Source organism: Mustela nivalis, assembly GCF_964662115.1.
Source record: "Mustela nivalis genome assembly, chromosome: 4".
Classification (NCBI taxonomy): domain Eukaryota; kingdom Metazoa; phylum Chordata; class Mammalia; order Carnivora; family Mustelidae; genus Mustela; species Mustela nivalis.
In genome coordinates, this window is record NC_139023.1 from 88,963,860 (window position 1) to 89,086,564 (window position 122,705).

Here is a 122,705-nt window from a genome sequence, read left to right on the forward strand (position 1 = left end):
ATTAAGTCAATAGAAATTAAAGATAACTCAAATTTAATAAGAATCTTAATGTAAAATTCCAAAACCAAAATGGAACCTATCTCATTAATAACTCTCAGTTATACAAACTCATAATCACACCTCAATTTTAAGAATATCAAAATTCTGTGAATACATTTTGAATATCTAAATGTTCCAGCCTCTTGTTTCTCAGACAAGAGTTTGCAAGAATGCTCTTAGAGATACACAAATTAATGAAGTTTCAAATTTCCTTTTGATATGAATATAACACAGCCTTAAAAAGGTATATTCTGGTTTATCCAAAAGACTACCTTACAACAGATAATTGCCATCTATTTTGGTGTGAAAAGTTAGCATCTTTATTTACAACTATACTGAGACTAAACAAAAATAAAAAGACACCATTTTTTTTTTAATCCACTTAATCTCCAACACCAAACAAAAACTCTAGGGTTCAGTAGGCCGTTTTGTTGTCAGTTGATATTAAACAGACTATGTACATTACTTAAGAATAAAAAATACTGCCATATTCTATTTTTAAGTGGGAAATCCCAGCAGAAATAATAGAATTAATGTGCATGACTGATCTGAAACCTGATAAATATGGCTTGACTACTGTATTGTTCAAATGAACTATAAAGACAAGGACGCTTATAAGAGAAATTGTTCCAGTTGACAAAACCAAGTTTATGTAAACAGAAAAATATAAATTTAAAGTAAAATGATTTTCCATGTTCTCACAAAGCCTTTTCTTCTCATAAGAGTTTTATAAATTGGTATTCACAAAATTTGATAAAGACCAGATTTAAGGTTCATTTATTTTATTACATTCGTAAAACTCCTCAAAAAATACCTTATTTACTCACATAACATTTTAGTCTAATTAGTAGTTGACAGATTTAGCAGAACTAATCCATCTTTACTTACATATGGGCAATAATAAAAATAATCCTACATACAGAAAGTAACAACAAACTATAAATATGATAGGCATAAAATGTTTGATCAAATTTAATACATAATTATTAAATCATTTAAGAAATTAAATCTATTTTTATTAATTTAATAGCAACCATGGCTTTTTAATTCTTCATAGAGGCTTTGTGTTGATAGTTTCTATACATGAAAATGTTCTAAGTTGTTTTGAAGTTCAATTACATTTTAAAATACACTGTGCTGTCAAATCCAACTGATTGCAGAACCCAGTCTTCATATATATATATCACAGACACACACACACACATACACACACACACACACCTACACACACACACACGTTCCATCAGTCTCTAGGGATTAAATATAAATAATATTATCATCTACCTTTCAAGTTATACCTTTGATACCTAATCATGGTTGAGCCATGAATAGACCTCTAAGTGATTATATGCCATTATATAAGAGAATTATAATATAAAAACAAAATCATAACAAAACACAGTAATACTTTCTGATAGGAAATAGCCCATATTTTTCATTATAAGAACTTATGGATTTATTAATATGTTCATATGTTTTCAATATTTGGTTCTTAATTTTTACTAAAGATAAGATTATAACATCCTAAATATGCAACTGGATAATTAAACATTATAAATTATACCAGTATGGGGTTATATTTGTTCACTTTACTAAGCCATTGCTTATTAATAAAAGGTCATGATTCAAATTTGTAGTGCTATCTTATTGAATATGTGGGCCAACAATCAAAGAAACTCCTTAGCTAGGAAGTATGTGAGGAAAATAGGTCTTTATGACAACATCTTTTTTTAAAAAGAAAAAAGCAAATTCCCCAAACTGACATAATTAATAATTAATTTATTTATTACCTATGTGCACCATAATTTTTTTCAAAATTTAGTAAATGCATTTCTTATTGACGATATCATAAAGTATCTCTCTGTTTTATCAGATTCAGAACGAACACTGCTTTATGTCAAGATGTTGACCTCAGAAATAAAGTAATACCTAGTGATTTGAAGGAAAACGTTCATCAGTCTGTAAGAATAATGATTCAATTAACTAAAATGATTCCTTTTTCCATGTAAAAAAACTTAATATGCAAATTAAGTGTAAATATAAATGCTGAGCATCCATATACTAAGTGTTTACAAGAAGGATATGAATTCTATATTATGATTAATATTTCATTCTGATGTATTTCACATATACAGATAACTTAGAAGCCACTAAATACATTTTTCCTTAATTTTACTTTGAACTGAAGCACAAATTGAAACAGATACACATTTAAGTTTTAAAAGGTATTATTTTACATGTAAATAGTGCCATCTTCTGGCAGTTGAAACAGTTTGTGTAATAACATAAAATGCATTATGGATTGTAACTGTTGTTTTCTTGATAAGTTATGTGTACAGGTTATTGAATAAAAATCCTTAATCTCGGGGCACCCAGGTAGGTTAGTCAGTTAAGGGTCCAGCAGTTGGTGTTTTTTGTTTTTTTTTTTTTAAGATTTTATTTATTTATTTATTGAACAGAGAGAGAGAAATCATAAGTAGGCAGAGAGGCAGGCAGAGAGAAGGGGGAAGTAGTCTCCCCACTGAGCAGAGAGCCCGATGCAGGGCTTGATCCCAGGACCCTGGGATCATGACCTGAGCCAAAGGCAGAGGCTTAACCCACTGAGCCACCCAGGCGCCCCCAGCACTTGGTTTTGGCTCAGATCATGATCTCAGGATCCTGGGATCGATCCCCATGGGGTGCTCCTTGCTCAGGGCAGTCTGCTTGAGATTCTCTCTCCCTCTCTCTCTGCCTTCCCACTCATGCTCGCTCTCTAAAAGAAATAAATAAATATTTAAACATTTTAATTTAAAATCAGCTTATTTTTTAAAAATAGCCTTTAAAAACAAGAGCATTAATTAGCATGTCCTCAAATTGATAAAATTTAACAAGAGTCTAAGTCAGGAACTCTAGATTCTACTATTGAATCTTCTAACTAGATATTGAATCTTAGACTAACCATGTATCACTCAGGATCTCAGTTTCCTCAGTTATAAGATTATTCTACTAAGTCATTAATTAAGTTACTTTCAGTCTAAAATTCTATTTGATTCTAGCTTCAGCAATTTCATTTCTGGTTTTAGCATCCTAATACTGAATATAGGCCTGCTCATGATACACTTTTTCATAATTATCTCTTTTATTGATATGAGTTTGTTTGGTTATGCTCTCTGCTTGAATTTTCTTCAGAAATAAGTCTTAATTTATATTGATACTTCTCACTATCCAAATATTCCTCCTTCCTCCCCAAACTTAGAAAGACTTCATTGAATTATAAATAAAACTAAATTATAAATATATAAATTATATATAAATATTTATAATATATATTTATATAATTTATATAATTTATATAATATATATATAAATTTATATAATTTATATATAATTTATATAAATTATATATAAATATTTATAATATATATATTTATATAAATTATAAATAAAACTAAACTCAAGTAGCTGAAAACAAGTTTTTTTTAAAAAATTCTGTAAAGATAAGATGATTTAGATAAGTCCATGTCAAACCAAGGAATTAAAATTAATAGGATAGACATCTCTCCAAAGCTTCTGGAATCTTAAGTGTTAAAGTGCTAAATAAGAAATAAAATAGGCTCAGAGTTGGGCAGTTCTTCCTAACATCCCCACAGATTTTACCAACACTAGCCTGTATTGCAAGCTTGCCACCTTGGATTTATCTGTATTACCAGTACATTCTTCTCCCTCAAGTCATCAACTCAATTCTTGCCTCAAAATAATATATATATATATATATATCCTTCTTATTCAAACTCTTTGGCACCCATCTAGTCCAGGCTCTCAACCTCCTAGGCCAGCATTACTAAAATATCCATTATGGTCTAATGCTTTTCTAAAAGTAGTGTAAGGATCATTTGGGATGCTGGTTAAAATATGTAATCTCTTAGACCCCATTAAGTAGAGCATCACTTTCCAACAGAAATCTCACACAAGTCACACATGTAATTTTAGTGTTCTTGTAGTCAGATTAAAAAAAACTAAAACAAAACAAGTGAAATTAATCTAATACATGTGAAAATATTTCAATATGTCATCAATTGAAAAACATATCATTGTGATACTTTACATTTTTTTATACTAAGTTTTTGAAATCTGGTATTTTTTTGTTTGTTTGTTTTTAAAGATTTTATTTATTTATTTGACAGACAGAGATCACAAGGAGGCAGAGAGGCAGGCAGAGAGAGAGAGAGAAGCAGGCTCCCGCTGAGCAGAGAGCCCGATGCGGGGCTCGATCCCAGGACCCTGGGATCATAACCTGAGCCGAAGGCAGAGGCTTTAACTCACTGAGCCACCCAGGTGCTCTGAAATCTGGTATTTTTATACTTGTAGCATAACTCAATTCAGACAAGTACATTTCAAGTGCCTAAGAGTCACCTGTGGCTAGCAGCTATGGTACTAGACTGAATTAGATTTGGAGAGGGGAGAATAAAAGTCAGGAATCTACATTTAGCAAAACACCCAAGTGATTCTTTCACATTCTCAAGTTTGAGGACCACCACTCTCCACTGACCTATACACAATCCATTCTACAACCACTACTGAATTTATACTTGAAAAAAATACCCCTTTAATTATATTAATTCTAAGAGTCTAGAAATCCCTGGAATGTCCAACCTAATTCCGATGGATAATCAAAGCTTCCAAAATGTGACCTCACCCATCCATCCAACCTGCTCTCCAATTTAAAAATGTCTTGGGTTCTTCCATGAAATTTTCCCAGGCAAATATTCAAATGATCATTTATTCAACAAATATTGTTGGACTAGCCACTGTCATCATGGATCCTCTACAGTAACAGGAATGATATAACACAAATCATTGCATAATTACTATAATGTCATTGTTTTCATTGTAAGAATGAAAACAATGCTCTGAAATAGTGCTCTGAGATGCTATGAGAATACATAAGGGCAGGATTTTATAGTGTAACTGTCAATACAGTTACATTTAAAAAAAAAGTATAAACATAATTAGAAATTTGAACATAGAAATAGAAATTTCTAGGCATTAAAAAGCACATTATGAAAAGCCCTGAGGTGGAAAAGTGACTAAAGGAATTGATAGATTAGGAAAGTAACCTGAGAGGGGGCTGAAGAGTTAGGCAGACTTTAATTTTTCTTTCTTTTTTTTTCCAGTATACATATTAAAACAAAACTAGTAAACAAAACTCAAAAAGTACAGACCTGGTCTTCTAAACTTAATTGTTTCTTACTTTTCCTCACAAAGCACAAAAAAAGTAATAACTACTTCTTCTATACATGGAAAACATATATTCTGCAAGCCTTTTAAGCTCTAGAATCTCCAAAATTATACTAATAATTATTTGTATCTTCAGGTCATTTAAAAACTATATTACCATGAAACTGAAGGAAGTCTTTACTGAAGTGCTGAGTATTATAAAGATTCTCAGAAAGAGGACAATTTTTATCTGTAGTAAGGTGGGCATCATGCTCTAACAGTGTGATGCCAGAAGTCTGGCTTTAAGTTCCTGGTCGAAGGAGTGAAAAGATGGTGATTCAAACACACATACACACAGGTACAAGAGACTAAAGGAGGTAAGGAGAATATTTTAGGGTTAGTTGGCCTATTACCTATGGTTTACTCTTCAAACTGATCAAAGTCGGATACGTAACACTGTCATAAGCAGCATTCTAAGATGGCCACAAAATCCATGGCCTCTAAGGAGCACATTTTATACAACCTCCTCTGCTTGAGTGTGGTCAGCACCTGTGAATATGATGCGGTATCACTTCCCAGATTAAATTCATCAAAGGGGAAATTATCTGACAAGGTCTAACCTAATTAGACGAAGCCTTAAAAGGGATCTCCACGAAGTCGTGGGACCGGAAGTATGAGAAGGCCTGTGGAAGAACTACCTGGCAAACGCACAAGATTTGCTTCCGGCCAACAACTAGCAAACTGAGAACCTCAGTCCAAGAAACAAGGACATTAATCCTGCCAGCAACCAACGGGCTTGGAACACAACCCCAGATTTTAGATGAGATTCCACTTGCAGACACCTTTACTTCACCCTTGTGAGACTCAACGCAGAGCACTCAGCGGGATCAGAACAGCTCCTGATCTACACGGCTGAGATAATAAAAGGGCGCTGAACCATTAATTTGTGGGAATGTTATGCAGTAATAGAAAAATAAGACACGAAGGCGTTTCTCATATAACTAAATAGCATAATGTGTGTGGTACACAGTGTCTGAGACGTCATTTTACAAATAATTTTTCTAACTGCTTTAAGAATAAAATTGTTTCACAACTGACGTGAACATTAATGGTGCGCTTTAGTACTTCCCATCCTAACATGAAGTCATTGAGTTTGAGAGTCAAAATTCCCTGAAAAGCCCTTCAGTATACGTGGGTCTTTTGTATGAGGTGAACTTATTCCTGATCGGCCTCTGTGGGTGCAGCGTGCGCGGGGTACACCCCGCACAAGTCTGACTGCCCTTTGCAGCCCCTGCCGCTCCAGACTGCCTCACTGCGGGACTGAGGGGGAAAAGGCTGAGACCAGGACCGACACAGGACAAAAAAGCGCCGCGGCTCGTCCCTTTAAGCATAACTCAATTTCTCAAGAAAAGCCGCGCTCCCATACAGTAATCAGGCCCTCTAAAGCGGTGGCTTGGCTACCGCGCACGCGGCTTCTTGACTGACTCCCAAAGCATCTAGCAAGTTTCAATCGCCGGCTAGGGATCACTGAGGCCACTTAAGATGCAGCTGACGGACAGTTTGTATCACTTTGAAAACAGCTTTGAAACAAACAAATTGGGCTCCCTGGTCGCTCACTCCGCACGCTTACGGAGCGGCCACTAAAGTCAGGTTTCCGCGTCTCCTTCCCACAGCGTCGTCTACCAGACCACAACTCTTAAGTGCTCAAGCAGGACTCTCCGGAGCGGGACGACCAGGAACGCCGTGAACACGCCCACCCACTGCGCCTGCGTGAGGGGCCTGCTCTGTCAGGCGCACAGAGGACCTGCAGGACCCGCCGCGTGGGGCGGCGCCTAGAGGCTCGTCGCGCCTGCGCGGAGGGCCCGACGGCGCGCTGCGTCGTTACTTTTGAAACGAGTGGCGGGGAATTGGTGTGTACATCTCTGCTGCCGCTCTCTGCCGGGTGGAAGCTCACTCCTTCGCCTGTAGGACCGGCCATGGCGCTGCAGCTTTCCCGGGAGCAAGGCATTACCCTGCGCGGGAGCGCCGAAATCGTAGCTGAGTTCTTCTGTAAGTTCTCCTCGCGCAGGCCGGAGGGCGGGGAGAACTGAGACCAGGCCGCCGGGTAGGCCCGTGGCTCTGCCACGGAGGCGGGGGGGGAAGCGGTGGGGGGTGGGGGGCCCCCGAGATGCCTCCCGTTAAGCTCTGTCTGCCTCCGCCTCCTGCCTGGCGGGAGAATCTAGGAAGAAGCGTATGCAGGCGCCGCCCCCGGACGCGTTGCTAATGGTGGAGCAGGAGGCCTAGGTGCAGCTGAGGCCTGCCTCGCGGCATAGCCCCTCCACCTGCAGCGTCGCTTTAAACTGCAGAGCCTCCGCACTTCCCACCACCGCCCCCAACCCCGGCCTCCGCGACTTAAGGCGGAGTACAGCCGGGTGGGGCCCATTTATATTTTTGACAACCCCTCAGCCGCGTTTTGATTCCGGTATTGGAGGTGATGGAGATTTAGGAAACGCTGTTTTGGACTAGGCCACTTGTACCTTCAGATAGACTCTGGCAGGACTTGTGAGGAGAAAGGCGGGGTAAAGAGGAAAGCTTGCTGAGAGCATTGGAGGGAGCAGTTAATTAGTTGCTAACTCAGATGCAGAAGCCTATTGTGACCCCCTCGAACCCCATAATCTGAAGTGGGACTTGGATTACAGTGAGCTGTAGTACTACTTCGACAGTAGATAAATGCATTTTGAGGTTTTTCTTTTATTGCCACAGAAATGTAGGTATCATATTCTCTTACTTAGAAGCAAGATTTTAAGGATGTTTAATGCCACCTTTTACCTACTGTGCTTTCAACAAGATGCCCCCAAACACATGTTTAGGCATTTACAGTTTTATACCATTAATGAAACGGCAGCCACATCTGAAAGTATTTTATTTTCCAGAGTGACAATGTGATAATGACTTTTCTTTAACATTCCTGTTGTTTTCAGCCTTTGGCATCAACAGCATTTTGTATCAGCGTGGCATATATCCATCTGAAACCTTTACTAGAGTGCAGAAATATGGACTCACCTTGCTTGTAACAACTGATCCTGAGCTCATAAAATACCTAAATAATGTGGTGGAACAACTGAAAGGTATTTAATTGTTGAAAACCATTTTGAGTTTTGCAGGCCTTTTAGGACTGTGTTTTTTCTAGCATCTTGGTGGTCATTTTTCAGCTCTGTACAAAGGTGTAAAACGCTACAATCCCAAATACAGTGATTCTTAATGGGAAGGAAACAGATAATACATAAATTGAAAGAAAGTCCACCCTTCCCATACTGCATTGGGTTAAGCCTCTGCCTTTGGCTCAAGTCATGATCTCAGGGTCCTGGGATTGAGCAGGGAGTCTGCTTCCTCCTCTCTCTCTGCCTGCCTCTCTGCCTACTTTTGATATCTCTCTCTCTCTATCTCTCTCTCTCTGTGTCAAATAATAAAATCTTTAAAAAAAAAAAGACTGCACTGAGGATATTTCACCTCAGGTGTATGCAGACATTCCTTTACAATTTCGCCCTTTTATTTTAGTTAAAATGAGGAATTACTCTTCTTAGGCAAATTGTTCAGTATATTTGAATCTCCATCCCTCTTGCCTTTTTAAGGACTTCAGTTCTCTGGTATTTTTGACTTCTTTGTTTTGAGTTATTTTCATTGGTTTCATCTGTCTTCAGTTTTAAAAGAAAAAAATGTCCACGCATCCCAATCCTTAAGTTGCTACCCAGTCTCCTTTTCAGAGCTAAATTGAGAAAAAGTTGATATGTCAAAGGGTAAGCAAAGCTGACAGCCCATATCCAGCAAGTGGCCTATTTTTGTACTGCCTGCAAACTAAAAATGTTTTCAGATTATTAAAGGGCTCTTTTTTTCTTAAGACTCTGCAACAGAGACCTAGGTGGCCCACAAGCCCTAAATATTATAAAATTGTTTTTATGTCTTAAAAAAAAAAACCTGCAGACTCCTGAGCATACTATCCCAATTTCCAAGATTAATTCAGGCCTCATCCTGAGGCCCTTTTCTTACTATAATCTCTCTCTAGATGATCTATGACATGTATATAGCTTCAGCAACAGCCTTTGTGTAGTTGACTCACAAGCATACATCCAGCCCAGTTCTATTGTGCTCATAGATTTAGTGGCTCCCTTGATAGCTTCACGTGGCTATTTCAGTGATACTTGAAAACTAACCTTAAGGGGCTTCTGGCTGGCTCAGTCAGTGGAGCATGCAACTCTTGATATTGGGGTTATAAGTTCCAGACCCATGTCGGGTGTGGAGATTACTTAAAATCTTAAAAACTTAAGCATCCTCTCCAGTTTGCAGTCTATTTCTCAGTGAATGGATCAACCATCCAACTAATGTTATAAACCAGAAAGCTGGGAGCTATCCCTGAGTCTTTCCCCTTCCTTTCTCATAAGTAATCAGTAAATCTTAACAGTTTTAACCATGAAATCTCTTGAATCTATCTACTGATCCATCTCTACTAGTTTATCCTGTAAGCCTTGTTTCCTCTTGCTTGAATTGCTAATTAATAAATGTCCTGCATCTTCCCTTGGATTAGGGTGTACTGCATGTTCACTACTCTGTCTTCAGCACTCAGTACTATACATCTGGTATAAGTATTGAGAATTCGAAAACCAGAGCTAGGTTATTGTGGGACAGGTTTTCGGTACAGGTTGGCAGAGTTCCAAAATACCTAGTGGTAGGAATTTGCTGAGGATAGAAAGTGAGACCTGGGAAGAGAGTTGTTTTGTAATGCAGTGAACCAAAAAAGATGCCTTGTTATGTATTGCAGATTGGTTATACAAGTGTTCAGTTCAGAAACTGGTGGTAGTCATCTCAAATATTGAAAGTGGTGAGGTCCTTGAAAGGTGGCAATTTGATATTGAGTGTGACAAGACTGCGAAAGATGATAGGTAAGTATGAAGTAAATTGCTTCCACTTTAATAGATTCTTTCCAAAACTGTTTTCTTTTATAAATGATTTCTAATTATATTGAACTAGTTTCATGTAAGGTCGTTTGTTTCTAAGTATATTAGATTTGATCTTTAATCTCCTGTGGAGAAGGATTGAGCTCACAAAAGAATTATGGCTATCTTGGAGTTTTAACATAATTGCCCATAGGCTAAATCCATAAATTTCAAACTTCAGTTATTTATGGTGCTATACATACAGCTACACATGGTATCTATCCTAGGTGGGCCACTTCATGAATTTTGAAAGGTACTTTTAACCATGAATTATTATCCTAAACTTTTCCCCAGCTTACTGTATTTCATTTAATGCTACAAACTTCCTTAGACATTTCTTAAACTGAAATTTTTAGATCCTCTGGATGGGACATGCCCATCATTATATGCTAATTTCTAGCCTGTCCTAGGCATGCTTACCTGTAAACTGTCTCTCATAATGTAATGAAGTTTGCTCCTGAAGTCGTCTTTAGTCTATTTTAGAAAATGTTTAATTATAAAAATAACTCCATACATAATTAACATATTTGAGGCAATAGGATATTAGACATTTAGGCATTACTAAAAATGCCAAATGATTATACTGATTAAGTATTTTAAATACTACTTGTTATCTTTAAGACATGCTGAAGTTTTCTTGACTTGAAGCACTTGGCAGCTTTTCTAGTCCTCTGTTATTTAATGACCTGATACTAAGATCAACCCTAAAAAATCATTGGAAGGGTAAATGAAACAATAGAGATACATATTGTGCCTACTATGTTTCTTAAGGACATATATTTATATTCATGTTAAAAAACTCATTTGAATGCATTACTTATTTGATTTTGAAAGCACTTAATCAGATAAATAATTTTACCAGTGTTTTAAATTACTTATTAAAAGTTAAAATGAATTAATTAATTTGGTTTCTTTGATAGTGCACCCAGAGAAAAGTCTCAGAAAGCTATACAAGATGAAATCCGTTCAGTGATCAGACAGATCACAGCTACGGTGACATTTCTGCCACTGCTGGAAGTTTCTTGTAAGTATTCTACAACTTCACATTGGCTTAAATTTGTTGTGGAAAAGACTAAGCTACTACTTTAAGAATTAACGCTTTTATTAAATTTTTTCTTAATTATCAATGTCATGTTACGTGAATTAGAAAAATCTTGTAAAGCTAAAGTAATGCTATTTGCATTTTATTTAGAAGTGCTAAAAAGGAAAGGAATGAAAGTATTCTACAGTAGTCACTCTTGAATATTTTGATGTAATTTCTTTTATTTTTATTTTTTACATATTTCTGTGTTTATAATTAAGACTTATAGCTGTAATTGTGTCTTTTCTGAGTTACTCCTTCATTCATCAGATATATCCTGAATACCTTCAATATGCCATATGCCATTCTGGGTACTGGGATATGGCAATCACAGTACCAAGTTGTTATCTTTTCTGTGGCTTAGATTCATGCTGTCTCATGATTAATGATACACTTCCTGCAAATATTTTTAGTGGTTTTTCTCTTTAAAAAAAAGAAAATCGAGTTTTTCATAAAATAAACTAAAAGGAGTACAGTATGTTTTGTACTAAAATTTCCACTGAGGAAAAGCAGTTAGGTAAAGAGATCGAACTAACCTAGCTTTTCTGACACTATAGGTGGTTCAAATGTGAAAGAGACAGGAAGGGCAGTTGTGGTTTTGAAAAAATAATTGTACTTTAATGATCTTATCCCCAATTTAGGTTCATTTGATCTACTGATTTATACAGACAAAGATTTGGTTGTTCCTGAAAAATGGGAAGAGTCGGGACCACAGTTTATTACCAATTCTGAGGAAGTCCGTCTTCGTTCATTCACTACTACAATCCACAAAGTAAATAGTATGGTGGCCTACAAAATTCCTGTCAATGACTGAGGATGAGATAAGGACAGTGATGGTACTTGTAATTCTCAGATGTGGTTTTCCTGAAACCAAGTCAACTATAGTTGATACATTTTGTTTTGTTGGTTAATTTTTAGGTGGGAAAACTTCTATTGAACTGTGTATAATTGTTCCATTTTTTGGTACCTGTATGACTTTATTTATACAGGGTTGACATAAATTATTGCACATTGTTCAAAAGGGAACTTGCAGATTACATCAGCACTGTTATGTCAATTCCTTTGAAGATGGTAACTGTAGATGGAAAACTATTGCTATAAAGCTAAATGCCTTTGGTCAAGTACCTTGACTCAGAATATAGGTTACAGAGATACTGCAATATAAAATACAACAAAAGAAGTCTCAATATTCACAGTCTTTATTTAGATCCTGAAATTATCTAATGATAATCTGTAAGTAATGAAATATTGTTCCTATTGGATACTTTTGCCATTTATTTCATTTGTATATTTTCCATATTGAAAACATTTCCAATTATTTGATTTTAATTTATATAACTTGAACCTACAAAGCTGTGTATATTGCCACTGTTTAAATTCCCGTGATACAGAACTCTTAAGAATTTTTTTATGTTTTACAAAATCAAGCTTTAAATAATGATGTAATAAAGTTAAAATATGTATGTTTTAAATTTGTCTTAACATATTTTTCTATTGGTGTAGTATTATCACAGTTAAATAGGATGGATTCAGTATAGCAAATAATATATTGGGCCCACCAGGGCCTACTAAAGTCTGAAGGTACTTTCAATTTATTGAACAAGCTTTGATTATACCCCTTTAATCTTATAACTGTGGACTTAAAATAAGCATCATTCTTTGTATAAAATAATACATGTCATTTGGAATTAATTTGTTTTAGCATACCTTGGCCTGTAGAACTTTTCTATACTCCTAGCCTCATTGCCAGCCTACTTTTCCTTATTTTTCCAAGGTCAGTTGAAGGCAAACTTCTAAAAAGACTCTTCTAGTCTCTGTTCTAAATCTTACCTCATTTTAAAATAATTATGTGCTTAGTATCAGACACTATACTAAGCTCTTTATATGTATTAACTCATTAATCTTCACTGTCAAGTAAAAACACTAGCCTGTATCCATTCAATCAAGAATTGCAAAGTGAGCAACTGTTAATGTGCTAAGTAATGGGATGAACGAAACAGAGTCCGGGCTTTTCTGAAGTTTGAGATAAGAAGGAGAGGAAAATACATGGCAAGCTACCAGAAAGTAACTGCACAGGTTTATCTCATATGTATTTGTCTTTGTTATTTCACCTGAATAATCTGATCTCTTTGATCCTGTTGCCTGCTTGTTAAGAATAAAGGGCAATTCTTCTCTCAGTACAAGACAAGTAGGTACCAATATTTGGTGATAGGTGTAATGAATGCTGTTGTTGTTGTCTCAAGCTCCTTGAGAATTGAAGCTATAATTGAGGTCCACCCACAAGTCTTTCTCAGAAATGGAAGTGATGTTGAATTAGGTAGTCAAGAATCTGGTTTTCCAGCATAAGATGTAGTACAAAGTGGACACTAATACTGAATACTGGGCTTTTCATAACCTCTCAACATGAAACATTAGGTTGAGAAGGAAAGCAGAAATGGAAAGTTAGTAAAAATATGAAGAGAGTTGAAAATCCTGAAACTACTTTTAGGATAAAAGTTTGAAATTCTTTTTAGAAAGAAATTCCAAGGTGCTTTTGGAAACACTGCCTCTGCTAAATGACCAGAAATAATGTGGTTCTTCCTCCAAAAAGCGTACTGGTAGAAACTTTCTTTTTTTTTTTTTTTTTTTGGTAGAAACTTTCTTAATATATCATTGATAATACTCAAATTTCTGTCATTTATGTTTTTATTCACCAAATTAAATGATTCTAATATTAATCACTTTTAATTTGTGATTTCTAACATTACTGACTTCTACTGACTTTTCCCCTGTATACATTTTATATCAATCAGGAAATATATTGAAGTTTAATAAGAGCCAAGCTATGAGCTTTATTGGTAAAACTCAGTTGGAAAAGCTTTGGCCTATGGCTCCAACTATACTTGTCTCACCCTCTTTCCTATACATTGAAGCTCACCTTAGGGAGATATTTAAACCAGCGGGTTCAAGAATTGTGAATGACTGATGAGCACTGGGTGTTATGTGTAAGTGATGAATCACTAAATTCTCCTGACACCAATATTACAGTATATGTTAATTAACTAGAATTTAAATAAAAATTTGGGAGGGAGAAAAAGCATGCATGACTTACTTCCACAACATGTTAAACCAGAGAAGCCAAGATTCCAAGAGCGTCTGATAGGCCTGGCCTGGACTCTGACTCAGTTTTGCTTACCATAGGTAGAGGAATGAAAACATGTTCCGATTGGGCCTGTCAAGGTCTGAAATAGAAATAGAAGGGACTGAACCACACTTGGTCTTCAGGATTCTTCTTGCAGTGTCATCAATTGGACAGAGAAGTCAAGCCTTCATGGGAATTTTACACAGAGGTATAAATGATCTCATGTATTAGTTGGGTTTTGCTTCATAGGAAACAACCATAGAATAACCATAAGCATTTTTTTTTTCCTGTTAAGTGTGGGTTATGTGGGGTTCTTGTCTTACCCTTAGCAAATCTGCAGGTCACATGTCTCATTCTACCATTGTAGGGGAAAAGGCTAGCCAGGACTCTTAAAACTTAGCTTCCATACTTTCACACTGACATTTTTGCCCACATTCCACTGATGGGGGCAAGTCTTGTGGCTAAACCAAACTTCAGTGTGGAAGGGAAGTGTACTCCTCCCACAGTTTGGAGGAAGATTATGTGAAAATGTGATGAAAATGATATTATAAGGAAGGAACAGAATAGCTATAATAATGCTACATTGTAACTTGTATTTTCCACCAGATGTCACTAATGCTGCATTATTCAAATTAAGGTGAACTTTTGAGTTGATAATATTCAGCTTTTCTTATTGGAAATTAACATTGGGGTTTCTGGCTACAAAAATAATAAAGAGATCAGAGGAGGAAAACAGGTTCTGCTATTGGCTAGGCACTTAACATGAATTATTTCATTTAAAGCTCATGCTTTAGTGCACAAGTAGAATTGCGGGATCAACAGGCATGCAAATTGCACCACAGTTTTTAGAGTTTAGATGGTCTCTTGTCCATGACCAAGGAAGATCCACGGGCTTCTCAGCAGGCTCATCAAAAGGAGTGTTTCTTCACGTGTTTCTTAATGGCTCTTACTTTTCCATCCTTTTAGCAATTGAGTGTCCAGAACCAATGGTTTTCATTTATCGTGCTTTACAAAACTCCCATGTTTCTTTGGGTGCATTTGTATTTACACTTAACACTCATATGACTTTCACCAATGAAGGATAGGAATCAAAGACAGGACTTAATCTTATAACTTATCTGTGTTGTTCAAAGAATAAAGTGCATTTGTGAGCAGTTGTGAAACACTTCCCACCAGTCAAACGAATTGTTCATTAAGTAACCTCAGTCACTCTTTAGGGAATTAATTTTTGGCTAAGATAAATAATTTGTTTATTTTTTTTTAAAGATTTTATTTATTCATTCGACAGAGAGAGATCACAAGTAGGCAGAGAGGCAGGCAGAGAGAGAGAGAGAGAGAGAGGAGGAAGCAGGCTCTCCATTGAGTAGAGAGCCCGATGTGGGACTCGATCCCAGAACCCTGAGATCATGACCTGAGCCGAAGGCAGAGGCTTAACCCACTGAGCCACCCAGGTGCCCAATAATTTATTTTTTTATTAAATATATGAAATTAGATTTTAAGTTACTTTGTTCAGTGTAACCATGATAAAAATTTGTATTGGAATAACTGTCGAATAGAAATGCTGCTAAATTTCAAATTTTATTAGCTACATTTTCTAAGAACAGATCTTTAAAGATCTTTCCATTCTTCATGAACATGGCTTTGAAAGCCAGCAGTATTAACTGATGCTTATTAAAAAAAATCTAGTTGAGAAAGCTACTTAATCTTCATTAGAGTTGACAGTCCTGTTCCAATCTGGCAAAAACACTGTAGCCTTAGCAACAAAACTATTAGAAAAGGCCTAGAGAGAAAAATGTCAAGAGTTGACCCTCTGATTACACAAGTCAGTTTATGTTACCATTTCACCTATTTTTGTGCTCTTACCATTTGATCTATTTTTATACTAGAGAAACATAATTTCATTTATTTGTATAAATTCCATTTTCATCTGCGTTTATCTGCACCATTTTGCTATGCAGCTTGTTTGCACAAAGGAACACATCAGATCAAAATCTTTATTGTTTTGGCATTTTATCTGTGCTAAAAAAGGCCTCTGAATATAAGCATGACCACTCATGCTCCACTTCCATGCAAGGGAAAGATCCCAAACTCTTAAAAGCTATCTAGATATGGACATGCCCAGTGGATACCTAGACATGGATCTGAATTTCTTTCTGAATGGCAGTCTTACTGACACATTTTCTTTGATCCTCATAACAACCCTAAAATGAGAGTTTTACCCATGTAAAACCTGAGATTCAGGGAGGCTAGGTAATTTGCCCAACTTTAAACATCCAGAATCTGTCCCCAGCCTGACCACAAGGCCAATATTCTTCCTATTATATCTCATCGCTTCTCAGAGATTAGGGAACAAAGGAGGGTGCCCCTGCTCCAGTGCACAGACTCAGCCAAAAAGACTAGACTGCTCCTTGATTGTAACCCCAAGTTGGGGAAGGAGAACTCAACAATATTAAGTACCAAGTTGTGTTAATCCTTTAAAAAATACTTTTTCCATAACAAGCGGTCATTAATTGTTTATATACACAGTATTTTGCTTGTTTTTCTAACTATGTGCTGTGTTGGAATTCAACCAGTTCGAGAAATAGAGGAGACAGAAGGCAGTTGAGATGTATGTTCTCATCCAAATCATGGATTTCCCTAGCCAAGCTGGGTGGAGTGAGGCTTAGGCCTCAAGCAGAAACAGGGTTTGCTACTACACCTCTGGAAATGAGCTGGGGAATGGCCAGGCAACTATAGGCATCCTCACTCAAGCCCACTCCAACATGGGAGTAAGAAGCCCTGCGTGCTGAATGCCAACGACACAATAAGAAAGCACTTTACCAAGCTCCTGTAAATCTTAGAAAGATCTTTTCTGTGTTGCTTGGGATGGTGGGAGAGCCCAAAATATCTCTCCCAATACCACCTCTGTCATCAGGATCAGAGAGGAAACCTGGAGAATAAGGTACATCCCTCCCAACATTTGCCAGCTTTTTGAACTTTTTAGTATATTACACTGTTTGTTCCACTGGCGTCACGTGAGTTGCTGTAGGTAGCATGTTCACAGGCATTTTTTTTTTTTAAATAATTTTAGTCATGTATTTTAATCTGTATTTGGAAAAATGTATAACACATTTTAACACATTACCATGCACAAGATTATGAAGTCCACACTGAATACTTAAAGAAAAACATTTCAATGTTTGTATGGATGGTGCAGACGTAGACAAGGCGTGACGGCCGCGCACACATGATGGAAGGCTGCAGAACAGTGCTGTAACCCATCGTGTTCCAGCATGGTGGGGGGCAGGAACAGGGCAGCCGCCCCCCTCAAAGGAGCTGAGCATGCTCACGGTGCTGCTGCACTCACTCCTAAACTCTGCTTCTCCCTATGGAGTCCTGGAACTGCTGGAGGGCATCTTGCTTTCTGCCACAAAAGACTCTGTCAAGCACTATGAGTCAGACAGAACTCCATGCAGCAGCCTAAGCTGAAAGTTCACTCTTCTATTTCTTGGGACAAAATATGTCCAGTCACATTATCCAAAGTGGCTCACCAGACTTTATGAAATGAACACAGAGACTGTATCCACATTAAAATGTCCCAAATTTGATCAATATGAAACTCTTTTATGACTCAACTTCCCCTCAGACTAAATCCCTTCACAAATAAAAACCCATAGAAAGTCCAAATGACTTCATTCTCAGTTGGTTCAGTGTCAGCCAGAGGCTTTTACTCAGAGCCTGGGTTCCTAAGGCTGCAGCCATGTCCTGGGATTTCACAGAAATGGGTGTAGCTTCTTTAGCCTCTTCAAAGTTAGTTCAACTCTCTAATTAGTTCTAGTCTCCTAGGGGTCAACAGTCACAAAAGAAACCGCATCTTCACTATAGAAGTTGTCACAAACAAAACTGGTCCTCCAGTTCAGTGAATAGGTAATGTCATTTGACACTGCTGTTCTCAGCCAAAGAGCAAGGCAGGTAACGTAGCTCTCCCTACGTTGGAGACAACGGAGGACCTGAAACTGTTGGGTTTCATCCCATGACAAGCCAGCCAGCGGCACCAGTGTTGAGTACACAGCTTCTCTAAGTCCGTATTCTCTGAACAGACGGTGCCCAGCAACAGTTGGGTTTCTATCTTTAATACATGTGTGTATTTCTTTGTTTTTGTTGTTACCGTTTTGTTTGGATGACATGTATGGGACCCTCCCATATGTATTGCCTACTTTCTCTCAGAGAGTGACCCTTGAGACATCAATGCCTTCTTCAAAATTTAGATATTCTGGTTTCTTCATGTTTTTGTGTCTCGTGTCTCATGCTTTTGGCACTTGGGTGCAAGATGGTGGTCTAGAGAAAGCATTTACTCCCAAACTCCTCCAAGTGTGTTCTCTCCAGAACAGTGGAGTAAAGTACACTCTCCCCTGTGAATGCATGAGGGATGGGGTAATGAATGTCATCCTACTCCCTTAGCACAATGTTTAACTTCGTCATATACCACATTTTATTTATTCTGAGAATAGTAATTGTCATCAATCTTCCATAGACTTTTCATTCCTACCTGGGCAGGTTGAGTTGGACCTGGCTCGTAAGCGGTTGTCCAGAACCAAGTTTCTAAGAAAATAAAATACCACGATCACAGTAAGAGCCAATGAGTCAGGATTGTTCTTTGTCAAGAAGTAACAGAAAGTTAACAAAGTTTAGCAAGACTTTTAGAAGATTCTAGGGATCACAGATTAAAGTAGTCAAAAGTTAGTATTCCAAAGAGTTGGGCCATTGAAAAGATAGAAGACAAGCACAAACAAAAAAGATTCCAAACTTAAATTCAGTGCAGAAATTTTCTGTTCTTTCACTCCTTCCTGTCTCAGTAGGATCTGACGACTCATGTAAGGAGAGGGACTGCAGCTGGATAGGAAGTGAAGCCAAGAGCTGCAGCTGCAAAAAGTTTTTTTTTTCTTTTAACTTTTATGGTGTAAAATTAATACATACACACATTTTTAAAAATCAAGCAGTACAGAGTGGTACCAAATGAAAAGTAAATTCTCTGCCTGGACTTGTTCCCTGACTTATCATTTCCAGCTCCCTATTTTTAAATATTTTCTGTTTTGCTGGTGGTTATCACAATACCTCTGAAACCTATGTTAATACTTCCATTTCTTGCTTTATCAGTTTTAAATAGCATCTACTGAAAGATGAGAAATTTATTTCTTTTATCCATCCACTTCTACACTTTCCAGTTACATTGCTTTGGTTTTTCTCATGATTATCATTTTAAAGTGTAGCTTAAGTCTGTATTTTTTGGACAGTATATTTTGATTTTTTGCTGTAAAACTAAGTAGGTGAAAAAAATCTGTGACATTATCTTTCACATCTCTCTGCTGCCTTAATATTCAGACTTCCTTTTTTTATATATTATCAATGTTAATATTAGATTCTCTTTTATAGTTATTGTCTTCCAAGTTTTGTTTATATGTTGATTCTGTTAATATTAGATTCTCTTTTATAGTTGTTGTCTTCCAAGTTTTGTTTATATGTTGATTCTACCGATTAAAATAGCATTTCCATTATTCCAATTATTAAATTACTCCTTACCGAAGGACAAAATAGCTCAACTTAATGGAGAAAGAAAGGGTAATCTTTTGTCATTAAAACTGAAAGATGAATGTTCCAAGTGTCAAGTTCAAATGGGATTATTTAAATTCAATCTTCAAGACTTTCTATTAAATTTAATTTGGCCGATGTTACCTTTAATTTCCCAGAAATCTTTCTTTATCTTTATTCTTATTTCATAGCCACCCATTCTTTGCCTTCTTGACTCTGAAGATGTTAGTTGGTTTTGTTTTCTTAATCAGTTTTTTTTTTTTCTCTCCTGTTCTCTTACTTGTTTTTTTTTTCAGGATTCAACTGTTATAATATCTGTTCTAATTGGATCTTCTCATCTTTGTTTTTCACTTACTCTTAATTTTACAGCCCCCCCCCCCCCATATACATGAATGATGAGAAAGGTTGACCAGTATTGGTAGTAAGATTTGCCACTCTGGTATTAGACCTCTTTCTTGAATGAAAAGATGGATGGCAGGGTTTATGTGCATATAAGCTAGTAGTACTATTTTGGGGTACATTTAGGTATTTTGTTCACCATTTACTTTTTGAAAATTGACTTTTAAAAATATTACATTAGGGGCGCCTGGGTGGCTCAGTGGGTTAAGCCTCTGCCTTCGGCTCAGGTCATGATCTCAGGGTCCTGGGATCTATCCCTGCATTGGGCTCTCTGCTCAGCAGGGAGCCTGCTTCCTCCTCTCTCTCTACCTGCCTCTCTATCTACTTGTGATCTCTCTCTATATATCAAATAAATAAAATCTTTAAAAAATTACATTAAAATATCATATCTTATTTACTTAGTTTTTTGGTGCATCTCCAATTTTTTGTGCCTGGTTTCACTCACGGTAGTGTCTGCTTTGGGCCAAGGGCCTGAAAGGTTAAATGTATTTCCAGTATGGTCAGTAGAGGGCAGCAAAGGGTAGTAGAGTGAGCGCTCACTGCCAAGGCCTGGGCATATATTTTTCCCTCTCTTTAAAGAGATAAAAATCAATTCATGGTAGGAGAAAGTCCAGAGTGCCAGACTCAGGAGAGAAATTACTCATAGGGATACCGATCCAGGATGGGGATCAAGCTGAGGAAGTACAATTTACAGCCTGGTATCTATCATAGGGATGTGAACCACTAGACATCAGGATGGGAATCATTAGACTTTCACAGTCCTGACTCCTACTCCCCGCCTATCTAAAGCCTAAGATCTGGATTTGTAAAATAACAGGAGTCTCCTGTCCACTTTGGGAGCTGATGCAAACTTCCTATCTGAGAGTTAGGACATGGAACCAGCAGCGGCTTAGGATTCCACAACCAGCCATTTCAGGGAGGAGAAACAGAGTGGGATATGGGCACCATATACAAACACTGACAGTTGGTAAAAACACTCACATTTGTCAATTAAATAACATGGGAACCGACCTAAATGGGATGTGGCTTAAAATATATTTTCTTTCCTCCCCCAGAAGGGAAACATTGTTTAGGTGAGGAAAAACTATATGACTTTGAAATTTGACATATTTGACTCTACAGATATCAGGTATGTTGTTCTCAGTTACTTAACTTTACTAAGCTTCAGTTTCTCCATCTATAAAATGGAAATAATGATCCTTACCTCACAAATCTGCTGCAAGGAAATGAGATGATACCCATAAACTGCCTGGCAAAGAACTTGGCAATTTGTTGTTACTCAATCGGCATTACTACCTGTTCTCTTTCTCTGCCTTTAGTCTTGGGGAAATGCCCATGATATTGTTGCTATTTTTGAATAAAAAGTCTCATTGTCTCCTATAAGCATAACTAAATTATTTGAAGGATTACTCTGTGTGGTATCATTCTAACATTTCTGCAGTATAATCTCATTTAATTTGCATAACAAACCCAGGTGCTTTTATCATTGGCATCTTGAGTTTATAGATGAGCACATCCAGGCTTTAGAAGTGTAACTGGTTTACCCAGTGACATGTAGATAATAAATCATGAGCAAGGATTACAACTAGGTAATTGGATTCTAGAGCTCATGCTCCTGACACTAAAGAATGTTTTCCAGTATGCACACTTAATCAAAGATTTAACATTTTAAGGGAAGAAATCAAAGAAGAAATTAAAAAATACATGGAGACAAATGAAAATGAAAACACAGCAGTCCCAAAACTTTGGAATCCAGCAAAAGACTTTGGAATCCAGCCAAAGCTGTTCTACAAGGGAAGTTTATAGCAATCCAGGCCTACCTCAGGAAGCAAGAAAAATATCAAATAAACAACCTAAACTCACATCTACAGAAGCTAAATAAAAAAGAACAAACAAAACCCCAAACCAGCAGAAGAAAAATAATAAAGATTAGAGAAGAAATAAATGAAATAGAAACTTAGGGGCAAAATAGAGCAGATCAATGAAACCAGGAGCTGGGTTTTTTTAAAAAATATCAACCATATTGATGAAACTTTAGCCAGACTCATTAGAGAGAGAGAGAGAGAGCATGATGGGAGCGTTGGGGGTGGGGGGACTCAAATAAAAGAGATCAGAAGTGAAAAGGAGAAATGACAACCAAAACTACAGAAATAGGAAGGATTTTAAGAGTATTATGAAAAATTGTATGCAAACAAATTGGACAAGTAGAAGAAATAGATAAATTCCTAGAAACATATAACCTCCCAGAACTGAATCAGGAAGAAATAGAAAACTTGAACAGACCTATTACCAGCAATGAAATTAAATCAATAATCAAAACACTCCCAACAAACAGAAGTCCAGGACTTGATGGCTTCACAGGTGAATTTTAGCAAGCATTAAAGAAGAGTTAATGCCTATTCTCAAACCAATTCAAAAAACAGAAGAAAAGCTTCCAAATTCATCCTATGAGGCCACCATTACCCTGACACCAAAACCAGATAGAAACACTAAAAAAAAAAAAGAGAGAGAGAGAGAGAGAGAGAGAGAACTACAGGCCAGTATCTCTGATGAACATAGATGCAAAAATCCTCAACAAAATATTAGCCAACCAAATCCAACAATACATTAAAAAATCATTCACCATGACCAAGTGGCATTTATTCCTAGGATGCAAACATGATTCATTTTCACAAATCAATTAACGTCATACATCACATCAACAAGAGAAAAACACATGATCATTTTAATAAATGCATAAAAGCATTTGACAAAGTACAACATCCATTCATGATAAAAATGCTAACAAAGTAGTTTTAGAAGGAACATACCTCAACATAATAAAGATCATATAAAAATCTATGACAAATATACTCAATGGTGAGATACTAAGAGCTTTTCCCCAAGATCAGGAACAAGACAAGGATGTCCACTCTCACTTCTTTTATTCAGCATAGTACTGGAAGTCCTAGCCCCAGCAATCAGAAAAGAAGAAGAGATAAGCAAAATCCAAATGGGTAAGGAAGAAGTAAAACTTTCATTATTTGCAGGTGACACGATACTATATATAGAAAACCCTCAAGACTCCACCAAAAATAAACTAAAACTGATAAATGAGTTCAGGAAAGTCACAGAATACAAAATCAATATACAGAAATCCACTGCATTTCTGTACACGAATAATAAAGGAACAGAAAGAAAAATTAAGAAACAGTCCCATTCACAATTACATGAAAAATAGTAAAATACCTAGGAATAAATTTGAAAAAGGAAGTGAAAGACCTATACTCTCTCTGAACACTTTAAAACACTGATGAAAAAAATTGAAGACAACATGAATGGAAAAATATCCCATGCTTATTGATGGAAGAACAAATACTTTAAAATGCCTCATACACCAGCAATCTGCAAACTCAATGCAATCCATATCAAAATATGAATAGCATTTTTCACAGAACTAGAGTAAATAATTTTAAAATATTCATGGTACCACAAAAGGCCCCAAATAGCTAAAACGATCTTGAAAAAGAACAAAATTGGAGGTATCACAATCCCAGATTTCAAGATATATCACAAAGCTGTAATAAAACAAAATAGTATGGTATTGATAGAAGAGTAGGCAATAGATGGGTGGAACAGAATAGAGAATACAGAAATAAACCCACGATTTTATGGTCAGTTAATGTACAACAAGGGAGGCAAGAATATACAATGCAAAAAAGATAATCTCTTTAAAAACTGATATTGGGAAAACTGGACAGCTACATCCAAAAGAATGAAACTGGACCATTTTCTTACACTATACACAAAAATAAAATTCAGAATGGATTAAAGACCTAAATATGAGAACTGAATTCAAAAAAGTCCTAGAAGAAAGCACAGGCAATAATTTCTCTGACACTGACTGTAACAATATCTTTCTAGATATGTCCCCTGAGGCAAGGGAAACAAGAGCAAAAATAAATTATTGGGACTACATCAGAATAAAAATCTTCTGCACAGCAAAGAAAACCACCAACAAAACTAGCTGACAACTTATTGAATGGGAGAAGATGTTTGCAAGTGACATAAAAGGCTAGTATCCAAAATATAAAGAAGTTATACAACTCAGCACCAAAACCCACAAATAAAACAATTTTAAAAATGGGCAGAAGACATGAACAGACATTTCTCCAAAGAAGACATACAGATGGTCAACAGACACACTAAAAAATGTTCAACATTACTCATCATCTGGGAAATGCAAATGAAAACCACAGTGAGCTATCACCTCACACCTGTCCAAATGGCCAAAACCAACAACATAAGAAACAAGAGGTTTTGGCAAGAATGTGGAGGAGAAAGGAGCTCTTATGCACTGTTGGAATGCAAACTGGTGCAGCCACTGTGGAAAACAATATGGATGTTCCTCAAAAAATTAAAAATAGAATTGCTATATGATCCACTACTGAGTATTTACCCCCCAAATAGAAAAACACTAATTTATGGGCTACCTGAGTGGCTCCGTTGGTTAAGAGTCTGGCTCATGATTTTGGCTCAGGTCATAATCTCTGGTTGTGGGATCGACCCCTACATTGGGCTCTGCACTAAGCACAGTCTGCTCGTGATTCCTTCTCCCTCTTCCTCTGTCCCTATTTACAGTAGCCAAATTATGGAGTCAGCCCCAGTGTCCACTGATAGATGAATGGATAAAGAAAATGTGATATATATATAGATATATATCTATATATATATAATGGAATATTATTCAGTCATTAAAAAAAACCGAAATCTTGCCATTTGCAACAACATGGATGGATCTAGAGGGTATAATGCGAAGTGAAATAAGTCAGAGAAAGACAAATACCATATGACTTCACTTATATGTGGAATTTAAGAAACAAAACATATTCTTTATTAAGAAAAAGAGACAAACCAAAAAACAGACTCTTAGCTATAGAAAACAAACTGATGGTTATCAGAAGGGAGGTGGGTGGGGGGAATGGGTGAAATAGGTGATGGGGATTAAGAGTACACTTATCATGATGAGTGGTGAGTAATGTACAGAATCGTACCTGGATGGCTCAGTTGTCAAGCATCTGTCTTCGGCTCAGTCATGTTCCTAGGGTCCTGAGATCGAGCATGGGGCTCCCTGCTCATCGGGAGACCTGCTTCTTCCTCTCCCTCTGCCCCTGCTTGTGTTCCCTCTCTCGCTGTGTCTCTCTCTGCCAAATAAATAAATAATATATTTTTTTTAAAAAGAATTGTTGTATACACTATATTGAAGACCTGAAACTAATATAATGTTGTATGTTAATTATACTGGAATTAAAATAAAATAAAGACAGGAAATTTAAAAGAAAAAAACTGAATTAAGAAAATAGTCTTGTCTTTGCAACATGCTTAAAAATGTTGGCATTATGGGCATAGGACCACCTTATACTCTCTTTTCTATTTGATATTTAGGGTGAAAAGTTAAGTGTTCAATGAAATTGATGAAAACAGACCCTATCACTATTACTCTATTTAGAGCTCATTCAACAAATTAACACACATAGCAATGGTATTTTGGAAGAAATGAAGCTTAAGCTATTACTGTAAAGGTAACTATTACATGACTAAGGAAAGCTCCCTTTATCTTTCTAAGAGAAACTTTCCTGTGCTTTACTACAAGGGAAGGATAGTATCAGAACACTACATCTTTCTCAATTAATTCCTGGAAACCAGTTCCTCACAATCCTGGTTACATATAAGAATCATTCAGAAAGCTTTTTAAAAATACAGGTTTTTCCGGGTCTGATGAATCAGAACCTCTGGGGGAGGAGTTTTTAGGAGGAGCGCCTGAAACTTTCCCCCAAATAAGTCTGATGCACGTAGGAATTGATAAGCAGGAACTAGATTCTAGAAGGAGAGAAATTTTCCTGGCATCTAAATCTGTAACCTCTCTGAAGGAAGAGGCAGAGAATGGGACAAAATCTGGGAACTGGGGAAGGTGCAGAGATAAGTCTGCCTACATTTTTACCTTAAATAAATGTTGACAGATGCTTGATGGGAGGCCTGAAAGTGTGGGCAGTGAGCCTCCATGGTTGTAATACAGTGAAGCATGTCCAGAGTAGCACTTACCCCTTTTAAAGTGGTGAGAAGGGGTGCCTGGGTGGCTTAGTCAGTTAAGCTTCTGACTCTGTTTTTGGCTCAGGTCATGATCTTAAGGTTGTGAGACTGAGCCCTAGGTCAGGCTCCATGCTTAGCACCATTTGTGCTTGTCTCTCTCTCTCTGGTGCCCCCCACCCCAAATAAATAAATAAAATCTAAAAAAAAAAAAAAAAGTGGTAAGAAGTCTGAAGACCACTATCTTCAGACTTGAAGACCACTATCTACATGTCTCTTCTGTGCTAGTTTGGTTTTAAGATGAGAGGCCTCAATAAAGTCTAAAAGGACTATCAAACTTGTGCTCTCATCTCTACCTACTTTTTCAGGTATATTTCATGTTCCTGTACCTTCTGCCCGTGTCTCCAATCTAGCAAACTCTTCCATGTCTCTGAAATGTCACATATTTACATTCTGTCCCATCACCTGAAAAATTTATCTTCCCTCCCAACCCACTTCTCTTCTTGTCACCTCCCTCTTCCTTCCTCTTTTCTCTCCTCTCTCTAATTAATCCCAAATTACTCTTTAAAGCTTATTTCAAATGAGCTCTTCAATGGAGCCTTCCTCTCCACAGTTGAAATCAGATGGCAGGTGCCTCTTTTAATATCTCATCTCACTCTTTAATTTTTCTCTGCAGTACTTCCCAGAGTGTGGTGTTACAGTTATTTATGGCACTCTGTTTAATGTCTGCCCCCTGCCCCCATATTTAAATCCTGGTTTTCTAAGAGTTGGGCCTGGCTCCCTGTTGCTCAGACCTATTAAGAGCCTTTCTCCTAGAATGGGTTCAAACACTATCTGTTGAATGGATGAAGTAAATAAGAGAGACTATTTTAAATCATGCCTTTTCCCCTCCATCCATGCCAGAAAACTCTTTCATTCACCCATTCATTAGAATTTTTGAATTCCTCCAATGTGCCAGTGTTTGTGAGAATTAAATGGTAAATCAGACATAAACTCTTTCCTTGAGGTCCATAGAGTTGAGTTGAGAGTAAAAGGGAATTTACATACCTGGTATATGTGTCTTCAAGGAAAACCATAGACTTTGTTAGAAGGCTCCAATTTCAGTCCTCCACAGTTGTCAAAGGAAAGATGCTGTCCATGTGAGAAGAGTGGGGGGCCCTCATGGAAAGCTGGGTGACCTCCTGAGTAGGCTGGATTTGAATCTTTCATTTTACATCACAGCACTTGGATTGAAAGTGTCTAACGTGTCTGTTCAGCAGCTGCCTCAACTGTAAAACCGTCAGTTTCCCAGTGGTCAAGGAACACCGTCTTCACGGAAAATGTTTTTAACAGACTACTGTAGGTTCTCTAACACTAAGATGATGTCCAGATGGAAAATAGATGTTCAGCATCACTAGCCATTAGGGAAATGCATGTTAAATCCACAGGGAGATATCACTACACAGCTACCAGAATAGCTAAAATAAAAAATGACAACACCCAGTGCTAGGGTGGATGTGGGGAAACTGAATCACTCCTACAGTACCAGTGCGAATGTGAATTGGCAGAACCGTTCTGGAAAACAGTTGGACAGTTTCTTAAAAACAAAACAAAACAGAGCAGCTAACCCTAGGACCTAGCAGTTGGAGGCCTGGGCGTTTAGCCCAGAGAGGTGAAGACCAATGGTGGCACAAAAACCTGTACACAGCTGTTTCCAGCAGCTTTATTAGTGACAGCCCAAGCCTGCGGATAATCCAGAACCCTTTCAGCAGGTGGTGAAGCAAACTGTGATACGCTATTACCCTGGCATACTACTAAGAGACACAAAGAAATGAACCATAAGCACCTGCAGCAAGCCAGGAGCCTCCTGTTATGCTGAAGGGACAAAAGCAAATCACAAAAATTTTACATACTCTATGATCCCATCTATATACCATTCTTGAAATGGCAAAATTGTACACATGGAGAAGAGATTTGTGACTGCCAGGGATTAAAGAGGTCATGGAAGTGGGAGGAAGTTTGTGTGGTGTTAAAAGGAAGGATCCTTGTGGTGATAGAAGTGTCTGGAAGTCTCTATCTGTAATAAATTGGTGTAATTTCTCTGTCTTCTTCCTTATAGCCTCACATAAATGTATAGTTATTTCAAACTAAAGAGGTTTACTTTTAAAAAATCAAAACATGCTGGCCAAACTGGGAAACAAGTATGTCAGTTTGGCAGTTATGACATGAGCCTTAGATCCGTGATGTCATAATGGCAGTGATCTCAGGCTACTGTGGAATCCTGAGGCTTCAGGCATTTTACAGTACTCTGCCAAGAGCTGTAGACTCACTCGATTTTCAGTCCCGAGAACTGAAGACAAAACGATGTTCACGTCAATCAGAAAGCCATCCGAACTCATAGGTGGTCTTTCAAGGCTTCACCGCACAAGGTAGTCTTTTGATATTACTCTTTTTGAGCCTCAAACAGACTGATGGTAACAGGAAGTGTTGTTCTCTTTAGTTTCTTCTAATACTTGTAAACTAATGACTAACTTCAGCACCAGCTTCATGAAAAGCTACTCAGGTTCCTAAGATTCAGTGCTGCTGAGCAGAAGAGAGCAGGCATTATAATCTTGGGGGGAGACACTTTCTTGGCTCCACGAGACAGAATTTTCCCAGGTCTATGAAAATATCTGTCCTATTTATGAAAGGATTTTTGTGTTCTGTTCAATTGAGTTGTTTTACCTGTTATGACCAGAAAGACCTATCAGAGCTTAGAGCTCAGCCAAGTAATAGCTAAACAAACTCTTGTGTTCAGAAACTTTTTGGTGTTTCCAGTATTCTTGTCGAACTTTGAGAATTTTTCCCCCAAATGTGAATATTGATTTGGATAAGACCGGGTTCAATTTCCAGAATCTTCAGTTGTCTTCATTTTTATCTTAACATGAAAGCAAGTTGTAATTAATCCTTCACAAACACCATATCATTTTGTTTTATATTAAGCCACAAATTGTCCTTTTCGTCGTTGTTGTGGTTTATTTGCCTTCTTGTAATACACTTTACCTCTTGGTTCTCCCCTTCCTAACAGCTTATGGTTAGCTTTGCTGCTTTCTCTACCCCACCTCTAAGTGTTGGCCTGCCCAAGGTCTTTGTCCATGAAACTGTTCCCCATCTGCATCAATTCCCCAAGTGACCTCATCTCTCTCTCTCTCTCTTTTAAGATTTGTTTATTTATTTTAGAAAGAGTGAATGTATGTGAGAGAGAGAGAGCAGGAGCAGAGGAGTGGGGTAGGGGGGAGGCAGAAGCTGAGCAGTGACCCTGTTGCAGGACTCAATCCCCGGACCTGGGATCCTGACCTGAGCCGAAGGCACACACTTAACCAACTAAGCCACCCAGGCGCCCACACCTCACCTCCTTCAACAGCTTTCTATAACTCAGTGATCCCTGAATGTGAGCTCTGGTGCCCTGTTTTGGGGGTGGAGACTAAATTTTAGTGCTGTGTGAACCTTGACATTTAGCATACAACTCTATTGTATATTTAACTAGTGCTGCTCTGTGGTCTTTGATGGGTTGCAGGAAGGTCTCTTCTGTTGAGGTGGACACCCACAGCGAAAGCGCTACATCATCTGAGGCTGCCGCCGGTTCCCTGCTTATTATCCACAGCCCCGTGGAGCTCAAGAGAGGCTGGAGGAGGCAGAAGCGGTACCTCTTCTTGTTCAGCGATGTGTTGCTGATCTCTAACACCAAGTATGTATGCTATGCTACGTGCTCTTGCGAGGATCACGAAGTTACATTTCCATGAACCCTTACCATAGGAAGACATGACATTTTTTTCTTTTGTTTTTTGCCAGTGTTTGGATCCTTCATTCATTCAACAAGTGCCTATGGAGGTCTTATTTTATGCCATGCCCGCCCTGCAGAGAATACAATTGAGAATGTGATAGGCAGTGTGTCTCTTGCCAGGGACTGACAGACAAGTGATAAAAATAAAAGAGGGAATTGTAGATTGTGATTTGTGCTTCTGATAGAACGTAGATTGGGGGGAGAAGATGGGAATGTAGCAGGGGTAGTCTAGGAGGACCTCTCTGGGGTGGCAGAATTGAGTTGAGAAGCAGCCACATTGGTAGACAAGGTGCCTGAACCTTCAAGGCTGAGGGACCGGCAGGTGCAGTCTGACCCCTTGGAGGGAGGGGGGCTCAGGGAAGGGTGATCTGATTAGGGCTGAAAGCGTGGGGCATGCAATCAGATGTGGTACATACTCAGGGGTCCAGTCTCATAGAGTCTTCACAGGAAATATTTTGCAGAAGGATTTTTAACTAGGGGACTGACCAAATTTGATTTATAGCTCAAGCAAATTTTTCTAACAGTTGGTAGATGATGGTAGGATGCGTAAACAAGAGTGCAAGCAGGGAAACTGGCTAGGGGGGCGGTAGTCTGATGGCTGCTCTCAAGGGCTCCATCGTGGGAGTGCAGTAAAAGCAAGGAGGCAGCAGACAGATTTGGAACATATGCTAGAGATAGAACCAACTGTGCGCGCTTTCCTTTTAGTCCTGAACACAAACCCAGCCTGGAACCTGATGATTGCTCAGTAAATATCTGAAGGCAGGTAGGTGGGAGTTCATCTGTTTCCTTGCTCCATCTCTGTTTCCATTCTGTCTCTGATGTCACAAAACATCATGTCCATTATGTCTCTGATGTCACAAAACATCAGGAAAGCCGAAGAATATTCCAACAAACCAAATATCAAGAAGCTTGTTGGTCACTAGAAAAAAACTAACCCCCCGTTTTTTTTGTTTGTTTTTTTGTTTTTTTTGTTTTTTGCCGCTTTTACCCAGCTCCCAGTTATGCCCTACCAGGGGCAAGACATGCAAGCACTAATGTGGCAAAATGCTATACTCAATCTGAGTGATGTAAATGATAATTTACCAGGGGCTTACTACACGTCAGGTTTTGTACCAAGAACTTCATGTACCCAATCTTGTCCAACCTTATAACTACCCTGTCAGATGGGATTATTTTTGTTTTAGAGAAGACCTTGATACTCAAAGGTCTAAAGGTTTTTCCCAGGGCACCATATTAGTAATTAGTAGAGTCTACATTTGAAATTAGGTCCATTTATTTCAAAGCACAGGCTTTTATTCAACATGTGGTGCTTTTTCTAGTCTTTCTATTTTTCTGAAATTCTTTGAACATTCCACGAACACCTAGATTTTCTTTCATCATTGAACTCTTTGAAATCAAGATTTATGTTGAGAAAGCAAATAACTCCAATCTGTTTGGTACCTGGTAAGAGGTCAGAATGCTTAATGAACTGAAAAATGAAGTGTAGCTGTCCAAAAAAAAAAAACAAAAAAAAACAAAAAACAAACAAACAAAAAAAATCAGAGGCAAAGATAGAAATAGTAAAATATATTTGAGATGAGTGAAATTGCCTACAGATGTAGCCTTGGACGTGGCAATGCCAAGAGGAGGACAGAGAGAAGACTGTCCAGGTCCTGGCGTGCAGCCCATATTGAAGCACTCTCTTCCTCCTTAGAGGGCCAAGTCATTATTTTTAAAAATGCAGGCTAGTTATCATTCTCTTTGTTTAACCAAGGTGAGTATGGGAGGCTAAAATGTGTGGGATGCACATTGGGGCCACATGAGGAGCATTACAGATGTCTCGTGTAACTTCCTCTCCACCCACTGGCTGCAGAAATGAAAATGGGGGTGGAGGAAGTCTCAGGAACAGGCCTGTCATCCACAGGGAAATGGAGGGAGAAACTCCAAGCCAGGCCTGCCTTCCTGGCAAGAACACGCTCTTCCTGCCACTCCGTGATGTACTCTTCCATGTTCAGTCCAAGAGATATGCTAACAAATAGCAAACTCCTTTCCTGCTCCTTGGGACCTTGCAGACCCCTCACATTCGATTTGTAAGGGGAACATGTTCTCTTTTACTTTGTTTTTTATCTTTGTAATGATTACAGTATGTATGGAAAGGAGAAGACTTCTCTTTTCTTACTGGAGACATTTATTGTCCTGAATACTGCTTATCTCTCATTGGGTTTTACAGAGCCTATGGTGTTCTGCTAAAAACTTTCTATAAAGACAAATTTATATATAAAAAAATTTTATATAAACATTTTTTATATAAAAAAATTTATATAAAGTGCTCTTTCTCCACAAGAGATCTGCATCCTTTTAAAAGCTGAAATTTTATTTTGGTTGGTTCACTATTACAAAAGAAATGGAACATTTTTCTTCTTCCACATACTGCTTTTGATACAGATTTTTGTGTCTACTCACGGGTTTTTATGATGTGACAAAATCTACATCAGTGTATTTAATAATGTTCTTTTTTAAGAGCTTCAGCTCCTGAAAGGTATCTTATATACTTTTTACATCCATTAGGAATATTAGAAAATGTAAGTGATCTGAGACACTTGAATTTGATTTATAAAACCAAGACCCTTGATACAGAGAGAACACAGACTTTTGAAAGTCCAAGTTCAGGACACCATTGGGGTCAGGTTCTGGTGAGAGCTGTGTTTCTGCTTACACACGGCTGCCCTCACGCCTGTGCCTGGGCCATCTCCTCAGTGCCTGCATGTACATGCTCAGAGAGATATCTCTCCCTCTTCTGACAAGGGCACCAATCCTACTGGATTAGGGGACCTTACCTCGATGACTCCTCTTACACTTAGTTACCTCTTAAAAACTCTCTCTCCAAACATGATCATATTGGCAAAGACAGCTTTAGGATAAGAATGCGGGCGAGCAGTGGGGAAGGGGACACAATTCTGTCCATCGCAGTAACGAGCGGTGTACAAGTTTTTTCACAATTTTTAGAAAAGGACTATGACATCATTCCAATAGTAAATATGTGAGCATATTTATGATCACTGTTAATATGAAAAAATATATATTTTTCCTAGAGGGAAACCACTAAAAAGAAGTAACACCTGCAATAATAAACTGATTTCATTGCTATCATGCCTTGCTCTTAGTTGGAGGATTTTGTTATGACCTGAATTGATCTGTTCAAATTAGTAATCTGATTTGGTGCCTAGTTTTTCCAGTTAGCCATAAGAAGGGGGTGGGTGACCCGGGTTCCATTTTACCTCAGCTCACTTCAGGCTTCAGCGGGAAACTCTCTCATCTTTAGGTTGATTCTATAGAAATTAACACAAATTGGCTAAGTATTTGACTAATTGCTACCTGTTTATTCAGTCAAAATTAGTGAATTTAGTTTGTGTGTAGTAATAAAGAGAATTAAGTGTTTGTTTCTTCACAAAGAAATTTTATTTCTCTACTTGTACAAGATGTCAATAGTAGTGAAAATTAGGACTTTTTCATTTTTTTTCACATGACTTTAGAAATTTCTCAAGATTTGAAGTTAGATGGAATCTTCCTTATAACTTTTGACATTTATTAAAATACTAAATAAGTTATTTTTCAAATAAAATTATTACTTTTTTAAAGAATAGCATTGCTTGATAAATATTAAAATATTATTACTAGTAGAGGCCATGAAGAATTTACATAAAGGAAGGGACTGAACTTAGTTCTTTAGACATCACATTCCTCATATTTAGTTATTGAAGAATGTAAAATGAAACAAAAAATGAAATTTTTTAGGTCAAAAGTTGAAAATGACTATTAACTCAATATCAATGAAATTACAAAGAGTTACTTACAGAATATACCGTGCTCTCTACTCCCAACATCTGTAAGACAACACTCCTATCTTAGAACAGAAAGAATCTCCTTGGACTCCTGTAAATTTCCATAGCATGCTGGGGCTTCCCTTCCAGCATAAAGGTTGAGGTAGCAGAAAGCAAGAGTGATATCCATCATGTAAATAAAAATATAATAAAGGACTATTTTTAAAAGTAAAAACTGCAGTTCTCCTCCTCTTCCTTCTGCTTGAGTCAGTTTACACTAGTAAATTTGTACTTTCTAATTTTTACTGAGTTAATCTAGTTGGGTCAGTGATTGAGAGTGAAGAAACACAGTAAGACCCTAGAAGAATCCATTGAAGTATAAAACTTCAATTGTATAAAGCAATTCAATTGTTGTAATACATTTTAAATATTTCCAAGAAAGCGACTAGCTTTGTTAATACAATGTCTTGAGATTTATCCTCTTATTCCCCAGATAAATCCCAGGAGCAAGCTTGATGGCTCTGGGGACTGAAGTGAGGCTGAGGGTAGGAAAGATGAGAAGGGTACTTCGTGGAACCATATAGGCCAGCACCACAGAGGCCAAGTGGTTACAAACATGGGCTAATGAGTTAGGCTGGCAGGGTTCAAACCCTGTATCTTGCTTTTGGCAATCTATTTAACCTTTCTGTAAGTTTCCTTATTTGTAAAATGGAGCTAATAGAGTCCACCTAGTGTTGTTGCTTGGGGATTAAATTTTTAATATTCGTATTTATAAAATACTTGAACAGAGCTTGGTATATGGTAAGTGGTCCAAATGTTATAGGAAAGTAGAAACCATGTTCTGGGCTTTGGGATAACTCCTTGGTTTGGAGTAGATAATCTTAAGGCTTTCTTGAACTCAGGACAGAATTGCTAAAATGGCTTTTTCCAGGTGAATGTATTTGGAAGTTTCCACATAGTACCTTAGGTGTCTATATCTACATTAGAAAAAAAAAAAAAAACCCTGTAAAAACCAACAGATACATGTCTATCTTTCCCATTGGCCATATATTTTTAGCTTGACAGTGCCTTTGGAGTTATTATCTAGAATAAGGATTTTATCTGATAGTCAGATACCTGATAATTTAGATCTATTGTGTCATAAGCTTTGACTCTAAATCATCCTTCAATTGGGCTTCTGGTAAAATTATTTTTATTTCATACATCCCATTGGAGAGTTTTATCTTTAATTGTTCCATGAATCAGTGAAGTCATAGGGATTTTTGCACATGAGGTGTCTTTGATCTCATTTTAGTTTAGTGTTTCCATGTGTGTTTCTGAACAGTAAGGAATTCCAGAGTGGTGTGTCCCAAGTTCCCTAGGCATTCCTCACAGGGTTTATAACTATTTAATTCTCAAGCCCACCTGAGAGTTAAAGTTGGGAATTAACCAGCTTAATCAATATGGTGGTTTTCATGTTAGAGGTCAAAGAAGATTAGGCAGAAATTATAAAAAAGCAATTTCACCACTGACAAAGTTGATTACCTTCTGACTCCTCAGAGAAATGGGAAGTATCTATCACTCACATATAAGACTTCCTGACCACTGATCTGGGATTGACTGATTAATGGACTGATGATTTTTAAATTGGTCTCAATCTAAGCTAACAGATTTTAGCCGAAATCTGTAGGAAAATGATATGGACAAAATTTTAAGAAAGGGAATTAGAAAATAATGCTTTAAAAGCTAGAAAAAAAAATTTTTTTTTAAATTAAGGTTGAAAGTAACTTTTACATCCTTCTGATCCAAGTTTATTTTTTGTTTTCAGTTTGTCTCTCTCTCTCTTTAAAGATTTATTTATTTAGAGAGAGTGAGCATTAGCAGGGGGAGGGGCAGAAGGAGAGAGGAAACAGACTCCCTACTGAGAGGGGAGACTTACAGGGGAGCTCAGTCTCAAGACCCTGAGATCACCACGTGAACTGAAACCAAGAGCTGGACACTTAACCGAATGAGCCACCCAGGCACTCACCTGGTTTGTCTCTCTTAAGAAAAAAATTGTATTAGTCTTTTTAGAAATCATGTATCAGGTACCTTTGTTAGCCCCTCAAATACTTTTTGAAGTAAGCAAATCATAAATGAATAATTCACTATAATAATAACCATAAAAATATATATAATAAGGAACAAACCTACAGTAATAAGTGAATTAATGGTTTTCTTAAAAAGCTCTAAAAGATACAGTCTTTACTCAGCACTCAACATTCAGAAAAATGTCTACATGCTGCCATTCGAGGAAGTATTTTCAGGACCTTCCTAGGCCAGACCTTGCTCAACATGCACTTTGTAAACCCCATGTCACCATTTGCTGTGCTGTGGACAGAGGGTGATAGCGACGAGGGAGGCATGCTTTGCTCTGGAGCAGTGAGAACTGGTCTCTTATGAGCACAGCTGCTCCCATAACATTTATGAAATAAACTAACAGAGGTCTTGCTTGGGTATCTTTCTAGGTACGAAAAAAACTTCAAGATAGAAAATAAAATACCACTGAATACCATGTGGACTGCCAACTGTATGGACAAAGAGGGACATGCCAACGTCCACACTGAAAGGTCCTTTGTCATGGGTTGGTCCACAGAAAACTTTGTGGCCACCTTTGGGTAAGACCTACCACTTTGTCTTGTATTTACATGGGTTAAAAAGAAAAACATTTTAATCTGATTGTATATCAAAGCCAGTGACACACTTTTTGACCTCCCGTAATGACACTTGTTTGCTTGTACTTTCCCCAAAAATGTATGTACAAATGTGAGCAAGTAGATAACATAGAGTGGAAACTATTGGAGTAATTTCCTTTGGTTTTGGTCAGTGGTTTCCAAAATGGGCTCTAGGAGCCACTTGAGGAGTTGGGTGTTCCAGATATGTGGAAGGAGAATCAAGAGAGCGACGTTCTAGATCCCCTCTCCAATATCCTGCCTCCTAATTCCCAGGAGGTATCTGTGTTTCTAAATCACTGGCATATTTTTCTTGAGCAAGTACTATTAAAGAGTCCAATTAAATTTGAAAAATTGCTTTTATACTCCCAAGTTCATTCCTTTAAAAGTAGTACATAAGTAGGCAAATAAATTAATCATGTCAATGAATAGGAGGTGGCCTGAATTGCTGTATACCGATTATCTTTTTTTTTTTTTTTGTACCAGTTATCTTAGCTGGTGTCTCTAGAGAGGTGACCATATAAATCAAAAGTATAATTCCACTGAGTAGAGGTTAGTTGTGCTAGACACATTCTTAAATGGACATGAAGAGACATGAGGATCAGGGAATGTGATGCTCTACCCTGGACATGCTGAGCAGACACTCCTGGGTTTACAGGGGTCATGCAACACTTATATCTGCTGTTTGAAACAACCACATCCAAATGGAAAGAAACGGTTTCAATTGGAAATGTAAAAAGCCTTTGACAGGGGAGTTTCCAAGAAACTTCTTTTCCCTAATGAGGAGGAAAATGTGGAAGCCAGGTTTATATATGTTATAAAGCTAAAAAGCTGTGTAAACATAGAGAAAACATTTCTAACAACACCTGGCGCCTAGATTTGCTATTTGTTTATTACTGTTCTGATGGGTATGGCTAACTAGAAGCTGTGTCCATACACAAAGGCAGGCTGGGACCCTAAAATGGTGATGGCGGGGGGGGGGGGGTGAGGGGAGCAGTGCTACTGGGAGAAGTATGAAATGTGTCAGCCACTGTGGACGGTTTGGTGGTTCCTCAGTAAGTTTGAGTTACCAAATGATCCAGCAACGCCACCTCCAGATATATACCCAAGAGAAACATACGTCCAAACAACACAGATGTTTATAGCAGCACTGTTGACAATACCCACCCACCCACCCCGCCCCAAAAAAGGTGGAAACAACCCAAGTGTTTCTCAACAAACACACAAAATGTGTTGTACAGGAGCTAGGAACAGGAAGGAAGGGAGAGTGATGGCTTCATGGACACGGGTTCACTTTTGGGTGATAAAAATGTTCAGACATGGAACGACACAGTCACAATGGTTGAACAAAACTGTGAATGTACTAAAGGGCATTAGTGGTCAATTTTATTTTGTGTAATTTACCACAATACAAAATGCTAGTAAGTCATAAAGCCATGTATGGAGGAGACTTTAAACAGTCACAATTTTGGCTATTAAATGCTGTGAAAACTTCAGCAGAGAAAATACTAATCTGCAGTAGTTTAGTCCTGGCTGCATTGTTCTTGCTCAGAGGATCACATATGTTTTCTAGGAACTAATTTAACATATTACAATCAGTTATGTGTATAAAGAAATAAAAATATTACAGGTGTTTGTTCCTAAAAGATATTCTTGTTTCTGGGCCAGGGTAGTTTCATCCAAATGCCAAATTTCTTATGTATGATTTAATTTGAATAATAACATGAATAACACTAGCAGCTGCAGGAATACTCTGGGGTATAATTAACCCTTTTCCTCTTCTGGAAACTGAAGATCAGAGCGGTTAAGCAATGTGCCTGCCCATGGTCACATAGTTTGCATCACCTAGTCACAAGTAAGTGTTCATATTTGAACCCAAATTTTCTTCCACTTTAGGATCCACTTCCAATGGCTTTAATACCTCTCATAAAAGACTGGATTCCCTCAAAAGCCCAACCATGAGGAGAGGATGATTTAACACATGCATCCTCATCCTTCTCAACAGGCTGCTGATATAAAAATATATACATATATATATATATATATATTATTTTTTCTGGAAAGGTGACCTTATTTTGTTAGTATAAATATTGTATATATCTTAATTTTTTCCCCATTTTTTTTTAAATTGCAGCTCTTCGGAAATAAAGGAAAAATGGCATTCTTTCCTTCAAAGGTATTTTGTCACTATACATAGTATAAATCTTTAACCCATGACAAAAGAATAAATCTCTTCAAAGCAGTGCCCCCACACTATGCTCCCTCTCCTGAGTAGGAATTGTTAGACTACCCTCAAATAATTTCTTCTTTAGATGCACCCTGGCTGCTACTGCAAATAATCCGCCCTTATTTACATGCATATATTGCTTATTTTTTATGAAATTCTGGTTATCACTCTCATCTTGCCCTTCTCTCTGACCCAGTGATTGGAGCTAACATCATTCTCAAAACATATATTAGATTTTGTTAAGTGCAGCTTACTCTCCTGAGTGATGCTCAAAGCAACTCCTCATTCCTACCCTTGAGGGTGCTGGCCCTCATGTCTTGGCAGGAAAGCTCTGAGGACTGGATGGGCTACTCAGATCTCACAGGACAAGAGCAACCTGTTGTTTTCTGAGTCTTATTTTCCTGAAATAGTATTGCATGCTTTCTTCCAACCCATAATTTGATTTTGCTGAGTTTATTTATATGAATTTAAAAATAACAGAGTATGTTGAAAATTTTAGCCACGTAGATCAATTTGAAAGTAAGCTAATAGCTAATTCATCCTCCTCTATTTTGGGTTATCATTGAATTTGATTAGGTACATCAATCTAGCCAAAGAGAAGGACGAACCAGAAGGCATTCCTCTAAAAATCTTCACTGAGAACATCAAGAACTGTGCCTCTGTAAGTGTTTTTAAGACCAAAAATTAAATTCCATGTTCCTGATTCAGATAAAATGAAAGAGATGGAGATAGAGGTGGACATAGATGGGGGGAGGGGGAGATGGGTACGTAAGAAAGAGAGAGCAAAAGATAAGAAGAGAGAATTTAGAAAAGTACCATTTTTCCCATCCACAGGTATACTTAAAAAGTGAATCCTAGGTCATATGACATGAGAGGAACCCATGCTGCAGTACTTAAGCATGGAAGGAGTATTGCATGTTAAATGTCCATAATATATCTCTGGATCCTTCTAATAGCAATTATACTGGCTTGTAATAAAGTGATTTACACATGCAGGTATTTCCTATTAGAATTAAAACTTTTCCCCAGTGGTCACTACTTAAAAACAGAATGGTCTGGATTGTTTCCACACCACAGTTCTTCCCCACTCCCCTCCCTCATGATGTTTTCTTTGGTATAACTGTAAACTCACAGAAAGTTGTAAATATAAAAATTTATGCCTCATGCACCCTTTACCTAGATTCACCTATAGATTCACCTAGATTACCTAGATTCACCAATTAGTAACATTTTTACTCCATTTTACTTTATCATTAGTTTTCTTTCTCTGTCTCTAGTAAGTGTATGTGTATATTTATTTTTGAGGGTCATACAAATGCCGTGGCCCTTTATCCTTAAACCTAAGTATTTCCTAAGAATAAAGATCTTCTCTTATATCACCAACATACAGTTATCATTCAGTAAATCTAACACCAGTATAATACTTGACTCTGCCATCTGTTGTCAGTAGACCTCAATAATGCCTCCTTTCTAGTACGGGATCTACTAAAGGATCACATATTTCACTTACTAGTTAGGTCAGCTGCAGAGGAGGTTTGTTTGTTTGTTTGTTTGTTTTAAGATTTATTTATTTGACAGAGAGACACAGCAAGAGAGGGAACACAAGCAGGGGGAGTGGGAGAGGGAGAAGTAGGGATCCCATGGAGAAGGGAGTCCAATCTGAGGCTTGATCCCAGGACCCTGGGATCATGGCCTGAGCAGAAGGCAGATACTTAACGACTGAGCCACCCAAGAGCCCCATGCAGAGGAATTTTGAACAATCTTTTGTTCCAAGGAAAATCAGGGTTGAATTGAGCTGAGAGGGATGACACTTTTAAGGGAACACCCTATTTCTATCTCATTTCTTTATGCTCTTAGGGGAAAAAAATCAAGCCAGTTGCCCCAGTTATTTGTGTGAAATTTGATTTCTGAAATTGTAGTGCAGTAGGTAAGACATTTACAAGATACTTTGATACTTTGGGTATCTTTAAATGGCATTTTTTTCCTGTTAGATTCTAGACTTCATTTTGTCATCTCCATTATGCAATGTAGCCTAGTCAGTAAATTTATCCTTTAAGATATTTTTCAGATATTTTCAAAAAAATTCTATTTTAAAATATTTTTAATTTCTATACTAAGATGCCTCTATTTTGTTTATTATGAGCATATTTTCACTTGGATCATAAAGCATTATTATAATAGCTGTTTTTGGCTAACAGTCTGAACATCTAGATCATCTCAGGGCTGGTTTCAGCTCTTGAGAATTGATCACATTTTCCTGCTTCATATATTAAGTAAAACTTTGACTCAAAGGAAAAAAAGAAAGTAACATTTCTTTTAAATTATTTCAGAAAACAGTTTATTTTTCTGAAGTTATTTGTTTAGAAAGAGCTCTATCTACTGGAATTTATCTGTTTTGGAGAACCTACAAAATCCTTAAAATTATTATTTTAACCACAGTGTGTTCCTTATGCCATGAAAACTATTATCTTGCAGACCAGATAAATTTAAGGAGTGATTATTAGTATTTCAAAAGAGATTTTTTTCTTTTCCTTTTTTTTTTTTAAAGATTTTATTTATTTATTTGACAGAGGTCACAAGTAGGCAGAGAGGCAGGCAGAGAGAGAGGGAGAAGCAGGCTTTTCACTGAGTAGGGAGCCTGATATGCGGCTCAATCCCAGGACCCTGAGATCATGACCTGACCTGAAGGCAGAGGCTTTAAACCAATGAGCCACTCAGGCACACCTTCTTTTCCATTTTTACTTCAAAAAGATTTCATGGGAGGGACGCCTGGGTGGCTCAGTAAGTTAAGCTTCTGCATTTGGCTCAGTCATGATCCCAAGGTCCTGGATGGAGTCCCACATCAGGTTCCCTGTTCACCACCGAGCCTGCTTCTCCCTCTACCTGCTCTGCCTACCGCTACCCTTGCTTGTGCGCGCTCTCTCTCTGATAAATAATAAATAAATAGATAAATAGATAAATAAATAAATATTTCATGGGAGAGTTTTTAAGTTGTATTGAAAGGCTTTCAGACACCATTAAAAGAAAAATAGCAGAGCCATTACTTCTAACTAAATTTCAAGCTAAGACCCTGTCTTGAATCCTCTAGACAATTTAACATAGGATATCCTTGAATTTGGGTGTTCTGAGTCCTAATGCTGAGTTCTGAACACTTTTTTTTTTAATAATCCCTGAAGCTCAAGTAGTTTGAAATTAATGAACAATTTTGTTTATAAAAGTCCGATTTTCACAAAACCACAATGAGATACCACCTCATACCAGTCAGAATGGCTAAAGTTAACAAGTCAGGAAATGACAGATACTGGTGAGGATGTGGAGAAAGGGGAACCCTCCTACACTATTGGTGGGAATGCAAGCTGGTGCAACCTCTCTGGAAAACAGCATGGAGGTTCCTCAAAAAGTTGAAAATAGAGCTACCCTATGACCCAGCAATTGCACTAAAGATACAAACGTAGTGATCTGAAGGGGCACATGCACCCAAATGTTTACAGCAGCAATGTCCACAATAGCCAAACTGTGAAAAGAACCTAGATGTCCATCCACAGATAAATGGATAAAGAAGAGGTGGTATATATATATAATGGAATACTATGCAGCCATCAAAAGAAATGAAATCTTGCCATTTGCGACAACATGGATAGAACTAGAGGGTATTATGTGAAATAAATCAATCAGACAACTAGAGGGTATTAGCGAAATAAATCAATCAGAAAAAGAGAACTATCATATGATCTCCCTGATATGAGGAAGTGGAGATGCAGTGTGGGGTGTTTGGGGAGTAGGAAAAGAATAAATGAAACAAGATGGGATCGGGAGGGAGACAAACCATAAGAGACTCTTAATCTCACAAAACAAACTGAGGGTGGCCAGGAGAAGGGGGGTAGGGAGAGGGTGGCAGGGTTATAGACATTGAGGAGGGTATGTGCTATGGTGAGTGCTGTGAAATGTGTAAACTTGGCGATTCACAGACCTGTACCCCTGGGGCTAATAATACATTATATGTTTATAAAAATAAAAAATTTTTTTAAAAAGTCCAATTTTCAAACAGCTTTCGAGGCATCTGTCATATCAAACAATTGCATTCAATCCAAAAGAAGAAAAATACAATGAAAGGACAAGTTTCGGGCGCCTGGGTGGCTCAGTGGGTTAAGCCGCTGCCTTTGGCTCAGGTCATGATCTCAGGGTCCTGGGATCGAGTCCCGCATCGGGCTCTCTGCTCGGCGGGGAGTCGGCTTCCTCCTCTCTCTCTCTCTGCCTGCCTCTCTGCCTACCTGTGATGTCTCTCTGTCAAATAAATAAATAAAATCTTAAAAAAAAAAAAAGGACAGTTTCTTTTAACTTTGTTTTTAATATTTTTTAAGGCCTGTGGGTGTCCACTTGTACTGTTTGTCTTCTTTATGCACTGTTTCTCAAAGGACAGAGGCCTCCTTGCCTAATAATGTTATAAAACCTGTATGCATAGTTGGTTACATATTGTATAATTTTAAAATGTCTTTTGGAATTCAGATAGTTTTACAGGTATCACCTCAGATTCCTATCAATCCCTTTCAGGTAATTTTCTGTAAACTATTTTCCTAGTTGTATGAGGCAGTTTCTCAGTGTAAGGTAGAGCTATTATAAGTAACTACTCAACTGTCAGAGTTGCGAATAGAATATAAACTTCTAACATTTTCAGTCTCATTTCCTAGACTTGTTGGTTTTGTCTCAACAGATTTCAACAATGGAAAGCTTAGTAACCATGATGCCTGATACAGAGAAAGTAGTGACTAAATAGTAGTTTTTAAAAAAACGTCTTTCATAGCCAGTTCTTATTCTGATTTTGCTGATACTGATTATATAATTACAAAGAAAGAAAGCCATACAAAAAAAAAAAAAACCATAACTCAGGAAGAGCTCCTCCTTTTTAAACTATCTTCCCCCTCCATTTTGGAAATAGCCTTAGGAGCCGAGGGTCAGGCCATGTCCCCTTTTGGAATTCTCAGTTTTTCTCTTTCTTGTTTAAGCTCCTATATTTTGTGTGCCACCAATCCTTGAAGGGAAATATATGTTTTACTGAAATGTTTCCTACTAGTTTCATGTTATATAAAGAAATAAAAATATAATTATGGGTGTGTGCTCTACTTATGTTTTACTTTGTCATTACCTGAACAAGCTTTGCCTTTAGAGTATGGATAATAATTTGGCAATAATAATTTGGTCACCTGCTTTAAATTTTTAAAAATTTATAGCAATCTTTCTTATTTCTTTTTTCCAGTCTGTAACTGTAACAGCAACAAATTCAGACACAGTGAATGACATTATCAACATGTCACTGCGAATGCTAGGAATAACTGTAAGTTGCCTGCAAACTATTTTTAGTTTAAAAACCAACTTTGACTTTAGAGATTCATGCGTGTGCATGTGTTGTGTACCTCCCATTATAAAACAGCTGATTATTATAGATATCATAGTCCTATTTCGTCCTCCAAATTTAGAAATTGAAGGCAGCAAAGCTACATTATTAACCTATACGTGGTGCTATTCTTGCATTGCCATTTTTAATTTTCTGCAAATTCAAAGTCATAGAATAAAATTGGGCTATAATTTTAGAGTACTAATAACAACATGCAGTTTATTTTATTTATTTTATACATAGACAATAAAATATTTCTAAGTTTCTAAATATTTCCTCCTCTATTGGACTCTTCTTTCTGTGTCTTCATTTCGGATTCCTTCCCATCCCTATTTACCCTGGTTCTCACCCAAGGAGTCAATCCCAGTTTGATGAACCCTGAATTACATGTTTGGTTGTACATTTTGACATAAACACCACATGGCTAGAAGCTACCTCCTCTTGATGCGGTTCCTTGGGATGAGGTGGGTCACGCCCATTTTGAACTGGTAAGGAAGAAGACAAGTTCTGAATAAGACCATGAGAACATATCGCTTTCATCTTGTTTTGGTTTTAACTACCTTTTCCTTTATGTTTTGATGGTACTGGTGTGAGTTGCTGGATTTTTTTTTTTTTTTTATGAAAGATATGGACATATTTGATGATGAGGTTTTCTGAGGAAAAAGAGAGGGAGAGTGATAATGGTTGGACAGAACTGAAGGGAGCATTTGTAAAGCACAACTTCTTATATAAAATCCTCTGTAGGGGTGCCTGGGTGGCTTAGTCATTAAGTATCTGCCTTTGGCTCAGGTCATAATCTCAGGATCCTGGAATTGAGCCCCTCATTGGGCTCCCTCCTCAGTAGACAGCCTGCTTCTCCCCCTCCCTCTGCTACTCCTCCTGCTTGTGCTCTCTCTCTCTCTCTCTCTCTCTTTTTTTCTCTCTCTGTCAAATAAATAAATAAAACCTTTAGAAAAATAAAATTTAAAAATCCTCTATAAATTTGAAAATGTTTTGCTATCATGACATGACATAATTACAAGATTCCTACTTAAATTCTATCTGACCCAATGGTGTAATTAAGCCCCTTAAAAACTCAGAGCAACCAGAATTTGGCATAAGAAATCAATGATTTCTGAACAAACAAAATTTAATAATACATCCAAAATAAATGGGTAAAGCACATCTCTACATTGATTTCTAACCTGTATGATATATATACTCTAAATAAGAACTAAATCTTGGAAAGAGAGTGAGTGGTTTTAGGGATAAATTTGGGGAGATCAATTAATGATATATCTCATTTTATGGCATGTTTGTGATTTTCCTTTGCACAAAGTGATCAATCTCACTAGACAAAGAATTGCTGTTTTAATGAAGAACTGGGGTTGTTTGGCTTTATGTATACCTGATTTAAAAGGATTACAGAATAACATTTCCAAACCCTACTTACCTTATTAGCTCTCATTTCTTATTTGCAATACAATTTTGAGAAGATTTAGCTCTGTATCTGTGTCCGTACCTATGACCTTCCTTCATAAGGGCAAGGCCATGATTTTTAATCAGGAGTCAAGGACAAGCATAGTACCTATCACCAACAACTATTTCAAACATTTTTTGCTTTAGTCTCCTGGATGGCTCTTTAAAATAGTTCAGCAATCTTTATAATTTAGACTTGTTTGTTTCAAGTGGGATTTCCAGTATTACTAGGCAGTAATTCTGCTGGGGAGTAATTGTTTTCTGCATCTGACATGTTGTCTAAGGTAGACTCCTTTTCCTTTCTCTCCCTGAAGTGGGGCTTACCGCCACCAGTGGCTAACTTGAGTCCACTATCTCCTGAAGGCCCCTTGGGCATTCATCTCCTTTTGCTCAGGGCTGCTGACCTATTGATGCCTTTCAAGTTACTTTGCTCAGAAATAGTCATAGCAGGGTATAGGTCTCTCTGGACAATATGCATGTCTGGGCAAGACATATGAAGGCAAAAGCTAACATACCCAAGGAGTCTAGAGACAACAGAAGGCAGCACTCTGAGATAAGCCCTTTCCTCCTTAGTGAGGGGGCACAACTGTGATTTCTTATGCTATAGGCCACCTATACAGTGAGGAGCTGATTGTACTGTGGTCTCCTGGCCTTTGTAAAAAATGGCAAGAATGTGGGATGGTCTACTGGTGGCTGTGAGGGAATCAAGTGAACAAGTACTATAGCTACCTCCATGGACCAAACAGCATTTATACTGGTGCCAATTCTTTCTTTCTGAAAACACAGAAATGCTAAGGAAATGTGTTCTTCAAGTACTGTTAAAGATTTGTTATGATGTATAGTTCTTTTTGTCTCCAAGGGCTCTGAGAAAGACTACCAGCTGTGGGTGAGTTCTGGCAAGAAAGCGGCCCCACACCCACTCAGTGGTAAGTGTCAGGAAAACCTAAGATGGGATTGATTAGGTTCAAAATTGTAACCCTACATCTCAAAGTAATGCTTGTTCTGTCTTAAGCTTAAATACCCTTAAAAGTAAAAATCACATGCAGTATTCACTCACACATTTATTAAATAATTGCCAGGTACTTACTTTTTCCCAGGCACTGATGACATCTCCTCATTCAGCAGCTTATGGCCTAGTTAGGGCTAGTAAATTTTTCTTTTCTACTACTTTTTACCCAACAAACAGAGCTGTCTTGAAAAATTTTTGTTTATTTATTATTTGCTTACTTATTTACCCACTTAGGAATGAAAACATACATTCATTTTTCATATTCCAGTCTTGAATTCCAGTTCCTAACTACTAAATAGCCTCTATTTTGTGAAAATCCTCTAAAATCCAGTCATAGCTGTGAATCTAGGTATAGGTATCTATTTAACACCTGCCATGTGCCCAGAAGTCTTCTCAGCATCATAAAGAAAATGAGATAATCACGCTTAAACTTCTCAAGTCTTCACTGACTAAACTACCTGCACTTTGCTGTTTCTCAGGCTTTTTCCATCAGTCTTAAGTTTATTGATAAACCTTTTATACCTCTCCTAAGATAATTATTAGCACAAGTTTTCTTAAAATAAATAGATCTTTGGATTAGCAAAATTTTTCAGTGCTTACTAGAAATAAAAGGAATAAAAAACAAGAGAAAGAGGACAGGATATGTAACAGACCTTGAAGTAGTAACGTATGGTAAAGGCAACAATGATTTTTGCTAGAAATCTTATAGCATTCCTTCTTATATGCAATTTTTTTTATCTTTCTAATAATCCTGTGAGGTGGGATGTCTGGGTGGCTCAGTCAGTTAAGTGTCTACCTTCAGCTTAGGCCATGATCCCAGAGTCCTGGGATCGAGTCCTGAGTCAGGACTCTCTGCTCAGCGGGCTTCCCCCTCTACCTGCCACTCCCTCTGCTTGTGCATACTCTCTCTCTCTGACAAATAAATAGAGTCTTAAAAAGAAAATAATCCTTTGAGGGTATTACTCTTTTTAAAGTTATCTAAAGGATATTTTCCAATGATCTGGAAATCTAAACAACCAGTTTCTTTCTATGGAATGTATATTCCCACACTTAGAATACAGAGAGTCACCAAGCGCATAGCTGAGGACAAAGCCTACCCCCCATTTCATGTTCTGTATTAATGTTGACATCTTTGTAAAAGTCAGTCAACAATAAAAAGGAAAAAAATACTGAAATATATTTATTTTAATAAATTGCATTAATTTAGGTAAAACAATGTAGATGATAACTTTTCAGACTTTGAGCAGTTTCACACACAAAGGCATCTCTGAGGAATCTGGAGAGCCTGTCATTCATGCTGATCCATTAGCAGCATTCCACATGCATTCCATTTTAAAAAATGCTCTCAATTCTCAGTTGCAGATTATCTCCTGGTTATCTTGGTGACTCGGTTGTGTTGCTGTCATAGAAACTTCTTTTTCCTTAAAAAGGGGAAATCACTGTGATTCTTGTGAACAGAGCACTGACATTGCATCTCTGACAGATGAAAAAAAAAACAGCAAAAGCTCCCCAAGTTACATTCAATAATAAACAGAAATGACAGAAAGAGAACTTTCATTCTATTCTTAAAAAATGAAATCCATATCATATAGCACAGGGTCTTTGATAATTCTATGGAGAGGAAACAATGTAAAGCATCCAAGAACAAAACAAATCACTTGCCAGGCAATTCTCAATGACTGTGGTTGGGTGCAGTTTTCCACTCTGTAAACATCGCTTTGCCCTTTGCTTCTGGGTTCCCAATACTGTGCAGCCTTCCCTCTCATCATCGCCTGGCAGGACTCCTTTTGGAGGAAGGGCAGCCGGTGGGAGGGAAGCATAAAGCATAAAGTCTACCGATCCCACCACCCATGCATAGCTCTGGCTCTAGAACTGACAAAAGGAAATGGAAAAAAAAAATCAGTTCAACTGACATTGTGTGAGAGAGAATAGCACTTCTTAATATAAATGGTCCAATTATTTAAAAAAATATTAAACCACCAATGCTTATTAATATATTTACTCTGATCCTTGTAAGTTTTTGTGAGGGCAAGCATTTCAAAGGATGAATGTAAGGATTAGAGGGGTCAAGTAATTTCCCTAAGATGTACAGATCTTATTAGTTTCAAGGCAGAAACGAGAAGGCCTTAAATATTCTCAGATGGAAACACAGCAAAAGTCAGCACTGTGCAATGCCCTGAACAATCTATGTATTCCAAGCAAAGTAACATGCTTAAATTTTTTTTTCTCTTCTTAAAATCTTTCCCTTGGGCACCTGCTTTTTGCAGCGTGTCCCCAACAGGAGCAAATATGATGCTCACTCAGGAGGCACAGCCTTTTTTTTTATCCAAGAGCCCCAGAAGAATAACAGCATATACCAGTGTGATGCGTACACTCATGGTGAAGGTGGGTTTGATGACAGCCATCACCATCAACCTGAATCTATATATATATTTTTTCCACTTAGGACATGAACATCCATCTACTACACTGCTGCCACAAACACCCGAGGACTCCACCTCTTCTTCCACCCTCCAGGAGTCCCTCCTGGAGCAGAAATTCACAAAGGTGCAAGACCAGTTCATCCTGAAGCCCAGACACCCAACCCAGAACCAGCAAGAGAGAGGTGAGTCCCCTCCCTTTCTTCAAGTGCCTTCTCTTGATTTGTGTCTCCACTCTTGACCACAAATTCATGACACAGAGCTGACTCTCTCTGTGGGGACTGGGGAGGAACAGTATAGGCAAAAACTCCAAACTATGCAGAATCAAGCTTAGAGAAACCCAAAGGTCTGAAATCAAGACCCAACTCTCTTCTAGGAAGGTTGTTTTAATTCTTCTAGGTAGACCGTAACTCCTTTCTGTGCATCCCCAGAGCACTTTCTACATGTAATTATGTGTGACTTAATAGAGCACAAGCTGTTTGCGGCCTGGAAACAGGTGTTCCCCATTCCAGGGTTTTGTCTAGTATCTCAGGCAATCACAGGGTGGGATCAAATGACTGCATGGCTTAGACACACCTGGAATGGAAGAACTCCAGTGGAGTAGAGAGTTATGGAACTGAATTTGTTTTATTCTGAGCTTAGGGTGAAGAGGTCTTGGGGTTCCAGTTAGAATTCAACACTCAATTCTGCCCCCCACTTTCCATGTCTGCTTCAGACCCAGGTTAAGGCTGGAGCTAGACTGAATGTTTATGATCAGAGTGTTTTAATCATCCTTCTTGCTATCTTTTGTCCTACCATTCCAGTATTCCCATTGATAGTTCTTTCTCTAATGAAAATATGTTGTTAATCTAAGAAGAAATGGGGCCAAAAAAGAAAGTATTTTATTGCTATGATTGTTATTCTATAAGCACAAAGTTTAACAATTTTACTTTTTAATATTCATACCCTAATTTGAGCATTAGGAAACATTAACCTAAATCTTGCCAATGCTGTTTAAGAAAGGATAGGTTTCTATAAAGTTAGAAACTTAGAATGATTATTTAATCATTCTTGTATTTGCGTGGCTATAGTGTATATTTTTATTAGTCACAGAGGCAACATGAACTCTGACAGCAAATAGCATACATTACAAAACATCTGGCTAAGTCTAAATATACCTTTGAGAAAGTATAGGGCTCTATGTCTGCCTGCTTTCTGTATGTACTCCTAGAGTAGTTAGCTATACAGCTTTGTATCAAGGGATACAACATTCTTCTTAAGAGCATTCTTCTTATTAAAGTTGGATAATAAAATGTATTTGGGTAGTTTTAGAAATAATAAAACTAGGGTAAAAGTAGGGAACCCAGGTTGCATACAGCAACTCAATTTATGTATTAACTTGTATCTTAAGCAAATATGTACATTTTTTAAATTTTTTTATTTTTTATAAGCATACATTTTTATCCCCAGGGGTACAGGTCTGTGAATCACCAGGTTTACACACTTCACAGCACTCACCAAAGCACATACCCTCCCCAAAATGTCCATATTTCATGGGCAGAGGACATGAAATATGTACATTTTGATGTACAGAAATTTCCTCCTGGATTTAAGAATGTATTTGCTTTCTTTCTTCTCTCCTTTTGAAATGGTAAGGGTATCAATTCCAGGGCAGGAAGAAAGAGCCTTAGTTAAGCAAAATGGTGGCAGTCTTTCATGATTGCCTACCTTCTAGAGGTTGCAAAATCAAATAGAAAATGGGAGTGATGTCTGCTTTGGGGGAGAAGCGATTAAGAGATGGACTCTAGACTGCCTGAGGCCCTCTGAGCAAGGAAATTACTTTTATCAAGGCTGCCATGAACCATGTCTTGTGCTGAGTAGTACATTATATTTAATTCAATGAGTTGTAGGCAGCAGCATTTACGTTGAAGTTGAACAAACCAACGCTTAAAAATTTTTGAGTAATCTAACCAAGTAGCAGAATCAGGATGCTTCTGGTCTTGGGACTTGGTCTCTCCAGTCAAGCACCGTGAGTGTTGCCACCCATGTAAGTGGACACGATGATGCACTCATTACATCCTAGAAAAGCCTAGCAGTCAGGTGTTTAAGGATTTTTTGGTGAAATGTTGCTCATTTGTTTTATCCTTCTGCAGCTTGGCTCCTCTGTGGACCTTTAAAGAATTTAGTGACTTAAGCAGATTATGTAAGCAAATGTTAAGGTATCTTACAAGGAAAATATTCATAGTTGACCAATAGAAACTTTGAACTCAGCTTTTCGCTGCTGAGCCATCCAGGTGCCCCTGTTTTTTAGCTTTTAAAATCAGATCTGACACCTGATGAATCCACTGACCATACTTACTAATAGGAAGCAAACAACTACAAGTTGAATGCCTCATGATACAGCTCAATAGGCAGTAGATGGCACTGAAAGTATTGACCCTGAATCTGATCAAGTCTCTAGGCTTAACCATTACTTTGCAGGATCTGGGGAAGAACACGCTAACACCATAAGGATTCTATCAGCCATTATCAGATAATGGAGAATTCTACACAATGAGTGACTCAGTTTGCCCTCTTCTAGCCATTGCAATGAACATGCTGTAAAATGGCAATTGTGAAAATAAGGTTAAGCTAATTAAACTACTACTACTAATAATAATAATCATCATCATCTCACTTCTTCCTTAGACTCAGACCAGAAGAAAGATAAAAGGTATTCTTTCAGAAACTGGGCCTTTTGGCGGCGCCCCAGTACTTGCCACAACAACCAGTGCACAGCCCCACCTTCTGCAAAGCCTGGACAACTCTTTGGAGTTACCCTCACGGATGTGTGTGATAATGACAACTTGCCCTCTCCAATTCTGGTAGGTCTTCTACAGCCCTCTGGAGGAGGGGAAGCTCAGAGAGATCAAGTGTTCTCATCCAAATCTATCCCCAAATGGAGAGGTCATTAGATAGCTCCTGGCTTTGGCTGAGAAGTTCTCTGTTATCTCAAAGAATAGAATCTGAGTTAGGTAATACAGAGTCATGAGGCAAATACAACAGGAAAAGACATTCTTGTCCATTCCACTTGTTTCTTGTTTCCACTAAGACCCACATAGTCCTGTTCAGATCAGTCAAAATGGACACTATGTATGAGTCTCTGAGAGGCCACATCATCTTCACACTCTCCCCTTCATTGCCTTCCTGAACTCACATTATTCTCAAGTTTCCGTCAGCTGAGTCTACTCAATCTAACAACTACAAACACCTCACACAAGCATAAAGACTCATCCTCTGGCAAATATGAATCCATTTAACCCTAACAGAATATGTCAAACAAAAGACACAGTTTGGCCCGTGTTATCTCAAATTGGTGTATTAAATTGTCAGGGTTGACATTAATTGAGTGTCCAGTATCCCTGCGAGCACTGTACTCAATGTAGGGAATGTTCTGCTAGATAATGAAGAAATTTATCATGTTAGTTACATGCTTAGCTATCACCCCAGTCCTTGCATCACAGCAAATTTAGGGGGTAGCGAGGATTATCATTCCCCGCTTTTCACAAATGAATTAGAAAGGCCTCAGTACAGTATATGTGTGCCCCAGGTCACACAATAGATAAGTAACAGATTTCAGATCCCTTGGATTACCTGACTCCGGTCCTCATTATCTTTCTGCACTGCAGGGAGAGGACATGAAGATAGAACAAAAGACAATGAAAGACTCATGAGAAGGGAATATAATCAGAGAAGGAGAAGAGAGCTTTTGAGCCTGATTTTTCAAAAAGGAAAGAAATAGAAGTAGTAGGAATGAAATACACAGTCACTTAAAGAGAAATAAACAAATGGGAAATGAGTATGGCAAAAGATTTCCATATTTAGAAAAGAGCATCTATGTAAGGGAATAATGAGAAAAGAATGGTAAAAAGGAAACATGGTAGTTCCACAAAGGCCTTGAAGCAGAGAAGTTTGATTTAAAAGTGTAAATTCAATGAAAAGGAAAATCTGATTAAAATAAGTTTAAAATGTTTCAGTGTATGACTGTAAAATTGATTTTTGGGTAGAAAATATATAGACACACTGAAAAAAAATCTAAACTGACTTTAGTTCTTCCAGCTCTTAAACAGTGTACCTTCACAATCTCTTGCTCCTTCAAAAAGGAGGCAAGCTTGTGCTCTGTGGTTGTGGATATGAATTGTCATACACTTTTCTTTCCTTCCTACAGGATATGCTTTGCTTTATCAATCAACAAGGGCCACTCACTGAAGGCATCTTCAGAAAATCAGCCAATATGAAATCATGCAGAATCCTAAAGGAGAAACTAAATTCTGGGGACAAAGTGAACTTGGATGATGAATCAGTTCTTGTGGTAGCATCCGTCCTAAAGGTAGGGAAAGTTCTAGCATTTCCATACACAAGTAACTGAAACTATGATTGGTGTCCTTCATCATGACTGCCCAAGAACAATAATGGGCATAACAGATTAAGAACCTAACAAACTGAAAAACACTTGACAAAATCAAAATTTAAGGAAGCTACTTTAGGAGTTAAAAGCCCCATATGTTAGAAATACTTTCTGTTTTCACCACATACCGCCCTCCCTACCTTCACTCCTGAAGACTCCATGCAAAATACTAATACTAAAATGACTACTAGTAATGATAACAAATTTCTAAATATGCACTTACATGTACACAATGCTTATCAAAGCAAACATCCTTACCACCTTCCTAATGAAGGCAAAGTTTCCAAAAGAAATGGAAGAGAGAAAGAATTTAATTCATTCATCTTAGCACATATTAACAGCTCTGAACAAACCTAGGTTAATGTAGTAATACTACAATCTTAGAATCTCAGTCACATTCGGTCTTTCCTTATCCCCCATCAGTGCTGGAAGATATGATAAATAGCAATAGTCCAGAAATGACTTAGTTAACCACTATTACACTGGGGTCATAATAACATACACTAGTAATATACATATAGGCATCAAGAATGATGATGCACTAAGTATGTGAATAGCAAGATGAGTGTTACCCTCTTACAGAGTGCACACGTGGAATTGATTTTCTAGCAAGAGTTAGTGGATTCTTTCCTATTTCCATGTTATAAGCACAGACTAGGAAGAGGGTCACCACTTGTGGGTATAGTTCTTACACATTTCTAAAGTTTTCTCTTCTGAAAGTTAACTGTTCTTGATGGAGAATCAGACTCTGAAAACTTGGACTTGATAATATCATGTCAAACTAACTGGAGAATTGGCCCAAGCTAGAAATGAATATGTCATCAGGACCACATGAGTTTGCCATAGAATCTTGACTTTTAAACAGTTAAGAAAAGGAAGAATGAAGCAATTATGACCGTAGCTTTCTTCCAAGGAGCACATACACCTCAAGTCAGAAGACCTAGTTCTTTCCTAATATGTGTGCAAGAGCACACCTATTTATGTTCTGTTTCAGAACTTTTCTTGCTAGAATTAAGAGCTAGTACTGTGTCTAAAACAAGCAAAATGAGTATGTGTATTTCTGTCCAAGAAACTAATAGGATTTAGGATTGTCTATAGCCAGACTCAGAGTTTGTGGTAGTTTGCAAAACACACACACAAGCTCCAGATGATAGAAGGGATCTTTATCTTCATTTACACCACAGCCTGAGCTCTGCTTTTATGTTTCTAAGTTTTAGTTGGAGAAAATCCAAGCATCTGCTTCTGCATGTGCAAATCAATGGAGAGTGAGAGCCAAGCTCTGTGTGGGTCATCATTTGGGTATCTGTGAAGGAAGTGAGGGGGCGACTGAACTTTTTAACTAAATATTTTCTCTGTAATATTACCAATCTATATTTTCTATAATATATATATGTATATATTTTATCTCCATAAGGATTTTCTTAGAAATATCCCAGGAAGTATATTTTTATCTGATCTCTATGACAAATGGCTTGGTGTTATTGATCAAGGGAATGAAGAGGAGAAAATAACTGCAGCCCAGAGGTAATGATACAACAGTTACTCTACTCTGGTCACATCTCAAAAATACAGCTAATAAACTATTGGGAAAATACTGGCTTAAATTTCACAGCTTTGTCCACTAAAATAATGATCCATGCCAAAGAGTTTCTAGTCTTGACACCCATGGAGACCAGCTTCAAAATAGAGGCATTCCTTAGGGCTATTATTGTTCTTCTCCTGATTTTATTAATATGGAATCCTTGGCCATTTTATACCTTCTGGATGTATGAAACTGGTAGATGAAATCCATTGGTCTAAGTGAGATGCTAGAGCATCAACTGACAGGGTTATGACCTTAAGTTTGTCAAACATTTAATTAACCAGAGAAGTTTTTATCTGGTTTAGGAACTGAATTCAGTGAAATATTTTTGTATATACTCATGCCTGCAACTCTGCTACAGCAGACTGTGTACTAGATATACAAAGATATATCCTGTCCCCTGTCTTATGTATTTCCAACCTCCTAAGTGGAATGACTTGTCTTATTTAAAAGTGCATTTTTTTTTTTTTTTAACCTTAGACTTTTAGCCCAGCTGCCAAAAGCGAATGTTGTTCTTTTGCGATACCTTTTTGGAGTGTTATACAACATTCAGCAACAATCCTCATCCAATCAGATGACGGCTTATAATTTATCAGTGTGTATAGCTCCAAGCATCCTTTGTCCACCTAATTCCTGCAGCTTGGAATTGGAAGAAAATGTCATGAAAAAGGTAATGAGGGCTCTCATTTTTGTTCCCCGGTGGGGGGTGTAGAATCTCTGCTCTGAACCGGAAATGTGCAGTAGTAACTCTGATGGATCTGTTTTGTAAAATGCACATTTTCATTAGGCTCCACTGGAGTGTCAGAATTCTTTATCCTACTCTGGTGGGGTCTGGGAAGGGGTGTCTTTAGGCGGGAAACTCAGAGCAGTTGAGTCACTTCTTCCCCATCCGGGAAACTAAACACTTGACTAAACAGATAGAAAAATCATGTGATACAATAGAAAAGAACCTGGGCTTTGGAGCTTGTCAAGTCAAGGTTCAACTCTCAGCCTAATCCTTGAAGGACTTGTAATCTTGGGCAAAGCCCTGGTTTCCTCATTACACAATGGCAACAACATCCAGCTCCTCCAATCTACTGGCACATCCTAGGTGGCTTGGGCAGTATGAGCACCCATGGCTCATTGGCTCAACACATTGGCCTTCCTCTGCAAGTTGTGGCTCATTTAGAAAAATACCTGGCTAATATTTCACCTCCTACATCTAGTAAACTAGTAAAAGATTTGAGAACATCCTAATGGAACCGCAACATGCCTAATAAGATGACAGCTCTTCCCCAAGCCAGCATGTGGCAAAGCAATGCATGAGAAAGGACTGAAGTTAGACAGACAGACATGTTTTTTTCTCCAACTGTGTGGGTTTTCCCTCACAAAAAAGCCCACAAAAATCTCTGCTTTCCAATTTTAAGATACTTCTTCATTTAAGAAATGGATTTCATAAGTTTTTGTTTATACTTTATAAATTTTAATAAGATGTTATATGTCAGTTACAGCTCAATAAAACTGGAGACAAAATTTACAAACAAAAATAAGTAAAATTTAATAAAGTAGGTTACTTTGAAAATTATCCTAGTTTTATTTTATTTTAATATTTATTTATTTGAGAGAGAGAGAGTGTGAGCAGGGTAGAGTGAGAGGGAGAATTCCAAGCAGATTCCCCACTGAGCATGGAGCCCAGTGCTGGCTCCATGTGAGGCTCAATCTCACCACCATGAAATCATGACCTGAGACGAAATCAAGAGTCAGATGCTCAACTGACTGAGCCACCCAGGTGCCCCCCAAATTATTCCAGTTTTAATGACATAACCATTAATAACAAAATGTTTGCTATTTAAATAGGCTATAACTTATCTATAAATTATATATTATATATATTATATAACTTTGCCCCACTGATGAACAATATTTTAAAATCTGTACCCAAAGTATACTGGAAAGTATCATTCTTTCTAGATTATTTCTTAGAGAACTTTGATTTTTTATATATTTTTATCATATTTTTATATATGAATTTTTCTTGGAAGTCTTTCACTTTTTTTGTTAGGTCCAAGTTCTATATACAAAATGTGATTTGAAATTATGCCCTATGAAAAAAGCACCCCATTTTTTGTCTTTTTGTGTTACAGGTTTCTCTTGTAGAATTTCTCATTGAAAATTGCCTCAAGATATTTGGAGAAGATATCACTTCCCTCTTGGGAGAGAACTCAGTGAGCTGTGATAACAGCGAGAAGGCTGAAGGTACCGTGAATAATTTAATTGGCTTTAGAGAAGCAGACAGCAAGGCTGACAGGGGTCATGGGAGATGCTTAGACTGTGCTGTTCTGGAGCCCAGAGCATCCACAGGGCAATGATTTCCATCGGCTCCTTCTTCCAAAGACTGGCTTACAGGTCAAGGGAGGTTTCCCACCATTGTGAGACCAAAGAAAGGATGAGATGAGGTCTCTGACTTCAAGAAGTTTCTAGTGTAGATCATAACAGCATTAGGAGTCATGATGGTCTGATGCAGTGTTGGGGAATTTTTTCTAACAAAATTTTAAATGGGTCCCATATACATATGTGTGTGTGTGTGTCTGTGTGTGTACACACACACATATATATATACATGAACGGATATATATGCACACATGCATATATATATATGTGTGTGTGTATATATATGAATGATGTGCTCTGATTGATACCACGGTGAAGGGCTTTTATTCCCCCTCCCTCCTCTTTTTGCTCAGTGACTCTTGAGGCACCACAAGATTCCGGTGCTCTTTGAAATGGTTGAAAAGAACTAGCATCATTGAGAAAAAAGGATTTGACTTGAAGTCAAAGAACTTCTCCAGAGTGTAAACTCCTGTACCCCTATTGACCAGCTATATTGTCTTTGGCCAATTATTTTAGCTCAGTATCAGTTTATTCATCTCTAAAATGTGGATAAAAATAATGTCTAAATCTTAGAATTGTTGTAAAGATTAAATAAGATGATGAATGTAAAATAAATTTCTAAGAAAGCTATTAGTAGGACTAGGAGAAGTTTCCGTGAGACTAAAGCTAATAATATTTGAACCTAACTAATCACAGCTAACTGGCAGCAATCCATTTTATAAGCTAGAGTTTAGATTCAGAACCTGGAGATGTGTGTTATCAATCCCTCCATATTTTTAGTATTTCTTGGTTTTATGACATTTACCTCATTGCTTTGAGGAAATCTTTAGGAAAATACTTGTCATCACGAATTAAGATGAGTATAGTGTCATGTCTGAGACTATGCTTATATAAGAGAACTGTTTGTTTTTCATTTCATCAGTGACAGAAGAACAACCTCTTGAATCCAAGCCAGTGAGAGTGATAGTGATTTACAAAAAGGCACAACTGCAGAATGATACCAAGACCCCATCTTGCATGGATCCACCCAACTACCTGTCTACAGTTACCTAAGTCACTGAAGACTCTAATCTCCATAATGACACTTGACACTTCCTTTTTATTTCCTATAAGAACTCTTTTTCCAATGAATGAAAAAATGAGCCCCTTCCAAGGTACCAGCTCATCCCATTTGAATTTTTCTTTTCCCTCATCCCATATATCCATATTGAGGAAATCTATCCATAAAATATCTCCTCTGTCTTCAATGCCTAGCATATCATATTACATATTTTAGTATTGTATTGTACCACATATTTTGATATTGATGTAATAAAAATCATTCTATAACTCAGTGGGTTAGACAACCATTTTATTTGCTTATGATTCATATCAAACCTTCAGTGGAGGTTCATCTGAGCAGTTCTGGTCTCAGCTGAGGTCACTTGTACCCCTGCAGTCAGCATGCAGCTCACCTAGAGCTAACTTATGTGTCTGTTGGTGCTATCTCTCAACTGGTCTTCATGTCTTCAACAAGCTAGACTGACCTCCTTCATATGGTGGAAGAAGAGTTCTTAGAAACAGGAAAGGTTTTGTAAGAGTTAGTGTGGGAGAGGTCGCAAAGGACTATGCCAAAGATAGTGATTTACAAGACAAGGCATTCATTATTTATTGAGACCACACATGGTAATCCAAACTTAAGGCACCACCAATACTATACATATTCTTTTATTCATCAGCTTTTAATCCTCAGTTCTGCACACCAGCAATTCCTAAAAGGCATTCCAAGTGTGGTAGGAAACATCTTTGAAATAATAACTGATTTTTTACAGCAGGTATTCCTTGCCCCTCTCCTTCTCCCTGTCTTAAGCTTTCTTAAGAGACAACTAAATCACTTCCTCAGAGAATAGAAGCTATAGGAGAATAAGAGGGAAAGGGGGCTCTTTGTTGTTTATGAGTTTTAAAAATTTAGTTTTCTAGGAAACAAAAATGATTCATGGCATAGAGTAGAAGATTTAGGTGGAAATCTCATGGGAAAAGCCCCAAACCATTAGGTACAAGGGACATCTGCACCATTTGCTGGATAGAAATCAAAAGAAAGCAATAGAGTCCTCACAGAATAGCTAACTGACACATCTAAGAAAGATGGGGGCCCTGTGGATCCACACACTGTTTCTTATACCTCAGCATGGAACAGATCAGTAAGTAAAAGTATGCTCATCAATCCCAGAATAGTATGGAAAAAAATAAAGAGAGCCCCTGGGTTTGAAAGACATGTTTCAGCAACAGTAGTACTGACCAGTTCCCCAGGACCAGAGAGCAGTAGGACGTCTCAGCAGATGCTAGTATACATCAATGACACAGAGCACCAGATAAGTGCCACCTCACCATTTCACAGCTTCCTAACTCCCTGGTACTAGAAGACTCCAGAACATAGACACACTGGTGGGGGAAATTAAGAGATCCTGAATTGCTACCAATCTGAGAACAGAGAAACTAAACATCAAGTGAATTATTGAAAAATACAGAACTGGACATTTCTTAAATATATCAATGTATAGACTGAGATTGGTATCAATACATATAGAATATATGATCCATGCATGGTTTTCCTAGAAAACATTCCCTGGACAAATAGGTTTGGGAAATTCTGCATTTTCCTTCTGGAAGTCAAATGTCTCAGTTTTTTCCACATTACTTAACCCTTTTGGAGTAACCCCATTAATTAATGGATCCTGGGAACATACACTAATAAACATTGCTCTAGATTAATTTATTCTTAAATTAAGAATTAAGTCACAGATTTTACCATTTCACTCACCTGCTAAGAAGCCATCAATGGATTTCAATAGATCTTTGGGTTTTTTTCTTTTTTTTCAGGAAAAAATGTCCTTTTTAAGAACCTCCACAATGCAACCTGCACTAGTAATCAATTTTGTCCACCACTTTCCCAGTGTAGGTCCTTTGCTTTAGCTAGGTCAGACACCTCACTCATCGCTGAACAAGTCACATGTACTTTTCTAACTATAATTCTCACCTCTCCTTGGTCTCTACATTTCCACACACTAATGAGGTAACCATTTGGGTTTTCCACTCCCAGAAATTTCACAAAGCCTTTCTGATCTCAAATTAACTGCTCTTTACATGAGCACTTGACCCTACTAGACATTGGCTCATACGTTGCTTTGCACTATCAGGAATTAAGCCAGTGTGTTCACATCCAAATTCCTGTAGTAAACGACTGTATCTTATATTCGTTTTATATTACTTTTTAATGCCTGGCTAAATGTCTACTCAAAAAAATGTGTGATACGCTCTAGTTGAGGGAGACAAACCATAAGTGACTCTCAATCTCACAAAACAAACTGAGGGTTGCTGGGGGGAGGGGGTTTGGGAGAAGGGGGTGGGATTATGGACATTGGGGAGGGTATGTGCTTTGGTGAGTGCTGTGAAGTGTGTAAACCTGGTGATTCACAGACCTGTACCCCTGGGGATAAAAATATATGTTTATAAAAAATAAAAAGTTAAAAAAAAAATGTGTGAATGAGTATGTTCAATTTTCAAAGTGTATAGATTTTATATAGATTGGTAGCAACTGCAAGTTTTAAAACTGAAGAGGTAGAACACAACACATATAAAATTCAGTGGGCGCAATACATCAGTTTGACTAATTTTTTTAGGTATGACTTCACAGCCTTATTCACAAGTTCTGGGATATACTATTTTTATTCATTATGCAAAAAATGTGATATCAGTGTGATGTATTTGGGAATAACTGCATTTTGTATGAAATTTCTTTTAAATAACAATCCAGAATAAAAGGGGAAACAAACAAAAAAACATGGCTGGGCATGTGAGTTTTTAAGCCAAGGAAGATATACTAAAAAAAAAAAAATTTTTTTTTTTAAAGAAGAGGAGATAGAAATACCTGGAGGTAAGGATAAGCTGAAATTGAACTAATTTGTCAATGGCAACTCACAGAAGAGATTCCTGACATAGGAAAATAGTTAATAAATGTTAGTACTTCCGTCAGGAGACTCAAGCATAATATCTCTTTGAGAAGAGCAATTTATTTCTTAATTTTGAGGAAAAGATCCTGGGAATTCTGATAAACTGTAGAGGATTTAATTGCCTAATCTAGAATGAATAAAAGGCAATTAGACATTTTGATATTGGCCTTTACTATACCTGGGAGTAAGATGTGTGTAATCATCAGTCAGTCTGCACTTAGTGATGCAGTTAAGGTTAAACATCTCCAAAAGTAAAATAAAGCTACTTAGAATGACTCTCTTATTTTTTTCCAGAAAGAAAGCTACTCTCAGGATTAATTACTACAAAATTTTTATTCTACAAAAGCAACATGTAAGAATTTGGTGAATGGAATATATATTAGTACAGGAAACCACCTTTTTTCAGAGACCACTGAACAATACCTTTTATATTTTATATTTTTCTGTAATTCTTTCCACACTAGTCAAATGGGCTGAAGATTTTATAGTGGATGGTGACTTTATTTTCCAGTTTTGTTTTGTTTTACTTACCCATAGCATAATTGGCGCCGAGAAAAAATTGGTTTCCTTATGGTCCTGGGCCTAAATGTCAGTATTAATTTAGTTGGCTTAATCTTTTAAAGAATGGTATCATTCCTTTGTCAAATAAAGAAGCAACTAGAAAACCAAATTGTCAAAGTTATAGTTTCCTAAAATGGAAAAAGAGAAACTGCTTTGTAGAAATGGGAGTTTTTCCAAAATGTAAAATTATAAAACTAGTTGGGAAAGAAAAAACAAAACAAAACAACACCATCTTCAGGGTAATGATTACTTCAGTGGAAGGAAAAGAATGAGTGGAATTGAGGAGGGGCAACCTGGCTGGCTCAGTCAGTTAAGCAGCTGCCTTTGGCTCAGGTCATGATCCCAAGGTCCTGGGATCCAGCCCCATTTCATGTTCCCTGCTCAGCAGAAAGCTTATACTTCTCCCCCTCCCTCTACCTGCTACTCTGCATACTAGTGCTCTGTCAAATAAATTTTTTTTTATATGGAATTGAGGAAAGGGGAAAAAAAGAAACTCCAAGCACACATATATTAATTTCTTGAATGATTAAAAAATACAAAAGGTTGATATCCAGGATCTATAATGAACTCCTCAAACTCAACACACATGAAACAGGCAAACATATCAAAAAAATGGGCAGAAGATATGAACAGACACTTCTCCAATCAAGACATACAAATGGCTATCAGACACATGAAAAAATGTTCATCATCATTAGCCCTCAGGGAGATTCAAATTAAAACCACATTGAGATATCACCTTATACCAGTTAGAATGGCCAAAATTAACAAAACAGGAAACAACATGTGTTGGAGGGGATGTGGAGAAAGGGGAACCCTCTTACACTGTTGGCGGGAATGCAAGTTGGTACAGCCTCTTTGGAGAACAGTGTGGAGATTCCTCAAGAAATTAAAAATAGAACTTCCCTATGACCCTGCAATTGCACTCCTGGGTATTTACCCCAAAGATACAGATGTCGTGAAAAGAAGGGCCATCTGTACCCCAATGTTTATAGCAGCAATGGCCACGGTCGCCAAACTATGGAAAGAACCAAGATGCCCTTCAATGGACGAATGGATAAGGAAGATGTGGTCCATATACACTATGGAGTATTATGCCTCCATCAGAAAGGACGAATACCCAACTTTTGTAGCAACATGGAGGGGACTCGAAGAGATTATGCTGAGTGAAATAAGTCAAGCAGAGAGAGTCAATTATCATATGGTTTCACTTATTTGTGGAGCATAACAAATATCCAAGGGGTGTTAGAGAGGAGAAGGGAGTTGGGGTAAATTGGAAGGGGAGGTGAATCATGAGAGACTATGGACTCTGAAAAACAATCTGAGGGGTTTGAAGTGGCAGGGGGGTGGGAGGTTGGGGTACCAGGTGGTGGGTACTATAGAGGGCACAGAGTGCATGGAGCACTGGGTGTGGTGAAAAAATAATGAATCCTGTTTTTCTGAAAATAAATTAATTTAATAAAAAAAATGCTAACATTTCACCACATGCTTCACACTTTTTAAGAAAATGTTACGGGTAACTTTATTACAGAAATATCCACAACATACCCATGTGCGCACACACACACACACACACACACATACACATGATTTGTACATATAAACATACAAAACATTGTTAAAGGAATAAGCAAATAAACTACAAAAATTTTTATCGTTCAGCAATTTTTTCTTTTTGCAGGATGTTTTGTGATTCCTCTGTATTGATAACCCGGTTTGCTCTGTCTAGTATTCCATCCTGTGACAATACATTTATGTGTGTACACATCTATCTTGATCAAGCTTTCTAGAGGCTTGCCTGATTTATTAGCTTTCAAAGAAATAGATTTTAAAAATCATCTCTATTCATGTTTTTTCCTAGGTTTTTAATTTGTGTTTTGTTTTTATACTTCTTTTGCTTCAACTTTCTATTAGACTTCTTCATCTAGCTTCTGGATTAAATACCAGCTCATTTACTTGTAGTAAATATATTTAAGACTATTCATAACTCCTAAGTACTGCTTTAGCTATAGCTCACAAATTTTTCATGTTTTAGTTTGCTGATAAAACCATTTACAGTTTATGATTTTCCTTGTAAATTATTTTTAACCTATTTATTGTTTAAGCTTTTGTTTTTTTTCAGATTTTCTAACCTGTAGGATTTTAATTACTAGTTGTAGTACTTAATTCCTAATTAAATTGCATAGCAATCAGATAATAGGGTTTGAATAACTATGACTCCTTGTGACTGAGAGTGTACAGTTAATTTTATAAATATCTAACATGTTGCATGCATGCTTTAGGAGAATGTGTATCCTCTGTTGTGTTGACCTTTGAGTGCAGGGATATGTAAAGTCACAATTCTGTCACATGTGTTACTCGAATTCTCTATATATTCTCCAAATATGTAGTTTCTGAGAGAGGTGTTAAATTTAGCCATTATGCTTTACATGAGCTTTTCAATTTTATTTTGTAATTCTGCATTTTTGTAGATGAGGGCTTTTGGTGTTTTACAGTTTATGTCTATATTATTAGGTACATACAAATTTATAGTCTCTATAGCTTTGTCATGAAGTCTAGCTTATTTGCTTTACTCACATTAATGCTTTGACTTCATATTCCATTCTGACAAATACTGTTTGCCAACTCTTTTTTGGTTCATATATGCTTAGTATATTTCTTTTTTTTCCTTTTTATATTTTCTGTTTTGGGGTGTGTATGTGCATATGTGTATAATAGTGTCCCTTATAAGCAGTGTATAAATGATTTTTTTATATCAACACTGATAGTTTCTGATTTTTAATGGAGTGATTTAATCTATCCACACTTACTGTCATTACAATGCACTTCAAGTTATGCTGACCACCTTATTTTATACTTTTAATTCATCAAAGATTTCTCCTGGTTTCTTTTTTCTCCCTTTACTAATTATTGTTGGATCAATAAATTATAGTTTATTATTTTCCCTATAATTTTTATTAATATGTTTTAAAATTTCTCAGCTATCATGTCTTTGACTACTTTGTTCCAATATTCTTCTATTATCTTTTACTAGAATCCACTAAAATTTTACAAACAATGATTCTCAAAGAACACCCCATATAAACAACTCTTTCAAGTTCTTCTCTTTCTGCATTTTTGGGTAATTTAACCCAATTCTGGGTAAAATTTGCAGTTGTTTCTTCCAGTTTATTTAAATTTTTTAACTTTGGTTATTCTAGAGTTTATTCTCTTAGTTTCATGTCGTTTTTGGTTTTTGTTTTTTTGTTTGTTTGTTTTTTTTAATGCCTATATGTTTTCTGGGATTACTAATCAGATCTTTTTCCTATTCATATAATTTTATATTTTTTCAACAAAGATCATTTCAGGGGTGCCTGGGTAACTTAGTAGGCTGAGCATATGATTCCTAATTTCAGCTCAGGTCATGATCTCAGGATCCTGACATCAGCCGGAGTGGGGCTCCCCACTGAGTGGGGTGTTTGCTTGAGATTCTCCCTCTCCCTCTGCCCCTCCCCACACTCTCTCTCACTCATGGGCTCTCTCTCTCTTTCAAATAGATAATTTTTTTTTTTAAAGATCATTTCATTCATTTCCCTCTCTGATTTTGGTACCAAGAAGTAGGATGCTGTTGTGACAACTAACTAAAATTGTCAAGGCAGCTTTAGAACTGGGTAAGGAGTAGAGGCTGGAGGAATTTTGAGGGGCATGCTAGGAAAAGCCCACTTTGCTGTGAAGGGACTATTGGTAGAAATAATAGATGTTGAAGGCGATTCTGTAAGTGTTCAGAAATAAAAGCAAGAGGAGGGAGGAGTCAAGATGGCGGAGAAGTAGCAAGCTGAGACTGCTTCAGCTAGCCGGAGATCAGCTAGATAGCTTATCTAAAGATTGCAAACACCTGAAAATCCATCGGCAGATCGAAGAGAAGAAGAACAGCAATTCTGGAAACAGAAAAACAACCACTTTCTGAAAGGTAGGACCGGCGGCGAAGTGAATCCAAAGCGACGGGAAGATAGACCCCGGGGGGAGGGGCCGGCTCCCGGCAAGCGGCGGAGCAACCGCGCACAAAATCAGGACTTTTAAAAGTCTGTTCCGCTGAGGGACATCGCTCCAGAGGCTAAACCGGGGCGAAGCCCACGCGGGGTCAGCGTGGCCTCAGGTCCCGCAGGGTCACAGAAGGATCGGGGGTGTCTGAGTGTCGCAGAGCTTGCGGGTATTGGAACGGGAAAGCCGGCTACAGAAACAGAGCCGACAGTAAGCTCGCAGCTCGGTGTTACCTTGAACCGATCGCAGGCTCGGTGAGCTCGGAGCGCGGCCGGAGGTCAGGCAGACGGGAGTAACTGGGCGCTGTTCTCTGAGGGCGCACTGAGGAGTGGGGCCCTGGGATCTCGGCTCCTCCAGGCCGGAGACCAGGAGGCCGCCATTTGTGTTCCTGTCCTCCGGAACTCTATGGAAAGCGCTCAGGGAACAAAAGCTCCTGAAAGCAAACCGGAGCGGATTACTCACCCCGGCCCGGGGTAAGGGAGGTGTAATTCCGCCTGGGGCAAAGACACTTGAGAATCACTACAACAGGCCCCTCCCCCAGAAGATCAACAAGAAATCCAGCCGAGACCAAGTTCACCTACCAAGGAGTGCGGTTTCAATACCAAGGAGAGCAGCAGAATTCCAGAGGAGGAGAAAGCCAAGCACGGAACTCATGGCTTTTTTCCTGTGATTTTTTTTAGTCTTGCAGTTAATTTAATTTTTTCTTTTCCATTTTTTTTTTTTTTTTTCTTCTCGCCTTCGGGTAAAACTTTTTTTTTTAACTGTTAACTTTTTCTTTTTTAACGATTTTTTACTAGTTTATCTAATATATATATTTTTTCTTTTTTACATTTTTCCCAGGTGTTTTCTTTTTTAAAAAAAAAAAATTTTTTTTTTTTTCTTTTTTTTTTCTTTCTTTCTTTTTGAACCTCTTTTTATCCCCTTTCTCCCCACTCACGATTTTGGATCTCTTCTAATTTGGTTAAAGCATATTTTCCTGGGGTTGTTGCCACCCTTTTAGTATTTTACTTGCCCCTTCATTTACTCTTATCTGGCCAAAATGACAAGACGTAAAAACTCAACGCAAAAAAAAGAACAAGAGGCAGTAACGAAGGCTAGGGACCTAATCAATACAGACATCAGTAATATGTCAGATCTAGAGTTCAGAATGACAATTCTCAAGGTTCTAGCCGGGCTCGAAAAAGGCATGGAAGATATTAGAGAAACCCTCTCGAGAGATATAAAAGCCCTTTCTGGAGAAATAAAAGAACTAAAATCTAACCAAGTTGAAATCCAAAAAGCTATTAATGAGGTGCAATCAAAAATGGAGGCTCTCACTGCTAGGATAAATGAGGCAGAAGAAAGAATTAGTGATATAGAAGACCAAATGACAGAGAATAAAGAAGCTGAGCAAAAGAGGGACAAACAGCTACTGGACCACGAGGGGAGAATTCGAGAATTAAGTGACACCATAAGACGAAACAACATTAGAATAATTGGGATTCCAGAAGAAGAAGAAAGAGAGAGGGGAGCAGAAGGTTACTGGAGAGAATTATTGGGGAGAATTTCCCCAATATGGCAAAGGGAACGAGCATCAAAATTCAGGAGGTTCAGAGAACGCCCCTCAAAATCAATAAGAATAGGCCCACACCCCGTCACCTAATAGTAAAACTTACAAGTCTCAGTGACAATGAGAAAATCCTGAAAGCAGCCCGGGAAAAGAAGTCTGTAACATACAATGGTAAAAATATTAGATTGGCAGCTGACTTATCCACAGAGACCTGGCAGGCCAGAAAGAGCTGGCATGATATTTTTAGAGCACTAAACGAGAAAAACATGCAGCCCAGAATACTATATCCAGCTAGGCTATCATTGAAAATAGAAGGAGAGAGAAAAAGCTTCCAGGACAAACAACAACTGAAAGAATTTGCAAATACCAAACCAGCTCTACAGGAAATATTGAAAGGGGTCCTCTAAGCAAAGAGAGAGCCTACAAGTGGTAGATCAGAAAGGAACAGAGACCATATACAATAACAGTCACCTTACAGGCAATACAATGGCCCTAAATTCATATCTCTCAATAGTTACCCTGAATGTGAATGGGATAAATGCCCCTGTCAAAAGACACAGGATATCAGAATGGATAAAAAAACAAAACCCATCTATATGTTGCCTCCAAGAAACTCATTTTAAGCCCGAAGACACCTCCAGACTTAAAGTGAGGGGGTGGAAAAGAATTTACCACGCTAATGGACATCAGAAGAAAGCAGGAGTGGCAATCCTTATATCAGATCAATTAGATTTTAAGCCAAAGACTATAATAAGAGATGAGGAAGGACACTATATCATACTCAAAGGGTCTGTCCAACAAGAAGATTTAACAATTTTAAATATCTATGCCCCCAACGTGGGAGCAGCCAACTATATAAACCAATTAATAACAAAATCAAAGAAACACATCAACAACAATACAATAATAGTAGGGGACTTTAACACTCCCCTCACTGAAATGGACAGGTCATCCAAGCAAAAGATCAGCAAGGAAATAAAGGCCTTAAACGACACACTGGACCAGATGGACATCAGAGATATATTCAGAACATTTCATCCCAAAGCAACAGAATACACATTCTTCTCTAGTGCACATGGAACATTCTCCAGAATAGATCACATACTCGGTCCTAAATCAGGACTCAACTGGTATCAAAAGATTGGGATCATTCCCTGCATATTTTCAGACCACAATGCTCTAAAGCTAGAACTCAACCACAAAAGGAAGTTTGGAAAGAACCAAAATACATGGAGACTAAACAGTATCCTTCCAAAGAATGAATGGGTCAACCAGGAAATTAAAGAAGAATTGAAAAAAATCATGGAAACAAATGATAATGAAAATACAATGGTTCAAAATCTGTGGGACACAATAAAGGCAGTCCTGAGAGGAAAATATATAGCGGTACAAGCCTTTCTCAAGAAACAAGAAAGGTCTCAGGTACACAACCTAACCCTACACCTAAAGGAGCTGGATAAAGAACAAGAAAGAAACCCTAAGCCCAGCAGGAGAAGAGAAATCATAAAGATCAGAGCAGAAATCAATGAAATAGAAACCAAAAAAACAATAGAACAAATCAACGAAACTAGGAGCTTGTTCTTTGAAAGAATTAATAAAATTGATAAACCCCTGGCCCGACTTATCAAAAAGAAAAGAGAAAGGACCCAAATAAATAAAATCATGAATGAAAGAGGAGAGATCACAACTAACACCAAAGAAATACAAACTATTATAAGAACATACTATGAGCAACTCTACGGCAATAAATTTGACAATCTGGAAGAAATGGATGCATTCCTAGAAACATATAAACTACCACAACTGCACCAGGAAGAAATAGAAAGCCTGAACAGACCCATAACCAGTAAGGAGATTGAAACAGTCATTAAAAATCTCCAAACAAACAAAAGCCCAGGGTCAGATGGCTTCCCGGGGGAATTCTACCAAACATTTAAAGAAGAACTAATTCCTATTCTCCTGAAACTGTTCCAAAAAATAGAAATGGAAGGAAAACTTCCAAACTCATTTTATGAGGCCAGCATCACCTTGATCCCAAAACCAGACAAGGATCCCACCAAAAAAGAGAGCTATAGACCGATATCCTTGATGAACACAGATGCGAAAATACTCAACAAAATACTAGCCAATAGGATTCAACAGTACATTAAAAAGATTATTCACCACGACCAAGTGGGATTTATTCCAGGGCTGCAAGGTTGGTTCAACATCCGCAAATCAGTCAATGTGATACAACACATCAATAAAAGAAAGAACAAGAACCATATGATACTTTCAATAGATGCTGAAAAAGCATTTGACAAAGTACAGCATCCCTTCCTGATCAAAACTCTTCAAAGTGTAGGGATAGAGGGCACATACCTCAATATCATCAAAGCCATCTATGAAAAACCCACCGCAAATATCATTCTCAATGGAGAAAAACTGAAAGCTTTTCCACTAAGGTCAGGAACACGGCAGGGATGTCCATTATCACCACTGCTATTCAACATAGTACTAGAGGTCCTAGCCTCAGCAATCAGACAACAAAAGGAAATTAAAGGCATCCAAATCGGCAAAGAAGAAGTCAAATTATCACTCTTCGCAGATGATATGATACTATATGTGGAAAACCCAAAAGACTCCACTCCAAAACTGCTAGAACTTATACAGGAATTCAGTAAAGTGTCAGGATATAAAATCAATGCACAGAAATCAGTTGCATTTCTCTACACCAACAGCAAGACAGAAGAAAGAGATATTAAGGAGTCAATCCCATTTACAATTGCACCCAAAACCATAAGATACCTAGGAATAAACCTAACCAAAGAGACACAGAATCTATACTCAGAAAACTATAAAGTACTCATGAAAGAAATTGAGGAAGACACAAAGAAATGGAAAAATGTTCCATGCTCCTGGATTGGAAGAATAAATATTGTGAAAATGTCTATGCTACCTAAAGCAATCTACACATTTAATGCAATTCCTATCAAAGTACCATCCATCTTTTTCAAAGAAATGGAACAAATAATTCTAAAATTTATATGGAACCAGAAAAGACCTCGAATAGCCAAAGGGATATTGAAAAAGAAAGCCAACGTTGGTGGCATCACAATTCCGGACTTCAAGCTCTATTGCAAAGCTCTCATCATCAAGACAGCATGGTACTGGCACAAAAACAGACACATAGATCAATGGAACAGAATAGAGAGCCCAGAAATAGACCCTCAAATCTATGGTCAACTCATCTTCGACAAAGCAGGAAAGAATGTCCAATGGAAAAAAGACAGCCTCTTCAATAAATGGTGCTGGGAAAATTGGACAGCCACATGCAAAAAAATGAAATTGGACCATTTCCTTACACCACACACAAAAATAGACTCAAAATGGATGAAGGACCTCAATGTGCGAAAGGAATCCATCAAAATCCTTGAGAACACAGGCAGCAACCTCTTCGACCTCTGCCGCAGCAACATCTTCCTAGGAACAACGCAAAAGGCAAGGGAAGCAAGGGAAAAAATGAACTACTGGGATTTCATCAAGATCAAAAGCTTTTGCACAGCAAAGGAAACAGTTAACAAAATCAAAAGACAACTGACAGAATGGGAGAAGATATTTGCAAACGACATATCAGATAAAGGACTAGTGTCCAGAATCTATAAAGAACTTAGCAAACTCAACACCCAAAGAACAAATAATCCAATCAAGAAATGGGCAGAGGACATGAACAGACATTTCTGCAAAGAAGACATCCAGATGGCCAACAGACACATGAAAAAGTGCTCCACATCACTCGGCATCAGGGAAATACAAATCAAAACCACAATGAGATATCACCTCACGCCAGTCAGAATGGCTAAAATCAACAAGTCAGGAAATGACAGATGCTGGCGAGGATGTGGAGAAAGGGGAACCCTCCTACACTGTTGGTGGGAATGCAAGCTGGTGCAGCCACTCTGGAAAACAGCGTGGAGGTTCCTCAGAATGTTGAAAATAGAACTGCCCTATGACCCAGCAATTGCACTATTGGGTATTTACCCTAAAGATACAAATGTAGTGATCCAAAGGGGCACATGCACCCGAATGTTTATAGCAGCAATGTCCACAATAGCCAAACTATGGAAAGAACCTAGATGTCCATCCACAGATGAATGGATCAAGAAGATGTGGTATATATACACAATGGAATACTATGCAGCCATCAAAAGAAATGAAATCTTGCCATTTGCAACAACATGGATGGAACTAGAGCGTATCATGCTTAGTGAAATAAGTCAAGGAGAGAAAGACAACTATCATATGATCTCCCTGATATGAGGAAGTGGTTATGCAACATGGAGGCTTAAGTGGGTAGAAGAAGAAAAAATGAAACAAGATGGGATTGGGAGGGAGACTAAACATAAGTGACTCTTAATCTCACAAAACAAACTGAGGGTTGCTGGGGGGAGGGGGTTTGGGAGAAGGGGGTGGGATTATGGACATTGGGGAGGGTATGTGCTTTGGTGAGTGCTGTGAAGTGTGTAAACCTGGTGATTCACAGACCTGTACCCCTGGGGATAAAAATATATTTTTATAAAAAATAAAAAGTTAAAAAAAGAAATAGGGAACATAATATTCAACATAATAGTTGAAGAATTATGAAAAGGAGGAAAAGAAATGTCATTGAAATGAGACTAGAGAATATCATAACCCCAAAATGTGTAAGAGGATAATTTCGAGGCAGTCGGAAGTTGGGTATATTCTGGTAAATTAGACACTGAATAGTTTTATAGAGTGCTCACTTTAATGTACACTTACTAACATTATGGCAATACAAAACAATATCCCTACTCTGTGTAAGAATACTTTAAATATTTTGTATAGTAGCAAAATCTGTTGGAAAAGCCTAGTTGTCCACTCAAAAGAAAATATATTTGGACAATAATGTATATTTATATCATGGAATAGCATATAATATTTAAAATGACTGATGTATATAAAATAGCTAGATATTGAAATGCAATATTGAATAAAAAAGATGCAAACAATAAAAAAAAAAAGAAATAAAAGCAAGAGCTTCAGTGATAGATTCTATCTTCTTAGAGAATAAATAACTAATCAGAAACAGAATGTTAGAAATATGGATTTTGAAGATCTTTCTGGTGAGATCTCAGATGGAAATGACAAGCATGTTACTGGAAACCGTAAGAAAGGAGATCTTTGTTATATAATGGCAAAGAACTTCACTTAACTAGTAACTAGTATTCTAGTGTTTTGCTGAAGGTCAAACTCTGAAGCAATAAGATTGGGTATTTACCTGAGGAGATTTCTCAGGAAAGTTTTAAAGGAGCTTGTTTCCTCCTGATTGCAATGCAATGCAAGAAGAAGAGAAGTAAAATGCAAGAAGAGAGAAATGAGTTGAAGAAGATATTAAGCAAAAAGAAATCAGGTCTTCAAGATATGGAAAAGTCTCAGATTTCCCAAAATCAGCTTGTCATTTCTGCTCTAGCACTTGTGCTCATGCTGTTGCCACCACTAGATGGTTCCCTCCTTGTCCTCTTCTTCCAAATCCAACCTATAGAGTGTCATCTTTCCCACCAAGTCTGTCTTGATTTGCTCCGTCATGTTGGCATTTTCTCTTGGGAATTTCTATAGCCTTGCAATCATTTTCTTGTAATGTTTGTGACATGTAGTCTTTAAGGCCCATCTTTTTTTTTTTTTAACTTTACATTTTCTGAAACTGAAGCACCTGCCAGGAATGGCCAGAAATCCCTGTACCCATGGATGAAAGATGACTTCAGACTTTGCTGCAAAGTGAGGAGAAGGCAACAGGGTCAACTCTCAAAGGCAAAGACCCTTTGCTCTTCTTTGCTCCCGCTTTTATTGGTTCTTCAGGATAATCACAAATCTTTATCACTGTTTCTCAAGTGTGTCCTAGGGGTTATGCTAAACATAGCTTACGCGACAAGGCATCTCTCAGATCACAGGGTGGCTGTTTGGGCTAGGAAAGCTTCAGGAAGGCAACTCCTCGAGGCATTCCAACAGCAGAGTGGTCACACAGGCTTCAGCATTCCAGAGGCCCACGCCCTTCTCTGAAACCTTCCTTCGCCCTCACGATCTTAAGGTCGTGAGACTGAGCCCTAGGTCAGGCTCCATGCTTAGCACCATTTGTGCTTGTCTCTCTCTCTCTGGTGCCCCCCACCCCAAATAAATAAATAAAATCTAAAAAAAAAAAAAAAAAAAAAAGTGGTAAGAAGTCTGAAGACCACTATCTACAGACTTGAAGACCACTATCTACATGTCTCTTCTGTGCTAGTTTGGTTTTAAGATGAGAGGCCTCAATAAAGTCTAAAAGGACTATCAAACTTGTGCTCTCATCTCTACCTACTTTTTCAGGTATATTTCATGTTCCTGTACCTTCTGCCCGTGTCTCCAATCTAGCAAACTCTTCCATGTCTCTGAAATGTCACATATTTACATTCTGTCCCATCACCTGAAAAATTTATCTTCCCTCCCAACCCACTTCTCTTCTTGTCACCTCCCTCTTCCTTCCTCTTTTCTCTCCTCTCTCTAATTAATCCCAAATTACTCTTTAAAGCTTATTTCAAATGAGCTCTTCAATGGAGCCTTCCTCTCCACAGTTGAAATCAGATGGCAGGTCCCTCTTTTAATATCTCATCTCACTCTTTAATTTTTCTCTGCAGTACTTCCCAGAGTGTGGTGTTACAGTTATTTATGGCACTTTGTTTAATATCTGCCCCCTGCCCCCATATTTAAATCCTGGTTTTCTAAGAGTTGGGCCTGGCTCCCTGTTGCTCAGACCTATTAAGAGCCTTTCTCCTAGAATGGGTTCAAACACTATCTGTTGAATGGATGAAGTAAATAAGAGAGACTATTTTAAATCATGCCTTTTCCCCTCCATCCATGCCAGAAAACTCTTTCATTCACCCATTCATTAGAATTTTTGAATTCCTCCAATGTGCCAGTGTTTGTGAGAATTAAATGGTAAATCAGACATAAACTCTTTCCTTGAGGTCCATAGAGTTGAGTTGAGAGTAAAAGGGAATTTACATACCTGGTATATGTGTCTTCAAGGAAAACCATAGACTTTGTTAGAAGGCTCCAATTTCAGTCCTCCACAGTTGTCAAAGGAAAGATGCTGTCCATGTGAGAAGAGTGGGGGGCCCTCATGGGAAGCTGGGTGACCTCCTGAGTAGGCTGGATTTGAATCTTTCATTTTACATCACAGCACTTGGATTGAAAGTATCTAACGTGTCTGTTCAGCAGCTGCCTCAACTGTAAAACTGTCAGTTTCCCAGTGGTCAAGGAACACTGTCTTCATGGAAAATGTTTTTAACAGACTACTGTAGGTTCTCTAACACTAAGATGATGTCCAGATGGGAAATAGATGTTCAGCATCACTAGCCATTAGGGAAATGCATGTTAAATCCACAGGGAGATATCACTACACAGCTACCAGAATAGCTAAAATAAAAAATGACAACACCCAGTGCTAGGGTGGATGTGGGGAAACTGAATCACTCCTACAGTACCAGTGCGAATGTGAATTGGCAGAACCATTCTGGAAAACAGTTGAACAGTTTCTTAAAAACAAAACAAAACAGAGCAGCTAACCCTAGGACCTAGCAGTTGGGAGTCCTGGGCGTTTAGCCCAGAGAGGTGAAGACCAATGGTGGCACAAAAACCTGTACACAGCTGTTTCCAGTAGCTTTATTAGTGACAGCCCAAGCCTGCGGATAATCCAGAACCCTTTCAGCAGGTGGTGAAGCAAACTGTGATACGCTATTACCCTGGCATACTACTAAGAGACACAAAGAAATGAACCACAAGCACCTGCAGCAAGCCAGGTGCCTCCTGTTATGCTGAAGGGACAAAAGCAAATCACAAAAATTTTACATACTCTATGATCCCATCTATATACCATTCTTGAAATGGCAAAATTGTACACATGGAGAAGAGATTTGTGACTGCCAGGGATTAAAGAGGTCATGGAAGTGGGAGGAAGTTTGTGTGGTGTTAAAAGGAAGGATCCTTGTGGTGATAGAAGTGTCTGGAAGTCTCTATCTGTAATAAATTGGTGTAATTTCTCTGTCTTCTTTCTTATAGCCTCACATAAATGTATAGTTATTTCAAACTAAAGAGGTTTACTTTTAAAAAATCAAAACATGCTGGCCAAACTGGGAAACAAGTATGTCAGTTTGGCAGTTATGACATGAGCCTTAGATCCGTGATGTCATAATGGCAGTGATCTCAGGCTACTGTGGAATCCTGAGGCTTCAGGCATTTTACAGTACTCTGCCAAGAGCTGTAGACTCACTCGATTTTCAGTCCCGAGAACTGAAGACAAAACGATGTTCACGTCAATCAGAAAGCCATCCGAACTCATAGGTGGTCTTTCAAGGCTTCACCGCACAAGGTAGTCTTTTGATATTACTCTTTTTGAGCCTCAAACAGACTGATGGTAACAGGAAGTGTTGTTCTCTTTAGTTTCTTCTAATACTTGTAAACTAATGACTAACTTCAGCACCAGCTTCATGAAAAGCTACTCAGGTTCCTAAGATTCAGTGCTGCTGAGCAGAAGAGAGCAGGCATTATAATCTTGGGGGGAGACACTTTCTTGGCTCCACGAGACAGAATTTTCCCAGGTCTATGAAAATATCTGTCCTATTTATGAAAGGATTTTTGTGTTCTGTTCAATTGAGTTGTTTTACCTGTTATGACCAGAAAGTCCTATCAGAGCTTAGAGCTCAGCCAAGTAATAGCTAAACAAACTCTTGTGTTCAGAAACTTTTTGGTGTTTCCAGTATTCTTGTCGAACTTTGAGAATTTTTCCCCCAAATGTGAATATTGATTTGGATAAGACCGGGTTCAATTTCCAGAATCTTCAGTTGTCTTCATTTTTATCTTAACGTGAAAGCAAGTTGTAATTAATCCTTCACAAACACCATATCATTTTGTTTTATATTAGGCCACAAATTGTCCTTTTCGTCGTTGTTGTGGTTTATTTGCCTTCTTGTAATACACTTTACCTCTTGGTTCTCCCCTTCCTAACAGCTTATGGTTAGCTTTGCTGCTTTCTCTACCCCACCTCTAAGTGTTGGCCTGCCCAAGGTCTTTGTCCATGAAACTGTTCCCCATCTGCATCAATTCCCCAAGTGACCTCATCTCTCTCTCTCTCTCTTTTAAGATTTGTTTATTTATTTTAGAAAGAGTGAATGTATGTGAGAGAGAGAGAGCAGGAGCAGAGGAGTGGGGTAGGGGGGAGGCAGAAGCTGAGCAGTGACCCTGTTGCAGGACTCAATCCCCGGACCTGGGATCCTGACCTGAGCCGAAGGCACACACTTAACCAACTAAGCCACCCAGGCGCCCCCACCTCACCTCCTTCAACAGCTTTCTATAACTCAGTGATCCCTGAATGTGAGCTCTGGTGCCCTGTTTTGGGGGTGGAGACTAAATTTTAGTGCTGTGTGAACCTTGACATTTAGCATACAACTCTATTGTATATTTAACTAGTGCTGCTCTGTGGTCTTTGATGGGTTGCAGGAAGGTCTCTTCTGTTGAGGTGGACACCCACAGCGAAAGCGCTACATCATCTGAGGCTGCCGCCGGTTCCCTGCTTATTATCCACAGCCCCGTGGAGCTCAAGAGAGGCTGGAGGAGGCAGAAGCGGTACCTCTTCTTGTTCAGCGATGTGTTGCTGATCTCTAACACCAAGTATGTATGCTATGCTACGTGCTCTTGCAAGGATCACGAAGTTACATTTCCATGAACCCTTACCATAGGAAGACATGACATTTTTTTCTTTTGTTTTTTGCCAGTGTTTGGATCCTTCATTCATTCAACAAGTGCCTATGGAGGTCTTATTTTATGCCATGCCCGCCCTGCAGAGAATACAATTGAGAATGTAACAGGCAGTGTGTCTCTTGCCAGGGACTTACAGACAAGTGATAAAAATAAAAGAGGGAATTGTAGATTGTGATTTGTGCTTCTGATAGAACGTAGATTGGGAGGAGAAGATGGGAATGTAGCAGGGGTAGTCTAGGAGGACCTCTCTGGGGTGGCAGAATTGAGATGAGAAGCAGCCACATTGGTAGACAAGGTGCCTGAACCTTCAAGGCTGAGGGACCGGCAGGTGCAGTCTGACCCCTTGGAGGGAGGGGGGCTCAGGGAAGGGTGATCTGACTAGGGCTGAAAGCGTGGGGCATGCAATCAGATGTGGTACGTACTCAGGGGTCCAGTCTCATAGAGTCTTCACAGGAAATATTTTGCAGAAGGATTTTTAACTAGGGGACTGACCAAATTTGATTTATAGCTCAAGCAAATTTTTCTAACAGTTGGTAGATGATGGATGGATGCGTAAACAAGAGTGCAAGCAGGGAAACTGGCTAGGGGGGCGGTAGTCTGATGGCTGCTCTCAAGGGTTCCATCGTGGGAGTGCAGTAAAAGCAAGGAGGCAGCAGACAGATTTGGAACATATGCTAGAGATAGAACCAACTGTGCGCGCTTTCCTTTTAGTCCTGAACACAAACCCAGCCTGGAACATGATGATTGCTCAGTAAATATCTGAAGGCAGGTAGATGGGAGTTCATCTGTTTCCTTGCTCCATCTCTGTTTCCATTCTGTCTCTGATGTCACAAAACATCATGTCCATTATGTCTCTGATGTCACAAAACATCATGTCCATTATGTCTCTGATGTCACAAAACATCATGAAAGCCGAAGAATATTCCAACAAACCAAATATCAAGAAGCTTGTTGGTCACTAGAAAAAAACTAACCCCCCGATTTTTTTTTTTTTTTTTTTTTTTTTTTTTTTGCCGCTTTTACCCAGCTCCCAGTTATGCCCTACCAGGGGCAAGACATGCAAACACTAATGTGGCAAAATGCTATACTCAATCTGAGTGATGTAAATGATAATTTACCAGGGGCTTACTACACGTCAGGTTTTGTACCAAGAACTTCATGTACCCAATCTTGTCCAACCTTATAACTACCCTGTCAGATGGGATTATTTTTGTTTTAGAGAAGACCTTGATACTCAAAGGTCTAAAGGTTTTTCCCAGGGCACCATATTAGTAATTAGTAGAGTCTACATTTGAAATTAGGTCCATTTATTTCAAAGCACAGGCTTTTATTCAACATGTGGTGCTTTTTCTAGTCTTTCTATTTTTCTGAAATTCTTTGAACATTCCACGAACACCTAGATTTTCTTTCATCATTGAACTCTTTGAAATCAAGATTTATGTTGAGAAAGCAAATAACTCCAATCTGTTTGGTACCTGGTAAGAGGTCAGAATGCTTAATGAACTGAAAAATGAAGTGTAGCTGTCAAAAAAAAAACCCAAAAAACAAACAAACAAAAAAAATCAGAGGCAAAGATAGAAATAGTAAAATATATTTGAGATGAGTGAAATTGCCTACAGATGTAGCCTTGGAGGTGGCGATGCCAAGAGGAGGACAGAGAGAAGACTGTCCAGGTCCTGGCGTGCAGCCCATATGAAGCACTCTCTTCCTCCTTAGAGGGCCAAGTCATTATTTTTAAAAATGCAGGCTAGTTATCATTCTCTTTGTTTAACCAAGGTGAGTATGGGAGGCTAAAATGTGCGGGATGCACATTGGGGCCACATGAGGAGCATTACAGATGCCTCGTGTAACTTCCTCTCCACCCACTGGCTGCAGAAATGAAAATGGGGGTGGAGGAAGTCTCAGGAACAGGTCTGTCATCCACAGGGAAATGGAGGGAGAAACTCCAAGCCAGGCCTGCCTTCCTGGCAAGAACACGCTCTTCCTGCCACTCCGTGATGTACTCTTCCATGTTCAGTCCAAGAGATATGCTAACAAATAGCAAACTCCTTTCCTGCTCCTTGGGACCTTGCAGACCCCTCACATTCGATTTGTATAAGGGGAATATGTTCTCTTTTACTTTGTTTTTTATCTTTGTAATGATTACAGTATGTATGGAAAGGAGAAGACTTCTCTTTTCTTACTGGAGACATTTATTGTCCTGAATACTGCTTATCTCTCATTGGGTTTTACAGAGCCTATGGTGTTCTGCTAAAAACTTTATATAAAGACAAATTTATATATAAAAAAATTTTATATAAACATTTTTTATATAAAAAAATTTATATAAAGTGTTCTTTCTCCACAAGAGATCTGCATCCTTTTAAAAGCTGAAATTTTATTTTGGTTGGTTCACTATTACAAAAGAAGTGGAACATTTTTCTTCTTCCACATACTGCTTTTGATACAGATTTTTGTGTCTACTCACGGGTTTTTATGATGTGACAAAATCTACATCAGTGTATTTAATAATGTTCTTTTTTAAGAGCTTCAGCTCCTGAAAGGTATCTTATATACTTTTTACATCCATTAGGAATATTAGAAAATGTAAGTGATCTGAGACACTTGAATTTGATTTATAAAACCAAGACCCTTGATACAGAGAGAACACAGATTTTTGAAAGTCCAAGTTCAGGACACCATTGGGGTCAGGTTCTGGTGAGAGCTGTGTTTCTGCTTACACACGGCTGCCCTCACGCCTGTGCCTGGGCCATTTCCTCAGTGCCTGCATGTACATGCGCAGAGAGATATCTCTCCCTCTTCTGACAAGGGCACCAATCCTACTGGATTAGGGGACCTTACCTCGATGACTCCTCTTACACTTAGTTACCTCTTAAAAACTCTCTCTCCAAACATGATCATATTGGCAAAGACGGCTTTAGGATAAGAATGCGGGCGAGCAGTGGGGAAGGGGACACAATTCTGTCCATCGCAGTAACGAGCGGTGTACAAGTTTTTTCACAATTTTTAGAAAAGGACTATGAGATCATTCCAATAGTAAATATGTGAGCATATTTATGATCACTGTTAATATGAAAAAATATATATTTTTCCTAGAGGGAAACAACTAAAAAGAAGTAACACTTGCAATAATAAACTGATTTCATTGCTATCATGCCTTGCTCTTAGTTGGAGGATTTTGTTATGATCTGAATTGATCTGTTCAAATTAGTAATCTGATTTGGTGCCTAGTTTTTCCAGTTAGCCATAAGAAGGGGGTGGGTGACCCGGGTTCCATTTTACCTCAGCTCACTTCAGGCTTCAGCGGGAAACTCTCTCATCTTTAGGTTGATTCTATAGAAATTAACACGAATTGGCTAAGTATTTGACTAATTGCTACCTGTTTATTCAGTCAAAATTAGTGAATTTAGTTTGTGTGTAGTAATAAAGAGAATTAAGTGTTTGTTTCTTCACAAAGAAATTTTATTTCTCTACTTGTACAAGATGTCAAAAGTAGTGAAAATTAGGACTTTTTCATTTTTTTTCACATGACTTTAGAAATTTCTCAAGATTTGAAGTTAGATGGAATCTTCCTTATAACTTTTGACATTTATTAAAATACTAAATAAGTTATTTTTCAAATAAAATTATTACTTTTTTAAAGAATAGCATTGCTTGATAAATATTAAAATATTATTACCAGTAGAGGCCCATGAAGAATTTACATAAAGGAAGGGACTGAACTTAGTTCTTTAGACATCACATTCCTCATATTTAGTTATTGAAGAATGTAAAATGAAACAAAAAATGAAATTTTTTAGGTCAAAAGTTGAAAATGACTATTAACTCAATATCAATGAAATTACAAAGAGTTACTTACAGAATATACCGTGCTCTCTACTCCCAACATCTGTAAGACAACACTCCTATCTTAGAACAGAAAGAATCTCCTTGGACTCCTGTAAATTTCCATAGCATGCTGGGGCTTCCCTTCCAGCATAAAGGTTGAGGTAGCAGAAAGCAAGAGTGATATCCATCATGTAAATAAAAATATAATAAAGGACTATTTTTAAAAGTAAAAACTGCAGTTCTCCTCCTCTTCCTTCTGCTTGAGTCAGTTTACACTAGATTTGTACTTTCTAATTTTTACTGAGTTAATCTAGTTGGGTCAGTGATTGAGAGTGAAGAAACACAGTAAGACCCTAGAAGAATCCATTGAAGTGTAAAACTTCAATTGTATAAAGCAATTCAATTGTTGTAATACATTTTAAATATTTCCAAGAAAGCGACTAGCTTTGTTAATACAATGTCTTGAGATTTATCCTCTTATTCCCCAGATAAATCCCAGGAGCAAGCTTGATGGCTCTGGGGACTGAAGTGAGGCTGAGGGTAGGAAAGATGAGAAGGGTACTTCGTGGAACCATATAGGCCAGCACCACAGAGGCCAAGTGGTTACAAACATGGGCTAATGAGTTAGGCTGGCAGGGTTCAAACCCTGTATCTTGCTTTTGGCAATCTATTTAACCTTTCTGTAAGTTTCCTTATTTGTAAAATGGAGCTAATAGAGTCCACCTAGTGTTGTTGCTTGGGGATTAAATTTTTAATATTCGTATTTATAAAATACTTGAACAGAGCTTGGTATATGGTAAGTGGTCCAAATGTTATAGGAAAGTAGAAACCCATGTTCTGGGCTTTGGGATAACTCCTTGGTTTGGAGTAGATAATCTTAAGGCTTTCTTGAACTCAGGACAGAATTACTAAAATGGCTTTTTCCAGGTGAATGTATTTGGAAGTTTCCACATAGTACCTTAGGTGTCTATATCTACATTAGAAAAAAAAAAAAAAAACCCTGTAAAAACCAACAGATACATGTCTATCTTTCCCATTGGCCATATATTTTTAGCTTGACAGTGCCTTTGGAGTTATTATCTAGAATAAGGATTTTATCTGATAGTCAGATACCTGATAATTTAGATCTATTGTGTCATAAGCTTTGACTCTAAATTATCCTTCAAGTGGGCTTCTGGTAAAATTATTTTTATTTCATACATCCCATTGGAGAGTTTTAGCTTTAATTGTTCCATGAATCAGTGAAGTCATAGGGATTTTTGCACATGAGGTGTCTTTGATCTCATTTTAGTTTAGTGTTTCCATGTGTGTTTCTGAACAGTAAGGAATTCCAGAGTGGTGTGTCCCAAGTTCCCTAGGCATTCCTCACAGGGTTTATAACTATTTAATTCTCAAGCCCACCTGAGAGTTAAAGTTGGGAATTAACCAGCTTAATCAATATGGTGGTTTTCATGTTAGAGGTCAAAGAAGATTAGGCAGAAATTATAAAAAAGCAATTTCACCACTGACAAAGTTGATTACCTTCTGACTCCTCAGAGAAATGGGAAGTATCCATCACTCACATATAAGACTTCCTGACCACTGATCTGGGATTGACTGATTAATGGACTGATGATTTTTAAATTGGTCTCAATCTAAGCTAACAGATTTTAGCCGAAATCTGTAGGAAAATGATATGGACAAAATTTTAAGAAAGGGAATTAGAAAATAATGCTTTAAAAGCTAGAAAAAAAAAATTTTTTTTTAAATTAAGGTTGAAAGTAACTTTTACATCCTTCTGATCCAAGTTTATTTTTTGTTTTCAGTTTGTCTCTCTCTCTCTTTAAAGATTTATTTATTTAGAGAGAGTGAGCATTAGCAGGGGGAGGGGCAGAAGGAGAGAGGAAACAGACTCCCTACTGAGAGGGGAGACTTACAGGGGAGCTCAGTCTCAAGACCCTGAGATCACCACGTGAACTGAAACCAAGAGCTGGACACTTAACCGAATGAGCCACCCAGGCACTCACCTGGTTTGTCTCTCTTAAGAAAAAAATTGTATTAGTCTTTTTAGAAATCATGTATCAGGTACCTTTGTTAGCCCCTCAAATACTTTTTGAAGTAAGCAAATCATAAATGAATAATTCACTATAATAATAACCATAAAAATATATATAATAAGGAACAAACCTACAGTAATAAGTGAATTAATGGTTTTCTTAAAAAGCTCTAAAAGATACAGTCTTTACTCAGCACTCAACATTCAGAAAAATGTCTACATGCTGCCATTCGAGGAAGTATTTTCAGGACCTTCCTAGGCCAGACCTTGCTCAACATGCACTTTGTAAACCCCATGTCACCATTTGCTGTGCTGTGGACAGAGGGTGATAGCGACGAGGGAGGCATGCTTTGCTCTGGAGCAGTGAGAACTGGTCTCTTATGAGCACAGCTGCTCCCATAACATTTATGAAATAAACTAACAGAGGTCTTGCTTGGGTATCTTTCTAGGTACGAAAAAAACTTCAAGATAGAAAATAAAATACCACTGAATACCATGTGGACTGCCAACTGTATGGACAAAGAGGGACATGCCAACGTCCACACTGAAAGGTCCTTTGTCATGGGTTGGTCCACAGAAAACTTTGTGGCCACCTTTGGGTAAGACCTACCACTTTGTCTTGTATTTACATGGGTTAAAAAGAAAAACCTTTTAATCTGATTGTATATCAAAGCCAGTGACACACTTTTTGACCTCCCGTAATGACACTTGTTTGCTTGTACTTTCCCCAAAAATGTATGTACAAATGTGAGCAAGTAGATAACATAGAGTGGAAACTATTGGAGTAATTTCCTTTGGTTTTGGTCAGTGGTTTCCAAAATGGGCTCTAGGAGCCACTTGAGGAGTTGGGTGTTCCAGATATGTGGAAGGAGAATCAAGAGAGCGACGTTCTAGATCCCCTCTCCAATATCCTGCCTCCTAATTCCCAGGAGGTATCTGTGTTTCTAAATCACTGGCATATTTTTCTTGAGCAAGTACTATTAAAGAGTCCAATTAAATTTGAAAAATTGCTTTTATACTCCCAAGTTCATTCCTTTAAAAGTAGTACATAAGTAGGCAAATAAATTAATCATGTCAATGAATAGGAGGTGGCCTGAATTGCTGTATACCGATTATCTTTTTTTTTTTTTTTTTTTGTACCAGTTATCTTAGCTGGTGTCTCTAGAGAGGTGACCATCTAAATCAAAAGTATAATTCCACTGAGTAGAGGTTAGTTGTGCTAGACACATTCTTAAATGGACATGAAGAGACATGAGGATCAGGGAATGTGGTGCTCTACCCTGGACATGCTGAGCAGACACTCCTGGGTTTACAGGGGTCATGCAACACTTATATCTGCTGTTTGAAACAACCACATCCAAATGGAAAGAAACGGTTTCAATTGGAAATGTAAAAAGCCTTTGACAGGGGAGTTTCCAAGAAACTTCTTTTCCCTAATGAGGAGGAAAATGTGGAAGCCAGGTTTATATATGTTATAAAGCTAAAAAGCTGTGTAAACATAGAGAAAACATTTCTAACAACACCTGGCGCCTAGATTTGCTATTTGTTTATTACTGTTCTGATGGGTATGGCTAACTAGAAGCTGTGTCCATACACAAAGGCAGGCTGGGACCCTAAAATGGTGATGGCGGGGGGGGGGGGGCGGTGAGGGGAGCAGTGCTACTGGGAGAAGTATGAAATGTGTCAGCCACTGTGGACGGTTTGGTGGTTCCTCAGTAAGTTTGAATTACCAAATGATCCAGCAACGCCACCTCCAGATATATACCCAAGAGAAACATACGTCCAAACAACACAGATGTTTATAGCAGCACTGTTGACAATACCCACCCACCCACCCCGCCCCAAAAAAGGTGGAAACAACCCAAGTGTTTCTCAACAAACACACAAAATGAGTTGTACAGGAGCTAGGAACAGGAAGGAAGGGAGAGTGATGGCTTCATGGACACGGGTTCACTTTTGGGTGATAAAAATGTTCAGACATGGAACGACACAGTCACAATGGTTGAACAAAACTGTGAATGTACTAAAGGGCATTAGTGGTCAATTTTATTTTGTGTAATTTACCACAATACAAAATGCTAGTAAGTCATAAAGCCATGTATGGAGGAGACTTCAAACAGTCACAATTTTGGCTATTAAATGCTGTGAAAACTTCAGCAGAGAAAATACTAATCTGCAGTAGTTTAGTCCTGGCTGCATTGTTCTTGCTCAGAGGATCACATATGTTTTCTAGGAACTAATTTAACATATTACAATCAGTTATGTGTATAAAGAAATAAAAATATTACAGGTGTTTGTTCCTAAAAGATATTCTTGTTTCTGGGCCAGGGTAGTTTCATCCAAATGCCAAATTTCTTATGTATGATTTAATTTGAATAATAACATGAATAACACTAGCAGCTGCAGGAATACTCTGGGGTATAATTAACCCTTTTCCTCTTCTGGAAACTGAAGATCAGAGCGGTTAAGCAATGTGCCTGCCCATGGTCACATAGTTTGCATCACCTAGTCACAAGTAAGTGTTCATATTTGAACCCAAATTTTCTTCCACTTTAGGATCCACTTCCAATGGCTTTAATACCTCTCATAAAAGACTGGATTCCCTCAAAAGCCCAACCATGAGGAGAGGATAATTTAACACATGCATCCTCATCCTTCTCAACAGCCTGCTGATATAAAAATATATACATATATATATATATTATTTTTTCTGGAAAGGTGACCTTATTTTGTTAGTATAAATATTGTATATATCTTAATTTTTTCCCCATTTTTTTTAAATTGCAGCTCTTCGGAAATAAAGGAAAAATGGCATTCTTTCCTTCAAAGGTATTTTGTCACTATACATAGTATAAATCTTTAACCCATGACAAAAGAATAAATCTCTTCAAAGCAGTGCCCCCACACTATGCTCCCTCTCCTGAGTAGGAATTGTTAGACTACCCTCAAATAATTTCTTCTTTAGATGCACCCTGGCTGCTACTGCAAATAATCCGCCCTTATTTACATGCATATATTGCTTATTTTTTATGAAATTCTGGTTATCACTCTCATCTTGCCCTTCTCTCTGACCCAGTGATTGGAGCTAATATCATTCTCAAAACATATATTAGATTTTGTTAAGTGCAGCTTACTCTCCTGAGTGATGCTCAAAGCAACTCCTCATTCCTACCCTTGAGGGTGCTGGCCCTCCTGTCTTGGCAGGAAAGCTCTGAGGACTGGATGGGCTACTCAGATCTCACAGGACAAGAGCAACCTGTTGTTTTCTGAGTCTTATTTTCCTGAAATAGTATTGCATGCTTTCTTCCAACCCATAATTTGATTTTGCTGAGTTTATTTATATGAATTTAAAAATAACAGAGTATGTTGAAAATTTTAGCCACGTAGATCAATTTGAAAGTAAGCTAATAGCTAATTCATCCTCCTCTATTTTGGGTTATCATTGAATTTGATTAGGTACATCAATCTAGCCAAAGAGAAGGACGAACCAGAAGGCATTCCTCTAAAAATCTTCACTGAGAACATCAAGAACTGTGCCTCTGTAAGTGTTTTTAAGACCAAAAATTAAATTCCATGTTTCTGATTCAGATAAAATGAAAGAGATGGAGGGACGCCTGGGTGGCTCAGTGGGTTAAGCAGCTGCCTTCGGCTCAGGTCATGATCCCAGCGTCCTGGGATCGAGTCCCACATCAGGCTCCTTGCTCCGCAGGGAGCCTGCTTCTCCCTCTGACTCTGCCTTCCACTCTGTCTGCCTGTGCTCGCTCTCTCTCTCTCTCTGACAAATAAATAAATAAGATCTTTTAAAAAAAAAAAAATGAAAGAGATGGAGATAGAGGTGGACATAGATGGGGGGAGGGGGAGATGGGTACGTAAGAAAGAGAGAGCAAAAGATAAGAAGAGAGAATTTAGAAAAGTACCATTTTTCCCATCCACAGGTATACTTAAAAAGTGAATCCTAGGTCATATGACATGAGAGGAACCCATGCTGCAGTACTTAAGCATGGAAGGAGTATTGCATGTTAAATGTCCATAATATATCTCTGGATCCTTCTAATAGCAATTATACTGGCTTGTAATAAAGTGATTTACACATGCAGGTATTTCCTATTAGAATTAAAACTTTTCCCCAGTGGTCACTACTTAAAAACAGAATGGTCTGGATTGTTTCCACACCACAGTTCTTCCCCACTCCCCTCCCTCATGATGTTTTCTTTGGTATAACTGTAAACTCACAGAAAAGTTGTAAATATAAAAATTTATGCCTCATGCACCCTTTACCTAGATTCACCTATAGATTCACCTAGATTACCTAGATTCACCAATTAGTAACATTTTTACTCCATTTTACTTTATCATTAGTTTTCTTTCTCTGTCTCTAGTAAGTGTATGTGTATATTTATTTTTGAGGGTCATACAAATGCCGTGGCCCTTTATCCTTAAACCTAAGTATTTCCTAAGAATAAAGATCTTCTCTTATATCACCAATATACAGTTATCATTCAGTAAATCTAACACCAGTATAATACTTGACTCTGCCATCTGTTGTCAGTAGACCTCAATAATGCCTCCTTTCTAGTACGGGATCTACTCAAGGATCACGTATTTCACTTATTAGGTCAGCTGCAGAGGAGGTATTTTGTTTGTTTGTTTGTTTGTTTGTTTTAAGATTTATTTATTTGACAGAGAGACACAGCAAGAGAGGGAACACAAGCAGGGGGAGTGGGAGAGGGAGAAGTAGGGATCCCATGGAGAAGGGAGTCCAATCTGAGGCTTGATCCCAGGACCCTGGGATCATGGCCTGAGCAGAAGGCAGATACTTAACGACTGAGCCACCCAAGAGCCCCATGCAGAGGAATTTTGAACAATCTTTTGTTCCAAGGAAAATCAGGGTTGAATTGAGCTGAGAGGGATGACACTTTTAAGGGAACACCCTATTTCTATCTCATTTCTTTATGCTCTTAGGGGAAAAAAATCAAGCCAGTTGCCCCAGTTATTTGTGTGAAATTTGATTTCTGAAATTGTAGTGCAGTAGGTAAGACATTTACAAGATACTTTGATACTTTGGGTATCTTTAAATGGCATTTTTTTCCTGTTAGATAAGACTTCATTTTGTCATCTCCATTATGCAATGTAGCCTAGTCAGTAAATTTATCCTTTAAGATATTTTTCAGATATTTTCAAAAAAATTCTATTTTTAAAGATTTTTAATTTCTATGCTAAGATGCCTCTATTTTGTTTATTATGAGCATATTTTCACTTGGATCATAAAGCATTATTATAATAGCTGTTTTTGGATAACAGTCTGAACATCTAGATCATCTCAGGGCTGGTTTCAGCTCTTGAGAATTGATCACATTTTCCTGCTTCATATATTAAGTAAAACTTTGACTCAAAGGAAAAAAAGAAAGTAACATTTCTTTTAAATTATTTCAGAAAACAGTTTATTTTTCTGAAGTTATTTGTTTAGAAAGAGCTCTATCTAGTGGAATTTATCTGTTTTGGAGAACCTAAAAAATCCTTGAAATTATTATTTTAACCACAGTGTGTTCCTTATGCCATGAAAACTATTATCTTGCAGACCAGATAAATTTAAGGAGTGATTATTAGTATTTCAAAAGAGATTTTTTTCTTTTCCTTTTTTTTTTTTTTAAAGATTTTATTTATTTATTTGACAGAGGTCACAAGTAGGCAGAGAGGCAGGCAGAGAGAGAGGGAGAAGCAGGCTTTTCACTGAGCAGGGAGCCTGATATGTGGCTCAATCCCAGGACCCTGAGATCATGACCTGACCTGAAGGCAGAGGCTTTAAACCAATGAGCCACTCAGGCACACCTTCTTTTCCATTTTTACTTCAAAAAGATTTCATGGGAGGGACGCCTGGGTGGCTCAGTAAGTTAAGCTTCTGCATTTGGCTCAGTCATGATCCCAAGGTCCTGGATGGAGTCCCACATCAGGTTCCCTGTTCACCACCGAGCCTGCTTCTCCCTCTACCTGCTCTGCCTACCGCTACCCTTGCTTGTGCGCGCTCTCTCTCTGATAAATAATAAATAAATAGATAAATAGATAAATAAATGAATATTTCATGGGAGAGTTTTTAAGTTGTATTGAAAGGCTTTCAGGCACCATTAAAAGAAAAATAGCAGCGCCATTACTTCTAACTAAATTTCAAGCTAAGACCCTGTCTTGAATCCTCTAGACAATTTAACATAGGATATCCTTGAATTTGGGTGTTCTGAGTCCTAATGCTGAGTTCTGAACACTTTTTTTTTTAATAATCCCTGAAGCTCAAGTAGTTTGAAATTAATGAACAATTTTGTTTATAAAAGTCCGATTTTCACAAAACCACAATGAGATACCACCTCATACCAGTCAGAATGGCTAAAGTTAACAAGTCAGGAAATGACAGATACTGGTGAGGATGTGGAGAAAGGGGAACCCTCCTACACTATTGGTGGGAATGCAAGCTTGTGCAACCTCTCTGGAAAACAGCATGGAGGTTCCTCAAAAAGTTGAAAATAGAGCTACCCTATGACCCAGCAATTGCACTAAAGATACAAACGTAGTGATCTGAAGGGGCACATGCACCCAAATGTTTACAGCAGCAATGTCCACAATAGCCAAACTGTGAAAAGAACCTAGATGTCCATCCACAGATAAATGGATAAAGAAGAGGTGGTATATATATACAATGGAATACTATGCAGCCATCAAAAGAAATGAAATCTTGCCATTTGCGACAACATGGATAGAACTAGAGGGTATTATGTGAAATAAATCAATCAGACAACTAGAGGGTATTAGCGAAATAAATCAATCAGAAAAAGAGAACTATCATATGATCTCCCTGATATGAGGAAGTGGAGATGCAGTGTGGGGTGTTTGGGGAGTAGGAAAAGAATAAATGAAACAAGATGGGATCGGGAGGGAGACAAACCATAAGAGACTCTTAATCTCACAAAACAAACTGAGGGTGGCCAGGAGAAGGGGGGTAGGGAGAGGGTGGCAGGGTTATAGACATTGAGGAGGGTATGTGCTATGGTGAGTGCTGTGAAATGTGTAAACTTGGCGATTCACAGACCTGTACCCCTGGGGCTAATAATACATTATATGTTTATAAAAATAAAAAATTTTTTTAAAAAGTCCAATTTTCAAACAGCTTTCGAGGCATCTGTCATATCAAACAATTGCATTCAATCCAAAAGAAGAAAAATACAATGAAAGGACAAGTTTCGGGCGCCTGGGTGGCTCAGTGGGTTAAGCCGCTGCCTTCGGCTCAGGTCATGATCTCAGGGTCCTGGGATCGAGTCCCGCATCGGGCTCTCTGCTCGGCGGGGAGTCGGCTTCCTCCTCTCTCTCTCTCTGCCTGCCTCTCTGCCTACCTGTGATGTCTCTCTGTCAAATAAATAAATAAAATCTTAAAAAAAAAAAAAGGACAGTTTCTTTTAACTTTGTTTTTAATATTTTTTAAGGCCTGTGGGTGTCCACTTGTACTGTTTGTCTTCTTTATGCACTGTTTCTCAAAGGACAGAGGCCTCCTTGCCTAATAATGTTATAAAACCTGTATGCATAGTTGGTTACATATTGTATAATTTTAAAATGTCTTTTGGAATTCAGATAGTTTTACAGGTATCACCTCAGATTCCTATCAATCCCTTTCAGGTAATTTTCTGTAAACTATTTTCCTAGTTGTATGAGGCAGTTTCTCAGTGTAAGGTAGAGCTATTATAAGTAACTACTCAACTGTCAGAGTTGCGAATAGAATATAAACTTCTAACATTTTCAGTCTCATTTCCTAGACTTGTTGGTTTTGTCTCAACAGATTTCAACAATGGAAAGCTTAGTAACCATGATGCCTGATACAGAGAAAGTAGTGACTAAATAGTAGTTTTTAAAAAAACGTCTTTCATAGCCAGTTCTTATTCTGATTTTGCTGATACTGATTATATAATTACAAAGAAAGAAAGCCATACAAAAAAAAAAAAAACATAACTCAGGAAGAGCTCCTCCTTTTTAAACTATCTTCCCCCTCCATTTTGGAAATAGCCTTAGGAGCCGAGGGTCAGGCCATGTCCCCTTTTGGAATTCTCAGTTTTTCTCTTTCTTGTTTAAGCTCCTATATTTGTGTGCCACCAATCCTTGAAGGGAAATATATGTTTTACTGAAATGTTTCCTACTAGTTTCATGTTATATAAAGAAATAAAAATATAATTATGGGTGTGTGCTCTACTTATGTTTTACTTTGTCATTACCTGAACAAGCTTTGCCTTTAGAGTATGGATAATAATTTGGCAATAATAATTTGGTCACCTGCTTTAAATTTTTAAAAATTTATAGCAATCTTTCTTATTTCTTTTTTCCAGTCTGTAACTGTAACAGCAACAAATTCAGACACAGTGAATGACATTATCAACATGTCACTGCGAATGCTAGGAATAACTGTAAGTTGCCTGCAAACTATTTTTAGTTTAAAAACCAACTTTGACTTTAGAGATTCATGCGTGTGCATGTGTTGTGTACCTCCCATTATAAAACAGCTGATTATTATAGATATCATAGTCCTATTTCGTCCTCCAAATTTAGAAATTGAAGGCAGCAAAGCTACATTATTAACCTATACGTGGTGCTATTCTTGCATTGCCATTTTTAATTTTCTGCAAATTCAAAGTCATAGAATAAAATTGGGCTATAATTTTAGAGTACTAATAACAACATGCTGTTTATTTTATTTATTTTATACATAGACAATAAAATATTTCTAAGTTTCTAAATATTTCCTCCTCTATTGGACTCTTCTTTCTGTGTCTTCATTTTGGATTCCTTCCCATCCCTATTTACCCTGGTTCTCACCCAAGGAGTCAATCCCAGTTTGATGAACCCTGAATTACATGTTTGGTTGTACATTTTGACATAAACACCACATGGCTAGAAGCTACCTCCTCTTGATGCGGTTCCTTGGGATGAGGTGGGTCACGCCCATTTTGAACTGGTAAGGAAGAAGACAAGTTCTGAATAAGACCATGAGAACATATCGCTTTCATCTTGTTTTGGTTTTAACTACCTTTTCCTTTATGTTTTGATGGTACTGGTGTGAGTTGCTGGATTTTTTTTTTTTTTTATGAAAGATATGGACATATTTGATGATGAGGTTTTCTGAGGAAAAAGAGAGGGAGAGTGATAATGGTTGGACAGAACTGAAGGGAGCATTTGTAAAGCACAACTTCTTATATAAAATCCTCTGTAGGGGTGCCTGGGTGGCTTAGTCATTAAGTATCTGCCTTTGGCTCAGGTCATAATCTCAGGATCCTGGAATTGAGCCCCTCATTGGGCTCCCTCCTCAGTAGACAGCCTGCTTCTCCCCCTCCCTCTGCTACTCCTCCTGCTTGTGCTCTCTCTCTGTCTCTCTTTTTTTCTCTCTCTGTCAAATAAATAAATAAAACCTTTAGAAAAATAAAATTTAAAAATCCTCTATAAATTTGAAAATGTTTTGCTATCATGACATGACATAATTACAAGATTCCTACTTAAATTCTATCTGACCCAATGGTGTAATTAAGCCCCTTGAAAACTCAGAGCAACCAGAATTTGGCATAAGAAATCAATGATTTCTGAACAAACAAAATTTAATAATACATCCAAAATAAATGGGTAAAGCACATCTCTACATTGATTTCTAACCTGTATGATATATATACTCTAAATAAGAACTAAATCTTGGAAAGAGAGTGAGTGGTTTTAGGGATAAATTTGGGGAGATCAATTAATGATATATCTCATTTTATGGCATGTTTGTGATTTTCCTTTGCACAAAGTGATCAATCTCACTAGACAAAGAATTGCTGTTTTAATGAAGAACTGGGGTTGTTTGGCTTTAGGTATACCTGATTTAAAAGGATTACAGAATAACATTTCCAAACCCTACCTACCTTATTAGCTCTCATTTCTTATTTGCAATACAATTTTGAGAAGATTTAGCTCTGTATCTGTGTCCGTGCCTATGACCTTCCTTCATAAGGGCAAGGCCATGATTTTTAATCAGGAGTCAAGGACAAGCATAGTACCTATCACCAACAACTATTTCAAACATTTTTTGCTTTAGTCTCTTGGATGGCTCTTTAAAATAGTTCAGCAATCTTTATAATTTAGACTTGTTTGTTTCAAGTGGGATTTCCAGTTTACTAGGCAGTAATTCTGCTGGGGGGTAATTGTTTTCTGCATCTGACATGTTGTCTAAGGTAGACTCCTTTTCCTTTCTCTCCCTGAAGTGGGGCTTACCGCCACCAGTGGCTAACTTGAGTCCACTATCTCCTGAAGGCCCCTTGGGCATTCATCTCCTTTTGCTCAGGGCTGCTGACCTATTGATGCCTTTCAAGTTACTTTGCTCAGAAATAGTCATAGCAGGGTATAGGTCTCTCTGGACAATATGCATGAATATGAAGGCAAAAGCTAACATACCCAAGGAGTCTAGAGACAACAGAAGGCAGCACTCTGAGATAAGCCCTTTCCTCTTTAGTGAGGGGGCACAACTGTGATTTCTTATGCTATAGGCCACCTATACAGTGAGGAGCTGATTGTACTGTGGTCTCCTGGCCTTTGTAAAAAATGGCAAGAATGTGGGATGGTCTACTGGTGGCTGTGAGGGAATCAAGTGAACAAGTACTATAGCTACCTCCATGGACCAAACAGCATTTATACTGGTGCCAATTCTTTCTTTCTGAAAACACAGAAATGCTAAGGAAATGTGTTCTTCAAGTACTGTTAAAGATTTGTTATGATGTATAGTTCTTTTTGTCTCCAAGGGCTCTGAGAAAGACTACCAGCTGTGGGTGAGTTCTGGCAAGAAAGCGGCCCCACACCCACTCAGTGGTAAGTGTCAGGAAAACCTAAGATGGGATTGATTAGGTTCAAAATTGTAACCCTACATCTCAAAGTAATGCTTGTTCTGTCTTAAGCTTAAATACCCTTAAAAGTAAAAATCACATGCAATATTCACTCACACATTTATTAAATAATTGCCAGGTACTTACTTTTTCCCAGGCACTGATGACATCTCCTCATTCAGCAGCTTATGGCCTAGTTAGGCCTAGTAAATTTTTCTTTTCTACTACTTTTTACCCAACAAACAGAGCTGTCTTGAAAATTTTTTATTTATTATTTGCTTACTTATTTACCCACTTAGGTATGAAAACAAACGGGATTGGAATTTCTTTTCCCATACATTCATTTTTCATATTCCAGTCTTGAATTCCAGTTCCTAACTACTAAATAGCCTCTATTTTGTGAAAATCCTCTAAAATCCAGTCATGGCTGTGAATCTAGGTATAGGTATCTATTTAACACCTGCCATGTGCCCAGAAGTCTTCTCAGCATCATAAAGAAAATGAGATAATCACGCTTAAACTTCTCAAGTCTTCACTGACTAAACTACCTGCACTTTGCTGTTTCTCAGGCTTTTTCCATCAGTCTTAAGTTTATTGATAAACCATTTATACCTCTCCTAAGATAGTTATTAGCACAAGTTTTCTTAAAAAAATAGATCTTTGGATTAGCAAAATTGTTCAGTGCTTACTAGAAATAAAAGGAATAAAAAACAAGAGAAAGAGGACAGGATATATAACAGACCTTGAAGTAGTAACGTATGGTAAAGGCAACAATGATTTTTGCTAGAAATCTTATAGCATTCCTTCTTATATGCAATTTTTTTTTATCTTTCTAATAATCCTGTGAGGTGGGATGTCTGGGTGGTTCAGTCAGTTAAGTGTCTACCTTCGGCTTATGCCATGATCCCAGAGTCCTGGGATCGAGTCCTGAGTCAGGACTCTCTGCTCAGCGGGCTTCCCCCTCTACCTGCCACTCCCTCTGCTTGTGCGTACTCTCTCTTTGACAAATAAATAGAGTCTTAAAAAGAAAATAATCCTTTGAGGGTATTACTCTTTTTAAAGTTATCTAAAGGATATTTTCCAATGATCTGGAAATCTAAACAACGAGTTTCTTTCTATGGAATGTATATTCCCACACTTAGAATACAGAGAGTCACCAAGCGCATAGCTGAGGACAAAGCCTACCCCCCATTTCATGTTCTGTATTAATGTTGACATCTTTGTAAAAGTCGGTCAACAATCAAAAGGAAAAAAATACTGAAATACATTTCTTTTAATAAATTGCATTAATTTAGGTAAAACAATGTAGACGATAACTTTTCAGACTTTGAGCAGTTTCACACACAAAGGCATCTCTGAGGAATCTGGAGAGCCTGCCATTCATGCTGATCCATTAGCAGCAGTCCACATGCATTCCATTTTAAAAAATGCTCTCAATTCTCAGTTGCAGATTATCTCCTGGTTATCTTGGTGACTCGGTTGTGTTGCTGTCATAGAAACTTCTTTTTCCTTAAAAAAGGGAAATCACTGTGATTCTTGTGAACAGAGCACTGACATTGCATCTCTGACAGATGAAAAAAAAAAAAAAAACAGCAAAAGCTCCCCAAGTTACACTCAATAATAAACAGAAATGACAGAAAGAGAACTTTCATTCTATTCTTAAAAAATGAAATCCATATCATATAGCACAAGGCCTTTGATAATTCTATGGAGAGGAAACAATGTAAAGCATCCAAGAACAAAACAAATCACTTGCCAGGCAATTCTCACTGACTGTGGTTGGGTGCAGTTTTCCACTCTGTAAACATCGCTTTGCCCTTTGCTTCTGGGTTCCCAATACTGTGCAGCCTTCCCTCTCATCATCGCCTGGCAGGACTCCTTTTGGAGGAAGGGCAGCCGGTGGGAGGGAAGCATAAAGCATAAAGTCTACCGATCCCACCACCCATGCATAGCTCTGGCTCTAGAACTGACAAAAGGAAATGGAAAAAAAAAAAAAATCAGTTCAACTGACATTGTGTGAGAGAGAATAGCACTTCTTAATATAAATGGTCTAATTATTTAAAAAAATATTAAACCACCAATGCTTATTAATATATTTACTCTGATCCTTGTAAGTTTGTGTGAGGGCAAGCATTTCAAAGGATGAATGTAAGGATTAGAGGGGTCAAGTAATTTCCCTAAGATGTACAGATCTTATTAGTTTCAAGGCAGAAACGAGAAGGCCTTAAATATTCTCAGATGGAAACACAGCAAAAGTCAGCACTGTGCAATGCCCTGAACAATCTATGTATTCCAAGCAAAGTAACATGCTTAAATTTTTTTTTCTCTTCTTAAAATCTTTCCCTTGGGCACCTGCTTTTTGCAGCGTGTCCCCAACAGGAGCAAATATGATGCTCACTCAGGAGGCACAGCCTTTTTTTTTATCCAAGAGCCCCAGAAGAATAACAGCATATACCAGTGTGATGCGTACACTCATGGTGAAGGTGGGTTTGATGACAGCCATCACCATCAACCTGAATCTATATATATATTTTTTCCACTTAGGACATGAACATCCATCTACTACACTGCTGCCACAAACACCCGAGGACTCCACCTCTTCTTCCACCCTCCAGGAGTCCCTCCTGGAGCAGAAATTCACAAAGGTGCAAGACCAGTTCATCCTGAAGCCCAGACACCCAACCCAGAACCAGCAAGAGAGAGGTGAGTCCCCTCCCTTTCTTCAAGTGCCTTCTCTTGATTTGTGTCTCCACTCTTGACCACAAATTCATGACACAGAGCTGACTCTCTCTGTGGGGACTGGGGAGGAACAGTATAGGCAAAAACTCCAAACTATGCAGAATCAAGCTTAGAGAAACCCAAAGGTCTGAAATCAAGACCCAACTCTCTTCTAGGAAGGTTGTTTTAATTCTTCTAGGTAGACCGTAACTCCTTTCTGTGCATCCCCAGAGCACTTTCTACATGTAATTATGTGTGACTTAATAGAGCACAAGCTGTTTGCGGCCTGGAAACAGGTGTTCCCCATTCCAGGGTTTTGTCTAGTATCTCAGGCAATCACAGGGTGGGATCAAATGACTGCATGGCTTAGACACACCTGGAATGGAAGAACTCCAGTGGAGTAGAGAGTTATGGAACTGAATTTGTTTTATTCTGAGCTTAGGGTGAAGAGGTCTTGGGGTTCCAGTTAGAATTCAACACTCAATTCTGCCCCCCACTTTCCATGTCTGCTTCAGACCCAGGTTAAGGCTGGAGCTAGACTGAATGTTTATGATCAGAGTGTTTTAATCATCCTTCTTGCTATCTTTTGTCCTACCATTCCAGTATTCCCATTGATAGTTCTTTCTCTAATGAAAATATGTTGTTAATCTAAGAAGAAATGGGGCCAAAAAAGAAAGTATTTTATTGCTATGATTGTTATTCTATAAGCACAAAGTTTAACAATTTTACTTTTTAATATTCATACCCTAATTTGAGCATTAGGAAACATTAACCTAAATCTTGCCAATGCTGTTTAAGAAAGGATAGGTTTCTATAAAGTTAGAAACTTAGAATGATTATTTAATCATTCTTGTATTTGCGTGGCTATAGTGTATATTTTTATTAGTCACAGAGGCAACATGAACTCTGACAGCAAATAGCATACATTACAAAACATCTGGCTAAGTCTAAATATACCTTTGAGAAAGTATAGGGCTCTATGTCTGCCTGCTTTCTGTATGTACTCCTAGAGTAGTTAGCTATACAGCTTTGTATCAAGGGATACAACATTCTTCTTAAGAGCATTCTTCTTATTAAAGTTGGATAATAAAATGTATTTGGGTAGTTTTAGAAATAATAAAACTAGGGTAAAAGTAGGGAACCCAGGTTGCATACAGCAACTCAATTTATGTATTAACTTGTATCTTAAGCAAATATGTACATTTTTTTAATTTTTTTATTTTTTATAAGCATACATTTTTATCCCCAGGGGTACAGGTCTGTGAATCACCAGGTTTACACACTTCACAGCACTCACCAAAGCACATACCCTCCCCAAAATGTCCATATTTCATGGGCAGAGGACATGAAATATGTACATTTTGATGTACAGAAATTTCCTCCTGGATTTAAGAATGTATTTGCTTTCTTTCTTCTCTCCTTTTGAAATGGTAAGGGTATCAATTCCAGGGCAGGAAGAAAGAGCCTTAGTTAAGCAAAATGGTGGCAGTCTTTCATGATTGCCTACCTTCTAGAGGTTGCAAAATCAAATAGAAAATGGGAGTGATGTCTGCTTTGGGGGAGAAGCGATTAAGAGATGGACTCTAGACTGCCTGAGGCCCTCTGAGCAAGGAAATTACTTTTATCAAGGCTGCCATGAACCATGTCTTGTGCTGAGTAGTACATTATATTTAATTCAATGAGTTGTAGGCAGCAGCATTTACGTTGAAGTTGAACAAACCAACGCTTAAAAATTTTTGAGTAATCTAACCAAGTAGCAGAATCAGGATGCTTCTGGTCTTGGGACTTGGTCTCTCCAGTCAAGCACCGTGAGTGTTGCCACCCATGTAAGTGGACACGATGATGCACTCATTACATCCTAGAAAAGCCTAGCAGTCAGGTGTTTAAGGATTTTTTGGTGAAATGTTGCTCATTTGTTTTATCCTTCTGCAGCTTGGCTCCTCTGTGGACCTTTAAAGAATTTAGTGACTTAAGCAGATTATGTAAGCAAATGTTAAGGTATCTTACAAGGAAAATATTCATAGTTGACCAATAGAAACTTTGAACTCAGCTTTTCGCTGCTGAGCCACCCAGGTGCCCCTGTTTTTTAGCTTTTAAAATCAGATCTGACACCTGATGAATCCACTGACCATACTTACTAATAGGAAGCAAACAACTACAAGTTGAATGCCTCATGATACAGCTCAATAGGCAGTAGATGGCACTGAAAGTATTGACCCTGAATCTGATCAAGTCTCTAGGCTTAACCATTACTTTGCAGGATCTGGGGAAGAACACGCTAACACCATAAGGATTCTATCAGCCATTATCAGATAATGGAGAATTCTACACAATGAGTGACTCAGTTTGCCCTCTTCTAGCCATTGCAATGAACATGCTGTAAAATGGCAATTGTGAAAATAAGGTTAAGCTAATTAAACTACTACTACTAATAATAATAATCATCATCATCTCACTTCTTCCTTAGACTCAGACCAGAAGAAAGATAAAAGGTATTCTTTCAGAAACTGGGCCTTTTGGCGGCGCCCCAGTACTTGCCACAACAACCAGTGCACAGCCCCACCTTCTGCAAAGCCTGGACAACTCTTTGGAGTTACCCTCACGGATGTGTGTGATAATGACAACTTGCCCTCTCCAATTCTGGTAGGTCTTCTACAGCCCTCTGGAGGAGGGGAAGCTCAGAGAGATCAAGTGTTCTCATCCAAATCTATCCCCAAATGGAGAGGTCATTAGATAGCTCCTGGCTTTGGCTAAGAAGTTCTCTGTTATCTCAAAGAATAGAATCTGATTTAGGTAATACAGAGTCATGAGGCAAATACAACAGGAAAAGACATTCTTGTCCATTCCACTTGTTTCTTGTTTCCACTAAGACCCACATAGTCCTGTTCAGATCAGTCAAAATGGACACTATGTATGAGTCTCTGAGAGGCCACATCATCTTCACACTCTCCCCTTCATTGCCTTCCTGAACTCACATTATTCTCAAGTTTCCGTCAGCTGAGTCTACTCAATCTAACAACTACAAACACCTCACACAAGCATAAAGACTCCTCCTCTGGCAAATATGAATCCATTTAACCCTAACAATATGTCAAACAAAAGACACAGTTTGGCCCGTGTTATCTCAAATTGGTGTATTAAATTGTCAGGGTTGACATTCATTGAGTATCCAGTATCCCTGCGAGCACTGTACTCAATGTAGGGAATGTTCTGCTAGATAATGAAGAAATTTATCATGTTAGTTACATGCTTAGCTATCACCCCAGTCCTTGCATCACAGCAAATTTAGGGGGTAGCGAGGATTATCATTCCCCGCTTTTCACAAATGAATTAGAAAGGCCTCAGTACAGTATATGTGTGCCCCAGGTCACACAATAGATAAGTAACAGATTTCAGATCCCTTGGGTTACCTGACTCCGGTCCTTATTATCTTTCTGCACTGCAGGGAGAGGACATGAAGATAGAACAAAAGACAATGAAAGACTCATGAGAAGGGAATATAATCAGAGAAGGAGAAGAGAGCTTTTGAGCCTGATTTTTCAAAAAGGAAAGAAATAGAAGTAGTAGGAATGAAATACACAGTCACTTAAAGAGAAATAAACAAATGGGAAATGAGTATGGCAAAAGATTTCCATATTTAGAAAAGAGCATCTATGTAAGGGAATAATGAGAAAAGAATGGTAAAAAGGAAACATGGTAGTTCCACAAAGGCCTTGAAGCAGAGAAGTTTGATTTAAAAGTGTAAATTCAATGAAAAGGAAAATCTGATTAAAATAAGTTTAAAATGTTTCAGTGTATGACTGTAAAATTGATTTTTGGGTAGAAAATATATAGACACACTGAAAAAAAATCTAAACTGACTTTAGTTCTTCCAGCTCTTAAACAGTGTACCTTCACAATCTCTTGCTCCTTCAAAAAGGAGGCAAGCTTGTGCTCTGTGGTTGTGGATATGAATTGTCATACACTTTTCTTTCCTTCCTACAGGATATGCTTTGCTTTATCAATCAACAAGGGCCACTCACTGAAGGCATCTTCAGAAAATCAGCCAATATGAAATCATGCAGAATCCTAAAGGAGAAACTAAATTCTGGGGACAAAGTGAACTTGGATGATGAATCAGTTCTTGTGGTAGCATCCGTCCTAAAGGTAGGGAAAGTTCTAGCATTTCCATACACAAGTAACTGAAACTATGATTGGTGTCCTTCATCATGACTGCCCAAGAACAATAATGGGCATAACAGATTAAGAACCTAACAAACTGAAAAACACTTGACAAAATCAAAATTTAAGGAAGCTACTTTAGGAGTTAAAAGCCCCATATGTTAGAAATACTTTCTGTTTTCACCACATACCGCCCTCCCTACCTTCACTCCTGAAGACTCCATGCAAAATACTAATACTAAAATGACTACTAGTAATGATAACAAATTTCTAAATATGCACTTACATGTACACAATGCTTATCAAAGCAAACATCCTTACCACCTTCCTAATGAAGGCAAAGTTTCCAAAAGAAATGGAAGAGAGAAAGAATTTAATTCATTCATCTTAGCACATATTAACAGCTCTGAACAAACCTAGGTTAATGTAGTAATACTACAATCTTAGAATCTCAGTCACATTCGGTCTTTCCTTATCCCCCATCAGTGCTGGAAGATATGATAAATAGCAATAGTCCAGAAATGACTTAGTTAACCACTATTACACTGGGGTCATAATAACATACACTAGTAATATACATATAGGCATCAAGAATGATGATGCACTAAGTATGTGAATAGCAAGATGAGTGTTACCCTCTTACAGAGTGCACACGTGGAATTGATTTTCTAGCAAGAGTTAGTGGATTCTTTCCTATTTCCATGTTATAAGCACAGACTAGGAAGAGGGTCACCACTTGTGGGTATAGTTCTTACACATTTCTAAAGTTTTCTCTTCTGAAAGTTAACTGTTCTTGATGGAGAATCAGACTCTGAAAACTTGGACTTGATAATATCATGTCAAACTAACTGGAGAATTGGCCCAAGCTAGAAATGAATATGTCATCAGGACCACATGAGTTTGCCATAGAATCTTGACTTTTAAACAGTTAAGAAAAGGAAGAATGAAGCAATTATGACAGTAGCTTTCTTCCAAGGAGCACATACACCTCAAGTCAGAAGACCTAGTTCTTTCCTAATATGTGTGCAAGAGCACACCTATTTATGTTCTGTTTCAGAACTTTTCTTGCTAGAATTAAGAGCTAGTACTGTGTCTAAAACAAGCAAAATGAGTATGTGTATTTCTGTCCAAGAAACTAATAGGACTTAGGATTGTCTATAGCCAGACTCAGAGTTTGTGGTAGTTTGCAAAACACACACACAAGCTCCAGATGATAGAAGGGATCTTTATCTTCATTTACACCACAGCCTGAGCTCTGCTTTTATGTTTCTAAGTTTTAGTTGGAAAAAATCCAAGCACCTGCTTCTGCATGTGCAAATCAATGGAGAGTGAGAGCCAAGCTCTGTGTGGGTCATCATTTGGGTATCTGTGAAGGAAGTGAGGGGGCGACTGAACTTTTTAACTAAATATTTTCTCTGTAATATTACCAATCTATATTTTCTATAATATATATATGTATATATTTTATCTCCATAAGGATTTTCTTAGAAATATCCCAGGAAGTATATTTTTATCTGATCTCTATGACAAATGGCTTGGTGTTATTGATCAAGGGAATGAAGAGGAGAAAATAACTGCAGCCCAGAGGTAATGATACAACAGTTACTCTACTCTGGTCACATCTCAAAAATACAGCTAATAAACTATTGGGAAAATACTGGCTTAAATTTCACAGCTTTGTCCACTAAAATAATGATCCATGCCAAAGAGTTTCAATTCTTGACACCCATGGAGACCAGCTTCAAAATAGAGGCATTCCTTAGGGCTATTATTGTTCTTCTCCTGATTTTATTAATATGGAATCCTTGGCCATTTTATACCTTCTGGATGTATGAAACTGGTAGATGAAATCCATTGGTCTAAGTGAGATGCTAGAGCATCAACTGACAGGGTTATGACCTTAAGTTTGTCAAACATTTAATTAACCAGAGAAGTTTTTATCTGGTTTAGGAACTGAATTCAGTGAAATATTTTTGTATATACTCATGCCTGCAACTCTGCTACAGCAGACTGTGTACTAGATATACAAAGATATATCCTGTCCCCTGTCTTATGTATTTCCAACCTCCTAAGTAGAATGACTTGTCTTATTTAAAAGTGCATTTTTTTTTTTTTTAACCTTAGACTTTTAGCCCAGCTGCCAAAAGCGAATGTTGTTCTTTTGCGATACCTTTTTGGAGTGTTATACAACATTCAGCAACAATCCTCATCCAATCAGATGACGGCTTATAATTTATCAGTGTGTATAGCTCCAAGCATCCTTTGTCCACCTAATTCCTGCAGCTTGGAATTGGAAGAAAATGTCATGAAAAAGGTAATGAGGGCTCTCATTTTTGTTCCCCGGTGGGGGGTGTAGAATCTCTGCTCTGAACCGGAAATGTGCAGTAGTAACTCTGATGGATCTGTTTTGTAAAATGCACATTTTCATTAGGCTCCACTGGAGTGTCAGAATTCTTTATCCTACTCTGGTGGGGTCTGCGAAGGGGTGTCTTTAGGCGGGAAACTCAGAGCAGTTGAGTCACTTCTTCCCCATCCGGGAAACTAAACACTTGACTAAACAGATAGAAAAATCATGTGATACAATAGAAAAGAACCTGGGCTTTGGAGCTTGACAAGTCAAGGTTCAACTCTCAGCCTAATCCTTGAAGGACTTGTAATCTTGGGCAAAGCCCTGGTTTCCTCATTACACAATGGCAACAACATCCAGCTCCTCCAATCTACTGGCACATCCTAGGTGGCTTGGGCAGTATGAGCACCCATGGCTCATTGGCTCAACACATTGGCCTTCCTCTGCAAGTTGTGGCTCATTTAGAAAAATACCTGGCTAATATTTCACCTCCTACATCTAGTAAACTAGTAAAAGATTTGAGAACATCCTAATGGAACCGCAACATGCCTAATAAGATGACAGCTCTTCCCCAAGCCAGCATGTAGACAGACAGACATGTTTTTTTCTCCAACTGTGTGGGTTTTCCCTCACAAAAAAGCCCACAAAAATCTCTGCTTTCCAATTTTAAGATACTTCTTCATTTAAGAAATGGATTTCATAAGTTTTTGTTTATACTTTATAAATTTTAATAAGATGTTATATGTCAGTTACAGCTCAATAAAACTGGAGACAAAATTTACAAACAAAAATAAGTAAAATTTAATAAAGTAGGTTACTTTGAAAATTATCCTAGTTTTATTTTATTTTAATATTTATTTATTTGAGAGAGAGAGAGAGTGTGAGCAGGGCAGAGTGAGAGGGAGAATTCCAAGCAGATTCCCCACTGAGCATGGAGCCCAGTGCTGGCTCCATGTGAGGCTCAATCTCACCACCATGAAATCATGACCTGAGACGAAATCAAGAGTCAGATGCTCAACTGACTGAGCCACCCAGGTGCCCCCCAAATTATTCCAGTTTTAATGACATAACCATTAATAACAAAATGTTTGCTATTTAAATAGGCTATAACTTATCTATAAATTATATATTATATATATTATATAACTTTGCCCCACTGATGAACAATATTTTAAAATCTGTACCCAAAGTATACTAGAAAGTATCATTCTTTCTAGATTATTTCTTAGAGAACTTTGATTTTTTATATATTTTTATCATATTTTTATATATGAATTTTTCTTGGAAGTCTTTCACTTTTTTTGTTAGGTCCAAGTTCTATATACAAAATGTGATTTGAAATTATGCCCTATGAAAAAAGCACCCCATTTTTTGTCTTTTTGTGTTACAGGTTTCTCTTGTAGAATTTCTCATTGAAAATTGCCTCAAGATATTTGGAGAAGATATCACTTCCCTCTTGGGAGAGAACTCAGTGAGCTGTGATAACAGCGAGAAGGCTGAAGGTACTGTGAATAATTTCATTGGCTTTAGAGAAGCAGACAGCAAGGCTGACTGGGGTCATGGGAGATGCTTAGACTGTGCTGTTCTGGAGCCCAGAGCATCCACAGGGCAATGATTTCCATCGGCTCCTTCTTCCAAAGACTGGCTTACAGGTCAAGGGAGGTTTCCCACCATTGTGAGACCAAAGAAAGGATGAGATGAGGTCTCTGACTTCAAGAAGTTTCTAGTGTAGATCATAACAGCATTAGGAGTCATGATGGTCTGATGCAGTGTTGGGGAATTTTTTCTAACAAAATTTTAAAAGGGTCCCATATACATATATGTGTGTGTGTGTCTGTGTGTCTACACACAGACACACACACACACATATATATATACATGAACGGATATATATGCACACATGCATATATATATATGTGTGTGTGTATATATATGAATGATGTGCTCTGATTGAAACCACGGTGAAGGGCTTTTATTCCCCCTCCCTCCTCTTTTTGCTCAGTGACTCTTGAGGCACCACAAGATTCCGGTGCTCTTTGAAATGGTTGAAAAGAACTAGCATCATTGAGAAAAAAAGGATTTGACTTGAAGTCAAAGAACTTCTCCAGAGTGTATACACCTGTACCCCTATTGACCAGCTATATTGTCTTTGGCCAATTATTTTAGCTCAGTATCAGTTTATTCATCTCTAAAATGTGGATAAAAATAATGTCTAAATCTTAGAATTGTTGTAAAGATTAAATAAGATGATGAATGTAAAATAAATTTCTAAGAAAGCTATTAGTAGGACTAGGAGAAGTTTCCGTGAGACTAAAGCTAATAATATTTGAACCTAACTAATCACAGCTAACTGGCAGCAATCCATTTTATAAGCTAGAGTTTAGATTCAGAACCTGGAGATGTGTGTTATCAATCCCTCCATATTTTTAGTATTTCTTGGTTTTATGACATTTACCTCATTGCTTTGAGGAAATCTTTAGGAAAATACTTGTCATCACGAATTAAGATGAGTATAGTGTCATGTCTGAGACTATGCTTATATAAGAGAACTGTTTGTTTTTCATTTCATCAGTGACAGAAGAACAACCTCTTGAATCCAAGCCAGTGAGAGTGATAGTGATTTACAAAAAGGCACAACTGCAGAATGATACCAAGACCCCATCTTGCATGGATCCACCCAACTACCTGTCTACAGTTACCTAAGTCACTGAAGACTCTAATCTCCATAATGACACTTGACACTTCCTTTTTATTTCCTATAAGAACTCTTTTTCCAATGAATGAAAAAATGAGCCCCTTCCAAGGTACCAGCTCATCCCATTTGAATTTTTCTTTTCCCTCATCCCATATATCCATATTGAGGAAATCTATCCATAAAATATCTCCTCTGTCTTCAATGCCTAGCATATCATATTACATATTTTAGTATTGTATTGTACCACATATTTTGATATTGATGTAATAAAAATCATTCTATAACTCAGTGGGTTAGACAACCATTTTATTTGCTTATGATTCATATCAAACCTTCAGTGGAGGTTCATCTGAGCAGTTCTGGTCTCAGCTGAGGTCACTTGTACCCTTGCAGTCAGCATGCAGCTCACCTAGAGCTAACTTATGTGTCTGTTGGTGCTATCTCTCAACTGGTCTTCATGTCTTCAACAAGCTAGACTGACCTCCTTCATATGGTGGAAGAAGAGTTCTTAGAAACAGGAAAGGTTTTGTAAGAGTTAGTGTGGGAGAGGTCGCAAAGGACTATGCCAAAGATAGTGATTTACAAGACAAGGCATTCATTATTTATTGAGACCACACATGGTAATCCAAACTTAAGGCACCACCAATACTATACATATTCTTTTATTCATCAGCTTTTAATCCTCAGTTCTGCACACCAGCAATTCCTAAAAGGCATTCCAAGTGTTGTAGGAAACATCTTTGAAATAATAACTGATTTTTTACAGCAGGTATTCCTTGCCCCTCTCCTTCTCCCTGTCTTAAGCTTTCTTAAGAGACAACTAAATAACTTCCTCAGAGAATAGAAGCTATAGGAGAATAAGAGGGAAAGGGGGCTCTTTGTTGTTTATGAGTTTTAAAAATTTAGTTTTCTAGGAAACAAAAATGATTCATGGCATAGAGTAGAAGATTTAGGTGGAAATCTCATGGGAAAAGCCCCAAACCATTAGGTACAAGGGACATCTGCACCATTTGCTGGATAGAAATCAAAAGAAAGCAATAGAGTCCTCACAGAATAGCTAACTGACACATCTAAGAAAGATGGGGCCCTGTGGATCCACACACTGTTTCTTAGACCTCAGCATGGAACAGATCAGTAAGTAAAAGTATGCTCATCAATCCCAGAATAGTATGGAAAAAATAAAGAGAGCCCCTGGGTTTGAAAGACATGTTTCAGCAACAGTAGTACTGACCAGTTCCCCAGGACCAGAGAGCAGTAGGACGTCTCAGCAGATGCTAGTATACATCAATGACACAGAGCACCAGATAAGTGCCACCTCACCATTTCACAGCTTCCTAACTCCCTGGTACTAGAAGACTCCAGAACATAGACACACTGGTGGGGGAAATTAAGAGATCCTGAATTGCTACCAATCTGAGAACAGAGAAACTAAACATCAAGTGAATTATTGAAAAATACAGAACTGGACATTTCTTAAATATATCAATGTATAGACTGAGATTGGTATCAATACATATAGAATATATGATCCATGCATGGTTTTCCTAGAAAACATTCCCTGGACAAATAGGTTTGGGAAATTCTGCATTTTCCTTCTGGAAGTCAAATGTCTCAGTTTTTTCCACATTACTTAACCCTTTTGGAGTAACCCCATTAATTAATGGATCCTGGGAACATACACTAATAAACATTGCTCTAGATTAATTTATTCTTAAATTAAGAATTAAGTCACAGATTTTACCATTTCACTCACCTGCTAAGAAGCCATCAATGGATTTCAATAGATCTTTGGGTTTTTTTCTTTTTTTTTCAGGAAAAAATGTCCTTTTTAAGAACCTCCACAATGCAACCTGCACTAGTAATCAATTTTGTCCACCACTTTCCCAGTGTAGGTCCTTTGCTTTAGCTAGGTCAGACACCTCACTCATCCCTGAACAAGTCACATGTACTTTTCTAACTATAATTCTCACCTCTCCTTGGTCTCTACATTTCCACACACTAATGAGGTAACCATTTGGGTTTTCCACTCCCAGAAATTTCACAAAGCCTTTCTGATCTCAAATTAACTGCTCTTTACATGAGCACTTGACCCTACTAGACATTGGCTCATACGTTGCTTTGCACTATCAGGAATTAAGCCAGTGTGTTCACATCCAAATTCCTGTAGTAAACGACTGTATCTTATATTCGTTTTATATTACTTTTTAATGCCTGGCTAAATGTCTACTCAAAAAAATGTGTGAATGAGTATGTTCAATTTTCAAAGTGTATAGATTTTATATAGATTGGTAGCAACTGCAAGTTTTAAAACTGAAGAGGTAGAACACAACACATATAAAATTCAGTGGGCGCAATACATCAGTTTGACTAATATTTTTAGGTATGACTTCACAGCCTTATTCACAAGTTCTGGGATATACTATTTTTATTCATTATGCAAAAAATGTGATATCAGTGATGTATTTGGGAATAACTGCATTTTGTATGAAATTTCTTTTAAATAACAATCCAGAATAAAAGGGGAAACAAACAAAAAAACATGGCTGGGCATGTGAGTTTTTAAGCCAAGGAAGATATACTAAAAAAAAAAAATTTTTTTTTTTTTAAAGAAGAGGAGATAGAAATACCTGGAGGTAAGGATAAGCTGAAATTGAACTAATTTGTCAATGGCAACTCACAGAAGAGATTCCTGACATAGGAAAATAGTTAATAAATGTTAGTACTTCCGTCAGGAGACTCAAGCATAATATCTCTTTGAGAAGAGCAATTTATTTCTTAATTTTGAGGAAAAGATCCTGGGAATTCTGATAAACTGTAGAGGACTTAATTGCCTAATCTAGAATGAATAAAAGGCAATTAGACATTTTGATATTGGCCTTTACTATACCTGGGAGTAAGATGTGTGTAATCATCAGTCAGTCTGCACTTAGTGATGCAGTTAAGGTTAAACATCTCCAAAAGTAAAATAAAGCTACTTAGAATGACTCTCTTATTTTTTTCCAGAAAGAAAGCTACTCTCAGGATTAATTACTACAAAATTTTTATTCTACAAAAGCAACATGTAAGAATTTGGTGAATGGAATATATATTAGTACAGGAAACCACCTTTTTTCAGAGACCATTGAACAATACCTTTTATATTTTATATTTTTCTGTAATTCTTTCCACACTAGTCAAATGGGCTGAAGATTTTATAGTGGATGGTGACTTTATTTTCCAGTTTTGTTTTGTTTTACTTACCCATAGCATAATTGGCGCCGAGAAAAAATTGGTTTCCTTATGGTCCTGGGCCTAAATGTCAGTATTAATTTAGTTGGCTTAATCTTTTAAAGAATGGTATCATTCCTTTGTCAAATAAAGAAGCAACTAGAAAACCAAATTGTCAAAGTTATAGTTTCCTAAAATGGAAAAAGAGAAACTGCTTTGTAGAAATGGGAGTTTTTCCAAAATGTAAAATTATAAAACTAGTTGGGAAAGAAAAAACAAAACAAAACAACACCATCTTCAGGGTAATGATTACTTCAGTGGAAGGAAAAGAATGAGTGGAATTGAGGAGGGGCAACCTGGCTGGCTCAGTCAGTTAAGCAGCTGCCTTTGGCTCAGGTCATGATCCCAAGGTCCTGGGATCCAGCCCCATTTCATGTTCCCTGCTCAGCAGAAAGCTTATACTTCTCCCCCTCCCTCTGCCTGCTACTCTGCATACTAGTGCTCTGTCAAATAAATTTTTTTTTATATGGAATTGAGGAAAGGGGAAAAAAAGAAACTCCAAGCACACATATATTAATTTCTTGAATGATTAAAAAATACAAAAGGTTGATATCCAGGATCTATAATGAACTCCTCAAACTCAACACACATGAAACAGGCAAACATATCAAAAAAATGGGCAGAAGATATGAACAGACACTTCTCCAATCAAGACATACAAATGGCTATCAGACACATGAAAAAATGTTCATCATCATTAGCCCTCAGGGAGATTCAAATTAAAACCACATTGAGATATCACCTTATACCAGTTAGAATGGCCAAAATTAACAAAACAGGAAACAACATGTGTTGGAGGGGATGTGGAGAAAGGGGAACCCTCTTACACTGTTGGCGGGAATGCAAGTTGGTACAGCCTCTTTGGAGAACAGTGTGGAGATTCCTCAAGAAATTAAAAATAGAACTTCCCTATGACCCTGCAATTGCACTCCTGGGTATTTACCCCAAAGATACAGATGTCGTGAAAAGAAGGGCCATCTGTACCCCAATGTTTATAGCAGCAATGGCCACGGTCGCCAAACTATGGAAAGAACCAAGATGCCCTTCAATGGACGAATGGATAAGGAAGATGTGGTCCATATACACTATGGAGTATTATGCCTCCATCAGAAAGGACGAATACCCAACTTTTGTAGCAACATGGAGGGGACTCGAAGAGATTATGCTGAGTGAAATAAGTCAAGCAGAGAGAGTCAATTATCATATGGTTTCACTTATTTGTGGAGCATAACAAATATCCAAGGGGTGTTAGAGAGGAGAAGGGAGTTGGGGTAAATTGGAAGGGGAGGTGAATCATGAGAGACTATGGACTCTGAAAAACAATCTGAGGGGTTTGAAGTGGCAGGGGGGTGGGAGGTTGGGGTACCAGGTGGTGGGTACTATAGAGGGCACAGAGTGCATGGAGCACTGGGTGTGGTGAAAAAATAATGAATCCTGTTTTTCTGAAAATAAATTAATTTAATAAAAAAAATGCTAACATTTCACCACATGCTTCACACTTTTTAAGAAAATGTTACGGGTAACTTTATTACAGAAATATCCACAACATACCCATGTGCGCACACACACACACACACACACACATACACATGATTTGTACATATAAACATACAAAACATTGTTAAAGGAATAAGCAAATAAACTACAAAAATTTTTATCGTTCAGCAATTTTTTCTTTTTGCAGGATGTTTTGTGATTCCTCTGTATTGATAACCCGGTTTGCTCTGTCTAGTATTCCATCCTGTGACAATACATTTATGTGTGTACACATCTATCTTGATCAAGCTTTCTAGAGGCTTGCCTGATTTATTAGCTTTCAAAGAAATAGATTTTAAAAATCATCTCTATTCATGTTTTTTCCTAGGTTTTTAATTTGTGTTTTGTTTTTATACTTCTTTTGCTTCAACTTTCTATTAGACTTCTTCATCTAGCTTCTGGATTAAATACCAGCTCATTTACTTGTAGTAAATATATTTAAGACTATTCATAACTCCTAAGTACTGCTTTAGCTATAGCTCACAAATTTTTCATGTTTTAGTTTGCTGATAAAACCATTTACAGTTTATGATTTTCCTTGTAAATTATTTTTAACCTATTTATTGTTTAAGCTTTTGTTTTTTTTCAGATTTTCTAACCTGTAGGATTTTAATTACTAGTTGTAGTACTTAATTCCTAATTAAATTGCATAGCAATCAGATAATAGGGTTTGAATAACTATGACTCCTTGTGACTGAGAGTGTACAGTTAATTTTATAAATATCTAACATGTTGCATGCATGCTTTAGGAGAATGTGTATCCTCTGTTGTGTTGACCTTTGAGTGCAGGGATATGTAAAGTCACAATTCTGTCACATGTGTTACTCGAATTCTCTATATATTCTCCAAATATGTAGTTTCTGAGAGAGGTGTTAAATTTAGCCATTATGCTTTACATGAGCTTTTCAATTTTATTTTGTAATTCTGCATTTTTGTAGATGAGGGCTTTTGGTTTTTTACAGTTTATGTCTATATTATTAGGTACATACAAATTTATAGTCTCTATAGCTTTGTCATGAAGTCTAGCTTATTTGCTTTACTCACATTAATGCTTTGACTTCATATTCCATTCTGACAAATACTGTTTGCCAACTCTTTTTTGGTTCATATATGCTTAGTATATTTCTTTTTTTTCCTTTTTATATTTTCTGTTTTGGGGTGTGTATGTGCATATGTGTATAATAGTGTCCCTTATAAGCAGTGTATAAATGATTTTTTTATATCAACACTGATAGTTTCTGATTTTTAATGGAGTGATTTAATCTATCCACACTTACTGTCATTACAATGCACTTCAAGTTATGCTGACCACCTTATTTTATACTTTTAATTCATCAAAGATTTCTCCTGGTTTCTTTTTTCTCCCTTTACTAATTATTGTTGGATCAATAAATTATAGTTTATTATTTTCCCTATAATTTTTATTAATATGTTTTAAAATTTCTCAGCTATCATGTCTTTGACTACTTTGTTCCAATATTCTTCTATTATCTTTTACTAGAATCCACTAAAATTTTACAAACAATGATTCTCAAAGAACACCCCATATAAACAACTCTTTCAAGTTCTTCTCTTTCTGCATTTTTGGGTAATTTAACCCAATTCTGGGTAAAATTTGCAGTTGTTTCTTCCAGTTTATTTAAATTTTTTAACTTTGGTTATTCTAGAGTTTATTCTCTTAGTTTCATGTCGTTTTTGGTTTTTGTTTTTTTGTTTGTTTGTTTTTTTTAATGCCTATATGTTTTCTGGGATTACTAATCAGATCTTTTTCCTATTCATATAATTTTATATTTTTTCAACAAAGATCATTTCAGGGGTGCCTGGGTAACTTAGTAGGCTGAGCATATGATTCCTAATTTCAGCTCAGGTCATGATCTCAGGATCCTGACATCAGCCGGAGTGGGGCTCCCCACTGAGTGGGGTGTTTGCTTGAGATTCTCCCTCTCCCTCTGCCCCTCCCCACACTCTCTCTCACTCATGGGCTCTCTCTCTCTTTCAAATAGATAATTTTTTTTTTTAAAGATCATTTCATTCATTTCCCTCTCTGATTTTGGTACCAAGAAGTAGGATGCTGTTGTGACAACTAACTAAAATTGTCAAGGCAGCTTTAGAACTGGGTAAGGAGTAGAGGCTGGAGGAATTTTGAGGGGCATGCTAGGAAAAGCCCACTTTGCTGTGAAGGGACTATTGGTAGAAATAATAGATGTTGAAGGCGATTCTGTAAGTGTTCAGAAATAAAAGCAAGAGGAGGGAGGAGTCAAGATGGCGGAGAAGTAGCAAGCTGAGACTGCTTCAGCTAGCCGGAGATCAGCTAGATAGCTTATCTAAAGATTGCAAACACCTGAAAATCCATCGGCAGATCGAAGAGAAGAAGAACAGCAATTCTGGAAACAGAAAAACAACCACTTTCTGAAAGGTAGGACTGGCGGCGAAGTGAATCCAAAGCGACGGGAAGATAGACCCCGGGGGGAGGGGCCGGCTCCCGGCAAGCGGCGGAGCAACCGCGCACAAAATCAGGACTTTTAAAAGTCTGTTCCGCTGAGGGACATCGCTCCAGAGGCTAAACCGGGGCGAAGCCCACGCGGGGTCAGCGTGGCCTCAGGTCCCGCAGGGTCACAGAAGGATCGGGGGTGTCTGAGTGTCGCAGAGCTTGCGGGTATTGGAACGGGAAAGCCGGCTACAGAAACAGAGCCGACAGTAAGCTCGCAGCTCGGTGTTACCTTGAACCGATCGCAGGCTCGGTGAGCTCGGAGCGCGGCCGGAGGTCAGGCAGACGGGAGTAACTGGGCGCTGTTCTCTGAGGGCGCACTGAGGAGTGGGGCCCTGGGATCTCGGCTCCTCCAGGCCGGAGACCAGGAGGCCGCCATTTGTGTTCCTGTCCTCCGGAACTCTATGGAAAGCGCTCAGGGAACAAAAGCTCCTGAAAGCAAACCGGAGCGGATTACTCACCCCGGCCCGGGGTAAGGGAGGTGTAATTCCGCCTGGGGCAAAGACACTTGAGAATCACTACAACAGGCCCCTCCCCCAGAAGATCAACAAGAAATCCAGCCGAGACCAAGTTCACCTACCAAGGAGTGCGGTTTCAATACCAAGGAGAGCAGCAGAATTCCAGAGGAGGAGAAAGCCAAGCACGGAACTCATGGCTTTTTTCCTGTGATTTTTTTTAGTCTTGCAGTTAATTTAATTTTTTCTTTTCCATTTTTTTTTTTTTTTTCTTCTCGCCTTCGGGTAAAACTTTTTTTTTTAACTGTTAACTTTTTCTTTTTTAACGATTTTTTACTAGTTTATCTAATATATATATTTTTTCTTTTTTACATTTTTCCCAGGTGTTTTCTTTTTTAAAAAAAAAAAATTTTTTTTTTTTCTTTTTTTTTTCTTTCTTTCTTTTTGAACCTCTTTTTATCCCCTTTCTCCCCACTCACGATTTTGGATCTCTTCTAATTTGGTTAAAGCATATTTTCCTGGGGTTGTTGCCACCCTTTTAGTATTTTACTTGCCCCTTCATTTACTCTTATCTGGCCAAAATGACAAGACGTAAAAACTCAACGCAAAAAAAAGAACAAGAGGCAGTAACGAAGGCTAGGGACCTAATCAATACAGACATCAGTAATATGTCAGATCTAGAGTTCAGAATGACAATTCTCAAGGTTCTAGCCGGGCTCGAAAAAGGCATGGAAGATATTAGAGAAACCCTCTCGAGAGATATAAAAGCCCTTTCTGGAGAAATAAAAGAACTAAAATCTAACCAAGTTGAAATCCAAAAAGCTATTAATGAGGTGCAATCAAAAATGGAGGCTCTCACTGCTAGGATAAATGAGGCAGAAGAAAGAATTAGTGATATAGAAGACCAAATGACAGAGAATAAAGAAGCTGAGCAAAAGAGGGACAAACAGCTACTGGACCACGAGGGGAGAATTCGAGAATTAAGTGACACCATAAGACGAAACAACATTAGAATAATTGGGATTCCAGAAGAAGAAGAAAGAGAGAGGGGAGCAGAAGGTTACTGGAGAGAATTATTGGGGAGAATTTCCCCAATATGGCAAAGGGAACGAGCATCAAAATTCAGGAGGTTCAGAGAACGCCCCTCAAAATCAATAAGAATAGGCCCACACCCCGTCACCTAATAGTAAAACTTACAAGTCTCAGTGACAATGAGAAAATCCTGAAAGCAGCCCGGGAAAAGAAGTCTGTAACATACAATGGTAAAAATATTAGATTGGCAGCTGACTTATCCACAGAGACCTGGCAGGCCAGAAAGAGCTGGCATGATATTTTTAGAGCACTAAACGAGAAAAACATGCAGCCCAGAATACTATATCCAGCTAGGCTATCATTGAAAATAGAAGGAGAGAGAAAAAGCTTCCAGGACAAACAACAACTGAAAGAATTTGCAAATACCAAACCAGCTCTACAGGAAATATTGAAAGGGGTCCTCTAAGCAAAGAGAGAGCCTACAAGTGGTAGATCAGAAAGGAACAGAGACCATATACAATAACAGTCACCTTACAGGCAATACAATGGCCCTAAATTCATATCTCTCAATAGTTACCCTGAATGTGAATGGGATAAATGCCCCTGTCAAAAGACACAGGATATCAGAATGGATAAAAAAACAAAACCCATCTATATGTTGCCTCCAAGAAACTCATTTTAAGCCCGAAGACACCTCCAGACTTAAAGTGAGGGGGTGGAAAAGAATTTACCACGCTAATGGACATCAGAAGAAAGCAGGAGTGGCAATCCTTATATCAGATCAATTAGATTTTAAGCCAAAGACTATAATAAGAGATGAGGAAGGACACTATATCATACTCAAAGGGTCTGTCCAACAAGAAGATTTAACAATTTTAAATATCTATGCCCCCAACGTGGGAGCAGCCAACTATATAAACCAATTAATAACAAAATCAAAGAAACACATCAACAACAATACAATAATAGTAGGGGACTTTAACACTCCCCTCACTGAAATGGACAGGTCATCCAAGCAAAAGATCAGCAAGGAAATAAAGGCCTTAAACGACACACTGGACCAGATGGACATCAGAGATATATTCAGAACATTTCATCCCAAAGCAACAGAATACACATTCTTCTCTAGTGCACATGGAACATTCTCCAGAATAGATCACATACTCGGTCCTAAATCAGGACTCAACTGGTATCAAAAGATTGGGATCATTCCCTGCATATTTTCAGACCACAATGCTCTAAAGCTAGAACTCAACCACAAAAGGAAGTTTGGAAAGAACCAAAATACATGGAGACTAAACAGTATCCTTCCAAAGAATGAATGGGTCAACCAGGAAATTAAAGAAGAATTGAAAAAAATCATGGAAACAAATGATAATGAAAATACAATGGTTCAAAATCTGTGGGACACAATAAAGGCAGTCCTGAGAGGAAAATATATAGCGGTACAAGCCTTTCTCAAGAAACAAGAAAGGTCTCAGGTACACAACCTAACCCTACACCTAAAGGAGCTGGATAAAGAACAAGAAAGAAACCCTAAGCCCAGCAGGAGAAGAGAAATCATAAAGATCAGAGCAGAAATCAATGAAATAGAAACCAAAAAAACAATAGAACAAATCAACGAAACTAGGAGCTTGTTCTTTGAAAGAATTAATAAAATTGATAAACCCCTGGCCCGACTTATCAAAAAGAAAAGAGAAAGGACCCAAATAAATAAAATCATGAATGAAAGAGGAGAGATCACAACTAACACCAAAGAAATACAAACTATTATAAGAACATACTATGAGCAACTCTACGGCAATAAATTTGACAATCTGGAAGAAATGGATGCATTCCTAGAAACATATAAACTACCACAACTGCACCAGGAAGAAATAGAAAGCCTGAACAGACCCATAACCAGTAAGGAGATTGAAACAGTCATTAAAAATCTCCAAACAAACAAAAGCCCAGGGTCAGATGGCTTCCCGGGGGAATTCTACCAAACATTTAAAGAAGAACTAATTCCTATTCTCCTGAAACTGTTCCAAAAAATAGAAATGGAAGGAAAACTTCCAAACTCATTTTATGAGGCCAGCATCACCTTGATCCCAAAACCAGACAAGGATCCCACCAAAAAAGAGAGCTATAGACCGATATCCTTGATGAACACAGATGCGAAAATACTCAACAAAATACTAGCCAATAGGATTCAACAGTACATTAAAAAGATTATTCACCACGACCAAGTGGGATTTATTCCAGGGCTGCAAGGTTGGTTCAACATCCGCAAATCAGTCAATGTGATACAACACATCAATAAAAGAAAGAACAAGAACCATATGATACTTTCAATAGATGCTGAAAAAGCATTTGACAAAGTACAGCATCCCTTCCTGATCAAAACTCTTCAAAGTGTAGGGATAGAGGGCACATACCTCAATATCATCAAAGCCATCTATGAAAAACCCACCGCAAATATCATTCTCAATGGAGAAAAACTGAAAGCTTTTCCACTAAGGTCAGGAACACGGCAGGGATGTCCATTATCACCACTGCTATTCAACATAGTACTAGAGGTCCTAGCCTCAGCAATCAGACAACAAAAGGAAATTAAAGGCATCCAAATCGGCAAAGAAGAAGTCAAATTATCACTCTTCGCAGATGATATGATACTATATGTGGAAAACCCAAAAGACTCCACTCCAAAACTGCTAGAACTTATACAGGAATTCAGTAAAGTGTCAGGATATAAAATCAATGCACAGAAATCAGTTGCATTTCTCTACACCAACAGCAAGACAGAAGAAAGAGATATTAAGGAGTCAATCCCATTTACAATTGCACCCAAAACCATAAGATACCTAGGAATAAACCTAACCAAAGAGACACAGAATCTATACTCAGAAAACTATAAAGTACTCATGAAAGAAATTGAGGAAGACACAAAGAAATGGAAAAATGTTCCATGCTCCTGGATTGGAAGAATAAATATTGTGAAAATGTCTATGCTACCTAAAGCAATCTACACATTTAATGCAATTCCTATCAAAGTACCATCCATCTTTTTCAAAGAAATGGAACAAATAATTCTAAAATTTATATGGAACCAGAAAAGACCTCGAATAGCCAAAGGGATATTGAAAAAGAAAGCCAACGTTGGTGGCATCACAATTCCGGACTTCAAGCTCTATTGCAAAGCTCTCATCATCAAGACAGCATGGTACTGGCACAAAAACAGACACATAGATCAATGGAACAGAATAGAGAGCCCAGAAATAGACCCTCAAATCTATGGTCAACTCATCTTCGACAAAGCAGGAAAGAATGTCCAATGGAAAAAAGACAGCCTCTTCAATAAATGGTGCTGGGAAAATTGGACAGCCACATGCAAAAAAATGAAATTGGACCATTTCCTTACACCACACACAAAAATAGACTCAAAATGGATGAAGGACCTCAATGTGCGAAAGGAATCCATCAAAATCCTTGAGAACACAGGCAGCAACCTCTTCGACCTCTGCCGCAGCAACATCTTCCTAGGAACAACGCAAAAGGCAAGGGAAGCAAGGGAAAAAATGAACTACTGGGATTTCATCAAGATCAAAAGCTTTTGCACAGCAAAGGAAACAGTTAACAAAATCAAAAGACAACTGACAGAATGGGAGAAGATATTTGCAAACGACATATCAGATAAAGGACTAGTGTCCAGAATCTATAAAGAACTTAGCAAACTCAACACCCAAAGAACAAATAATCCAATCAAGAAATGGGCAGAGGACATGAACAGACATTTCTGCAAAGAAGACATCCAGATGGCCAACAGACACATGAAAAAGTGCTCCACATCACTCGGCATCAGGGAAATACAAATCAAAACCACAATGAGATATCACCTCACGCCAGTCAGAATGGCTAAAATCAACAAGTCAGGAAATGACAGATGCTGGCGAGGATGTGGAGAAAGGGGAACCCTCCTACACTGTTGGTGGGAATGCAAGCTGGTGCAGCCACTCTGGAAAACAGCGTGGAGGTTCCTCAGAATGTTGAAAATAGAACTGCCCTATGACCCAGCAATTGCACTATTGGGTATTTACCCTAAAGATACAAATGTAGTGATCCAAAGGGGCACATGCACCCGAATGTTTATAGCAGCAATGTCCACAATAGCCAAACTATGGAAAGAACCTAGATGTCCATCCACAGATGAATGGATCAAGAAGATGTGGTATATATACACAATGGAATACTATGCAGCCATCAAAAGAAATGAAATCTTGCCATTTGCAACAACATGGATGGAACTAGAGCGTATCATGCTTAGTGAAATAAGTCAAGGAGAGAAAGACAACTATCATATGATCTCCCTGATATGAGGAAGTGGTTATGCAACATGGAGGCTTAAGTGGGTAGAAGAAGAAAAAATGAAACAAGATGGGATTGGGAGGGAGACTAAACATAAGTGACTCTTAATCTCACAAAACAAACTGAGGGTTGCTGGGGGGAGGGGGTTTGGGAGAAGGGGGTGGGATTATGGACATTGGGGAGGGTATGTGCTTTGGTGAGTGCTGTGAAGTGTGTAAACCTGGTGATTCACAGACCTGTACCCCTGGGGATAAAAATATATTTTTATAAAAAATAAAAAGTTAAAAAAAGAAATAGGGAACATAATATTCAACATAATAGTTGAAGAATTATGAAAAGGAGGAAAAGAAATGTCATTGAAATGAGACTAGAGAATATCATAACCCCAAAATGTGTAAGAGGATAATTTCGAGGCAGTCGGAAGTTGGGTATATTCTGGTAAATTAGACACTGAATAGTTTTATAGAGTGCTCACTTTAATGTACACTTACTAACATTATGGCAATACAAAACAATATCCCTACTCTGTGTAAGAATACTTTAAATATTTTGTATAGTAGCAAAATCTGTTGGAAAAGCCTAGTTGTCCACTCAAAAGAAAATATATTTGGACAATAATGTATATTTATATCATGGAATAGCATATAATATTTAAAATGACTGATGTATATAAAATAGCTAGATATTGAAATGCAATATTGAATAAAAAAGATGCAAACAATAAAAAAAAAAGAAATAAAAGCAAGAGCTTCAGTGATAGATTCTATCTTCTTAGAGAATAAATAACTAATCAGAAACAGAATGTTAGAAATATGGATTTTGAAGATCTTTCTGGTGAGATCTCAGATGGAAATGACAAGCATGTTACTGGAAACCGTAAGAAAGGAGATCTTTGTTATATAATGGCAAAGAACTTCACTTAACTAGTAACTAGTATTCTAGTGTTTTGCTGAAGGTCAAACTCTGAAGCAATAAGATTGGGTATTTACCTGAGGAGATTTCTCAGGAAAGTTTTAAAGGAGCTTGTTTCCTCCTGATTGCAATGCAATGCAAGAAGAAGAGAAGTAAAATGCAAGAAGAGAGAAATGAGTTGAAGAAGATATTAAGCAAAAAGAAATCAGGTCTTCAAGATATGGAAAAGTCTCAGATTTCCCAAAATCAGCTTGTCATTTCTGCTCTAGCACTTGTGCTCATGCTGTTGCCACCACTAGATGGTTCCCTCCTTGTCCTCTTCTTCCAAATCCAACCTATAGAGTGTCATCTTTCCCACCAAGTCTGTCTTGATTTGCTCCGTCATGTTGGCATTTTCTCTTGGGAATTTCTATAGCCTTGCAATCATTTTCTTGTAATGTTTGTGACATGTAGTCTTTAAGGCCCATCTTTTTTTTTTTTAACTTTACATTTTCTGAAACTGAAGCACCTGCCAGGAATGGCCAGAAATCCCTGTACCCATGGATGAAAGATGACTTCAGACTTTGCTGCAAAGTGAGGAGAAGGCAACAGGGTCAACTCTCAAAGGCAAAGACCCTTTGCTCTTCTTTGCTCCCGCTTTTATTGGTTCTTCAGGATAATCACAAATCTTTATCACTGTTTCTCAAGTGTGTCCTAGGGGTTATGCTAAACATAGCTTACGCGACAAGGCATCTCTCAGATCACAGGGTGGCTGTTTGGGCTAGGAAAGCTTTAGGAAGGCAACTCCTCGAGGCATTCCAACAGCAGAGTGGTCACACAGGCTTCAGCATTCCAGAGGCCCACGCCCTTCTCTGAAACCTTCCTTCGCCCTCACGATCTTAAGGTCGTGAGACTGAGCCCTAGGTCAGGCTCCATGCTTAGCACCATTTGTGCTTGTCTCTCTCTCTCTGGTGCCCCCCACCCCAAATAAATAAATAAAATCTAAAAAAAAAAAAAAAAAAAGTGGTAAGAAGTCTGAAGACCACTATCTACAGACTTGAAGACCACTATCTACATGTCTCTTCTGTGCTAGTTTGGTTTTAAGATGAGAGGCCTCAATAAAGTCTAAAAGGACTATCAAACTTGTGCTCTCATCTCTACCTACTTTTTCAGGTATATTTCATGTTCCTGTACCTTCTGCCCGTGTCTCCAATCTAGCAAACTCTTCCATGTCTCTGAAATGTCACATATTTACATTCTGTCCCATCACCTGAAAAATTTATCTTCCCTCCCAACCCACTTCTCTTCTTGTCACCTCCCTCTTCCTTCCTCTTTTCTCTCCTCTCTCTAATTAATCCCAAATTACTCTTTAAAGCTTATTTCAAATGAGCTCTTCAATGGAGCCTTCCTCTCCACAGTTGAAATCAGATGGCAGGTCCCTCTTTTAATATCTCATCTCACTCTTTAATTTTTCTCTGCAGTACTTCCCAGAGTGTGGTGTTACAGTTATTTATGGCACTTTGTTTAATATCTGCCCCCTGCCCCCATATTTAAATCCTGGTTTTCTAAGAGTTGGGCCTGGCTCCCTGTTGCTCAGACCTATTAAGAGCCTTTCTCCTAGAATGGGTTCAAACACTATCTGTTGAATGGATGAAGTAAATAAGAGAGACTATTTTAAATCATGCCTTTTCCCCTCCATCCATGCCAGAAAACTCTTTCATTCACCCATTCATTAGAATTTTTGAATTCCTCCAATGTGCCAGTGTTTGTGAGAATTAAATGGTAAATCAGACATAAACTCTTTCCTTGAGGTCCATAGAGTTGAGTTGAGAGTAAAAGGGAATTTACATACCTGGTATATGTGTCTTCAAGGAAAACCATAGACTTTGTTAGAAGGCTCCAATTTCAGTCCTCCACAGTTGTCAAAGGAAAGATGCTGTCCATGTGAGAAGAGTGGGGGGCCCTCATGGGAAGCTGGGTGACCTCCTGAGTAGGCTGGATTTGAATCTTTCATTTTACATCACAGCACTTGGATTGAAAGTATCTAACGTGTCTGTTCAGCAGCTGCCTCAACTGTAAAACTGTCAGTTTCCCAGTGGTCAAGGAACACTGTCTTCATGGAAAATGTTTTTAACAGACTACTGTAGGTTCTCTAACACTAAGATGATGTCCAGATGGGAAATAGATGTTCAGCATCACTAGCCATTAGGGAAATGCATGTTAAATCCACAGGGAGATATCACTACACAGCTACCAGAATAGCTAAAATAAAAAATGACAACACCCAGTGCTAGGGTGGATGTGGGGAAACTGAATCACTCCTACAGTACCAGTGCGAATGTGAATTGGCAGAACCATTCTGGAAAACAGTTGAACAGTTTCTTAAAAACAAAACAAAACAGAGCAGCTAACCCTAGGACCTAGCAGTTGGGAGTCCTGGGCGTTTAGCCCAGAGAGGTGAAGACCAATGGTGGCACAAAAACCTGTACACAGCTGTTTCCAGTAGCTTT

General features: G+C 37.9%; 3 protein-coding genes across 3 annotated transcripts; all 3 read left to right on the plus strand.

The window, feature by feature from the left end:
• The first annotated feature begins 6,985 nt into the window (after window positions 1-6,985).
• On the plus strand, window positions 6,986-12,758 carry MAD2L1 (mitotic arrest deficient 2 like 1). The gene is made up of 5 exons (XM_082728163.1): window positions 6,986-7,284; window positions 8,196-8,342; window positions 10,031-10,151; window positions 11,126-11,229; window positions 11,928-12,758. Exons 1-5 carry the CDS (start codon window positions 7,212-7,214, stop codon window positions 12,098-12,100), a joined length of 618 nt encoding a protein of 205 aa, XP_082584289.1. The 5' UTR covers window positions 6,986-7,211; the 3' UTR covers window positions 12,101-12,758.
• A 15,932-nt stretch (window positions 12,759-28,690) lies between these two features.
• LOC309863380 (rho GTPase-activating protein 20-like) lies at window positions 28,691-58,945 on the plus strand. Its single transcript, XM_082728162.1, has 14 exons — window positions 28,691-28,848; window positions 29,976-30,146; window positions 36,529-36,678; window positions 38,867-38,908; window positions 39,536-39,620; window positions 44,214-44,291; window positions 46,669-46,735; window positions 49,265-49,423; window positions 51,906-52,081; window positions 53,425-53,586; window positions 55,079-55,188; window positions 55,727-55,916; window positions 57,370-57,481; window positions 58,539-58,945. Exons 1-14 carry the CDS (start codon window positions 28,784-28,786, stop codon window positions 58,667-58,669), a joined length of 1,698 nt encoding a protein of 565 aa, XP_082584288.1. The 5' UTR covers window positions 28,691-28,783; the 3' UTR covers window positions 58,670-58,945.
• Window positions 58,946-75,975: 17,030 nt separating this feature from the next.
• Window positions 75,976-106,455, plus strand: LOC309862916 (rho GTPase-activating protein 20-like). Its single transcript, XM_082727333.1, has 14 exons — window positions 75,976-76,133; window positions 77,261-77,431; window positions 83,834-83,983; window positions 86,172-86,213; window positions 86,841-86,925; window positions 91,742-91,819; window positions 94,178-94,244; window positions 96,803-96,961; window positions 99,444-99,619; window positions 100,961-101,122; window positions 102,615-102,724; window positions 103,262-103,451; window positions 104,875-104,986; window positions 106,057-106,455. The coding sequence occupies exons 1-14, from the start codon at window positions 76,069-76,071 to the stop codon at window positions 106,185-106,187; spliced, it is 1,698 nt and encodes a 565-aa protein (XP_082583459.1). The 5' UTR covers window positions 75,976-76,068; the 3' UTR covers window positions 106,188-106,455.
• Window positions 106,456-122,705: the final 16,250 nt, after the last annotated feature.

What these genes read in the sequence shown, in the direction of transcription:
- LOC309862916 (XM_082727333.1), top strand. Translation starts at nt 76,069, where the DNA reads ATGTTCACGTCAATCAGAAAGCCATCCGAACTCATAGGTGGTCTTTCA. An exon ending in TCAAGGCTTCACCGCACAAG is followed by an intron (nt 76,134 to 77,260) that starts GTAGTCTTTTGA and finishes GATGGGTTGCAG; the next exon opens with GAAGGTCTCTTCTGTTGAGG. An exon ending in ACATCAAGAACTGTGCCTCT is followed by an intron (nt 86,926 to 91,741) that starts GTAAGTGTTTTT and finishes TCTTTTTTCCAG; the next exon opens with TCTGTAACTGTAACAGCAAC.
- MAD2L1 (XM_082728163.1), top strand. Translation starts at nt 7,212, where the DNA reads ATGGCGCTGCAGCTTTCCCGGGAGCAAGGCATTACCCTGCGCGGGAGC. An exon ending in TGTGGTGGAACAACTGAAAG is followed by an intron (nt 8,343 to 10,030) that starts GTATTTAATTGT and finishes TATGTATTGCAG; the next exon opens with ATTGGTTATACAAGTGTTCA. An exon ending in AAGACTGCGAAAGATGATAG is followed by an intron (nt 10,152 to 11,125) that starts GTAAGTATGAAG and finishes TTTCTTTGATAG; the next exon opens with TGCACCCAGAGAAAAGTCTC.
- LOC309863380 (XM_082728162.1), top strand. Translation starts at nt 28,784, where the DNA reads ATGTTCACGTCAATCAGAAAGCCATCCGAACTCATAGGTGGTCTTTCA. An exon ending in TTGCTGATCTCTAACACCAA is followed by an intron (nt 30,147 to 36,528) that starts GTATGTATGCTA and finishes GTATCTTTCTAG; the next exon opens with GTACGAAAAAAACTTCAAGA. An exon ending in ACATCAAGAACTGTGCCTCT is followed by an intron (nt 39,621 to 44,213) that starts GTAAGTGTTTTT and finishes TCTTTTTTCCAG; the next exon opens with TCTGTAACTGTAACAGCAAC.